The sequence below is a fragment of the Bos mutus genome, chromosome 3 (assembly GCF_027580195.1).
Source record: "Bos mutus isolate GX-2022 chromosome 3, NWIPB_WYAK_1.1, whole genome shotgun sequence".
NCBI classification, from domain to species: domain Eukaryota; kingdom Metazoa; phylum Chordata; class Mammalia; order Artiodactyla; family Bovidae; genus Bos; species Bos mutus.
In genome coordinates this window covers 97,639,328-97,748,472 of record NC_091619.1, presented here as the reverse complement: position 1 = coordinate 97,748,472, position 109,145 = coordinate 97,639,328, and the positions used below count along the sequence as shown (strand labels likewise).

Here is a 109,145-nt window from a genome sequence, read left to right as displayed (position 1 = left end):
TATCACGAAGTTGGTAGAGCTAGAATTCAAACCCAGGCAGTCTGGTTCCAGATTCCTCTTAACCCCTCACTATACTGATAATAGCTTAATAAAGTTCAGCAGGTGTGAAGCATTTAGCTTAACACAGTGGTTCTCAAACTTCAGCTTGAATTAGAATCACTTGGAGGGGTTATTAAAACAGATTGCTGTGCCCCATTCTTAGAGTTTTTGATTTAGGAGTCTGGAGGGCAAAGCAGAATACTGCATTTCTAAAAAGTTTCTAGGGGATGGTGCTGCTTATTTGAAATGAGTGGGTGGCCATGGCACGGTTTTAGGCAGGAGCAACATAATCCCATTCAGGAGAAAATATACTGTCCTGTGGACAGTGGATTAAAAGGACACAGAGGAAGCCAGTAGATTAGATTTTTTTGAGCTCTCCATATTCCATCTGCTTCTTAAAATGGTGAGATGGTATCCTCAAAATGTTAACAGGGCTTGTCTTAGTAGTTGAGGCAATCTCAACTACTTCTAAGTAGTGACTGAGTGACTTCTAATAAGTAAGTATGTGTTGAAGTGAAGTGAAGTCGCTCAGTCATGTCCGACTCTTTGTGACCCCATGGACTGTAGCCTACCAGGCTCCTCAGTCCATGGGATTTTCCAGGCAAGATTACTGGAGTGGGTTGCCATTTCCTTCTCCAGGGGATCTTCCCAACCCAGGAATCAAACCCGGGTCTCCCACATTGTAGGCAGACGCTTTACCGTCTGAGCTACCAGGGAAGCCCAAGTATGTGTTAGAACAGAATAAATGCCAACATATTTTAAAAAGGTGTCCCTTGGGGTTCCCCTCCCCACCCTCTTCTCTCCTCAAACTCACTCTTCATAGAAGATCTCATCCACTCTCATGAGCTCTCTGACCATCAAGATTTCTAAACTCGTTCCTGCAGACTTTCTCCTGAGCTCCAGGCAGACCCGTGTTCAACTACTGTGTGGATGTTCTCATAGGCCCCTCCAGTCCAACATGACTCCTGCAAGAACCATCTCTCTTCAATCCCAGTCTTCTTGGGTTCCCTTCCTTGGTGCATAGCATCAGGTCAAACAGCTGGGAGTCACCCTCAATTCCCTGTGTCTCTCTAGCTATCAGGCCAGATCTGTTTGCTCACCATTATATTCTTTGTACCACATACCATGGCTAGAACATAGGAGATTCTCCATAATATTTTTTGAAATCATTTGGTTTCTGAGCAAATACTTATTGAATGACAGTATAGATAAACGAATGTTACTAGTTATCAAGTCTTGTCCATCATACCTTCTAAAGATTCCTCCTCCATTCAGGTCTAATTCTTTTCCAACTTCACAACCAGCCCCTGTCCAGGACATTTTAGTTTCTTGCCTTCTACATTGTCTCCTTGACTTCAGATATTCACCCCTTTAATTCTCCTTGCAAAATCCAGAGTATTTTTTTCAAAAAGGCAAATCTATTTTGTCTGTCTCTGATTTAAAACCCTTTCATGGATCAAGGCATACTAAAGAAAAGTATGTTACTTAAAGTTACAAAGGTAACAAGCTGAAAAATAATGATAGAAATAGGGCCAATGGAAGGAGGGAAGTATAGAATGTGCAGTAAATCTTATGTATTATAATAGGAAGTCAGTAGACAATGTTTAAAATCAGGAGATGGTGATAAAAGCCTATTGTGGAGCTATGAATATAAACACCAGGAAAAAATAGCTAAAAGTGGTTGCCTCTGGGAAGTGGAACTAGATGTGGGAAAGGATAGGTCAGGGTAACTATCTTTTCATAATAAACCTTCCTGATGCCATGGACTAGAATTACTTGGATTAAAAACCAAAATCAAGCCAGAGCATAAAAAGTTTTTTATGGATCCTCATTGCCCATAGAATAAAATCCAAGCATTTTAGAACCATCTTTTATAACCTTGTTACTCAAAATGTGGTCCCTGGACCAGCCGCATGGCCATCAGCAGGGAGCTTGTTAGAAATGCAGAATCTCTGGCCGTACCCTAGATTTACAGAATCATAACCTGCATTTTAACAAGATTCCCAGATAATCCATATATGTACAGTCAAGTATAAGAAGCATTAGCTTCAATATTGGTTTCTCCTCACTGCCCAGAAGAACTTGACTTCCTCTCCTTTAGTCTAAATTTAGTGGCTACACTGGGTGGGTGGGTGGGTGGGTGTGTGTGTGTGTGTGTGTGTGTGTATCAGTGGCTAAATTCCAACCACTGTTTTAGACCCAGCTCCTCTACTCCAGAGGCTTCCCTGGTGGCTCAGACGGTAAAGAATATACTCCAAGAAGGCTTCCAAAACCCTCTGTAGCTCTGTTAGCACTCCTCCTTAAAATCCCACTTCCCTAACTGAGGGTGCTTAACCTTCCTTCAGCAAACATTCATTGGGCGCCTGCTGAGTGCCTGGCTGGACTCAGCGCCACAGTCGGGAGAAGGCGCTGAGTTTCCTTCAGGTGCATACTCAGCATCACCCAGCCTCACCCATTCCGGAGCCAGAGGTGTATGCGCAGCACCCGAAGATCCACGCTCACGCACACACATACCGAGCTCTGCGCCGCTTTTCTGAGTGTTACGGCGCCCTCCTCCCTCCGCGACAGAGTGCGGGCGGGGACCCACCGGTTCCGCCCGGCACTAGCAGCCGAAAAAGGAGGACCCCCCCCTCCCCCGGGAGCGGGATCCCGGCGTCCGGTTGCCCAACCCCGTTCAGGCTTAGGCCCGCATGGAGGGGACTGCGGAGTCCCAGACGCCTGACCTGCGAGACGTGGAGGGCAAGGTGGGCAGGAAGACCCCTGAAGGGCTGCTCCGCGGGCTGCGAGGCGAGTGGGAGCCGGGAACCTCTGAGGCTGTGCTGCTCTCGGGGGCGCCTAGCACGGGCCACAGCCTGGGGGACAAGATCATGGCGCTGAGGATGGAGCTGGTGAGTGTGGGCTGCACGGGCCGGGGGACGAGTCTCCAGCGTGGGGCCGGAAAGGATGGACTCGCGTACCCAGAGTTGGGCTGGGGAGGAGAGAGTTAAAACCACCTGCCCAACTCCTCAGGATTCCTACCAGATCAGTCTTTAATCCTTGGGGTCCATTAATTGCCTTCCCCACCAAGGGTGAGTGGAGTACTCACTCCCTCCGGGTGGGAGGTGCAGGATTTGGTATTTTTTTTTTTTTGCCAAATAATTGGGAGGGGAGAGGTGAGGGTTGGGAAGCCTTGAGAACCTAGGACGGGACAAATCTAGCTCCTCCTTTCCCCCTAGCCACCATTACAGGGCAACAGTTTTTTTCTCCTCCTCCAAATTGGGCCCGGGGTTTGTTCCTCTGTGGCTCCAGTATCCACCCCAACACTCTGCACAGTAGAGATTTGCGTGAAAACTGCCTGGACTAGGGCCACTAAAAACATCCTCTTTCCCCAGCATCCCCCACACCTACGGACAATATTTGAAAGTTCCTAGGAGCTTAGCAGACACGGAGGAGCAGCACCAGCATGTTGGCCTCACCTCCTCAGACCCCGTCTCCTTCCTGCCAGCCCCCAAGTACACTGGAGATTTGCATCTCTCCTGCACTTCCTTGGGGAGAAGAGGAGGAAACCAGCACCCAGCCCCTTCCCTGTTGCTGCTGCTCTAGATTCAGAGCCAAAAGGGCAGCTGGGGCCTCCCAGGCTCCCTAGGGCCCTGGTTCTGGTGAAGGGGGTGATCTACACCTGCCACCACTTTGCAACCAATTCTAGGGAACTGAGGAATTGCCAGCTACTTTCTGGCCTAGAACCAGGAGTCCACAGTGAGTGTGTCAGCTAATAGGTCTTCCTGGAGCCCCACTGTGCCCAGTTCTGTGCCCTGCTGAAGTGTGTGTGTGTGTGTGTGCCCCACTGTGCCCAGTTCTGTGCCCTGCTGAAGTGTGTGTGTGTGTGTGTGTGTGTGCGTGCGTGCGTGTGTGTGTGTGTGTGTGTGTGTGTGTAGGGAGATGTTGGGAGGGAGGTTTTGGGGCTTCCTGAAAGGATGGGAGGAGAGTTTTCTGGGCAAAGCAGTCAGGGAAGGCTCCCTGGGGGAAGGATTTGAATGCCATGTGTGCATTTGGCCTTGAAGATTGGAAGCTATTGCCAGATTCTCTCCAGTAGGGCTGTAACTGTGCCCACCTAAGGGAGGGGTCTGGCTTTGCCTCACTGTACAAACTTTAGCTGAGGGCAGAGAAAGAGCTAACTTAGAATGTCTTGCTTTGGAAACTAACTTTCACCAAGTGCATGTGCCAGGAATCATGCTGAACATTTTACAAGATAGTCTCCTAGTTCTCACGGAAACTTACTAGGCAAGGGATATTTTATAGATGAAGAAACTGAGGCACAGAGAGGCTAAGTAGCTGCCCAAAGTCAGACAAAAAGTAAAAAGTATAGCCAAGTTTTGAATTCAGATGATTTGCCTGCACTTTACATTTTCAGTATTGAGACTTGCTTTGTGCCAGATGCATTAAATGTCTTTTATGTCACTGGAGGGAGAAAAGCAGTTATCCTGTCTCACAGAGGAAACAGGCTTGCAGGTGCTGAGGGGCTTGCCTGAGCTCACACGGGGAGGAGCCATGGCTGCTCTCTCTAGCTTTAACTCTTTCCTGTCTTTGGTGGAGATTTCGTGTGTGCTAAGTTACCTCAGTCCTGTCCGACTCTTTGTGACCCCATGGACTGTAGCCTGCCAGCCTCCTCTGTCCATGGGATTCTCCAGGCAAGAATACTGGAGTGGGTTTCCATGCCCTCCTCCAGGAGATCTTTCTGACCCAGGGATCGAACCTGGGACTCCTCAGTCTCCTGCATTGCCAGGTGGATTCTTTATCACTGGCACCACCTGGGAAGCCCTGGTGGAGATTACCTATTGGTAAACTTGAAAGGATACGTTTCATTTTTGTTTGGATCTTTCTGCATTCCGGACCCAACCTGGCCTGGGGCCCAGGGCTACCTATGAAAGACACAAGGGAGGGAGCTTTCTGGTCCTGCTCAGGGAGAGGTTCCCTAAGTGCCCTACTCCATTCCTTTCTCCCTCCTCTGCAAAGGTGCCTTTGGTCTCTTTATGCACTCTGCTCTGGGGAGGACAAGGGGTGGGGCATTGGGGCGGTTCCCCTGGAGCCACTTGTGGCAGAACTAGCCTGAGCCCTGTAAGTAGTGTCCTTCAACTGCCCCTCACCCAGCTTTCCTGCAGGGAGTGGGCAGGCCTGCCCTTGAGGCCAAGGTCATCCCTGTTTCTTGGCCACTTCCCTCCCCTACTCAAAAGTTGAGTGAACCAGACAGACTCTGGGATCTGTGGGAAGGGAAAACAATGGCAACCTCCCATTCTTAATCCTCCCACCCACAGAACTGTTGCTATGGCAACCCACCCCCACAGAACAGTTTGAGAAAAAGCTTTAGGCAGGGAGAGAGAAGGCATGGGTTCAAGTCCTGGCTCTGCTCCTAAATCCTTTTGTGATTTTGAGCAGAGCCCTGACTCTCTTTGGCCTCAGTTTTTCTACTTCTAGAGGGAGGGTAGTGGGGCGGGGGGAGGGTAACAATAGTCTAGGAATCTCAGTCTCAAACCAGGGAGCTGAGACTCAGATCTCTGGGTTTTTGTGCCCAGACTTGATTTAGATTGAGCCTGTGAGTGAGCTGTACTTGTGACCTTAGGGCTGGTCAGAGCGTCTGATGTATGCTTGTTAAGGGAGGAACGGGGAACCTGAATTCCCCTGGGAAGAGAATTGGGTTGGAGTGGCCTCTGATGCTGCATCTTTTCTGCGCTGTTTATCCCCTTGCCAGAGAGATTGGTGTGAATTGAGTGTTTCTTTTTCTGGCAAGAAAGCTTTGCTTTCTTCTATTCTGAGCAGTTGTGCTGTCACAGTCAGGGAATCCCACTGTCACAGGACTATAAGATCTGCTGCTCAGATTCATTTCTCACCAATGTGATAAAACCCAGCCCCAAACCCTGAGACCAGCAAAGACACCAAAGAAAATAAAGGCCAGAGAATCATAGCACTGAAGCCGACCTACCCAATCCTAGTCTAAGCACCATAAATGAACTGGGTGGGACCTGCTACCCTCAGGGAGCTCACAGTCCAGGTTAGGGGAGAAACAGACTAGCCACTGTGGCACAGGTGCTGGAACCCACAGAGTACTTCCAGGAAGAGTTCACTGTAGAGTGACATGGTCAGATTTGTGTTCTGGAAAGGCACGACTGAGTTGGAGACGCAGGCTATTTCCTCTGGTTAGAATGACTCTCCATTGCTTTGTCTGGCTAAGACTCACTTGACTTTCAAGTCTCAGCTCCTGTCCTTCATTCTAGGAAGCATTTCCTTACTCCCCTGGTTAGGTTGTAGTCCTCTGGGTACCCACAGCTCTCTGTGCAGCATTTATGTCCCCTGGCATTTCCTGCTCTGAATTTTAAGTGCTTGTATCTTTGTCTTATCTACTAGACTGTGAACTCCGAAGGCAAGAAATGGTGTCTTTTCTTGCTTTAGCTACAAAATGCCATGCCTATAAAAAACACTCAATAAATACTGTTCCACGACCGAATGGCTTAATTTCATCTTGAAGAAGTATGGGGAAGACTTTCTAGAGGAGGCAACATTTGAGTTGGGCCTTGAATATAGTCAATGGGAATTCCAGTTCAAGATGGCACATTAAACACATGCATTTACTTCCATTCCCTCTTGAAATTCCACTAACAGCTAGTAAAGAGCTTATTTTTAAAGCCATGAAGCCATTAGGACAAGAATAGGAGAGAAGATGATAGAAATAAAATCTGGAAGCTGAAAGCAGAAGGAAGACTAGTAACTAAGTAGACTTGAAAGAAGCTGAATTCCAAGCCAGCAATGAAAAAAGCAGAAAAGCAATCCATTTTACACCTCAAAGGTCTCAGGAGCTATTCTCAGATATTTCTGGAACTGAGGGTACAAATGGAGCTGAACACAAATGGGTTGATGGATGTCTATCTAAGAATCATACTCTTTAAGATTCCCTTCACAACTGGGCAACTAATTGCCCACTACTCCTTTATCATCGCAGAAGACTGGAAATGCACGTTTTGGAAAGAAGGGAACAGAAGGAAGGGAAGAAGGGCAAGGGCAGAAGGCTGGAAGGCAGGAAGAAAGGGAAGGAGAGAGGGATGGAAGAAGGGAGGAAAGAGGAAGGAAGGGAGGAGAAAATAAAGCAGGAGAAGCATTTTTAGTATGAGAAGTTTTGTTTAATGCATTTAGTTTGGTCATGGACTAAATGGTTTTACCTTTAATCTATTTGTCCCCAGCATAAAATAATTGAATATAATCTCTTTTATCTTGTATCATTAATAGTCTGTATAGTCTATGGTACTTCAGTTATTTATGTCCAGATCTCCTTATTGAAACTGTAAGATTCTGTTAAGTAGGGAGAGTTTTTCCATTATCTTTGTTTTCAGTTCAGTTTAGTCGCTCAGTCGTGTCCAACTCTTTGTGACCTCATGGACTGCAGCACACCAGGCCTCCCTGTTCATCATCAACTCCCGGAGTTTACTCAAACTCATGTCCATTGAGTCAGTGATGCCATCCAACCATCTCATCCTCTGTTGTCCCCTTCTCCTCCCGCCTTCAGTCTTTCCCAGCATCAGGGTCTTTTCAAATGAGTTAGTTCTTCCCATCGTGACCAAAGTATTGGAACTTTGGCTTCAGCATCAGTCCTTCCAATGAGCATTCAGGACTGATTTCCTTTAGGATGGACTGATTGGATCATCTTGCAGTCCAAGAAGACTCTCAAGAGTCTTCTCCAACACCACAGTTCAAAACCATCAGTTCTTCGGTGCTCAGCTTTCTTCATAATCCAAATCTCACATCTATACATGACTACTGGAAAAACCATAACTTTGACTAGACGGACCTTTGTTGGCAAAGTAATGTCTCTGCTTTTTAATATGCTGTCTAGGTTGTCTTTGTGTAATTACTAGAAGATCCAGGTACCCAATAATCATTTGTTTAATTGAATTCACGTTGGGATATTCTTCCAAAAACACAAACAATTTCAGGTACAAAATTTTCTGTGCTTATGCCATAGTAGATAAGTTAATTATAATAATAGGCATGCTGCTACTGCTGCTGCTGCTAAGTCACTTCAGTCGTGTCCGACTCTGTGCAACCCCAGAGATGGCAGCCCACCAGGCTCCCCCGTCCCTGGGATTCTCCAGGCAAGAACACTGGAATGGGGTGCCACTTCCTTCTCCAATGCATGAAAGTGAAAGTGAAGTCGCTCAGTCGTGTCTGACTCTTCGCAACCCCATGGATTGCAGCCCACCAGGCTCCTCCGCCCATGGGATTTTCCAGGCAAGAGTACTGGAGTGGGTTGCCATTGCCTTCTCCAGGCATAACTACCTTTTATTGATTAGTGAATACTTGTCAGACAGTATGCCATGCCTGTGACTCTTCCTTCTACTTCTTAATAAACCTTTAGAGAGTATTCTCTTTTACCATGAAGAAATGATGGCTTAAAGGAAAAGTATATTCCCATTTCATATGGCTCATTAGTGGCAAAACCAGAATTTGAATCTAGGACTGTTTAATTCCAGTGGCTATATTTTTCTCAGTGTACAAATACTCGGTCTTATTTCTGGCTTATCATTGTTGGTTTGAGTGAAGCATTTATTTCCTGAATAGTTTAATAAACACTTATCAAGTAATATATATTTAAAACATAATAAAACCAAAGATCTCCAGATTGGGAGATACGAAGCAGAGTCTGAGAGCAAGAAGGATTAAATTAAAATATACCAAATGTTATGTAATACCCCTCTTAGCCTTTCCCTTACTTGGCTCCCAGAATAATGGCAGCTTTGCTTACATTATATTCTCTAAATGGGTATAATATAGTGAATCTTATGAACCCAAGAGAAACACACACTCATACACACAAACAAAAGATACTACCTACGTTACCCATTTGAACAGCCTCACTGAATAACTCTTAGTGAGGTTCAGGGTTGGCAAGCCTCAGGCACCGACTTTACAATCAGCTTTTTAGAGACCAGTCTGAAGTGTGAGCAGCAGCTTAAGATTATAAGACTGATGAAACCCTTTAACTATATAGACTTAAACGGAAAAAAGAAAAAACTTGAATAGAGATATTCAGAGAGATAAGAACTTAAATAATCGTTAATTATATCCTTAAAGAGATGAGATAATATTGCAGTCATGAACAAAAATGTAAAGTTATAAAAGGAAACATGTAAGGACTTCCCTGGTGGTTCAGTGGCTAAGACTCTGCACTCCTAATGCAGAGGACTAGGGTTCAATCCCTGGTCAGGGAACTAGATCCCACTAAACATTCTGCATGCCACATCTAAAGATTCTGCATGCTGCAAGTAAAAGATCCTGCATGCCACAACTAAAAAGAAGAAGAAGAAGAAATCCAAGATCTAGAAACAACTCTTGAAAATAGAAACATGATAGGAAAAAATGAAAAACTCAATAGAAGAGTTGATAATGTTGAAATATTTCACAAACTAGAATACACATAGGAAGAGGAGGAAGAGAGAAAAAATAGAGGATCCATTCAGGGTACCTTCTATCCAAATAAAGATATTTCCAGGAAGAACAAAAATGTGTGTGTGTGTGTGTATAGGTAGACAGGCTTAGACAATTAAGAATCTGCCTGCAATGTGGGAGACCCAGGTTTAATCCCTGGGTTGGGAAGATCCCCTGGTGAAGGAAATGGCAACCCAGTCCAGTACTCTTGCCTGGAGAATTGCATGGACAGAGGAACCTGGCAGGCTACAGTCTATGGGGTCGCAAAGAGTCAGACATAACTGAGCAACTAAACACTTTCACGCTTTCATATATATGTATTTTTCATATATATATATATATAAAATCATCAATGAAATAATTAAAATCTCCCAGAACTGGAGGACATGAGCCTACAGATTAAAAGTGCTCAACAAATGACCAGTTCAGTGGATGAAAGCAAAATCACACAATGGTAAATCATTATGATAATTTAGGACACTGGGGATCATGAGAAGATCCTAAAAACTTCTAGAAAGAGTGGGAAGGTGGTCACATACAATAAATCAGAATGGCATCAGACTTTTTAAATGTAGCACTGAAAATTAGAAGACGATGGAAAAATGCTTTAAATTCTGACAAAAAATTATTTTCAACCTAGATTTCTATGCTCAGCTAATCAGTCAATAGTGTGAGGAATGAATAACAATGTTTTAAAACATGTGAAGCTTCAACAAATATACCTCCTATGCAGGTATAGTCTATGCAGACTTTTCTTGGGAAGCTACTGGAGGAAAAGCACCACACATACATTAAGGAGTAAATCAATAAAAAAGATGTGGGATCCAGGAATTGGGATCCAACTCAAGAGAGAGGCAAAGGGAATCCCCAAGGTGATAGTGAAGGGAGATAGATCTCTGGAGGATAGTTGTGCAGCAGGGACAGATTGGAGCAGGTCAGAAACTGCCTCGAAGAAGAGGGAATAGATAGAACATGTGATATGTTTAAAAGTCTTGGGGAGGGTGGAATGAATTGGGAGAGTAGTACTGATATATATAAAAGACGCTTACTCCTTGGAAGGAAAGTTATGACCAACCTAGATAGCATATTCAAAAGCAGAGACAATCCTTTGTCAACAAAGGTCTGTCTAGTCAAGGCTATGGTTTTTCCAGTGGTCATGTATGATGTGAGAGTTGGACTGTGAAGAAAGCTGAGCGCCGAAGAATTGATGCTTTTGAACTGTGGTGTTGGAGAAGACTCTTGAGAGTCCCCTGGACTGCAAGGAGACCCAACCAGTCCATCCTAAAGGAGATCAGTCCTGGGTGTTCATTGGAAGGACTGATGTTGAAGCTGAAACTCTAATACTTTGGCCACCTGATGCAAAGAACTGACTTATTTGAAAAGACCCTGATGCTGGGAAGGATTGAAGGCAGGAGAAGGGGACAACAGAGGATGAGATGGTTGGATGGCATCACTGACTCAATGGACATGGGTTTGGGTGGACTCCGAGAGTTGGTGATGGACAGGGAGGCCTGGCATGCTACAGTTCATGGGGTCACAAAGAGTCGGACATGACTGAGCAACTGAACTGAACTGATATATATACACTATAATGTGTCTAATAGATAGCTAATGGGAAGGTGCTGTATATCACAAGGAGCTCAACTCAGTGCTCTATGATGACCTAGAGGGATGGGGTTGGGGGTGGGAGGGGGGCTCAAGAGGAAGGGGATCTATGTATACATATAGCTGTTTTACTTTGTTGTACAGTGGAAGCTTACACAACATTGTAAAGCAATTATACTTCAATAAAAAAAAAAATAAAGCTTTGAGAGGGAAATTCAGACTCCTGGGAGAGAGTTTAAGGATGACTTACTGATAACAATATACCAAACTAAGCAAAACAGTTGTGGTAGTAGTAGTAATAATAAGGATAATAATTATTATCTAAAAAGTAAAACTTACAGTTGTATAAAAAGGAAAAGTAGCCACAGTAAACCACATGGCTTAGCTGTGAGTAGCATTTCCAAATTCTAACAAGGTAAATGCTGAATGATTAATTTTATTACATATGTTGTAATAAAATGGGGAGGGTGTGAGTATGGCAGAGATATAGGGAGTAGGATGAAAGAGTTAAATCCTTAACCTTCTATTATATACAAAGTCAATAGAAAATACTTAAAAATCAGTAAGCAGTTATTTAGAAATTAGAAGGTAAGTACCAAAATAAATGGGCTTCCCTGGTGGCTCAGCAGGAAAGAAACCACCTGCCATGCAGGAGACATGGGAGACATGGGTTTGATCCCTGGGTTGGGAAGATCCCTTGGAGGAAGGCATGGCAACCCACTCTAGTATTCTTGCCTGGAGGATCCCATGGACAGGGGAGCCTGGCTACATTCCGTAGGGTCGCACAGAGTTGGATACAACTGAAGTCACTGGGCACACACACAACAAAATAAACAGCTAAAAAATTAATAATAGTTGTCTTTGGCAAGTGGGATTTAGGATGGGGAAACTTCCTTTTCTTAACAAAGCTTACAGAACTATTTGCTTCTTTATGTACATCTACTACTTTCATTAAAAGTGAAACTAAATGAAATGAAATTTTAAAAGTTATGTGTGGCAGGACCTGGAATTCCCATGGAAATATGGTAGAGATGAAGTTAGAGGGATGAGCACGAGCCATATTATGACAGGCTTTTGAATACCTGCTGCTAAAATATTCCAATATTCTGTTTTCTGAGAGCAGTGCAAAGCCCTTAAAGGTTCTTGAGCAAGGGAAGGACGAGTTCAGACTTGTGCTTGGGGAAGATAACTCAGTGCATCTGAGCTGGAAAGGACCCTAGAGATTACCCAATAAGTCAGACTGGCACTCAGTGCAGACAGGGAGACTGGTGTATAGAAGAGGGAAGCCCCAAATCCCCAGCCAGGAGGATTCTGACCCTTGGAAGCTCTAGCCAACCCTTCCCTCCCCACAGCGCCTACTGCCACCCCCCAAAGGGACTGGGGGGCCAGGTTAGCCTCCTCTTTGTGCCACGCCCCCAGCTCATGCCTCCGTTTGGCCCAATCTGTTTCCCAATTAACACTTGGCCCCCTCTAAGGCAACTTTTTGGATGACTGCTTCTAAGTCTTACTGGTGAATCTGGACTGGTTCAGTAGTAAATATCCTATCTGTGAAGTTTCAATCTCAGTAGGATTGGATTTTAATATTATTTACTGAGATCTTACTCTATACCAGGTACAGTGGTCCATACTTAATAGACAACATCTCAAAACTCTCCCAACCATGCTGTGAGGTGAGTCATTTAAACCTATTTCACAGACAAGGAAACACAGGCCCAACAAAGGCAAGAAAGTTGCCTGCAGTCATAAAGCTGATCAGTTGTAGAGCTGAGATTTTAAGCAGCAATCTCTCTGCTTCTAAAGCCTACAGTCCAAACCATTCTATTTACATGGTTCTTGAAAGTCAAGCATAGTTGGTTGGATTACGAGGTAGAGGCCTCTAGAAACACTGGGGAAACCCATGGCCCAGAACCTGGGACTGATTTCTTCTCCCACTCCCCTAGGCTTACCTGAGAGCCATCGACGTGAAGATCCTGCAGCAACTGGTGACCTTGAATGAGGGCATTGAGGCGGTGCGCTGGCTGTTGGAGGAGAGGGGGACATTGACCAGCCACTGCAGCAGCCTCACCAGCAGCCAATATAGCCTGACAGGCGGGAGCCCAGGCCGCTCAAGGCGAGGCAGCTGGGACAGCCTGCCAGACACAAGCTCCACTGACCGGCTGGACAGTGTCTCCATCGGCAGCTTCCTGGACACAGTGGCGCCCAGCGAGCTGGATGAACATGGCCCGCCTGGGGCTCCCCGTCCCGAGATGGACTGGGCGAAGGTTATACCTGGTGGGGAGAGGGCCAGGACTGAGGTGGACCTGACAGCCACCAGGCTAGGGAGCTTGAGGGCCGTGTGGAAACCCCCAGGGGAGGGGCTGCAAGGTGCATCTCCTGAGCCGCCAGAGGATGAGAGTGCCAAGCTGGGCTTTGAGACCCACTGGTACTGGGGCCAGTGCCAGGATGATGTGACCTTCCTGTAACAACTCTTCCACCCTTTTGGTTCTTTACTCACTAGGCCCTGGTCTCCCTTGAATTTGTTCTCCCTCTGTCTGGAATTAGGAAGAGGCTACATTGAAATCAGTTACCATGAAACCTGGCCTTACCATCCCTCTGGTCCCTGGGGAGGCTCTGCCTTTAACCTTCAATTATTGGGTCCCTAGAGCTATTTCCATAGATACGTGGACTCTAGAGGCTTGACCTGTGGCTCCAGGTGTGATAGTATCTCTTCTCCTTTCCCCACAACTAGGTAAGGATTTGAGGGTTTAGCATCCCTATGAAATCACTGATGAAGGGACTGGGATTTGATTACCTCACCCACTTCTAGGAGCCTTAGCCCCACTTTTGGCCAATATGGAGGACTATGGAGGGACATGGACATTCAGGGCCAAACCTCCATGGATTGGCCCTCCCAGAAGCCTTTGGGGTTGGTAGGGCCACCCCTTCCTGTCTGGTGAGTGATGTCATTTCCTGCCAGGATGGATTAGCCTTTCCTTTGTACCAGTCTTTTAGTGATGATAGATACAGGGGTATTTGAGCCCCTGCTGCTAAGTGAGACCATGTTATTTATTCTCCCTACCATTCCTTCTTGTGAATGGGACTATACTACCCTCCTGGCAGGAAAGTTTCTCAGTCAGATGTTTGCACTTCTCAGAAAGGTTCTTTCTATTTAAACAGGGAGTTCTCATTTTATTCCAGGGATTCTCACTTCTTCTCTGACCACCTGCCTGTCTGGTGCCTGCACTCCTGTTTCTCTGCTTTTAGGGAGGAAACTGGCAGGGGCCTCCACCTACAGATCTCAACAGTCTATTTGGCCTGCCCTGCCATAGTCCCCTGTCTTATTCTGTCCCTGGTTTGCCCCCATTCTTGTATTCTGGCTCCAAATCTGTCTGCCAGAAGGTTCAGCCTTTGTGTCTCCACACCTTCTCAGTTTCTACTCTGGGCCTCAGGCCTTTAATATGCAGATGAGTCCTTCAACTTCTGATGGGAGCCAGAGGGAGAAGCTTGGGGTGTAGCAGAATCTCCAAAAGGGGGAGGTATCTTCTCAGATCCTGTGATTCCCCTTCCCCCATCCTGCCCCAGACCTCCCATCATTTGGACACTAAAATGCTGGCCTGGGGCTGGGACACAAGGAATCCCCTTGTCTGGGTTACAACGCGGGGCGTGGCAGAGAAAGACTGAGGCTCTTTGGTCTTAGGGCCCGCATCCTGGGAGGGGGAGAGTGGGAGGGAAAGACTGCTTTCCTTCCTCTCTTAGAACAAGCTCTAGACTCCTGGGACTGCAGAGGAAGCGGGGCACTGGCTCTGGTCCTGGGTCCCAGGGCCCTAGTGAGTTACACCAAAGAAGGGACTCAGGGAAGCTGCCAACCTGGGGCTCAGGGAGGGGACAGGCCCAGGGAGAGGGTGGAGATGAGGGCTATGACTGATGTCAGAGTATGTTTGGCCTTGGAAATTAACCCTTGGAACCCCAGGTACTGCCCCTATGTTGTTCCCTGTCTTTCCTGGGCCCTGAAACTATTAATAGATTATTGGAAGGCAAAAAGGAGAAAAAAAGGATGTCAGGTGATCCTTGCCTATTTGCTGTGCCCTCCTGAGTTGAGAAGATCCTCTGAAGAAGGAAATGGCAACCCACTCCAGTATTCTTGCCTGGGAAATCCCATGGACAGAGGAGGCAGGCAGACTGCAGTTCATGGGGTCGCAAAGTTGGACACGACTAAGCGACTTCACTTCCTGACTTGAGGAATCTTCAAATCCTAGAATAACCCCTGCAGTTTCTCTACTTTTCATTCTATGCTAGGGAAGGGACAGAAGCCAAGTTGTTCATCTCTAGTTCCCATAAACTCCTCAAGTCTTATCCTGAAACCCCCACCCAGATCCTTTTCGGGCAATACATTTGATTTGTGGCTCTCCTCTAAAGACCATGTTTCCTCCTCTCAAAGGGATTGAAATCTCTAAAGAATATAGGTAAGTCTCTTCTTTGCTGCCCACCAGCAAAATATACAAATATACATTAAGTCTCTTCTTAAAAATATAAGTAACTCTCACTTACAAATATAAGTAAGTCTCTTCTTCTCCTTACCATCCCTCTTGGTCTCGGGGCTGCTGACTTCCTTTAGGCTGGGAATTCAAGTACCCTTTCCCAGTACCCTGACCCTGTTGCCATTTTGTGGTAACTTTGGGTAACTACCTTTCTGCTTGAAACCCTTGTGTTCCTTTTTTAAGCTTGCTGGTTCATTTAATCTACAAACTTCTGAGCTGAAGAGGTTGTCCGCCCTCTTGTGGCTATTATGCACCATTGCTGGAGTAGCTGGGTGAAACCTTCAGGCTCAAAAGAGCCTTAATGAAGACCAGCCCTCTGATTGCACAGACATGTTAGAGAGACAGGCGTAGAGAAGGCAGAGAGTACCCCAGATTTGCCTGTGGTAACTCTGAGGATCCTCAGGTTAAAGAACCCGGATCACCTGCCTACCTGCCTATCCACCAAAGTTCTATCACTTGACCAGACCATTCCCCCACCGCACCCTGTCAACATCATCCAAGCCCAGAGGATCTGAAAGCAATTTTCTCCCTGTTTTAACATTCAGGTTCTTACCTTGTCCTAGAAAGGCAGCTTGGTGTTTGCAGAAAGAGCCACAGACTCTGAGGAAAGAGACTCTTGGACCAGAATTGGGTAAAGGGTGCATTAATCCGGACCAGGGATACAAGGAAAATCAGTCCTGGACCAGATATTTTTCTGGGAAGGCAGGGTGAGAAGGCCCAACATCATGGGATCAGAACTCAACATTACAGACCTGGACATTAGAAGAAGGGGATAGGGATGGGAGATGAGAGAGAAATTCAAATGGATCCCGAGGAGTTGGAAGCTTCAAAGTCAAGGGATTTATCTCAGTTTGGATAGGCATCTGAGGGTGTTGAGAGGCTAGAGAGGTGGGTGAGTGGGGCTGCCTGGGAACTCCAGGTAACCTGGATATCCCGTCTCAATACCTTAGATTTCATTTCATTCCCAGAGAAGCTGGTAAACACACACCCTTGGTCCCTTCTACCTGCTTCTGTACTGGCTGTTTAAGGCTTAGCTCTCCTGTTAGTTTAGACCTTTCCAGGTTATGAAGAGGACCTGTTTAGGAGCTCAAAGAAGACATGAAAAGGGAGAGAGATGCAGAAAGACAAAAAAGAATGAGATGAAAAGGGAGTCTTGAAAATATGATCAGAGGGAGCATACTATCCTCTAAGTGGGCTGCAGACTTTTGTCAGGGTCAGGGTAAAGGCAGAGGCCAGACTGCTCTTGGTAGCTGTGGAAACAGCATCTGAGAGGGTAAGAGGTGATGCTGCTGGGATGAGTCCATCAGGAGACGTGAGACCATGTGAATGCTCAGGTATGAGAGCCTGCATTTAGGATGGGGCAATGAACTTGAGCCCTGGACTGAGCGGGAGCTCAGCGGCAGCTTAGGTGAGAAGTGTTTGGAGTTTGCAGTGGGCTCAGGCTCGCTCTGTGCGTGGTGCCAGCCACGTACTGGGTGTTCAGTAACACCCAGAGTAGAAGAATAAATGTGTGTAAACCCAGGAAGAGACGTGGCTTATAATTTAAAAAGTGGTTAATTAGGTAGGAATAGGAAATTTAAAGTATTATTCCATTCTCAGCAACACTATAAATAATGCATTATTAACAGATAGATTATAAATGAACTATGCTATGAACCTAGGTCAGTCTGCTGCAGAGGCTTCCAGGAAATCTTCCCTGATTCCCCATTCCCTTCTCACAGACCTTACTCTCCTAGGAGAACAGGTTATGCGGCCCAGCAGCAGGGCCAGTGTACACGTTTTCTATTGCTGCTGTGACAAACTGTCACAAACTTAATGGCTTAAAACAACACAAATGTGTTATCTTACAGTTCTGGAGGTCACAGGTCTGAAATCAATTTCATTGGGTTAAGTTAAAAAGTGTCGGTAACCTCTTCTGGAGACTCTAGGGGGCAGTCCATCTATTTGCCTTTTCTAGCTTCTAGAGGCTGCTTGTGTTCCTTGACTCATGGCCCCTTCCTCCATCGTCAAAGCCAGCAACATAGTTTCCGCCTTTCTGACCTCTACTTCCATTCTTACATCTTTCTCTGATTCTCCTGTCTCCTACTAGGAGGATTACATTGTGATTATATATCCCTGTGCTTATATTGGGCCCACTGTGATAACAGAATCACCTCCCCATCTCAAGATCCCTACTTTAACCGTATCTTCCCAGTCATTTTTGCCACAGAAGGTAAACTATTCCTAGATTATGGAGATTAGGACTTGAACATCTTTGGAGGAAGGACCATTATTCAGTCCTCCTCAAGCAGAGATGGAGGGTGGGCAGGAAGATGTACCCAGGCCCAGAACAAGCCTCTCAGCTGTAGCAAGCCTCCTTCAGCCTGGAGTGAGAGGTGGTGCCAAGGGGAGTTAGCCAGCCCAGGCCCCATGTCTAGAGAATGGCAAATGCCTCCTGCATCACTACCAAAGAGAGCTGAGAGTGAAGGTCATACTTGGGAGAAAGTCTCAGTTTAGGGAACCTTTCAGACCTGAGACTTCCCTGGTGAATGTCATGGAGGGTTCCAACAGGCTGTGTCTTCAACATTGCCTCCTCTCCAGAATCATACCTTGTTCCTCCTCAAGGTAGAAGATAATTACTGGCTAACACTAGCCTGAGCTCTCTCTACAAAGAGTAGATTAGTTGTCTCTCTTTTAAATTATTATTTTTTTATTCCTTGTTAAACCATGCTTGGCAGAGCATGGTGACTTTTTGTTTGATTTTATTCTTTTAATCCCTGATCCCTGTTCTCATTCCTCTCCCTGACCCAGACACACACACTTCAATGTGTTCAGTATGTGTTTGGATATGTATGTATCTTTGAAATACAATTATGTGCTTATGTGTTTTAATATATATAAATGATATACTTCTAAAGTAAGCACCTTTATAATGAATTAACCCATATTACAGTGATTTAACACAATAAAGATTTATTTTTCACTTACACAGCAGCACAGGTGTTCTTGGTTGGACAGCTCTCCTTCACTGCCCACTTCATGCCCTAGGCTCCTTCTATTTTCAGGTGGTGATGGGCTGACCCTGTATCATAAGGTTCTCTATCAATTCTTCACCAAATTGTTTTACCATCCATTTATAACCATTTTATAAATTGGGTATTTCACTAGCAATTACAAAATGATTATTCTCTAATGCTATTATTTTTCCTTCTATTAGTCATAATTCTCTACAGAAAAACTTTTTTTACATCCTTCAGGACCATTTGGTTACCCTGAAATAAAGTTCATACCAGAATGGCAAGATAAGTGCTTAAATCGCTGCCCTTATTTATCCCTTTCAAATAGTAAGTTGATGTCCTAGCAACTTGGTGTTCAATGATTTTGTTTTGTTTTACTTTCTTTTTAAATTATTGTTGTGAACTTATTGTTTTATATATTTAATGTCTTTTAATCATTTTGTAGTTATTTTTTGTTTTATATTATGAAAAATCTTGAGAGTAAACAATAGTAGAGAAAATAGTATAATGAGTTTCCATGAATCCATCACCCAGCTTCAATAATTATCAACTCTGGTCAATCTTGGTTTATTTATTCCCTCAACTACTCTTCCCCTAACCAAGATTATTTTGAAGCAAAACTAGATATGATCCCACTTTATTTATAATGTTTTATTATGTATCTCTAAAATATAAGGACTTTTATTATGATTATTATACCTAAAATTAATAATTCCTCAATATAATGAAATATAGCTATTTAATTTTCTGATAAACTTTTGTTTAAGTTTTACTATTTCAGGATTATCCTGGCCTCTTAAAAGAAATTAGGAAGTGTTTCTTTCTCCTTTGTTTTCTGAAAACATTTTTGTAACTTTGGCAGCATTATTCAGTATTTGATAGACTTCATCAGTGAAATAATCTGGGCTTGGAATTTTCTTTGTGGGGGAGGGTTTTGATAAATTCAATTTCTGTGATACATATAGAGGTATTCCAACTTTTAATTTCATTTTGAGTTAGTTTTGGTAAGTTGTGTTTTTCAAATATTTTGTTTCAATTAAGTTGTTGAATTTATTGGCATAAAATTGTTTATAACACTGCCTTGTTATTCTTTTTAAAAAACTATTCGTTGGAAAATAAAGCACAAGTGTAGAAAACACACAAAATAAATATAGGACTTAATGAATTATTAAACACTCCTATAACTACTGGCATGTCAAGAACTAGAACCTACCCAGAAGTCCTGTATATATGCCCCATCCCAATTATAATCCTCTTCTGCTGCCAAGCACTGCATAAGAACATTATAAATTTTTTATTTTCTAGTGTCCTCCTTACATAATTGTTGATATGGAGATGATCTGTATTGTATACGTAATATTTAAATCATGAATAATGTTGATAATGTTATTTATCATGCTTTAAAAATAGTCCACAAAAATGTTGTCTCCTTACTTATTTATACCTCTCATACAGAGAGTGACCATATGCAGCTTTTTTTGCTTAGATGCCACATTCAAAGACTCATGGCAGTATGTTACATGACAGGTTAAAGCAAAATCAAACACACAAACAAGAAACTTGTGAATTTAATTTGAAAGTGTATATGGTATTATTTACTTGCTAAGAATTTGGTATTTAGAGAGAAGAAAAGACAGTCGGCCCTACATATTTGCATATCCGTGGATTCAATCGAAGGATGGAAAATATTTGGGAAAAAAATTCCATGAAATTCCAAAAAACAAAACTTGAATTTGCCACTCATCTTCAACTATTTACATAGCACTTACATTATATCTGGGCTTCCCTGGTGGCTCAGACAGTAAAGAATCTGCCTGCAATGCAGGAGACAGTTTTGATCCATGGGTTGGGAAGATCCCCGGGAGAAGGAAATGGCCTCCCACTCCAGTATTCTTGCCTGGAGAATTCCATGAACAGAGGAGCCGACTGGTTGGCTACAGTCCATGGGATCGAAAAGAATCGGACATGACTGAGCAACTAACACTACTCTGCTGCCAATAAGCAACCATTTCCTGACTACAGTATTAACTTCTTTGTATCTTTTATATAGTTTTATCATCCAAACGTACATCCGTAGATACTATATAGTCTTGTCCATTTGAAAATATTTGATGTCTTTTTATTTTATTGGAGTGTAGTTGATTTACTATGTTGTATAAGTTTCAGGTGTACAGCAAAATGATTCAGTTATACATATCATATATTGATTCTTTTCTCATTTAGGTTATCACAGAATATTGAGTAGAGTTCCCTGTGCTATGCAGTGAGTCCCTATTGGTTGTCAACCTTATTGATTGCAGTAGAGTGTATATGTTAATCCAAAGCTTCTGATTTATCCTTGCCTCACACATTTCCCCTTTGGTAACCATACATTTGCTTTCAATACCTGTAAGTTTATTTCTGTTTTATAAATAAGTTCACTTGTATCATTTAAAAAAAAATTAGATTCCACATGAGTGATATCATGATATTTGTCTTTCTCTGACTTACTTCATTTAGTACATTTGATGTCTTTTTAAGTCTCCTAATCTAATCTAAAAGATCTTCATGACCCAGATAATCACAACGGTGTTATCACTCACCTAGAGCCAGACATCCTGGAATGTGAAGTCAAGTGGGCCTTAGAAAGTATCATTATGAACAAAGCCAGTGGAGGTGATAGAATTCCAGTTGAGCTATTTCAAGTCCTAAAAGGTGATGCTGTGAAAGTGCTGCACTCAATATGCCAGCAAATTTGGAAAACTCAGCAGTGGCCACAGGACTGGAAAAGGTCAGTTTTCATTCCAGTCCCTAAAAAGGCAATGCCAAAGAATGCTCAAACTGCCACACAATTGCACTCATCTCACACGCTAGCAAAGTAATGCTTAAAATTCTCCAAGCCAGGCTTCAGCAATACATGAACCGTGAACTTCCAGATGTTCAAGCTGGTTTTAGAAAAGGCAGAGGAACCAGAGATCAAATTGCCAACATCCGCTGGATCATGGAAAAAGCAAGAGAGTTCCAGAAAAACATCTATTTCTGCTTTCTTGACTATGCCAAAGCCTTTGACTGTGTGGATCACAATAAACTGTGGAAAATTCTGAAAGAGATGGGAATATCAGACCACCTGACCTACTTCTTGAGAAATTTGTATGCAGGTCAGGAAGCAATAGTTAGAACTGGACATGGAACAACAGACTGGTTCCAAATAGGAAAAGGAGTATGTCAAGGCTGTATATTGTCACCCTGCTTATTTAACTTCTATGCAGAGTACATCATGAGAAACTCTGGGCTGGAGGAAGCACAAGCTGGAATTGAGATTGCCTGGAGAAATACAATAACCTCAGATATGCAGATGACACCACCCTTATGGCAGAAAGTGAAGAGGAGCTAAAGAGCCTCTTGATGAAAGTGAAAGAGGAGAGTGAAAAGGTTGGCTTAAAGCTCAATATTCAGAAAATGAAGATCATGGCATCTGGTCCCATCACTTCATGGGAAGTAGATGGGGAAACAATGAAAGCAGTGTCAGACTTTTTTTTTGGGGGGGGGTGCTCCAAAATCCTGGTAGGCTACAGTCCATGGGGTCGCTAAGAGTTGGACACAACTGAGCGACTTCACTTTCACTTTTCACTTTCATGCATTGGAGAAGGAAATGGCAACCCACTCCAGTGTTCTTGCCTGGAGAATCCCAGGGATGGGGAAGCCTTGGTGGGCTGCCGTCTATGGGGTCGCTGGAGTAGGACACGACTGAAGCGATTTAGCAGCAGCAGCAGCAGCTCCAAAATCGCTGCAGATGGTGACTGCAGCCATGAAATTAAAAGATGCTTACTCCTTGGAAGGAAAGTTATAACCAACCTAGATAACACATTCAAAAGCAGAGACATTACTTTGCCAACAAAGGTCTGTCTAGTCAAGGCTATGGTTTTTCCAGTGGTCATGTATGGATGTGAGAGTTGGACTGTGAAGAAAGCTGAGCACCGAAGAATTGATGCTTTTGAACTGTGGTGTTGGAGAAGACTCTTGAGAGTCCCTTGAACTACAAGGAGATCCAACCAGTCCATCATAAAGGAAATCAGTCCTGAATGTTCACTGGAAGGACTGATGTTGAAGCTGAAACTCCAATACTTTGGCCACCTGATGTGAAGAGCTGACTCATTTGAAAAGACCCTGATGCTGAGAAAGATTGAAGAAGGCAGGAGGAGAAGGGGACGACAGAGAATTAGATAGTTTGGTGGCATCACCAACTCAATGGATATGAGTTTGAGTAAACTCCGGGAGTTGGTGATGGACAGGGAGGCCTGGCATGCTGCAGTCCATGGGGTTGCAAAGAGTCGGACACGACTGAGCGACTGAATGTAACTGAACCTAAAGTCCCCCATTCATCCCTTTCTTGATTCCTTACAATTTATTTGTTTAACAACCTGGGCCATTTGACATGTAGAGTTTACCACAGTCTGGATTTTGCTGATATAGATACTCATCATACAGTTCTGAATGTTCTTATGTCCTCAATATCTCCTGCAAATTGGTAGCTGACTCCAGAGGCTGAATCAAACAGATTTTATCACTTTGGCAAGACTCTTAAGAGGCATATAAATCCTGTCTCTATGCTTATGATTTTTTTTCAGGTGTTGATATTTATTGCCTAAAGCCATTAATTCATTGAGGATTACAAAATGGTGCCAATAATTCTATAATTTTATTTATTCATTGAAATACTTTCAAAAAGAGAAACATCCTCTTATCTACTATTTGATTTCTGAGTGTACAGTTCACATAGGAAAGGTAGAATAAATATTTGATTCTTTTGGGGGGGCTTCCCTTGTGGCTCAGCTGGTAAGGAATCTGCCTGCAATGTAGGAGACCTGGGTTTGATCCCTGCGTTGGGAAGATCCCCTGGAGAAGGGAAAGGCTACTGACTCCAATATTCTGGCTTGGAGAATTCCATGGACTGTATATCCATGGGGTTGCAAAAAGTTAGACATGACTGAGCAACTTTCACTTTGACTTTTCTTTTTTCACCAGTTTTGAAGATAATGAATTGAATCCTTATCATCCTCCAAAGTTGACTACTCTTAAAAATATTATTATAATAAATATATGTATCATTATGAACCTATGCATGCATACTAAGTCACTTCAGTCATGTCTGAGTCTTGTGACCCTATGGACTGTAGCCTGCCAGGCTCCTCTGTCCATAGGATTTTCTAGGCAAGAATACTGGAGTAGGTTGCCATGCCCTTGTCCAGGGGATCTTCCTGCCCAGAGATTGAACCCAAGTCTCTAGGTCTCCTGCATTGGCAGGTGGGTTCTTTACCACTAGCGCCACCTAGGAAGCCCTTAGGAACCGATGGGTTTCATATTGTCATTATTGAAGTGCACCAACTTTGGCCAGTGGACACTAGGCTGACTTCTTAGTTCTTCTGATGACTCTAGTAATTTTTGACAGCTCTCTTTACTGATTGTTTTGACAAAATATTCCTGGGTCATCTTGTACACTTCTTGCCCCAGACTGGAATCAACCATTTCTCTAAGAAGTCCTTCAGTTTTTTAAGTGAGAAATTATATTTCAAGGACACAGGTAGGCCTTTACAGTGGACAGAGCTATAGATTCAGTGAATAGACTATATATATATATTATATATATATATGTTATATATATATTATATATATATATATATACACACACATGTACATACACACACTAAAATAATTCATAAGTACATAGTAATACTTTCAATTCAAATTAAAGATTAAAGAACTTTTACTTAATCTCTTCTCTAGTTCCTTTCTTAAGAATCCTAGTTTTCAAGGACACAGGAGGGAATTCCCAGGTGGTCCATTGGTTAGGACTTCACACTCTCACTGCTGAGGGCCTGGGTTCAGTCCCTGCCCAGGAAGCTAAATCCCACAATGGGGTGTGGCCAAAACAAAAAAGACACAGGAGATGACAGATTTAGAATATTCCATAATTACTCCTTTCTTCTATCTCAATCACAACATACTACCACCAATATGATTACTGAAAACATTAAAGTATTTTACAAATGCACTTGCCGTTCACCCCCTCATTAAACAACTTTATAATGAATCTACGTTGTGAGGGCATATAGTCATGGTATACTATACTCTTTTCTTCTTAGCCCTTATGTAATTTTAGTTCTACAAGTAATCTTTTTAAAAAATATATATTTGTTTATATGTCTGCATGGGGTCTTAGATGCAGTATGTGGGATCTTATAGTCACGGCATATGGGATCTAGTTCCCTGACAAGAATTCAAACCTGGGCCCCCTGCGTTGGCAGCACAGAGTCTTGGCCACTGGATCACCAGGGAAGTCCTGGGAAAGGTATTTAAAGAGAGATGAATTTTCAACAGTGTGAACAGCAGTAGCTTCAACTAATCAGATCTTAATCTTGACCAGTTGATTGGAATCCCCTGGCTTAGATAATAACTGATTTTTTTCTTGAGTCCAGCATAGAGAGCTGGTGAGCAGATGCCAATATATTTTAGTACTGTACAGTTTGGTGCTGAAAACAAGATACACAAACATAAATATATCACCTAAATGAGATGGAGGTTAAGTTTGGAAAGAATTTCTCAGGAAGACCTAATTTGGGCCTTTGGGTAGGTATAATTGGCCAAGAAGGTAGGAACATCATAAGATAATATAAAATGGCCTTGGAAGCAGACAAGAATGGTTGGATTAAAAAAAAAAAAAAGCGTGTTGGCTTGCTTAATGTAGGGGCACCAAATTAAAAGAGATTTTAAGATAGAAGGAAAATCCAGTTTTAGCTGGCATTTAGATTTGATAGGGCTTCCCTGGTGGCTCAAAGGTTAAAACGTCTGCCCACAATGTGGGAGACCTGGGTTTGATCCCTGGGTTGGGAAGATCCCCTGGAGAAGGAAATGGAAAGGTACTAGGACCACTGTCAATTTTTTAGCAACAGGTTGAGACAAGAGATTTGGGTCAAAGGATTTGAATGCTATTTGCCTGAAATAAAGCTGAGTTTTTCTAATCGGGATTTTTGTTGTTCTTTCACATATGGTTTTCTTAGTGTCTTTTAGTTTGTTTTCAAACAGTAGGTTGCAGTTTTGATCTGCTTTGTGGCACATCTCTGTGATGTGCTTTCACAGTGTCTAATGTTATGCTTACAGTTTTTTGGTAATAACTTTATATGACATTTCACCTTGATACTTTCCTATTGTTCATTTTCTGTGAAATTAGTTTTCTTGAACTTAAGGAATAAGTCAGGATTCAGAAAAGCTTTTATAGCATCAGAGAACTCCGTCTTCTGTTAGTTTTGTCTGACTTGTTTCCTGGGATTTCCTGGCTCTAGATTGGTATCCATCTTTGATTTCTTCATCTCTGATGTCCCTATCCTATTATATTTTTATTTCACTCCTAGCAGTTTCTTGGAGCCTGGTGGGCTGCAGTCCATGGGGTCGCTGAGGGTCGGACACGACTGAGCGACTTCCCTTTCGCTTTTCACTTTCATGCATTGGAGAAGGAAACGGCAACCCACTCCAGTGTTCTTGCCTGGAGAATCCCAGGGACGGGGGAGCCTGGTGGGCTGCCGTCTATGGGGTCGCACAGAGTTGGACACGACTGAAGCGACTTAGCAGCAGCAGCAGCAGTTTCTCCAGGTGGACTGGTTTTGACGGTTCATAGGTGTCTGACCTGCTCCAGCCACTTAGTCCTTCTCACTGTGGGCCCCTTGCACTCACCTGATACTTTATTTTATTTGTAAATTTTAAAAATATGTATTTATTTGGATACACCAGGTCTTAGTTGTGGCATGCAGGATCTAGTTCCCTGACCAAGGGTTTAATCTGGGCCCCCTGCGTTGGGAGCATGGAGTCTTAGCCACTGGACCTCCAGGGAAGTCCCTTCACTTGCTATTTTAGACTGCAGATCCCTCCTAAGTTTCATTTACTGTTCTCATTGGCCTTTCTTGATTCCAGTGAGCACCTCTTGACACTTTAGGGAGTCTATTATTCTTATTCTCTCAGATACCATCCCTTTGGTTCCTTCTTTCTTCTGTACAGATGCTGAACTCATATAGTCTGGTGGCTCTTGGTGGTTTGTCCCCACTTGCTTGTAATTTAGGGTTGTGGAGATAAATTGTCACCAAATTTTGTTGTAAATGTTGTGCATGTTTTTAAAATTTTGAGTCTCCAGCTGCCATGTCAGTTTTTATGTGGGGATCTGAAGAGATTGAAAAATGATGTGCCAGGATTTCCCTGGCTAGGAGCACACCTGCCAACACAGGGGACCCGGGTTCGATCCCTGGTCTGGGAAAGATACCTCATGCCACTGAGCAACTAAGCTCAGGTGCCACAACTACTGAGCCTAAGTGCTGCAACTACTGAAGCCCATGATCCTGGAACCTGTGCTCCACAAGAGAAGCCACCACAATTAGAAGCCTGTGCACCACAACAAAAGTAGCCTGTGCTCACTGCAACCAGAGAAAGCCTGAGCGCAGCAATGAAGACCCCATGCAGTAAAAAAGAAATAGATTAATTAAGAAAAAGAAAACATACGTGCCATCATAATTATCATCTTCCCAGAAGTTCTTTACTGTTTATCCTTTGACGTCTTAGGATTTGTAGTGACAGCTTCTCTTGTTCCTACGTATAATCTGTGATGCTCCATTTTATTATTGATTAATAGACTCTTGCTCAGAGTTTATCCATTTTATTAATGTTTCTAAAGCACCAAATTTTGGCCTTATTAATTTTCTCTATCGTTTTTTTCTTTCATCAAATTTAACTCTAATTTTTATTATTTTTTTCTTCTGATTTGCATTTAATTTGCTTAAGCCTCTATTTTTTAAAAAATAAGCTGTACATTTCTCTCTAAGCACTGCTTTATTTATTACATCTCATACATTTTTTATATCTTGTGTTTTATTATTATTCAGTTAAAATTGTTTTTTGATTTCCTTTGCTATTTCTTCTTTGGTTCATAAGTTAACTAGAAGTATATTGCTTAACTACAAAAATACTTGGGGCTTTTTAGAAAGTTTATTTTTATACTTCTACTTCATTGACTATGCTAAAGCCTTTGACTATGTGGATCACAACAAACTGTGGAAAATTCTTAAGGGGATCAGAATATCAGACCACCTTACCTGTCTCCTGAGAAACCTATATGCTGGTCAAGAAATAATAGTTAGAACTGAACATGGAACAACGGACTGGTTCAAAATTGGGAAAGGAGTACATAAGTCTGTGTATTGTCACCCTGCTTATTTAACTTTTATGCAGAGTGCCGCTGCTGCTGCTAAGTTGCTTCAGTCGTGTCCGACTCTGTGCGACCCCAGAGATGGCAGCCCTCCAGGCTCTTCCGTCCCTGGGATTCTCCAGGCAAGAACACTGGAGTGGGTTGCCATCTCCTTCTCCAATGCATGAAAGTGAAAAGTGAAAGTGAAGTCGCCCAGTCATGTCCGACTCTCTTAGCGACCCCATGGACTGTAGCCTGCCAGGCTCCTCCATCCATGGGATTTTCTAGGCAAGAGTACTGGAGTGGGTCGCCAGTGCCTTCTCCGATATGCAGAGTACATCATGTGAAATGCCCAGCTGGATGAATCACAAGCTGGAATCAAGACTGCCAGAAGAAATATCAACAACCTCAAATATGCAGATGATACCACTCTAATGGCAGAAAGCGAAAAGGAACTTCATTAAAAGAGCCTCTTGATGAAGGTGAGATAGGTGAGTGAAAAAGCTGGCTTAAAATTCAATATTCAAAAATCTAGGATCATGGCATCCGGTCCCATCACTTCATGGCAAGTAGATGGGGAAATAGTGGAAACAGTGACAGACTTTATTTTATTGGACTCCAAAATCACTGTGGACGTGACTGTAGCCACGAAAGTAAAAGTCACTTGCTCCTTGGAAGAAAACCTATGACAAACCCAGATAGCATATTAAAAAGCAGAGATATAACTTTGCCAACAAATGTCCATCTAGTCAAAGCTGTGTTTTTTTCAGTAGTTATATACAGATGTGAGAGTTGGGCCATAAAGAAGGCTGAACACCGAAGAATTGATGCTTTCTAATTGTGGTGCTGGAAAAGACTTGAGAGACGCCTGGACAGAAAGGAGATCAAACCAGTCAATCCTAAAGAAAATCAGCCCTGAATATTCATTGACAGGACTGATGCTGAAGCTCCACTAGTTTGGCCACCTGATGTGAAGAGCTAACTCGTTGGAAAAGACCCTAATGCTGGGAAGGATTGAGGGCAGGAGAAGAAGGGGTCAACAGAGGATGAGATGGTTGGATGGCTTCATTGATTCAATTCATATGGGTGTGAGCAAACTCTGGGAGATCATGAAGGACAGGGAAGCCTGGTATGCTGCAGCTCATGGGGTCTCAAAGAGTCAGACATGACTTAGTGACTAAACAATAATTAAATTCCAGACCATAAATTCTGTATGAATTAAAATTTTATTGAGACTTCTTTTATGGCCCAAAAGATGCCCTATCTAAGTGAATGTTCCGTATCTCCTCGAAAATAACATGCATTCTGCAAGTGTTAGATATAATGTTCTATAAATGTCAATTAGGTTAGGTGGTTGATAGTATTAGTCAAGTCTTCTACCTCCCTGGTGAATTTCTATCCACTTGTTCTATCAACAGATGAGACAAATAGAAAACAAATAGCAAATGGCAGTCTTAAGTTCAAACTTATTAATAATTACATTAAATGTAAGTGAATTAAACTGCAATTAAAAAACAGAGACTGTCTAGACTGAATAAAAAAGCAAGATTCAACTATTGCTCTTTACAAGAGATGTAATTAAATACAAAGATAAAAATAAATTGGAATTAAAAGGTTGGGGAAAATATAGCATGCAAACACTGATCCAAGGAATGTTGGAAATTAATACCAGACAAAATAAATGTCAAGATAAGGAGTATTGCCAGAGAAAAAGAGGGACATTTTATAATGCTAAAAGGATCAATACATAGAGACTTAAAAATTTTAAATGTTTGCACCTAATAAAAGAGCTTTCAGATTACATGAATAAAATAATTGGTAGAACTAAAGGAAAAAAGTCTATAATCATAATTGGAGATTTTACCACATTTCTTTCATGGGTGATAAGACAATTATTGTACTACTTCATATAAAACAGGAATCTTAAAACAGGATAGTTTCATTTTTCCCCTCTGGCCCGATCCTTGAATTACTGTAGTCAGGTGTACTTTACCTACATAAGTTATACATTCCAGAATATAGTTTATAATGTTTGTTTCAATATGTTATATGAGTTTTAAAGAGATTAAGAGAAGAAAAAAAAATTTAAGCCAGACTTTTATAATAAACCACAGTATTATTTTCTTGTGGCCACTGTAACAAATTACCAAATTTAGTGTTTGTAAAACAACACAAATTTATCACCAAACTTGGTGGTGTGAAACAGTGCAAACTTCTTACTTTACAGTTCTGGAGGTCAGAGGTTTGAAATGGGTCTCCTTAAGCTAAAGTCAAGGTGCTGGAAGGGTTGCATTCTTTTCTGGAGGATCTAGGGGAGAATCTGTTTCCTTGCCTTTTCCAGGTTCTAGAAGCCATCTGCTTTCTGACACTGACTCTGCTGCCTCCCTCCTCCACTTGCAAGGATATCTGTGATTATATTGGGTCACATAATCCAGGATAATCTCACCATCTCAAGGTCAGTTGATTAGCAACCTTAATTCAGTCTGCAGTCTTAATTTTCCTCCACCATGTAATCATATTCATAGACTCTGGAGTTTAGCTCAGGGACATCTTTGATGGGCCATTATTCTACCTGCCACACAGACATGTTTATTATTTCTGGTGATCTCCCTTTCTGTGGATTATGTGGTGTCATTTTTCTTTAGTCTGAAGAAGTTTGCCTAACATTTCTTGTAGTACACATCTCATGGTGATGATTCTTTTTATTTATCTGTAATTGTATTTATTTTGCTCTTTTTAATGAAAATAAACTTTATTGAAGTATAATTTGCATATAGAAAATTAATGCATTTTAAGTTACAATCTGATGGGTTTTGAAAATGTATACACTCATATAATCACTGTTACAATCAATACATAGGATATTTTCATCACCTCAAAAATTTATTTCATGCTCCTTTGCTGCTGCTGCTGCTAAGTCACTTCAGTCGTGTCCGACTCTGTGCGACCCCATAGACGGCAGCCCACCAGGCTCCCCCATCCCTGGGATTCTCCAGGCAAGAACACTGGAGTGGGTTGCCATTTCCTTCTCCAATGCATGAAAGTGAAAAGTGAAAGTGAAGTCGCTCAGTCGTGTCTGACTCTTTGCGAGCCAATGGACCGCAGCCTACCAGGCTCCTTCGCCCGTGGGATTCTCCAGGCAAGAGTACTGGAGTGGGTTGCCATTGCCTTCTCCGATCCTCCTTTGCAGTCAGTCTCTACTGCCCTGGCCCCAAGCAACCATTGATCTGCTTTGTATCAAGAAACATTAGTATTTTCTGCTTTAGAATTTCATGTAAGTAGGATGACACAACATCTACTTTTTTATGTGCAGCTTTTTTTTATGTTCAGAATCATATGTGTTGAGATTCATACGTATTTTATGTATCAAAGTTTGTTACTTATTATTACTGAGTAGTTTTCTATTATATGAATATACCATAATTTGTTAATCCATTCACCTATTGATGGACATTTGTGTTTCCAGTTTGGAGCTCTTATTCATTAAGATTCTGTGAACATTCATGTACAAGCTTTTCTGTAAACATTTGTTTCGCAAATAAATACCTCTCTTGGATAAATACAGGAGTGGAATGAATGGGTCATAAGGCAAGTATATAACTTTATAAAAGAAACACTAACACTTTTCTGAAAATGCTTTTACCATTTTATACTCCGATCAGTAAAGTATATGAGTGCCGGTTGCTCTGCTTCCTTAGTCAGTCAGTTCAGTTGCTTAGTCATGTCTGACTCTTTGCAACCCCATGGACTGCAGCATGCCAGGCTTCCCTGTCCATCACTAACTCCCAGAGCTTGCTCAAACTCATGTCCATTGAATCGGTGATGCCATCCAACCATCTCATCCTCTGTTGTCCCCTTCTCCTCCTGTCTTCAATCTTTCCCAGCATCAGGATCTTTCAAATGAGTCACTTCTTTGCATCAGGCAGCCAAAATATTGGAGTCTCAGCTTCAACATCAGTCCTTCCAATGAACATCCAGGACTGATCTCCTTTGGGATGGACTGGTTGTATCTCCTTGCAGTCCAAGGGACTCTTAAGAGTCTTCTCCAACACCACAGTTCAAAAGCATCAGTTCTTTGGCGCTCAGCTTTCTTTATAGTCCAACTCTCATATCCATATCTAACTACTGGAAAAACTATAACTTTGACTAGACCCACCTTTGTTGGCAAAGTAACGTCTCTGCTTTTTAATATGCTGTCTAGGTTGGTCATAGCTTTTCTTCCAAGGAGCAAGCATCTTTTAGTTTCATGGGCAGTCACCATCTGCAGTGATTTTAGAGCACAAAAAAATAAAGTCTCAAGAAGGACAGGTCATGGTGGAGAGTTTTGACAAAACTTGGTCCACCGGAGAAGGGAATGGCAAACCACTTCAGTATTCTTGCCTTGAGGACCCCATGAACAGTATGAAAAGGCTCTACATCCTCACCAATACTTTAATATAGTGCCACTCTTTTTAATTTTAGCTATTTTAGTAGCTATGTAGTGGTATTTTATTTGCACATATTTTTATGTCTTTGAAACTATTAATAACAGGTGCATTAAAATTCTTGTCTGCTAATTTTAACATCTGTGTCACAGTAGGGCAGGATTTTATTGTCTGACTTATGAGTAACATTTCAAAATTGAGTAACAATTTTTTGTTAGATACTGGATATTAAGAATGATATGGGACTTCCCTGGTGGCCCAGTGGTTAAGAATCCACCTGCCAATGCAAGGGACATGGGTTCGATTCCTGGTGAGAGAAGATTCCACAAGCTGCAGGGCAACTAAGCCCATGGGCCGCAACTACTGAGCCCATGGGCCACAATCACTGAGCTGGCGCTGGAGAGCTCATGATGTGCAACAAGAGAAGCTCCCACAATGAGAAGCCTGCGAACCACAACCAGGGAGTAGACTGCTTGCTGCAACTAGAGAAGGCCCGTGTGCAGCAATAAAGACTCAGCATAGCCAAAAATAAAAAATTAATTAATTTTTAGAAAATATACTTAAAAAAAATCAGTTAATGTAACCTATCATATTCGTAGGCTAAAGAAGCAAAATCACATGATCACATCATTTGATACAGAAAAAAACTTTTAACAAAATACAACTGTTTATGATAAAACTTCCCAGAAAAATGGAGAGCTCCTCAATTTGTTAAAGAACATCAACAAAAAACTTTACAGCTAACATTATACATAATGGTGAAGGATAATAATTTTCCCCCATGATAGGGAACAAGACAGAATGTCTCCCTTTATCACTCTTGTTCAACATTTTATGGGACGTTCTAGCCAGTGCAATAAAGTAGAAAAAGTAAATAAAAGGCAAATACATTAGAAAGAGAAATAAAAGTGTCCCTATATGCAGATGACATGATTGCCTATATAGTTAATCCCAAGGAATCTACCAAAAAGCCTCTTAGAACTAATAAGTTAGTTCTTTAAGGTCTCAGAATACACACTAAACATACAAAAATCAATTTCCGTTCAATATACTAGCAATGTACATGAGGAAATAAAAAATAAAAATACAGTATCATTAATAATCATTAAAAGAAAAAACTTAGGTGTCAATTTGAAAAAAAAAAATGTATAGGATTTGTATACTGAAAACTACCCAATGCTGATGAATGAAATAAAAGAAAATCTAAACAAATGGAGAGACATATTATGTTCATGGATTAGTAAGTTCAATACAGTAAACATAATCAATTCTTTCCAAATTGGTAAATAGGTTTAATGAAATTTCTATCCAAATCACAGCAACTTTTTTGTAAACACAGACAAGATTATCCTCAAATTTATACAGAAAGGCAAAGAAATTAGAATAGGTAAAACAACTTTGAAAAAGAAAATAAAGTGGTTCAGTCTATCCAGTTTCAAGACATATACCTACAGTTACCAAGACTGCATAGTACTGATGAAGCAATAGATCAGCAGAACAGTATAGAAATCCCAGAAATGCATCCACACAAATACACCCAACTAAATTTTGACAGAAGTACAAAAACAATTCAGAGAAGGAAAGATAGCCTATTCAACAAGCAGGAGCCACTCCTGCTTGTGGTGACACGGAAATTTATACAATCTTCACGTCCCTGTAATTACTCTGCTTCAGCAGAAACATACGTCTCTATATCCTCAGCCATCCCCAAATGCCAAGCCAACTCTGGGCTCTATACTTAATTTCTGCTCCTTCTCACTCCAAGCAGGATTGACTATGTTGTCCCAGTCGATCAGGTATTTTCTATTTTTCCCTTCCTGTTTATTATTCTTTATCTGTCTTTTACTCCATTAACAGTTTTATGGATGGCTACTGTCTGATCATGAAGTGTTAAATGAAGTTTGTATCACCTAAATTATCTTCTTTAATCTTTTTGTTTATTTATTTTTTAGGCCATGTGGCATGTGGGATCTTAGTTCTCCAGCCATGGATCAAACCCATGTCCACTGCATTGCAAGGTGGATTCTTAACCACTGGACCACCAGGGAAGACCCATTTCATCACTTCTTAACATGGTTCTAGAGCAACTGAATATCGATAGGAAATTAGCCTCTCCACTTATATATCACACATTATATACAAAATTAACTCAAAATGGATCACATATTTGAATGCAAAACATAAAGCTCAAAAGTTTTATGAAAAAACTTAAGATAAAATCTTTGGGATCTAGGGTTATATCAAGTGTTACCCACACCCCCCACATAGGAAGGCAAAGTCTCAGCTACTGAACCGCCAGGGAAGCCCCTCTTCTTACTGTTTTTAACCATTTTGGGGGGAACAGTGCCATGCAGCTTGCTGGATCTTAGTTCCCCTGACTGGGATCAAACCTGGGCTGTGGCTGTAAGAGTGCCAAGTTCTAACCATTGAACCACCAAGGAGTTCCCAGGTCAAGTGTTCTTAGAGTTGACATCAAGATCATGATCCATAAAAAGGAAAAACTGATAGACTGTACTTCATCAAAATTAAGGAGGCTTGTTTGGTGAAAGACTCTGTTAAGAGGATGAAAAAATAAGCTACAAAATGGACAAAAATATTGGCAAACCACATATCTGACAAACAACTACTATTTAGAATACATAAAGCATGTTCAAAACAGCAGTAAAAAACAATCTGATTAGAAAGTGGACAAAATATATTGAAGAGACATTTCACTAAGATATACAGATGTCAAATAAGTCCATGCAAAGATGTTCAATGTCATTAGCAATTAGGAAAATGCAAATTAAAATCACAAGATATTACTCGACACTTACCAGAACAGCTAAAGTTAAAAACAATGATAACATCAAATTTATGCTGCTAAGTCGCTTCAGTCGTGTCCAACTCTGTGCGACCCCACACACGGCAGCCCACCAGGCTTCCCCGTCCCTGGGATTCTCCAGGCAAGAACACTGGAGTGGGTTGCCATTTCCTTCTCCAATGAATGAAAGTGAAAAATGAAAGTGAAGTCGCTCAGTCACACTTCGAGACCCCGTGGATTGCAGCCTATCAGGCTCCTCTATCCATGGGATTTTCCAGGCAAGAGTACTGGAGTGGGGTGCCATTGCCTTCTCCAAAAGTATAAGGATGTGGAAAAACTGGATCATTCATACATTGCTGCTGGGAATGTGAAATGTTACAGTCATTCTGGAAAACAATTTGTGAGTTTTTTAAAAAGCTAAACATACAAATACTCTATAACCTAGCAATTGTACCCCTGAGCATTTATCCCAGAGAATTAAGACATTTTCACACAAAAATCTGCAAATGAATGCTTGTGGCAGTTTATAATAGCCAACACTGGAAACAACCTGGGTGTCCTTAACATGTGACTAGTTAAATAAACTGAGGTACATCCGCATCACAGAATCCTACTCAGCAATAGTAAGAAATATTGATATGATATGCATATGCTCAACAATCTAGATAAATCTCTAGAGAATCATGCTGAGTGAAAAATCCAATTTTAGAAAGTTACTATTACATGATTCCATTTAGATAACATTTTTGAAATGACAAAACTATAGAAATGGAGAATAAATTACTAGTTACCAGGGATTAAAGAATGGGTAGAAGTGAGAAGGGGAAGTGGCTATAAAAGGGCAACATGAGGGATTCTCAGGTGATGGAAATGTTCTGTATGGTGACTGCATTATGTCAATATCCCGGTCCCGATGTCATACTACACTTCTGCAACATGTTACCATTAGGGAAATGGGATAAAGGGTACATAGTATCTCAGTATTATTTCTTACAATTGCATATGAATCTGCAATTATCTTTCTTTCTTTTTAGCTTTTTTTGGTAATTATCTTTAAATTAAAATACATGATTAAAAAGTCAATAAGCAAGTATACCCTGTCCCACTCCAGGCAAACATCAGAGGCAGATTTACCATAAAGCTAAAGGTAAGCTTCAGGGACCATCTGCACAGACCCTGGAGTCCTGGAAGTTATTAGGGATCAGAGTGTTCTAATTGGGGAGAAGCCAGACTGCATAAAGAAGGCTTTCTGATAAATTGCCTAGAGGTTTCAGAAGAAAGGGACCTACATTTCCAAGATTCTATCATTGTTTTTCATTAAAAACAAACATTGAGAACGTAATTTTATTTATTTATTTTTTGGCTCTGCTGGGTCTTCTTTGGTCTGTGGCTTTCTCTAGTTGCAGTGAGAGTGGACTACTCTCTAGTTGTATGTGGGCTTCTCATTGCGGTGACTTGTTGCAGAGCATGGGCTCTAGAGCACTTGGGCTTCAGTAGTTGCTGCACGGAGGCTCAGTGGTTGCAGCTCTAAGGCTGCATAGTGTGGGCCCAGCAGTTGTGAAGCCTGGGCTTAGTTGTTCTGCAGCATATTGGATCTTCCTGGACCAGGGAGTGAACCTGTGTCTCCTGCACTGGCAGGCAGATTCATTACCACTGAGCCACCAGGGAAGCCCTGAGTACCTAATTTTAATGTGTACCTAACTTTAGAAGCGGAGACGGTGATGGCACCCTACTCCAGTACTCTTGCCTGGAAAATCCTATGGACGGAGGAGCCTGGTAGGCTGCAGTCCACGGGGTTGTTAAGAGTCGGACACGACTGAGCGACTTCACTTTCATTTTTCACTTTCATGTATTAGAGAAGGAAATGGCAACCCACTCCAGTGTTCTTGCCTGGAGAATCCCAGGGACGGGGGAGCCTGGTGGGCTGCCGTCTATGGGGTTGCACAGAGTTGGACACGACTGAAGCGACTTAGCAGCAGCAGCAGCAGCAACTTTAGAAGGTCTAAACAAGTACTTACAAAAGCTTCAGGCCCCACAAAACTTAGCTCAGCCCCTCCTTACCACAGCATGGTGACTGAAAAACAATGATTCTAAATTCAAATCCTGGTTATTCTCAAGGTGTGTAAACTTAGTTTCTCTAAGCAGTTTCTTCATCTGTAAAATAGGGATGACAAATGGAATACTGCCTGCCATTGTTGTTCATTTGGACTGCAGCTCACCAGGCTTTCCTGTCCTTCACTATCTCCTGGAGTTTGCTCAAACTCATGTCTATTGAGTTGCTGACACCATCTAACCATCTCATTCTCTGTCACCCCCTTCTCCTCCTGCCCTCAATCTTTCCCAGCATCAGGGTCTTTTCAAAAGATGTCACAGTCATCAGCGATTGGAGACTTGCAGCCACCACAGAAAGTAGTGAGCCCTGGGGGAACTCATAGAGGAAACAAAGAATGTCTGCCAGCAGCCATCAGACTGCAGCCACTCTGTAAGGCGAACCCTGAGGAAACTCAGGATGTAAAAGCACAGGATGTGAGTGAAAGTTGCTCAGTCTTGTCTGACTCTTTGTGACCCCATGAGTTGTAGTCCGCCAGGTGCCTCTGTCCATGGGATTTCCCAGGCAAGAATACTGGAGTCGGCTGCCATTCCCTTCTCCAAGGGATCATCCCAACCCAGGGATCCAACTCAGGTATCCTGCATTGCAGGCTGATTCTTTACTGTCTGAACCACCAAGGAAGCCCGAAAGCACAGGATACTGGCCCCAGAGAGCTGAGGTGCAGATCAAAGGAATAATTTCACTGAGCCCAGAATCTTGCATTTTCCCATACACAGAAAAGCACTAAATTCCTTAATTTTTGATTTCTAGCTTTCTTCAATTATTTCTACAATAATTTTTAGGGCTTCCCTGTGGCTCAGGCTGTAAAGACTTTGCCTGCAATGTGGGAGACCCAGGTTCAAACACTGGGTTGGGAAGATACCCTGGAGAAGGAAATGGCAACCCACTCCAGTACTCTTGCCTGAGAAATCCCATGGACAGAGGAGCCTGGCAGGCTACAGTCCAAGGAGTCACAGAGAGTCGGACACGACCGAATGACCAACACTTTCACTTTAGATATTTCTGACTACTTGCCCTGTGTTGCAAAACTTCTATATATGGAAGTTCCCCCTTGCCTCCTCTGAGGAGTTCTCTTAGGGTTACTTGAGATTCTGCTTCCTGGGCTTGACGTCCTAAAAATTCCCACCAAACAAAACTTAACTCTCAACTTTTAGGTTGTGAGCAATTTTTTTAGTCTACAGGGACAATAATAAACCTGCCTCACAGTTGTGAGCATTCAGTTCAGTTCAGTTGCTCAGTCGTGTCTGACTCTTTGCGACCCCACGGACTGCAGCATGCCAGGCCTCCCTGTCCATCACCATCTCCCAGAGTTTACTCAAACTCATGTCCATTGGGTCAGTGATGCCATCCAACCATCTCATCCTCTGTCATCCCCTTCTCCTCCTGCCTTCAATCTTTCCCAGCATCAGGGTCTTTTCAAATGAGTCCGTTCTTCATATCAGGTGGCCAAAATACCGGAGTTGGAGCTTCAGCATCAGTCCTTCCAATGAATATTCAGGACTGATCTCCTTTAGGATGGATTGGTTGGATCTCCCTGCAGTCCAAGGGACTCTCAAGAGTCTTCTCCAACACCACAGTTCAAAAGCATCAATTCTTCAGCGCTCAGCTTTCTTTCTTTCATTTTTTTAAATTTTTAAAATGTTTGCTTATTTTTATATCTTTTTTGTTTTTCTTTATTTTTAATTTTATTTTTTAACTTTACAATATTGTATTGATTTTGCCATATATCAACATGAATCCACCACAGGTATACACGTGTTCCTCATCCTGAACCCTCCTCCTTCCTCCCTCCCCGTACCAGCTTTCTTTATTAAATGATTATAACTAAGAAATTTAGAGGTACCTGACAATAAATGCTATGTGTATACCCCTTACTAGTGAGTACCTAGGTTGTGCTTGGCATTATATCGAGAAATTTGAGCACATTATCTAATTCTCAGAATTGCCAAAATAGTAACATAATACACAGTTTCGTTATGAAGTAATTGACGTTTTAAGAAACTGAGCCTACAGGAAGACTGCGTGTATAGGATTAGGTCTGACTCCAAAGCCACATTGCCGCCAGCACGGTTTTGCCTAGGAAAGGAAGGTAGCTTTCTTTGAGACACCCCAGATCTAAAAATCAAGTCCCCTGGGAGCTTTCACTGCCTAAGCCGACCACGTGGTAGGGAGTCCAGACGGAAAAACTGCCCCCACCCTCGGCGGCTGGGGATGGGGAAAAGGAGCGACATCTAACTCCAACCCCGACCTCCTCTCCAGCTCTGTCACATACTATGCCCCCTTTCCCAGCCTTCTGCACACAGGTGCAAGTCCTTCGCAGCCCCATCTAAAGTAAACCATCACTTCAGTTGCTTCCCAGGCAGCACAACAGGCCAGTGGACCCGAACGCAAGCCCTGCCCCCAAGCGCAAGCCCTGCCCCCAAGCACAAAAACCTTGCTGGCCCTCTTGCCCCGCCCACCTCGCCTAACCGCTCCCGCCACCGCGGACCCCGCCCTCCCCCCTAAGTCCCACCTCCTCGCTGATCCCCTTAGCCAACTCAGCTCTACTTCCCCGGCCTCTCCGCGACCGCAGGGCTAGGCCCGCCCCCATCCTTGGGGCGCGAGCGCCGAACGCATAGAACGCAGCCAATGGGTGGTGCGGTGGCTGCACCGCGGGAGGTTCGATTGACCGGGCCTGGCGGGTCCCGGGAGTCCTGGCGGCTGTTAACGCGCGCTTTGGGTAGAGGAAGGTTTAGCGGCAGTGCTTGGGATTCAGCTGTGCGGCTCTTTCCAGCCTTGCCTGGGATTCCCCTCCCAAACCCGGGTTTTCTACGTGTCCTGCCTGGACCCCTGCTCGGCCTCCCTCAGGCCCGCATCCGCACTCCGACCTGGGAAATCCCTTCTCCGGACTCGCCCTCCCCAGGCCTCAGATTTTCACCCTTCCTCCCCTCCCCCCACCCCGCTGCTACCCCCTGCCTTCAGGTCCATCTGGGGCCGTTATTCCGACTCCCCTCTGCCCAGTCTGGCAGTCTCTTCCCCTGCCTCTTCCCCCCATCCTAGACCTCTACCCATCTCTGATTGGGTACTTCCTTTTTGCCCTTCTCTCCCGCCTCGGCTACCTGGAGACCGACACTCTTCATACTTCGGGCCCAAAGCTCAGCCCCTGGCTGTATTCCCTCCATTCCTGCTCCTTTAATTAGCCCATGCTCTCAAAAGAGTAGCAGCCCGCTCTTTAGTAGGCTGGTTCTACATTCTCAGCTGCTGTGTGCCTTTGACCTTTGCCTAATGGGTACTTGACATTTTATGTTACTGGGTCCAGGATGGTAAGTATGGGCCTATGGGAGACTGTGGCTAGCACTATGGCTGGGTCTAATGGACTGTTTCCGTCCTCTTCTTACAGAGGAGGAGCTTAGCTCCCAGCCAGCTGGCCAAGAGAAAACCGGAAGACGGACCCTCTGATGATGAAGACTGGCAGCCTGGAGCAGTGGTGAGTACTCTGCCCTCAAGGGGATAGGGAACGTGGGGTTGCAGGGCTGTTTAGGCAGAGAGGAATCCTAGACTTGGTTTCTGGGGTTACATGAAATGTACCCTGTCACCTCCAGAAACCTTTCAGTGTTTACTATGTGTCAGGCATCGAACTGGATAAAAATCTTTGTCCTCAAGGTGCTCACTAAAAGCTAGTATGCCTCAGTTTTCCTGATAGGAAAATTTGCTGTTCCAAAGCAAAGAGCTGATTGGGTTGGACCCTTTGGTTCCCTTGGGAAAAAAGTGGGGAGGAGGCCCCAGCAGCAACTAGCAGCTCTTTTTCTCTTTGTCACCTGCCCGTGTCACAGAACAGTAGGGTGTACTGGGCCTGTGGTAGAATCTGAGCTTCCTTGGGCCTTGATTGGAGGGGTGGTGCTGCCCCTCCTGTCCCTGCAGATAATCAAGGGCACCACGTTTGACTTTGGACTGGGCCCTGCCTTGGAGGCTTTTTGGGACTAGCTGTGGGTAGGACCTATGTAACCTAAATCAGTAGGATGATGATGTAGCATGCACTTCAGAGAAAGCAATTCAGGAAGCAGTGGTTTGAAGAAGGGATTAGCTAAGAAATATCTAGAAGGCAATTTGGGGCGGTTGCAACATGTGAGTAAAAGCCCATAGAGAGAGTGGAAGGGGTCTGGTGTTTGTTTCAGGTGTGCCTTGTAGCTTCGGATACCTTGGCAAGCTGCTACAGGTGGATTCTTGCCTGATGGCTCAGTGGGGCTCGTTCTGTAGCTGCATTGCTGGTGTGCAGGCTGTCTTGGCTGCCCCTTGCCACTTACATGGGTCTCAGACTTGAACTTGGGGCAGCACTTGGTGTTGTCTGCTCCTGGTTGCTCCAGAAAATGCTTTCACCACAGACATGGTGGGGACTGGCGAGAGCGGCCTGGGAGTTGGGAGCAGCTCTACTCTTGCCCCGGAGAAGGCAATGGCACCCCACTCCAGTACTTTTGCCTGGAAAATCCATGGACAGAGGAGCCTGGTAGACTGCAGTCCATGGGGTTGCTAAGAGTCGGACATGACTGAGCGACTTTACTTTCACTTTTTACTTTCATGCGTTGGAGAAGGAAATGGCAACCCACTCCAGTGTTCTTGCCTGCAGAATCCCAGGGATGGGGAAGCCTGGTGGGCTGCCGTCTATGGGGTCGCTGGAGTCGGACACGACTGAAGTGACTAAGCAGCAGCAGCAGCAGCTACTCTTGCCCTCCATTGGTAAACCCTGGGAGGAAAGCAAAGAGTCACTCAGTCATTCCTTGGGGCTTTTGGAGTGAAGATTTGTGGGCAGCTTGACTATGCTACTGATGGACTTGCCCGTCACAGGCTCACTTCATTCGCTTCTTCCATTGCCCCTTGGGGCTTCCCTGATAGCTCAGTTGGAAAGAATCTGCCTGCAGTGCTAGTTCTATTCTTGGGTCGGGAAGATCCCCTGGGGAAGGGAATGGCTACCCACTCCAGTATTCTGGCCTGGAGAATTCCATGGATTGTATAGTCCACGGGCAGGCAGAGTTGGACAGGACTGAGCGACTTTTACTTTTCACTGCTCCTCAAATTAGGCAAGTTCTTTAACTTCACTAAGCTCCAGTGTTCTCACCTGTTACATCAGGATGTAAACATGTATTCTAGGATTACTATGAAGATGATATATGATAACACATGTGAAGAGTTTAGCACGGTGCTTTACGCTTAATGAGATTTTAAATATTAGTTGTCATTGTGGCTAACTCTGTATCATCCAGACTTCACCTTCCCCAATTCTCTCTCCTAGACTTCTAAGAAACCTAAGAAATCCAGCTGTGAGACCCAGAGCCAGGAGTGTTTCCTGTCTCCTTTTCGGAAACCTTTGACTCAACTAACGAATCGACCACCCTGTCTGGACAGCAGTCAACATGTAAGCCTGAGCTATAACCTGTCGGTGTCTGTGTGTGCCCTCTTTTGTTTAGGGAGGCTCCCTGAATCCTCTCACAGTAGCCATCAGATGCTTTAGTGGGAGATTTGGGCCTGGCCACAGCTCCCAGGGCCTGGAAAAGGCCTGACCTCTTTTCTTAGAGATTTCCTTAGTGTACCTGACTTGGAATTCCCCTTGTTATAGCTACTTGGGCACCAACTCTCAGGTGGCTGGGACTGGCTGATGACAAGGTGCAGACAGTGAAGACCTTCCCATTTAGACAGGGTGTTGGAACCCAGCAGAGAACTGTCTGATTCTGCATAATGGCGTCTAAGAAGTACCAGAGCCCTATAGCTTTCACTGTATCCTTTAGTAAAATCAAAAGTAATCATCACCATGGCAGGTTATGTGCATTATCTCATGTAACTCATTTTTTTAAGATAAGGAAGATGAATCCTAGAGGGGTTAAATAATTTGCTTAAAGTTACAAAATTGTCAGATCTGCCTAGCTCCATCCAAAGCTTTTTCCTCTAAACCTTCTGAAGGACACCAAGACACAGCTCCAAAAACCTTTGGAATTTAAATGATAAGAGGGATCAAGATGTCTTCTGTTATTCCTAATGAACCCCTTTCAGCCACACCTGAGTTTGCTAATGAGATGACTTTGGAAAGCACTTAACTTTGGGACTGGTTGCCAGGGGAACCAACCCACCAATGGCCAATGTTTAATCAGTCCTACCTGTGTCAAAAGCCTCCTTAGAAACACAAAAGGTTTGGGAGGGTTTGGAGAACTTCCTGGTTAGTGAGCAGGAAGTCAGGAAGAGGCACACTCGAAGCTCCTCTGGGCCAGAAGCTCCAGTGTTCACCGCTCTTCCAGACCTCCTCCCTCTGTGTGTCTGTTCATCTGGCTATTCATTCATATCTTTTAATATCCTTTGTGATAAACCAGTAATCTAGTAAGTAAACTTTATCTGAGTTCTCTGAACCAGCTAGTGAATTAATCTAAGGAAGGGGTTGTGGTAACATTTGATTTGTAGCTTGGGGTCAGAGCCTTTCAAGACTGCCTGCAATGCAGGAAACTTGGGTTGGATCCCAGGGTTGGGAATATCCCCTGGAGAAGGAAATGGCAATCCCTCCCAGTATTGCCTGGAAAATCCCATGGACAGAGGAGCCTGGCAGGCTACAGTCCATGGGGTTGCAAAGAGCTGATTGAGCGACTTGCACTTTGTGGTTAGAAGCACCTAGACTTGAGATTTGCTTCTGATGCTTTCTCCTGGAAGATAGTGTTGGAATTAAGGTGTAGGGAACCCAAGTGGAACCGAAGATTTGCTTGACGTGTGGAAAACCCACGTCAGGTGTCAGAAATAGTGTAGTATTGAGAATAGAGGAGACGCAAGATTGTTTTTTTAATTAATTTTTATTGGAGTATAGTTGCTTTACAATGTTGTATTAATTTCTGCTGTGTAGCAAAGTGAATCAGCCATACGTGTGTGTGTGTGTGTGTGTATATATATGTATATATATCTCCCCTCTTTTTGGATTTCCTTCCCATTTAGGTCACCACAGATCACTGAATAGAGTTCCCTGAGCTATACAGTTGATTCTCATTAGTTATTTATTTTATACATAGTATCAAGAGTGTATATATGTCAATCCCAATTCATCCCACCCTCTCCCTTCCCCTTTGGTGTCCATGCATTTGTTCTCTACTTCTGTGTCTCTATTTCTGTTTTGCAGATAAGATCATCTATACCATTTTTCTAGATTCCACATATATACGTTAATGCATGATACTTGTTTTTCTCTTTCTGGCTTACTACACTCATTTATAAATAACAATCTCCAGGTCCATCCATGTGTCTACAAATGACCCAATTTCATTCCTTCTTATGGCTAATTCCATTGTGGACACACACACACACACTCTATTCTTTATCCATTCCTCTGTTGGTGAACATTTAGGTTACTTCCATGTTCTGGCTATGAACATTGGGATACATCAGTCTTTTTTTTTTTTTTATAAAATAAGCAACAAGGACATGCAACACAAGGAAGTATAGTCATTATTTTGTAATAACTTTATTTTTTTGCTTTAGAGAGTTGATATTTCATTTTTAAAATTTTTATTGGAGTATAGTTGATTTACAGTGTTGTGTGTTTCAGGTGTGAGCTTCCCAGGTGGCTCAGTGGTAAGCAGTCTGCCTACCAATGCAGGAGATGCGAGTTTGATCTCTGGGTCGGGAAGATCCCCTGGAGAAGGAAATGGCAACCCACTCCAGTATTCTTGGCTGGGAAATCCCATGGACACAGGAGCCTGGCAGGCTATGGTCCATGGGTTCACAAAGAGTCAGACACTGACCACTACATGTGTCTTTTTAAATTATGGTTTTCTCTGAGTATATGTCCAGTAGTGAGATTGCTGTTCATATGCTAGTTCTGAGTTTTTTTAAGAAACCTCCATACTGTTCTCCATAGTGTTTGTACCAGTTTATATTCCCAACAACAGTGCAAGAGGACTTCCTTGTCTTCACTCAGTCTCTAGCATTTATTGTTTGTAGATTTTATTAATGATGGCCATTTTGATGGGTGTGAGTTGATACCTCATTGTAGTTTTGATTTGCATTCCTCTAATAATTAGTTTCAGTCGTGTCCGACTCTGTGCGATCCTGTAGACAGCAGCCCACCAGGCTTCCCCGTCCCTGGGATTCTCCAGACAAGAACACTGGAGTGGGTTGCCATTTCCTTCTCCAATGCATGAAAGTGAAAAGTGAAAGTGAAGTCACTCAGTCGTGTCCGACTCTAGCGACCCCATGGACTGCAGCCCTACCAGGCTCCTCCGTCCATGGGATTTTCCAGGCAAAAGTACTGGAGTGGGGTGCCATTGCCTTCTCCCAATAATTAGTTATGTTGAGCATCTTTTCACGTGTTTGTTTGGCCTTCTGTACGGTTTCTTTGGAGAAATGTCTGTTTACGTCTTCTGTCCATTTTTTGATTTGATATTAAGCTGCATGAGCTGTTTGTATATTTTGGAGATTAATCCTTTTTCAGTTTGTTCATATGAAATATTTCCTCCTATTCTGAGGGTTGTCTTTTTGTTTAGTTTATGGTTTCCTTTACTGTGCAAAAGGTTTTACGTTTAATTAGGTCTCATTTGTTTATTTTTATTTTCATTAGGAGGTGCATGAAAAAGATCTGAGTGTTTTGCCTGTTTTCCTCTAAGAATTTTATTGTGTATAGCCTTACATTCAGGTGTTTAACCCATTTTGAGTTTATTTTTGTGTATGGTGTTAGGAAGTGTTCTAATTTCATTCTTCTACATGTAGCTGTCCAGTTTTCACAGCACCATTTACTGAAGTCTTTTCTCCATTGTATTTTCTTGCTTCTTTTGTCATAGATAAGATGACCATAGGTGCGTGGGTTTATCTCTGGATTGTCTGTCCTTTTCCATTGGTCTATATTTTGTTTTTGAGCCAGTGTCTTGATTACTGTTGCTTTGTAGTATAGTCTGAAGTCAGGGAGCCTGATTCTTCTAGCTTCATTTTTGTTTCTCCAGATTGCTTTGTTTATTCAAGGTCTTTTCTGCTTCCATATAAATTGTAAAATTTTCTTTTCTAGTTCTATGGAAAATACCATTGTTAATTTGATAGGAATTGCATTGAATCTATAGCTTGCTTTGGGTAGTATATTCATTTACATTTACACAATATTGATTCTTCCAATCCAAGAACATGGGATATCTCCATCTGTTTGTATCTTTGATTTCTTTCATCAGTATCTTATACTTTTCTGCATACAGGCCTTTTGCCTCTGTCAGTCAGTTCAGTTGCTCAGTCGTGTCCAACTCTTTGTGACCCCATGGACTGCAGCACTCCAGGCCTCCCTGTCCATCACCAACTCCCAGAGTTTACTCAGACTCATGTTCATCGAGTCGGTGATGCCATCCTGCCATCTCATCCTCTGTTGTCTCCTCCTGCCTTCAATCTTTCCCAGCATTAGGGTCTTTTCTAATGAGTTGCTTCTTTTTATCAGTTGGCCAAAGTATTAGAGCTTCAGCTTTAGCATCAGTCCTTCCAATGAGTATTCCGGACTGATTTCCTTAGAATTGATTGGTTTGATCTCCTTGCAGTCCCAGGGACTCTCAAGAGTCTTCTCCAACGCCACAGTTCAGAAGCATCAATTCTTTAGCACTCAGCTTTCTTTATAGTCTCAACTCTCACATCCATACATGACTACTGGAAAAACCATAGCTTTGACTAGATGGGCCTTTATTGGCAAAGTAATGCCTCTGCTTTTTAATATGCTGCCTAGGTTTGTCATAGCTTTTCTTCTAAGGAGCATGTGTCTTTTAGTTCATGGCTGCAATCACCATCTGCAGTGATTTTGGAGCCCAAGAAAATAAAGTCTGTCACCGTTTCCATTGTTTCCCCATCTATTTTTCATGAAGTGATGGGAGCTGCCATGATCTTAGTTTTCTGAATGTTGAGCTTTAAGCCAACTTTTTCACTCTCCTCTTTCACTTTCATCAAGAGGCTTTTTAGTTCCTCTTCACTTTCTGCCATAAGGGTGGTGTCATCTGCGTATCTGAGGTTATTGCTGTTTCTCCTGGCAATCTTGATTCCAGCTTGTGCTTCATCCAGCCGGGCATTTCGCATGATGTACTTTGCGTATAAGTTAAATAAGCAGGGCCTTAGGGCCTTTGCCTCTGTACGTAGGATTTTTTTTTTTTTTTTTTTCGCCTGTGCTGGATCTTTGTTGCTGCCCACAGGCTTTCTCTAGTTGTGGTAAGCAGGTGCTGCTCTGTAGTTGCTATGAGTGGGCTTCTCATTGCAGTGGCTTCTCTTGTGGAGCATGGGCTCTAGGGCACAAGGGCTTCAGTAGTTGTGGCGCAGGCTACAAGTACTGATTCTTCAGCGTGTGGAATCTTCCCAGATCAGGGATCAAATCCATGTCCCCTGCATTGGCAGGTGGATTCTTAACCACTGGACCACCAAGGCTGTCCTGTAGCAAGGTTTATTCCTAGGTGTTTTATTGTTCTGTTGCAATGGTAGAGACACAGGATTGTGTTTTTCCTTTATAGGGACATTTTGAAGGAAAAATGGGAATATGATGATAGGAATGTGTAATGGAGGTTACACATGCACGGTTATTTATACATTCAGAAAACATTTTACGTACTATTTGATGAATACAGAAACATATGTATAATGTATATAAGATATAAACCAAAATAACTCCTGTGAACCCACCACCCAGGGCTAGAATATCATCAGTCATAATTCTTTTCCCATTCCCAGAGGTACCACCATCCTAACTATGTTCATCATCCCTTGCTTTTTGTGATAGTTTTACCATATGTATATAATTCACTAAAGTAATATTGTTTGTTTCTTGAGCTTAAAAAAGTAGTATTAGTCCTCTGAAACTGTTTTAATTCAGGATTTATCTTAGGAGATAAGTGTGAGGGTGGTGAGAGTTTGCAAACAGTAGGCCTAACAGTCTGGAGGCTGGTGGAGACTGGAATCTGAGGGACATGCTGATTAGGTCGGGTCCTGAAGACTGTGAGGAGTTTGCCAGGTGAAGAGAGTAGGAAATGTCCAGGTAAAGGGAACAGCCTGTGTGAAAGCTGTGGAGGAAGGATCCCCAAAGGAAAAAAATGCTTTAGGACTACAGAAGTCAGTGCAGCCCTGGGGACAGACTTTAGCCTTAGACACAATGAGTTTAAGTCCTGTAGGTTGTCTAGGTTGGCACATGTGGATGTGGTACCTAGGAGAGTGTTATGGACTGGAAATAGATTTGAGGTGATTGGCATAGAGTTTGATACCTCCAAAAAGTGTATTGGTGTGTCCATGTGAATGTATAGTCAGAAGAACTTAAGGTCAAACCCTGAGAAACACTGACTTTTAAAGGGATTGGGCAGAAGAAGAGGAACCCGTTAGGCGACTGAGTGTAAAGTCCCAGAAAGATAAAATAGTGGGAGAATGGTGTCATGGAAGTCAAAAGCAGAGACTATTTGAGAGGAAAAAGTGACCAGCTTTGTCTAGTAAGATAGGGTAGAAAAATATCTCTTGGAGTTAAGGTCTTATAGGCCATTGGTGACCTTGGGCAGAATCATTTCAGAAGATAGGAGGAGTGGGAGATAAGGGGGAAACAGACTACTTTTTCTAGAAGTTTGAAGGGGAGGAGATATGAGGTCAAAGGACATTTTGTTTTTAAGATAGGGGAGAGTTAAGCATGTCTTAAATCCTGGTGAGAAAGAGCTGGTAGAGGGAGAAGCTTGAGATAGAGAAAGATCAGGCAGGCCTGATACTGTCTGTGAAAGAGGGAAGCTTTGACCTTGGTAGGGAGGAGGAATGTTCTTCTCCCTCTTCTATCATCAGGAGCAAAGGGTGGTGTGGATTTTCAGTAACTAAATGAACTGAGTGAGAGCATGCTTTCTCTCCTGCCTCTGTCAGAGTCCAATGACTATTCCCAGACCAGATTCTTGGAAGCTGCATTGCAAGTCTTGCAGGCTGTGCCCTCAGATGGTTTTAGCCAGGGGTCCTCGCCTCCTTCCACAGTAGTTCCACAAGCCTGAACTTCTACCTGCAGCACTTGTGGCTCCTGGGTTTTACTGAAAGTCTTTTTAAATTTGGAGCATAAATTCTTGGCTACTTAGAGCTTTAATACTAGCCTCTTACATTGATAATCTTGAACATAATACCTCAGTTTTGGAATTATAAGCAAAATTGATGCCAAGTTAGGGAAAAAATTGAGTCCATCTTTGTCCTTTTCCTCTTCTTTGACTTAATGGTAGCTTTTAGCATCTTTCATGTTTAAGTTTCTCATTATCCTTTCTTTGATAATTAAAAATAATCAAAAATTTTTATTCAGCTGCAAAGAAATATGCAAATAAAGAATTGGAGCCTTTGTCCAACCCTGGCCTTGTGTTATTTAAGCATGGTGATGAAGTTCAGTTCTCCACGTTTCTTTTCTATCTTGCCATACATTGCCATATATATTCATTACATTCTTCTTCTTTAAAGTACATTGAGTTTCTAGAATTTAATTTATAATCTATACAGGTGGATCAGAATAAAAATATAAAAATTTCAGGGCAATTGTCCCCCCCATTAAACTGTGTTTTTGCTAGAAGGGAGTATTTTTCATTACTTTCCTACTAATGTATTCCATTAAGACTGCCTTCAACGTTTCTGCTCGTTTTCTCCTTGCTCTCTTGGCTAACTCTTATTTTGTTGAGGTTCACAGGCTATTGTAATTCCCTAGAGGGCTCAGGTGTATATACATGAGAACTTAGATGGGAGTTGTCAGTTAGCTCAGGAGCTGACACTGTGGACTTCTTCTGCCCCAGCCCAGTAGCCCAGTGCTGATTCCAGGCTGAAGTGATGGCACAGAGACTTCCTGTCATCCTTGTCCCTGGCTTTTTTTGGTGATTGGCTTGCCCTCTCTCTCATGTCTTCTTGGCTCATGTTTTCCCTTCTCTTGTACTGTTCCATGCAGGAAGCTGTTGACTCTGGGCTGATCCACATGCTATACTCAAACAGGTTGGGTTAGGGAGCCATATTGCCCATCTATTACAAATAAAGGCCCTGGAATCAGGAAGGTCCTACAGATGTCATGGTTGTGTGACTTGAAACCACTCAGCCTCAATTTGCTCATCTGTAAAATAGGGGTGCCAATATACAGACCTCAAAGAGCTATTAATGAGGATTGGTAACGTGAATGCAAGAACTTAGCACTGCATCTGACATACATTATTAGTCATCATTATTGCTGTCATTTTTGTTGTTATCAACATTATTTTACTTTACTGATACTACTGTTCCTTTTTCTCCTGTGACCACTACTCTTAGAAGGTCTGTTTAGTTCCCAAGGAGGCTGATGTAAAAATTGATATGGGAATTAGATGCAGTAAGCAGGATTGATCAGAGATTACAAAAGAAGTGTGAGCTATGGTTGGAAAGATGGAGCCCTGTAGGACAGTGGTTGAATCTAGACTTGAGAGTTACGTTAGTACTGGGATCAGGTCAGTTTGTGGTGCCTTCTTAAGGCACTGCAGCCTAGGGAATAGTTAGGTATGCTTGCTTGGCATGATCTTTCATGAGCTAAAGGTTCTGAGTCTTGTGGTTGACCAAGGCCAGCTACTTGCTTTGGCACTGTCCTGTCCCTGGAGATTTGTGGAACCTCGTGCAAAGCCTCAAAAATGAAAGCCATTGTACAAAACCTAATAATTTAATATGGAGCACATCTTCTGTTCTAGATGCATCTGAATGAGATGGAGTCAAACTACAGTGCTCTAAATATATTATGATACTTACGTGGGCATTTTTGACTGTGTTTATAAAAATATCCCATAACATCTCCAAGCAGTCCTGAATCCTTGTTTCTTCTCTTTTTAGGAAGCATTTATTCGAAGCATTTTGTCAAAGCCTTTCAAAATCCCCATTCCAAATTATCAAGGTAAAAGTGGAGACTCTTCTGTTTCTTAAATTAGTCATGTGTGAATATGCCCAAATAGATCAAAACACCTACTTTTGTAAGTACAAGCTTACCTTGGAATTAAAGATGCCAATCCAGTGATGACTATGTGTGGGATGACTCTCCCGGGGCCTGCATGAGGTCTGTGTTTGATAAGTTCAGCAAGGGCTACTAAGACTAAGTGCCCCTCATCTTGGTGGGGATGTGCCAGTGTGCAGGAGGTTTCTGGTGGGCCAGGGTGGCTGATGGACCCAGGTTCCGTTCAGTCCAAGTGAGTCCAGTAGCATTTCCTTTATAAGGTTGACTCTGTTGGAGGTCTAGGTTCTGCAGGTTTCCCCCTCTGTACAAAGAACAGAGCATTGTGCTAACTCGGGCTGCCGGGAGGAGGCAAACTCTTGAGCTTGCAGTCTTGAAAGGCCCCGTTAGGGTTTCAGACCTTTCCAGGATTGTTTTGATTTAAGATGAAAGAGACCTGGCCCCGCCAGAAGTTTGTAGTTGAGTGGGAGAAGTAATATCTGAGGCAGACTGGTTAATGGTTAGGCAGAGGTGCCCAAATTGCATCTGGAGAGGTACTGGGGAGAGGGGTCATGTGGAAGCTTAGGAAAGTTATGTGAAGGATAGGCATTTAATCTGGGCAGGCTGGAGCTCCTCAGCTTAGAGGCTTAAGTGACAAATTGTTGGTTTCTAGGTCCTCTGGGCTCTCGGGCATTGGGCCTCAAACGGGCTGGGGTCCGCCGAGCCCTCCATGACCCCCTGGAAGAAGGTGCCTTGGTTTTGTATGAGCCTCCCCCACTGAGCGCCCATGACCAGCTGAAGTTTGACAAGTACGTGCATTGGTGTTTCTGTGTCCTCTGTAAGTGCACAGAGCCTGGAGGGCAGAGAGCATTTTGGTGTGGTTTCACTCTGGGACCTGCATGTGTTTTCAGAGTGCTGTCATGACGATGGTACCATCCAGAGAGTGAGTAGCTGGGGAGGAGAGTGCCTGGGGAAGAGTGTGTAGATATGTCCAGTTGGTGGGTTTCCTCATCCTTTCCCACCAGGCTCACTCAGAGGAGCAGGGGATGTTGAGGTGATGACATAGGAAACCCATCCCCATCTCCTCGCTTTTTCACCCTGGAGAGGAATTTGCTATGGTTTGATTGCATGGGCCAGAGAGGTCCTCTCTTAGGCAACTGCCTCTGGAACAACAGGACAGAGCTTTCTGAGGGTGTGGCCTTGCCGTGTCTGAGCTCTGTTTTCTGTGTTGTGTTTTCTCAGGGAAAAACTTCCTGTCCATGTGGTTGTTGATCCTATTCTGAGTAAGGTCTTGAGGCCTCATCAGAGAGAGGTAAATGGGGGTGAGGGTGAGGTTTGGGCTGGGGCAGTGGCTGGGCCTGAGAGGCTGTCATCCCCAGGGCAGCAGCAGTGGGGTGCCAAAGGGGGCTGAGTGCTGTTACTATTCCACAGGGAGTAAAGTTCCTGTGGGAGTGCGTCACCAGTCGGCGCATCCCTGGGAGCCATGGCTGCATCATGGCTGATGAGATGGGCCTGGGCAAGACGCTACAGTGCATCACACTGATGTGGACGCTTCTGCGCCAGAGTCCAGACTGCAAGCCAGAGATCGACAAGGCAGTGGTGGTGTCGCCCTCCAGCCTAGTGAGGAACTGGTACAATGAAGTTGGGAAATGGCTTGGAGGGAGGATCCAACCTCTGGCCATCGATGGAGGCTCTAAGGACGAGATAGACCAAAAGCTGGGTAGGAGCCTTAACAAACATGACTGCACTCCTCCATACAACCTGCTCCTTTCTTAAGTGTATCCTCACTGATAACCAGGGAAGGGAGTGGGTAGAAAATAAGAGAATTCGCATGAAAAAGAGTTGAGTTGTTTCCAGGCTAAATTACAGAATCATCAAACTGGTTTTTTCTTTAGCATATTCTCAGACTTGCTCTCCTGACACCTTTTCTGTCATAGAAGGATTTATGAACCAGCGTGGTGCCAGAGTGCCTTCTCCCATCCTCATCATTTCCTATGAGACTTTCCGCCTTCACGTTGGAGTCCTCCAGAAAGGGAGTGTTGGACTGGTCATATGTGATGAGGTACTTGACGTACTGCTGTTTGGGTGGTGGGAGAAAAGTCTGTCAGCGTCTTGTCACTGAAAAGTGCCGTCCAAGGGCTGTGCTAGTTACTGGGAGATGCTGAGGACAGAACATACGCCTCAGAGTCAGCAGATGAGAGGGAGAGCCCAGGGTACCAATCTGCCAAAAGAGGGGTTGAGTAGTGCTTGGGATGCCAAGGAGAGTGCGGTGCTGGGGCTCACCAGTTTTGTTCTACAGTTTTGTTCTCTACAGTTTTCCTAGACCGAAGGACTTTGAAGGCTGGGAGAGATGTGGATGGGTGGAGAGACACGGCACAGGGTTTAGGGGAACAGGTTCTAGGGTCAGAGAGATCTTTATTCAAATCCTGGCTGTCTGCTGCATACCAGTAATATGACCTTGGACAAATTACTTAACTACCCAAGCCTCTCTGTGTCAGTAAAATGGGGTGATAATATCTGCCTCATGGGATTATTGTGAGGATTAAATGAAGGAAAGCTTTTATCACAGTGCCTGGTATGTCATAACACCTTGGTAAATGTCAGCTCTGATTTTTGTGTAGGCTGAGAGGGCTCCCGTGAACAGGTGCACAGCGATAGGGAAGTCCGATGCGGATAGTCCATACACATTGTGAGCCTGTGTTGACTCTCTGGGACTGAGGGAAATATAGCAGTTGTTGCTTTCTGGCCTTTTCCAGCACTGTGCATGAAGGGTGGTAGGGATGTTACTACTTAGAAAGGAGTGAGGGTGGCTGGGAGCTTCCTGGTATAAAGAATTTTCCAGGTCTTCAGGGGCTTGCCTGCCCTGAGCCTGCTGACCTTGTTTACATCTTGGGGAAAGTCAGAGCATTCCCTGGGGCTTTAGTGGAGGGGTGGCTGGAAGACTTGGCCCCATCTTTCAACTGATGGCAGGCTTGACTGCTTTAGGGACTACAGATTACCCTAGTATCTGAGGGTCTTTTGGGAGGGGATGAAGAAAAGCTTACTTAGGGTAACCATGCTTGCTAGCCCTGAGCTGTTTCCCAGTTGAACTTTTGTTCATATGAAGTCATTATCTGGCATGCCTGCCAACTTCTGATACCCTGATGGGCCATTCCTTGGTAGGAGTAAGGGATTTAGCAGATTGAGGTGGGGTGTGCACGTGACCACTGCACAGCGCCCTGGCATTTGCTTCATCATGGAAAGGGACTGTGCCAGTAGCCTGGTCTAGAGGCCAAGATGTTGGGGAGGGGAAGGGAAGGCAGGCTGATGGCATCTGAGCCCTTGAGGACTGAGGGCATCTAGATTTTCTTTTGCTCTATAGTGTTTCATTTTTTTCCTCATTCTCTCCTGTTTTCTGAGCTGACTGGCACCGGGTTCCAAGCTGCCTCTTTGTTCACTGCAGCATCCTGGCCTTCCCTTATACTCATCTACCTTTTTTTAAAAAATTTATTTATTTGGCTGTGCTGGGTCTTAGTTGCAGCACATGGGATCTTCATTGTGGCTCTTAGTTGGGGGATGTGAAATCTAGTTCCCTGACCAGGGATTCAATCTGGGCCTTCTGCATTGGGAGTGCAGAGTCTTAACCACTAGACCACCTTGGAAGCCCCTCATCTACCTTTTATTTATCAGAGTAAGAGAGTGAAAGTCATGTCCTACTCTTTGTGACCCCATGGACTGTAGCCCACTAGGCTCCTCTGTCCATGAAATTCTCCAAGCAAGAATACTGTAGTGTCTTGCTATTCCCTATTGTGTTGATTGTCAGAGACCTGAGGAAGCCAGCGTCCTGAAGAGGTGGTCAGCCTACTCTAGGAGGAGTTTGTCCTGTTCAGATCCTGGAAAGTCTTTTCCCCAAGCTTTCATGTTCCCAGCTTCCTCCCGGCTGATGCTTTTCTCTGAAACACACAGAAATAATAAAAGATAATAGCATGATAACTGTGTACAAAATCTTGATCCACATAGTAATCTGAGTTAGGCAGAGCAAGTGAGAACACTTGGGATCAGTGTTGGCTTCGCTGCTTATAAGCAGTCTGATGAGACTGCTCTCAGACTATAGAGTAGATGGTACATTGTCTACCTGAAAGGGACATGATCCAGATCAAGAAAGAGGGTATATGGAACCATTTTGTAAGGTGTTATAAATGGGAGGGACTGACATCATCTTCACCTCAGTTTTAGAGGTTAGGAAACTGAAGCTTAGGGGAGTGCTGGGACTGGAATCCAGGTCTGAGATTTTAAGGCCTGGCTCTTCTCCACTCCTGCCTCTTGGCTTGGCTATGGAAGGACTATCTGTCCCTGTACGCTTCACCCAGTTCCATGTACGTTTCTTTACAAGTTCTAGAACACAAAGCCAGTCAGATGCTGGGGAAATGTGTTAAATATAAGAATCTATTCATGGGGCTCATGAGAGAAAAGTGGTGGTATTTAATCTTGGTATCATTTTTTTGCTTTTAAAAGGGTAAGCTGAGAATTCTGCCAGAATAGAAATTCAGCCAGAACTTTGACAACTTTTTATCTAGCAGAATATTTGATTTGCTGAGATTCCGGGGTTTGGGTTTTAAATTTGTGGCCAGTGGTGTCAGGAGCTGGGTCTGGAGTCAGAGTGGCTCCATAGGAACTGGGGTTGGACTTCTCTTCCACAGAGACCCACAAAGGTAGTATATCAGCTCAGTTCATTAAATTGAGTTATTAAGTACCTGTTAGACGGAGTCAGGCCGTGGGGAATCCATGATTGCCTGCCCTCAGGGGGCTTCCGTTTAGAGGGTTCCAGTTGTTGATGTGCATTTCCCCAGGGCCTTTTGGGTAATTTCTTCACAGGTTTAAAGTTTCTTTTCCCTCTTCAGCTCAGAAGTCTCAGCCTTTTGTTTCAGGACTGGTGCTTGAGCTTTCAGTCACTTTAAAACTTAATTTTGTTTAGGATGTCTTTAAGTTTTTTTTGAGATACAATTGACATAAAATGTTTTTGTTTTAGGTATACAACATTCAGTCATTTTGTTAAATAAAATTCTGTGTCTAATTCTTCAATAACAATGTTGGTTATTCATTTCATTCTTCAGCAAACATTCATTGAGTAGAGAACTCTGTCTTGTGCATTAAGTTAAAAAGCAAATCTGACATGGTCTCTGCTTTAAAGTTTCTGCCTTGGTGAGATAAAGTCCCGGACGGGAGGGCTGGGGGTGGTGGCGGTGATATAGGGATTGAGAAGGGATGCAGAGAGAGGCTCTTTCTTTAGATCTGAACTGGATGGCTTCTCAGGAAAGAGGGGAGGAGGAACCTGGACTAAGTTTCCGTACCACTGACAGTCCAGACACAGCCAGGAGTCTAATACAGAAGGCATCTGACTCAGGAGGTTCTAGGATGGTTGGGCTGGTGGGGGAGGGAGAATTCCCTGAAAGCCTGGGTCTCTAACATGTCCAGATGATCCCTGAAGAGGATAGGCAGGCTGCTGTGACTTTGGAGATGGGGGCAGAGGAAGAAACAAGGAATCCTTGTTTTATGGATGTTGCATTGATCTAGAAGCTGAAGGTCTGTCCTTGGGCCTGGCCCGTTTCTCCCCAAGAGAGTAGATAAACTCTCACTCTTGGTGCCCCTGCCCAGTTCCCAAGGCCTCAGGACCTGTAATGCTTTTGATTCCTCTTTTCCTGTCTACACAAGACTTTGCTGCTGTTAGGGAGGCCACCTTGTGCCCAGGCCTCAGTGAGAATTAATTTCCTTGCAGGGACACAGGCTCAAGAACTCTGAGAATCAGACTTATCAGGCCCTGGACAGCTTGAACACCAGCCGACGGGTGCTCATCTCCGGGACCCCCATCCAGAATGATCTCCTTGAGTATTTCAGCTTGGTACACTTTGTCAACTCGGGAATCCTGGGTAAGAATTTGGCCTTTTCTGCTGCGCTGGAGAGGAGCCTTGATTTAACCTTGCGAGTCTAACACTAGCTGAGGAGAGAGGAGACCACGGTTAAATGTGAGTTACTAGACGCTTTTTTAGGAAGACTTCTCTTGTCAAGGACTACCAGAACCGTGGGGAGACCTTGGCTCTGCTGGGCATTTTAGCAGGCCCACCCTGGCCCTTTTTCCCACTGTAGAGGTGGCAGGGGCTGTGCAGGGCATGGTCTCCGTGAGCTAGAGATGGAACTACTACCCCCAGGCATTTTTGCTCATCACATCCTAGCAGCCTCAGAAGAGCTCTTGCCTCAGAGAAGACTGTCTTGGGCGGTTTTGTTTTTAACCGTTATTTAGTGCACAACTTAGTGTCATTAAATATGTTCACATTGTTGTGCAACCATCACCACCATCTACCTCCAGAACTTTTTCATCTTGCAACACTGGAACTCTTCCCATTAAGCAGCAACTCCTCACTGCCCCCCAGCCCCTAAAAATCATAGGTTGGGCAGTTCTTATACATAGATATCTGTGGAAGGATTTGTTAGTGCCCATTTTTGAGCTTCATGTAAAAAGAATCATATAATATATTTTCCTTTGCATCTGGATTGTTTTGTTCAATATAATGTTTGAGAGTAATTCATGTTGTTGTCTATGGCAGTTTGTTTTTCATTTTAGTATACTATTCCATTTTTTAAAATATACCAGAATTGATCAGTTCTACTGTTGATAGACAATTGAGTTTCCATTTTTTATTATTTTGAATAATCATCCCATGAACATTCTTGTACCTTACCTGAGAATAGTATGCATTTCTCTGTCATAAAAATGGAATTGCTGGGTCATGTGTTATGTATGAGTTTAGCCCTAGTAAATAATCCAGTTTTCCAGAGTGATTGTACCAGCAGTATATGAGAATTTCAGTGTTTCTACATCAGGGGCCAGCAGCTTTTTTCTTAAAAGGCTAGATGGTAAGTATTGCAGGCTCGAAGGCCGTAATGTCTCTGTCACAGGTACTCAGCTCTGCTGCTGTACCGTGAAAGCATCCATAACATGTAAACGCACGAGCACAGACGCGTTCTAATAGAGCTTTACAGAAACAGGTGACTGGTCCATGGCTGTAGTTTGCTGACATCTGCTTTTTTTCACCAGTATTTATCTTTAGAAGACATTAAATTTTTTTTTTTTGTCATTCTGCTGGGTGCTTAGTGATATTTCTTTGCATTTATTTAATTTTGAGTAAAAGTGGAACCCCTTTTTATATACTCATTGGCCATTTGGAGATCCACTTTTGTGAGGTACCTGATCTTTTAAATTCCTGACTAAAACAAAATCCTATACTCATTAACGGTCACTCCCAACCCCACTTACCCCAGCCCCTATCAACTACCAGTCTATTTTCTGTCTCTGTGTACTTGCCTGTTCTGGATATTTCCTGTAAATGGAATCATATGAGACCTTTTGTGTTTGGCTTTTCATACTTAGCATAATGTTTTCGAGGTTCATCAGTATTGTAGCATATATCAATACAGATTTTCCGCAGCTTATGATGGGGTTCTGTGCCACTAAACCCATTAAAAGTTGAAAATGTCTTAAGTCAAAAATGCATTTAAGGGATGTCCTTGGTGGTCCAGTGGTTAAGACTGCATTTCCACTGCAGGGGATGTAGGTTCAACCCCTGGTTGGGGAGCTAAGATCATGCACGCCATGCAGTGCAGCCAAAAAAATAAATAAAAAATAAAATGGTATGCAGCATAAAAAATCATATACCTTAAAAAAATGCATTTAATGCCAACCATTAAAACTTAGCCTAGCCTACCTGCAATGTGCTCAGAACACTTAAGTTAGCCAACAATTAGGTAAAAGCAGTTCACACAGTCTATTTTATAATGAAGTATTGAGTATCTCATGTAATTCATCGAATACTCTACTGAAAGTGAAAACCAGAATGTATGGGCATAGAATGGTTATATCAGTTTTTAACTCTTGTGATCACTGCAGCTCACAGGGCTCTAGGGCATGGGCTCAGTAGTTAAGACCCACAGGCTTAATTGCCCTGCAGCTTGTGGAATCTTCCAGACCAGGGGTTGAACCTGTGTCCCCTGCATTGGGACTGTGGGGTCTTAACCACTGGATGACCAGGGAAGTCCCTGGTCCATTTACATTTAATGTAATTAGGCATGTATTTGAGTTTTGATCTATTTGCTATCTTAATATTTGGCTTTTCAAGTCTTTACTGCTTTGGTAGCTCTCTGATCTATTCAAACAGAAATTGCCTATAATTTGTTCAGCATTGTTGTTCTTGGCGGGAAAGTTGGTCTGTGATAACATAGTCTGCCATTCCTGGCAGTGGAAAAGTCATTACTTTCTGCATTCTTTAATGCCTTTTCTCCTGTGCTTAGGAACCGCCCAGGAGTTCAAGAAGCATTTTGAATTGCCAATTCTGAAGGGTCGAGATGCAGCTGCCAGTGAGGAAGATAGGCGTGTAGGAGAGGAGCGCCTGCGGGAGCTCACCAGCATTGTGAATAGGTAATGAGGGTGGGGGTGGCAGTAGCATCTCTTATGGGGTCCCCCCACTTTAGGTCATCAGAATCGCCTCCTTAGCCATCCAAGGCCAGTCCTTTGGGACCTTGGCCTTTGGGGGTGGGATTCTATGAAGAGAGTGGGATGGTGCCCTGATAATAATAGCCACTGAGTAAATGAAGGGGTCTGGCAGGCTGATTTCCTGCTTTCTTCCTGGCCTTGGCCCCTGTGGTCTGGTTTGGTGCCACTTAGCATCCTGCTGAGGAGGTTTTGGTATCCCTTGGAGCATTGTTAGTACTTTAGAAGCTTCCTTTGTCTGTCTCAGATCTAAAGCACCAAGCTTCTCTTCCTACATCCCATAGCTTTCTGTGACAGGTAGTAGTAGATCTGAAGGATGGGTGGTGGTGCCTCGCCAGCTGATGGGGCTTTTTCGATGGGGGCCACATTGCTCAAGGGGCAGGTATATTCTGCACTCCTCTGTTGTAGTTATATATACTTGATGATTTTTATATCCTGAAGAGTCTTGCTTTTGCCAACTGCCACCTCCCTCTCAGGTTAAGATAACAGGAAAGAGAGTCCATGTGCTCTTAGGAGCTGCTGCTCAGGTGCCTGATCTCTGTCCTTCCTGGTCTGCCAGGTCGTAGGGGCAGAATTTAATTGAACCTCGGGCCATTTGGCAGCAGGCGTTTGGGCAAATACAAGGAGAAACTCCCATGAAGACTCAATGGTTTACAGCTTCATTTCCGTCAGAGCACCAGGCTTAGTAGAAGACCTCTGCCTTCCTTTGAAGATAAGCTAACATTCTGAAGGAGTAGAGAAAGAGTTGTCCGTCAAGCTAGACCCTAAGAAAGCGTCTCTGTTCCCATGGCTGAGACCCTGATATAGACATCTTTGCCATAGAGCTGATTGAGTGTCTGACATTTGATACTACAAAGAGCCTTGGTCCTTCGGGTGTCAGCTTTTATTCCGGTAGTTAGTGTGGCAATTTTATCAGCCTCTTGCCTTTTTATCTTGTTCTTCCAGGTGCCTGATACGGAGGACATCTGATATCCTTTCTAAATATCTGCCTGTGAAGATCGAGCAGGTGGTTTGTTGTAGGTACTGAACAACTGAGGGGTGTGGAGTGAGTGGGTAAAAGCTCAGCCCCTGAGGTATTGTTGGGCTCTCAAGGTGTCCTCAGAAGGCAGAAGTGTGGTCCTGCAATTCCTGCTGACCCAGCTACCCTTCTTTTTGTTGTTTTTTAAAGGCTGACACCCCTTCAGATTGAATTATACAAGAGGTTTTTGAGACAGGCCAAGCCAGCAGAAGAGTTGCGTGAGGGCAAGATGAGTGTGTCTTCTCTTTCTTCCATCACCTCACTGAAGAAACTGTGTAATCGTGAGTTAGATCCATGCCCTGGGGTCCTCTGTCAAAGTGAGCAAGGAAGGTAGTTCAGCCACCTTTACTGAAACTTGTCTGTAGTCTTCACGGAGGCCACATGTGATTCTAACCCTTCCCAAGGCATAAGCTCATGCACTAGATCAGACCCTTTGTTTTGGAAAATTTAGCTTATCCTTGCTTGACCCGTGTTTGATACTTGGAGTATACAAGACTGTGCATGAGAGTGTGTGTGCACAAGTGTGCCTATAGAATGTTGGGTGGGGGAAAAATAACAAACTTTGCCCTCTCTGGTATAACTCCCCTCTTGTTGGGAAAACACAGAACACACTAGTGAGCAGAATTGTCTACTCATGATCCCAGGTGGCACTGCCCACACCCTGGGCTTTGGAAACAAGTCTGGTGCTGAGGAAGGTTAAGTTTCTAGAGGATGTTCTAATGAACACTGAAATGAAACTTCTAAACACAGTGTAGCTGGCATTTTGGAGGTTTTTTTTTTTTTTTTTTTCAGATCCAGCTTTAATCTATGACAAGTGTGTGGAAGAGGAAGATGGCTTTGAAGGTACCTTGGACATATTTCCCCCCGGTTATAACTCCAAGGCTCTAGAGCCTCAGCTGTCAGGTGAGTCCTTTCCTGCCAGTCTTTGGGCCCCTCTGGGAAGAGAGACAGGAGGTTGTCTCTTTGTGCTCAATCTATTCCATCTCAAGAGTAAGAATCCTGGCCACTGGGATAGCGCATTGGGGGCTGATAGTTGTTGATCTCCTAGGTAAGATGCTGGTCCTTGATTACATTCTGGCGGTGACCCGAAGCCGCAGCAGTGACAAAGTAGTGCTGGTGTCCAATTACACTCAGACATTGGACCTCTTTGAGAAACTCTGCCGAGCCCGAAGGTAGGGAAGAGCTGTCATAGGGATACCTCACCTACTGTATTCATAGGAAAAACAGGTGTTTGGATTGGTGGATGTGGGCCAAAATGCAGGCACAGGAAGGACTTTCCAGATGTTTGTTCCTTTTTTGCTCCGTGTCCAAACAGAATAGCCCCTGTTCCTTCAGGTACTCCACAGGACGGTCCTCGCCCCTTAGCTCCTTGCCAATCCCTTTGGGAATTTAGGGTTTCAGGTTATATATGAACAACCTTCAAGAGTGGTTGGTTCTATCTCTTCAGTAGCTCTGGCTCCAAGGATACTGTACTTACTTCTTTTTTTTTAATTGGAGGATAACTGTTTTACAATGTCATGTTAGTTTCTGCTGAACAACAATGTGAATCAACCATAAGTATACATTCCCTCTTAAACCTCCCTCTCCCTCATCTCACCCCTTTAGGTCATCATAGCACCGGGCTGAGCTCCCTGTGCTATAGAACAGCTTCCCACTAGCTATGTGTATATATGTCAGTCAGTTTGTCCAACCCTCCCCTTCTCCCACTGTGTTCTGTTTACTTCTTGATTTGATCTTTGGATCCCCCTTTAGGTACTTATATGTTCGCTTAGATGGCACGATGTCCATTAAGAAGCGAGCCAAGGTTGTGGAGCGCTTCAACAACCCATCGGTAAATGCACGACCACTGTCCCCATGCTACCAGTGCAATAACATGAGAACTAAGGGTTGTTAATTTGTAAGGGGCCTCTGCTTTGGGGCCTCTGCTTTTGGGCCTCTCTTTTTTTTTTCTGGTGGATGTGGTAGGGTTAGGCTAATTGGTTTATGAAGGCTGTGCTGGGAACTGAGCTTGCGGGCTAATAAATTGGCTGGTAGGCAGGCAAACTGGCAGTCCACACGTGAGAGAACAGTTGGTTGGTCTGAGTAAGATTCTTAATTTGGGGTATAAGCAGTTCTTTTTCTTCTTTTTCCAGAGTCCTGACTTTGTCTTCATGCTAAGCAGCAAAGCTGGGGGCTGTGGCCTCAATCTCATCGGGGCTAACCGACTGGTCATGTTTGACCCTGACTGGAACCCAGCCAATGATGAACAAGCCATGGCCCGGGTCTGGCGTGATGGTCAAAAGAAGACCTGCTATATCTATCGCCTACTGTCTGTAAGGATAGTGGTAATGTTCAGAGTAGTGGTGGGTCATGGAATAAGACCTTCAGGATCACCTTGGGTGTTTCTCATTGCCTCTGTGGCCCCTCTGCCTGTAGTGGTGAGCAAGGTATGGACGTAGCCTGGAGCCCTTCATTCTTCTGCTCTCTCCCCCCTCTCTACCCTGTTCCTCAGATCCTTTTTGCTGTGCTCTGGATGCCTGTAGATAATAAACTCCCCTATGCCTTCATGATTTTCACAGGACACTTGCTTTCTTTTAAACCTGATTTCTTCTGTGCTGCTTGCCTTGTAGTCTTCTCACATTCCATCTTGTGGGTCTAAGTGGTGGTATTGGCATTCTCCAGGTTCTCAGTGATCACTCAGACCATCTATCCTATAGTACCTCTTTTGAAGCTCATGTTGCCTTAACTACCCTCTTTTCTTCCTTGCTACAGTTATCTACCTTCTGCTGTTTACCTAATTCGTTAATAAGTTTGGACACCAGCTCAGTCTTCATTACTTCAACTCCAGCTATCTTCCTGGTTGACTTCAGGGGCCATGCAGTTTGCCAGCACTCTAGCCTTCATGTTTCCTTGACCTCTACATCTGTTTCAACCTAATGTCCTTAGTTACTACCTGCCCCAGTTCCTCCCAATCAGGCTTGACTTGCCTTACTATTCAGCCCGATCCTCCCTGTGCATCCTTTCTGCCACTCTTCCCCTAATACCTAGTCTTGGATCATTACAGCTGTTTGCAGCTTCTGCACCAGATAAAACCTGGCATTTTTAGATTGGCACTACCATAAGTTCACATTCTCCATTTTGAACTGGATTGTATCTCATTTCCTTCAATAGCCACTTCAAGTTTTTCCCTCAAGTTTCGTCCTAATCCTGTCTTTCCTTCTTTCTGCAGAGACTTTGTCTTCTACCTCACAGAGAAAATGTAGGCTACCAAACTTAAATTCTCTTGCCTACCTTCCTCTGTTCTGTCCGTCTCACATCTTCTCTTTTTTTTCCATTCTCAAACGAGAATCATTTCCTTCCTTTCTACTTGGGACTTACCATTCCAGCTCTGCTCTAGACCCTTTCCCCATTCTTTCCTTTCTTAGTTGATCAGTTTCTCCTTTACTTCCCTGATGTCTATGAGCATGGTCAAGTAGCTCTCACCTTAAAAATGTTTCTCAACCCTCTCTTACATTGTAGTGACTACCTAGGGTTATTTTCCATTCATTCACTGTCAGATTTTCCCAAAGCCTAGAGATTTAATTCATCTCATCTCCTACTCACTAAACTCACCAGTTTTGCCACTGAATCTGCTTTCAGGGTACTGTTGACTTCCTAATTACTAAAACAAGAGACTCTTGATTTTTCTTCTTTGTGTGTCTGACACTGTTTACTGGCTGCAGATTTTAAAATTCTATCATCTACTATATATTTCTACTTGAATGTCTTGAGTATACCCTTCTGAATTTTGTCACTTAATGACTGTTATCCACCCAACCCAAATATGAGTATCATCCTGTGGACCATTCTCTGCTTCCTAACCAGATTCCAATTATCATTGATTTTACTTTCTCAAAATGTCCCCCCCCCTTTTTTTTTTGAAAGGGCATGCATTTTATTTTTAAAAAATTAATTTAATTGGAGGCTAATTACTTTACAATATTGTGGTGGTTTTGCCATACATTGGCATGAATCAATGGCAGTTGATTCCATTGCGTGTACATGTGTCCCACCATCCTGTCCTTACTCTAATCTTCCTCACCATCCCATGCTAAAGTCAGTCATCTCCCACTTGGATTTTGAAGCAGCATCCTAATTCTTTACCTTTGGCCTTATCATAATCCATTCTTCACAACTACTTCCAGAATGAGCCTTCCAAAAATTCTAGTTTTGCTTTGCACTTTCAGGACAAGGCCAAGCTCTTTAGCCTAGCATCCAAGTTTCTACAGTATGGGACTTTCTCAGTCCCAGCTCTTTCCCTGCTCCTACCATTCTCTAGACAGGCCTCCAGTAGGCCAGGCTTATTGATTTTGTTATTATGTCTGGAATGGCTTCTCTTCTTTCTTTGTAAACCATCTATTCATTTTTCAAGATTCAGCTTAAAGATAATTTTTACTTTCAAGCTCTTCAACATTATTTCATGCTACTGTCCCTCCTGTGGGTCGCTGGGTATCCTATAGAATTCTGTCATGTACCAGTTAGTTTATATGTCTGTCTCTCTGACTAGTCTATGAGTTGAAGGATAGGGATCATATTGATTCTTCTTTGTATCTGGTGTTAGCATAGGGCCTGGGATGTCATACCCAAATGATATTTACTTGAGTGAGTGAGACTTGGGCTTGGTGTGGAGGTCAGATAACGCTGCTGCAGATAAACCTCAGCTCATCCTAAAGAAATTTAGCCAGGCCCTGAAACCCTCCATCAGTACAGAAAATATCCTGGGTGGGCAGACATGTCCAAATTATATTCCTAAAAGATAGACTAGGAAAATGGGCTGAGCTGATCAGCCCATTTTGAGCCATATTGAGGCAAGACTCTTCTCATTCATCTCCCCTTCTGCGCAGCTACAGTTTCAACCCCTGGGTTTTCCTGCCCCCTATGTGTGGAGGTGACTTAGCCCTGGGCTCCACCTCTGCCCCCACCCCGCAGGCAGGAACCATCGAGGAGAAGATCTTTCAGCGTCAGAGCCATAAGAAAGCACTGAGCAGCTGTGTGGTGGATGAGGAGCAGGATGTGGAGCGACACTTTTCTCTCGGCGAATTGAAGGAGCTGTTTACCTTGGATGAGGCTAAGCTCAGTGACACACATGACAGGTGGGTGGGGTGCCTCTGCTGGCCATTATCTCTGAACACCCTGCACAGCATGGAGCTGGGACCCACAGTAACCACACTTCTGTCCTCTGCCCCCAGGTTGCGCTGCCGGCGCTGTGTCAACAACCACCAGGTCTGGCCACCCCCTGACGGTTCTGACTGCACCTCAGACCTGGCTCAGTGGAACCACAGCACTGATAAGCGGGGGCTCAAGGATGAGGTACTCCAGGCTGCTTGGGATGCTGCCTCCACTGCCATCACCTTTGTTTTCCACCAGCGTTCCCATGAGGAGCAGCGGGGCCTCCACCTTTAACCAGCTGGTCTGGTGTGTAGCTGTTAGAGGAAAGAGATGGGAAAAGGGGACTCCCTGCCCAATAGGGCACTGTTGGATTTTGTTCTCTGAGAGAAAAATCAAGAAGGGCTGCATGATGTTTGCCCAAAATTTATTTTATAAGAAAAATTTTGGTTAAAAAAAAGAAAGGAATAAAGGTATGAAAGGGACTGAGGCCTGGAAGCAGCATGGTAAGCCCAGCAGAGAGGAGAGGCCTGGTAATGGGCACTCCTATCCTTCACTAAAGCCTGGGTACCTGCTTGAGAAAGGAAAGCAGGAACCCTGGGGCAGGGAAGGGGACGGGGGCTGTCCTCAGTGATTGATGACCACTGAAACCTCCCGGCCCAGTACTGGGTAAGGAACCCAAAGGCTCCAAACCCAGGTGTGGGAATGCCTTTGCTGGGCCCCGTCAAGGCCTCCAGGACCTCAGTGCAAGGGAAAAAGGAAAAAAGAGAAAAAAGGTAGCAGAAAGAGAAAGACAGAATTGGTGCTGGGAGTTCTGGGCAGCCCATGCCTCAGCCCCTGCAAGCTGATGGTACTGAGCATGGGCCTGTGAGGCCTGGGCCCATCACATGGTGCTGACATAATCTGCGAAGGCTTGCGATGAGTCCCACGAGTCGCTAACCACATGGCAGGTGGCCCGGAGCCGCCGGATGGCTTCCCTGGCTGTGACTGCATCCTGGTCCAGCCAGTTCTGGAAGAGGCGCAGGTGACCAAAGGCCCCACGGCCCCAGCGCTCCAGCCGCTTGGCGAACTCCAGAAGCCCATCTGGCTTGATGCAGTTGGAACTGGTAGGGGTGAGGATCAGAAACCCAGGAATCAATCCCTGGTCTGTGTCCCTGCAGCTTTATCCCTTGTCATTCCCCACCCCCACGGGTACCTGATATCCAGCTGACAGAGAGAGGAGGATGAATCTTCCGAGAAAACATCTGCCAGGGCCAGTAGGCCAGCATTCCCTGGGGAGATGGGGAGAAATGCTCATGACCTTTACCCCAGAATAGGAAACAAAGGTATCCCAACCCAATTCTGGCTGGAGAGAAGCCCAGTCTCCTAAAGCCCCAGCACAACTGTATCCCAACCCCTGTCTTCCCAGTGGAGAGGTATGTGCCTTCACCCACTGAGTTTCTAGGTCAGAGGACTGGCTCCTTCCCCCTCTCCCTCCTCAGGGCCCTGTCCCCACCCAGGCGGTTCCCTGGCAGCCGGAGGCCCTTCAATGTGGAGTTGCCCTTCATAGCAGCAACCATCTCGGGCAGAAATTGGGCTGGGCGCTTCTCAAACAGACGGCAGAAGGAGAAGGTAATCTCTGTAAAGAAAAATTGGAACAAGTTCTGGTGGCAGCCTGAGAACTGGTGCTGTCCCACCTGTCCCCAGGGCCTTAAAAAGGGTTATAAGCATTTTATAGAGTCCCAGGAGAAAATAGTTTGTCCAAACCCTCAAGCAAGGTTGCAACTAAGTCAGGATTCAAACCAGAGACTGAGCCTATGTGGAGACTCTCTAGATGGACAGTTCTCCATTCACTTCCTTTTATGCAGGGGTGGACATTAGTGACAAGTCTATGAGGGGGGCCTGATAGCACATTTATCCCTTCCCACCACCATCACTTCTGTCAGCTAGTGGAAGGTAAGAATACTTTCAGGTGAGGTAATTTACAAGTGAATAATTTCCCATGTTTAGTATAGGAATGGTTAGGTTGGGGACTATCTAGAAGGAAGGTGATGCAGGTTCTATAATTTTAGTTATGAGGACGTAAGACTAAGAAAAGAACTATGGCTTGTTGATTCAGTGAGACCGTGGCAGTTCTGCAGTGAGGACCAATGAGTCCCTGGGTTCTAGATGAAGAACTTACCCTGAAGAGTCAGATTCTGTAGCAAAAAGAGCACCTCACTCTGACAGTCAGCCAGATTCATGTCGTGGAAGCTCAGCCTCTTTAGGGTTAGGTTATACTCTGGATTGGGAGAAAGTTCATGGACCTTAGCTTTCCCAAAGAACAAAGTCCCCTTCTATTCTCTTCCCTTTATCATTCTAGCTGGATCATACCTTTGAGTGTCTGCAACACAAGCCCAAAATCTTGGGGAGATGCAAAGGTGGCACTATCCAGGGACAATTGCTGCAGAGAACCTGAGGCCTTCAGTACAGAGCAGAGCAGTGGGGCTGGCTGGGCTCCCCGTGGAAATCCCATCTCCAGCTGTTCCAGGCAGTTTTCTGGATATGGTAGGAAGAGAAGATTCCAACTGGTTATATCTACTTCACTCCCATTGCAGGTCTCATCCTGTACTTAAGGGATTCACTGAAAAATCATTTATTCATCTACTTGTCCTTGAGTGCCTATATGTGCTGGCAGGATGCTAATACACAGTTTAGTCCTTGCCCTTAACGGTGCTTTTAATCCAAGAAGACTACTCAGACACAAGTATAGTAAAAGAGTATGCACAATGGTGGGCTCAAGTGACACCAGTGGTAGAGAACCTGCCTGCCAATACAGGAGACATAAGAGACGTGGGTTTGATCCCAGGATCGGGAAGATGCCCTGGAGAAGGAAATGGCTACCTACTCCAATATTTTTGCCTGGAGAATCCCATGGACACAGGAGCCTGGTGGGCTGCAGTCCATGGGAGTCACAAAGAATCAGACATGACTGAAGCAACTTAGCATATGCAGAATGGTGGGATATGAGACACGTAGGAACTAAGAGAACATATAACATTGGGACCCATCAGTTCGTTTCTTGGTTCAGACTCCTTTCTGGAGTGGATGTGCCAGTGACTCCCTACTAGGCTAGTGTTGGTCTGAGATCTATCCAGCCCATGGTTATCTTGAAAACTGAAGTTCACTCAGTTGTGTCCCAAGTCTTTGTGACCCCATGGACTCTACAGTCCATAGAATTCTCCAGGCCAGAACACTGGAGTGGGTAGCCTTCCCTTCTCCAAGGGATCTTCCCAACCCAGGGATCAAACCCAGGTCTCCCACATTGCAGGAGAATTCTTTACCATCTGAACCACCAGGTAAGCCCATCTTTAAGATTAGCAGGCTCTAAAGGGAACAAATTATAGATAGCCAGGAATGTGGTGGTTTAAGAGACCTGGATTAGAAATCTTTTGCCTGGCCCACACAAATACACCTGCACATTTGTGAGGAAATACACGCACACAATGCTTCACCTGGTATCTCCTCATCCCCAATTACGTTGCTAGGGGGCCCTGCATTCCCAGGCACAGCTGGGTTGTCCCTCTGGCTGGGGTGGTCCACACGGATAGAGAGGACCCGCAGCAGGGGCAGGGCTCGCACAATGGCACGTGTCAGCTCCAGGATGGGCAGTGGTGAGAACAGGTCACTGAGATGCAGGGCACGGAGGCGGCATCCAGCCTGGACTGACAGGGCCCGCAGGCTGTCCAGTAGACGGAAGATATTAGAGCCCAGGCCTATGGCAGGAAAGACATTAGGTCAATCGTGGGAGTTACATCAGGGATAACATTCAGAGACAACTTCAGATATTGATTAAACTACCAAATCTGAGCTCTGGATCAGATTATTTTCAATGATTCTCAATTATTCATCCATTGTCTTGCTTTTTCCTCAGGTAACCAGCCGACTGGTGTCTATTCTACTGGGTCATACCCTCAAGCATCAGTCAGGCCAGAGTCACAAAACATGATAGAATGTGGGGCAGCATGTGGTTGCTAGCTGTATGATGGACCTAAACAGTACAGACCTCTGGACTTTTCCTGTAGGTCATGGGTAACATCTAAAACTAAGCTGGAGAATGACAGTGATCCAACAGGGAATACTTTAAAAGGGTCATTGGGTGGGAATGGGGCAGAAAACCATATCCCACAGAAGGGAGTAGTAGAATCCAGAAAGGTTAGGGTAATTAATGCCACAAAGCAAATAATTCTGTGGAAGCTACACACCTTTATCTCTGGACTGAGCAGGCTCCTGTTGATTCATTTAAACCTTAACCAGCCCTAGTAAATAGTTTTTTTTTTTTTTTTTTGCTAGATAAGTCATGGGCAGCAGATCTTGTTCCTACCTGATAACAAAAGCATGGGATGAGAACTGGGGAAATAAGAGTATTGTGAAAATAAAAGGATGGCTACTTAGCACCCAGGCTAGCTTACATCAGTAAAGACTTTGCAGGCAGGTCCTAAACAAGCTAAAAGGTGGAAGAAGAGTGGCTGGCAGAGTGAACTTTGCATATATCAAGACCTGAAGGAGAAAGTAGCAGGTTCCAAGAACTGAAAAATTCTCAATTTGGCTGGTGTGTGAAGTATAAGGGAGGGAAGTATTCAACTATAAAGGTGAGCAGGGATAAGAACATGAATGACCCTGTAAGTAAAACTTAAAAGTAGGTGACAAGAAGCCACTGAATTTTTAAATGAATGAGTTACAGATTTGCACTTTGAAATTACTTTGATTGTGGCATAAACAACTATGGTGAGTATGGACAAACTGCTGAAATGATGAATCCAGGTGAGAAGTAATGATAATCTGAATTAAGGATGTAGAGATAAGTGATTCTGAGAGATTGTAAAGATACAATTTGTATCTTTAATATATGTGGAATAAGAGAGATATCTTTAATGTATGTGGAGTAAGAATCCAGGTTTCTTTTGGGCAACTGAATCATCTGTGATGTCACTGAGAACAGAAGGAAGAAAATGAATTCAGCTTGGGGAATGCAGTTTATCAATACTGTGATTCCTAGTTGTCAGATGGAAAAACTGGTCTGGAGTTAAGATAATGTGCTAATGTCAAAATGGGGGTGTCTTGAGCATGGCTGGCCTTTGAAATCAAGGAAATGGACAAAATTGTCCAGGAAATGTAAAGTGGGAGAGCTTTGAGAAACTCTGAATATTAGGGCAAATAATGTCCAGAAAGGGAGAAAAAGTCAGAAATTTTTGAGGTTAGAAGTCAGACTATTACATGAAGAAAATGCAGAATAGTAGATGTCAAGAATATGAGGACTAAGAAGTATATACTGGACTTAGCAACACAGATAGCCTTGGTCACCTCTAGGTCCCCAATGCAGTAGAGGGAGTGTAAGCAAGGCTGAAGTGGCTGTGAGAAGAAGAAAGCACAGATAACTCTTAAGGTTGTCTATGAAGGGCAGGAGAGAATAGGACAGTAGTTCATAAGTAGAATATATGGAGGAGATATGGTGGTAGTTTTGGGTGGATACCTGATCCAGAGAAGAGAGGCAGCATTAAGTAGTTAGTGCTTTAAAAGCATGAGTTCTGGAGCCAGGTCACCTGGGTTTGAATTCTAGGTCTATAATCTATCGACTTATCCTGGGCAAGTCACTTGGCTTCACAATTTTAAGGATTAAACCAGTTTTAAGAATATTTAAAGTATGTCAGACACATAATAGGCAGTATATAAAAGTTCTTATTAAGGCATTTGAAAAACAAGTTTTCCTAGGGAGGTGAGTGTATGGATCCAGAGCACAAGCAGATGAGTTAGCCTTAGACAGGACAGCCATTTATCCCACTGTGATGAAAAGAGTGCAAATGCAGAAGTTTATAGGCTGGTTAACAAATTGAAGGGACTTCATGTGTGATGGCTTCTATTTTCTCTGTGAAGCAGGTGAGATTTACTAGGAAAGGAAAAGAAGAAAGGATTTGGAAGTAGTAGAGTTAGGAATGGACCTGACATTGCAAACAGGGTTCATATGAGATTGATGACCAGGAATGTATACAGTACACTAATCTGCAATTGTGTGACTTTAGCAGCATTCAGCAACATAGGTAGATTCCTGGGTTCAGTCAGAACTGAAGTTTGGCTAGTTGGGCACAACAAGGTGGGCAAGACCTAAGGACTGTTTGGCAGGTTGCTGGTCTGATCTTTTTTTTAAAACAAGTGTCCCACACCTTTTTGTACAGCTCCTTTGATATGATAGGTAAGAGACAACCTCAGCCCTCTCCTTGGGCCTATATACATTATACTCTCCCACCTGCCCTTGGTTAGCCTACCATATCCAAAGTAGACTCTTCAGATTCTCACTGCTCCTCAGGAACCCCTGCTTCCAACTAGATCAAGCCATAGACCATATATCCATCTTCTGTAGCACTGAGTCTGCCACTAAGTCTCTTCCCTGAGGTGGGTAGGGCCACATCTCTGGCTTCCTGATCATATCCCCTATTCCCCCTGACGGGCACAGCTGGTGCTGCTGGGAAACCAAATCTCAGCCCTCCAGGGCACTCACCATTATAGGAGAGTGTGAGGCTCTCCAGAGACACCCAGGAGCTCAGCAGGTGGCACAGTGTCAGAGCCGCCTCTGTGGAGAGTGGAACTGTGAAAAGCTCCAAGGTGGAAATGCTGCGGAATCTTTGGGAGGCTTCCAGTGCTGGAAGCCCCAGGCAGCTGGGATCTGATCCATCCAAAGCTCCACAAGCCACTTCTCCGATCTCCATCTCTTCCCCATCCTCTTTCTCACCCGCCACAATGAAAACAAAGTCATACAGGTCTTCAGATTCTGCGCCACACCCCTGACGGGTGCGAGCACCCTTCTTCCCTGCAGCTCGCTTAAAACGCTTTAGGGGCTTAGGCTGTGGGGCTGAGCTGGCTGGAGCCCGTTTAGATGAGGATGTGGAAGAGGAAGCAGAGGCAGAGGAGGTGGTGGCTGGAGCAGAAGGTGGGCGTTTGGTGCCAGGAGCCTCATGGGAGGTGGCTGGAGGGAGGGGCTCCCTCTTAGAGTCTGTGCCGCCTGCTGTCAGGCTCTCCTGTGTGCTCCGGCGTGTTACCCGAGTGGCAGGTGCAGCTCTGGCCGTCTGCTTGGCTTCACTCTTTCGCCGGGAGGCCATCAGAGCTGCAGCACATCGCTCAGCAGCATCTCTGCGAGGCCGGCGTGAGCCCAGCAAAAGGGACCCTTCATCTCGGGATGGGGCCCGGCCTCGGGAGGCCTCTCCACAGAGGCGACAGGGCGGACCACCAGGGCCTGGCTGCCAGAAGCCAGCACTCATGGTGAGAATAAGAATGAAAAGGGCTGACTCGGGCACAGGCCAGGAGTACAGCGACACCTGGCTGACAGCCCCATGGTGAATAAGCTGATGTAACAGCTGCCGAAGTGACTGCTGAGCAGCCACATCGGAGAACAGCAAGTGGCGGAACTTAAGGGTGTGCAGGGAACTGGCCAGGGTCTCCAGAACCCTGCGGTTGGGCTCGGCCACCAGCTCAGTTGCACCCTGCAGCATGTTGCAGATGGTGAGTTGCCGGACGTGGCGGGAGCTATGCAGGAGAGGTGAGAAGCGCTGGTCACAAAGACGCCTGTCAGAAGACACATCAATGGTCCCACGTAGAACATGGGAAAAAAAGGCCTCCATAAACTTGGCTCGCCAACAGGTCACGCTCTGAAAAGCAGAGAACATTCCAGACAGCTGTGATACTAAGTGCTACCCACGGGATAGTTTCCTTCCAATAGCTAGCTATTTACTAAGCCAGTAAATGTTCTAAATAACATGCAAGTTCATTTAATCCTCATATCTTTGAGGTATATATTACTATTAGATCCAATTTACAGGTAAGAAAAACAAGGCACAAATGTCATTGCCTGTGGTTACATAATTAAGTGGTAGGATTAAGATTTGAAACTCAAGAGGGAATTCCTTGGCAGTCCAGTGGTTAGGACTCTGAGCTTTCACTGCCTATGGCCCAGGTTCAATACCTGGTTGGGGAGTAAGAATTCCACAAGCTGTGTGGTACAGCAAAAAACAAAACCTGAACCCAGGAAATTTGGTTCCAGAGACAATTTTGCCAAAATGTCCCTCAAGTGAAATACTTGTTCTATCACGTTTGTTTTTAGAATCTGATCCTACCTTTTCATTCTTATTGCTGCCACCTTTGTTCAGCCCCTTATTACCTAACACCTGGTACTTCATTAGCTTCCTGACTGCTCTCCTTGTTTCCCTTCCCAAACTTTTACACAAGTCCACTGGGTTTAATCTTTGTATTCAAAAACAACTCTGATTACACTATTCTCCAATACCCCTATTGAGTCCCCACTGCCAAGGGGATCAGGGCAGCAGCACATTTAAAGTTCCTCAGCCTGGCAGGGAAAGCTGTCCACAATATGGGCTCTGCCTTCTGGAGAAGCTGTATCTCCCACTTGCTCAGGAAAGCTCTGCTTTGGCAAAACTGGTCACCTCAGGGACCCAAACCTGCCTTTGTCCCTTCCTACATCTGCCAGAAATGCTCTCCACTGCCCAGACTTCCTGAAAGGACCTATCAACATTTTGCTCTTTGAGGCTGTTCATTTCTCCCTAAAATTGTAGATCTCACTGACTGCCCCCCCCCCAACCTCCTCCTTTTGGAACTCATACTCGACTATTCATGTCTTTAGACAATGGTAAATATGTCTCATGGTATTGTCACTCTCCCTGTGTACATCATGTCTCATCCCAACCAGATAAATTCCTGGAGAGGAGGGACCAAGTCTTAGTTTTCTCCAAGGCCATACTTGGATATGAGGTTTCACCAGTCTACTCTGATACATTCAGGAGAACTCTAAACACAAGTGATTTTTAACCTTTGGAATACATCAAATTTACTGTGGACTTTTTCTCCAAAATTCATATGCCATGTACCCAGACTTGGTGATTACATCTGAGGTAAGATGCAAGCATCTTTATTTTCAAATCTACCCCCAAATGATTCTGATACATATATCAGAGATTAGGAACTACTGCTACCTACCTCAAAAGGACCTGCCTACCTCAAAAGGCAAATACTTCTCTAAATCCCCATTCTCTCCTAAGGTGCACGGAAAGTCTGATGACTGAAAAGTGCCAGCTCTGCGACATACTCAACCTCTTCATTTGTAAAATATGGATAATATCACCTTCACAGGTTTGTTGTAAAGATCGAACTGGAGACTGTAAATGTAAATTCAAGCACTTTATAAACTGTAAAATATAAAATGTAACTTTACTGTTAATGATAATTACCCTACATGGGAAATGGACTTAATGGAGGCAAAGCCTGTTAAGCAGGGTGCTTATTCAGCCTGAAGCAAAGGTAGTAGGGGCCTGAGGTTCCTCAAATCTAAAAATAAGATACTTCTTTTGGCTTCTACCCTACCTCCATGCATTCCTCCTATCAGACTGACCCTCAAAAGAGGTTCTTGTCAGGAGCTAGGCTCCTATTCTCGGGCAAAAGTGTCATTCCCTTTGCTTGAGCTGTTGTTCCCTGAGAACGCTGTAATAATCATGAATGACTTCATGTTTGAGCTAACTGGATGGCACCAATAAGAAAGACCCCTCCAGCAGCAATGTGGGGGCATGAGGGGAGCAGGAAAAAATACCTGGTAACCAAATCTCTACTTAGCCTTAATAGAAGTAAAGAAGGTATTCCTGAATCCTTCAATCCATCCTCACTCAACACATTTTTCACACATTGCTGGCCCACACAATCTTGAAAGATACTTGCAGGTAACCCCAGCAAGGCTTTAACTTCACAAGTGAAGTAGATGGTTACTATGAGATCTGGGGCTAAGATTACAGACAAATGTGAAAATTAAGGTGTAAGTTTCCAACTATAAGGCATGTGGAATATGAACTGTAGATAACTAAATACTTGGGTTTTTCAGACATTTTATTGGTTCATGAAGACAATGGGAGAGAATACTTGAAATTGGAACACCTCAGACCTGTGATAACCAATGAAAGCAACATGACAGTGATTAAGAGCATTTGCTCCAGGGCCAGGCTGCCACAACTGGGTAGGTCTGCCATTCACAAACTGAAACTTAGGCAAATCACTTTTACTCTTTCTGTGTGTTTCATCATATATAAACTGAGGAAGATAACTATATCTACATGACAGAATTATGAGAATCAAATGTGTAAAAAAATTAGCTGACAACTAATGCATAGATAGCAACTCACTGTCACTTTTATTAATGCATAGACAGACAGCAACTCACTGTCACTTTATTCCATCACCAGCTTGTACAAGATTCTGTGCTAAAATTTCAAAGCTGAAAAATAACCTGAGAGATCTAGTAGTCCAAGCCACTCATTTTGTGGACTTGTACACTATAGTTCAGACAATGCAAAGTAATTTGAATATTTTCTTTTGGGAAATGACACACCATCAAAGAGGTGAAGTGGCATTTGCTTACCAACACAACTAATCCTTGGCCCATCCACAATGGGCTGGTAGCTCAGGTACTGGTCAGGAAGAAATGTGTGTACAAACCAGGGAGAGCTAAATATTTTCTTATACTAAACTTTTAGAGCCATACTCAACTATATATTGTCCATTGTTTTTCTGATAACAGGAATAGTTTATGGAAGCAAATCAAAAATCGTGTAAAACTTTCTGGAGGGTATATGTGACAAGCCATAGGTATTTGTGTTTATAACACTGAGACAATTCTGAACAGTTTCAAATTCTGGGCTTAAAAAATAAAAAAGAGTATACCACCACATCATTAAACATTTTTACCACTATTTAAATTTTAGAAATATTTAAGTATTTCTAGAATGACTTTATTAATAATTTTGAAAATATGGATGTGCTATATTTAATAATTTCTATATTATTGAATACTTAAATTGTTTATAACTTTGCTATAATGAACATCTGGAAATAAATCTTCATGAGTATCTCAGTTTTTATATACCATAAAATATAATTTTAGTTGAAGAATTTGAGCATTTTTTAAAGAATCTTGACAGTTATCACCAGATTACCCACCAAGAAAGTTGCAGCATTTCTGCTCCTGCCAACAACATATTAAAATGCAAGTTCTGCCCACCCCTGGAAGTATCTTTTAAAGAGGTAGAATTTTACTTTCCCATTTTCTATTATTAGTGAAATTGAACATTTTAAAAATTTATTGGAAATTTTTGTATACTTTGTGACTTATCCAAATCTTTATTCATTTTACTGTTTGCTTTTTTGTCTTATTCTCTGTATCCTTTTATTTTGCAAATATTGGTGCAAACATTCATAATTTCCTAGTTTATGCACCTTTTAAATCGTGTTTGGGCTTCCCTGGTGGCTCAGACCAATAAAGAATCTGCCTGCAAAGACCTGGGTTCCATCCCCCTGGGTTGGGAAGATCCTCTGGAGAAAGAAATGGCAACCCACTCCAGTATTCTTGGCCTGGAAGAATCTTTCACTAAATTGTATTTATAGTGTTGGCATTTTATGTGGCCAAATGTGTCTGTATATTTTTTTCTTATTGTTCTACCCATTTACTAGTGCTCTCTACTCTGAGACTAGATAACCAGTCACCTTTATTTTTAAAATTGTTTTGTGCTTTTACTTTTTACAAAGTAATCTTTAGTATAAATTTATTTATTATAATTGGAGGCTAATTACAATATTGTATTGGTTTTGCATATAGAAACTGAATATACTGTAAAGTGAAGCTCTTTTTTTAAATTTTACATTTATCTTTTAATTGAAGAACAATTGCTTTACAGAATTGTGTTGGTTTCTGCGAAACAAGACTCTTAACTATTTTTTCCAAATGGTTAACCAATCACTAGAGAACCATTTATTGAATAATCCTTTATTTCCTCATTGCTTTGTTTCCAGAATATCTCTTTTATTCTACAGATCTCTTAATATACACATACATTAGTACTACATAGTTTGAAATATTACTGCTTTATAATAGGGCTATGTCTATCTTGCTCACCACTGTATACTTAGAACCTAGCATAGTGCCTGGAACTGTACAATCACTTAATAACTGTTTAATTATGAATGAAGTGAAGGTTACTATTACGCAAAAGTGGGAAGTGGAAGAAGATACCCTCTGAAATGGATATGTTCCAAGTTAAGACCTTTGTGTAGGTGACTGTGAGGCCATCAGGCCTGGGGCTTCCTAAATATTCTGAAATACTCTGAGACAAGGAAACAGCTAACAAACAGACATTTCTTTCCAGGAAGCTTGAGATAATGGTGGAAAAAGCTTTCTCAAAGAGAAAGATACTACAATCTCCATCACTTCCTAGTCAACCATACTACCTGGGAAACACTGTGACAAAGTGAATCATGTTTCTTTAAAGACTGCAGAAAGCTATTTCCACTTTCTAACATCCTTGTGTCCACTTCTCTTCCTCTTAAGGCCTAAATCCTGTACATAATGCCTGATGATTTCGTTGGGCCTCAGTGTCTGTGCTGAACGGCAGGGATTGCATCTAGATCTGGAAGTGGGAAGCTAAAGGAGCTGAATGTTACTGAACCTAGTGTATACTCACAAAATAAATCTGCAGTTCCTGATAAGAGCTTGTTATCTTGTCATCTGGCCTCATTCACCATGTAACACCCAATTCAAATGATTACTTCCTAGGAAAGACTTGTTCTCTTTTCTTTCAACCTCCTTGCTACACTCAGTCATACGACTTGCCCTGCCATACATGATGTATTTGTTTGCAGATTTCCCCAGTAAACTGATAGTTTTTCAAGACTAGGGATTATGGCTGTACTTAAAATATTTAGCATAATACATGGTATGTGGTAAGCTGGAGTAAATGTTTATTGAAATTAGTCTGTCCTGTCACCTGATTATGCAGCAGCAACAGAGATGAGAGCTCCATTGAGTTATAGCTGAACCAATGAATAATAGAATCTTAGGGCTAAGAGGAGTCCTAAAAGTCATCTTGTCCAACATCTCCAACAATGCTGAATTTCTTTTACAATACCCTTGTGTCAGGTGGTTATCTAGACTCTATAAACACTTAGTGATGGGAAGCTTATTACCTTTGGAATTAGCTTGTTTCATCACCAATAAGCACACAGTTTAAAAATTCTACATTCAGCTTAGCAAAAAGTTATCTTCCTTTAGCTTCCACTCAGAACAAACCTATTAATCCCTCTTTCAGATATTTCAAGACAGTTCATATTGCTCAAGTCTTCTTTTTTTCAGGACAAATATCTCCAGTCTTCCAAATGTGACTCACAAGATGTGGCTTTGACTTCTTTCTCCATACTCCAGGGATAGCCTGACCACTGCAGAGTCAAGCAGGTCTATCATCCCCCATGTCCTTCAGTCTACATTATAGTTACATTAGTTCACACAGTTCAGGATACAGTCATTATATGAGTGGTTTCAGCACACTGCAGACCAAACCCCCTTAATCATTTTTATACTAGCTGCTGCTCAGCCAGACCCCTCCACCCACTACCCTGAGGTCATGAAATTGGAATTTTTTAGACTCAAGAGTTGGTTTATTCTGTTCAATTTCATCCTGTTAGGTGTGACCATTGTTCCAGCCCTATCAAGACCTGAATCCAGGTTCTGCCATCCAATATCACTATCTTTCCCTGTTTTATGTCACCTGCAAACATGGTGAACAAGTCAGTCAGTGACAAACAGGAAAGAACTTTGTGACAAGCCCTTGCAGCCGTCTTCTCAAATTCATCCCATGCCTGCCCCTGCACTTTACCAGTACCCAGCTTGTGTGTGTGTTCTATTCCTGCTTTCACCATGTAGTGAGGCCAGAGCTCTACCTGGTGCCTTAACTTACTTCCAAACTGGAAGGCCTTGTCTTCATCAGCTCATCCCATAGTCGGCGCCAAATGGCCTGAGTGGAGAGGCCTGTAGAGAGAAATAACACATTTACTTGGCTGCTCCTTGGTCTCCATGACTGAAGTACATCAGCCTTTTAATGTCCTTTTCTAGGTTCACAGGAGCAATATGGCAGACTGGTAAAGAGCACTGGCTCTAAAGACAGACTGTTTAGGTTTAAATACCAGAACAGTCTAGCTGTGTGACTTTGAGCAAGTTACTTAATTTTTCTGTACCTCAGTTTCATTATCTACAAAATGTAGTTAATAATAGTAATTTTGCAAAATTGATGAAAATATTAAATAAGTTTCTCCAGATAGAGTGCCTAAGACAATGCTTGAGACAAGGATGAATGTTAGCTGTTAACATGTATTTAATGAGGAGCTTAGGAGGTAGTCTGATAAAACAGAAAAACTAAAATTTCAAAAGATCTGGGCTTGGGAACTCCTTGGCGGTGGAGTGGTTAGGACTAGGTGCTTTCACTGCCAGGGGCTGAGTTTAATCTCTTATTGGGAAACTAAGATCCTCAAGCCATGAGGCAAGACCAAAAATGCCCAAAACAAAAGATCTGTGTTCTACCTGGCTTTGCTCTTAATTGTGGTGTGCTTGTGGTTTCATTTTTATTAGTATAATGGGGATTAAATACTTGTTTTGTGTTTCACAGGACATTGAGAAATCAGATAAGAAAATAGGTGTGAGGGTACTTTTTGAAAAGCATGAAGTTCTATGCAGGTATCAAGTGTCATATTTACCTGAAGAACATCATGGTGCCTTGCTTACAATCACTGAGAAAGAGACAGAAAAACACTCACCTTTCTTGAGGGCAGTTTCCTCAATCCTCTCCAAGTAATATATATTGAGCAGAGGTAAGATGCTTTGAAGTATTGGGCCTGGGAGGGCTACAAAAACCAAACACAAAATTTACTTTTTTCTCCCAGGGTTACAAGCATTATTTATTCTACTGGAAAGGAAAACAGAAAGACTTCTCACTTGACAAGTAGAAATCTTTAGACGCTAACCTAAGTCTAATTCAAACTCTGGTCCACTTATCTTCAGACACTTAGTTTGCAGTGGGAATTTCAGAGGCATGCACATCTTCAAGGGTGAGATAATCCCACAAAGCAAGCAGATGGGCTCATTTAGGAGCTGGCAGCTCACTTCTGCCCAAGCATAATGAACCATTCTGCACTTAAAAGGTCCTATTGAATATGTGTGATTAAAAAAAGTCTTTTATAATCTGAGCCCTACTAACTTCTCCAGCTCCCTGCTTTGCCCCCTATACTTCAGTCATACTAAACTACCTTTTTTCATTTACCTACCTCCCTGCTTTCTGCCTCTGCCTTTGTTATGCTGTTCTCTCCATCAGGAATGCTCTTGCCATTTTCAGCATATCAACTACTCATCTTTCATGTATCACATGCCCTTTACTAAGCCTTCTCTGGATTCCCTTCTCACTCTTCCAGACTGGCCACTTCCATCCTTTGGGCTCCCACTGTACCCTGAACTAGTACTTTCCTATGAAGAATAGAAATAATTAGGTTCTATACTCTTAATTCAATATATCTTAAAAACAAAACTCGCTCTTGCTAACTTCCCTAGATCTGAGAGGCATTATAATATTGTGGCTAAATGGTATAGTCTCTAGAGTTGGGACAAAACTGGGTGAAATGCTGATTGTATCACTTAGTTAATTATGAATTCATGGACAAATTAATGTCTTTGAGCCTCAATTTCCTTAATTTTAAAATGGAGATAATAATAACTACCTCTTAAGATTGTTGTGAAAATTAAAGAAGACCATATTTGTAGACTTGAAGAGACCAGACTTGAAGACTGTTGCTGGCCATAATTTCACTAAACTTTAGCTATTATTATTCCTATTCTGTCAAAAGCTTCTCTGTTCTGCCAAGAACAAGTTTTAAGATCTTGATACCTAAGGAAATTCTTTTAAAACTTACATTCCAGGACCTTTTATCCTTACTTGTGCAGTAACTGAATCCTGATATCCAAGAGCTTAGTACAGTTCTTTGTACATAGTAGGTACTCAATGTATCCACTGAAGAAGAGCATTAATTCCGTTTGCTAATATACTAATGAAATCTCTTTACTGCATTCAAGATAAAGTCCAAGTTCCATATCCTGGCATTCAAGGTATAACATACCTGTTCTATTCCTCATTATATCCTTTCCTGCTGGCTCTACTCATTTTCCCCTTCTCTCTCCCTACACAAAGAAATGCTAGTGCACTACTTCCAGGAAGGCTTTCTTGGCTGTTAGCCCACACTGAGACCTTGCTCCAAAATAGCACTGCTAGCAGGCCTCTTACTTGGCCCTTCTAAGAGGCCTAACTTGATTCAGCTCTTTCTGTGTGACTGTCCACCTGGGCAAGGCCCATAGGAGCTCTTCCTCCTCTGTCCCTCCAATATGCTCCTCTCTGTAGAGCCATCCCCTTTCACAGACATTCTCATCCCCTATTATTCACAAACTCTTCTCTACCTTTCCTCAATCTTCTTAAGCCAGGCTCTTCCTCGCTTCTTTTCGTGTGTGTGTGTGTCAGTTGTGTCCAACCCTGCAACCCCATGGACTGTAGCCCGCCAGGGTCCTCTGTCCACGGAATTTTCCAGACAAGAATACTGGAGTCAGTTGCCATTTCCTCCTCCAGGCGATCTTCCTGACCCAGAGATCGAACCGGAGTCTCTTCTTTTTAGCTCATATCTTTAATGCTTTGCTTTCCCAACTTGGGAACTTCACCCTCAGTCCTAGTCCCTCTTAGTTAGGTTTAGCATTCTAGACGCTCCGGGCTGACAAAGCCAGATCCACTGTATCTTCTTCCAAATTCCCCAGGACTTTTCTGAGTCTCCTGCCCAGATTCACTGAGACTTTTCTCCCATTCCCTCTGGGTCAGCTTGACCCTATTCTTTTTAGTTGTTGGTCCAGGGCCTCCACAATCCCCTCCCCCTCACCAGGCCTGAGGACTGCTAACAGCCTTCCCTCACCAGACAAGACACTTGGGCCTCTTCAGGAAGGGTGCCCCACCCCCACTTCACCAAGGGCCTTCCTACATCCTTGGACCTCCTTAACCACTCCACAGCTTTGGGGCTTATTCCTGAAGGTCCAGCTCCCCACATTTCAGGGTCTTTTCTCCACATCGGCCTCCTCAGGGTGTAATCCAAATCCCCCATCCCAGGACCTTAAGCCCCGACTCCTGACCTTACGGGAGGCCTTCCTCAGGCCTTCCTCCAGGCAAAGACACCACCACACTCTCTGAGGCCTACACTAGACCCTCTTACCGCCAGGGCCTAGGGCCTCCTCTCCTGCCATCCGCTCCCCCGTCCCGGGGCCTCCGGCCTGGCCTGGCCTGAGATCTCCTCACCCAACTTCAGCCCAGGCCTCCGGCCCCACCCCCTCGCTCCAGCAGTCTGTCAGGCCCAAGGCCTCCTAGGCCCAGGCAGGCAGGCCTACCCCCAGAGCTCTCACTTTCCTCTTTCACACTCACTATCGTGCCCAGGTCGTCCACTCGCGTTTTCCTCCTCAGCCGCCTGGCTGCCACCAGCAGTACCCAATCCATGGCCCGGCCTCCTCGCGCCCATCCGCCTGCAGGCCTCCCTCCGTTACTCCGCTTGCCCCGCCGCCGCTGTACTGCCAGGCCCCCCGACAGGCTAGTCGGCTCACCGTCCCAGGCCCTCATCCCAGTGCCCCCGGCCACCCGCCTTTGCTACTCAGCCTGGGCGCCCTCAACCCAGGCCGGGCCTGGCGGTCCCGGCCGCTTTCAGGCCCCGGGCCTTCTTTCACTCCACCCGGACCCAGTCCTCCAAGCGGCGCCGCGCCCCCTCCCAGTTCGGGTTCCCCAGGCCCTCGCCGCGCCTGGGGCCTCCGTGGCCCTTCCCGCCTGTCCGTCATTCGCGCCTCAGTCGATTGACCCGCTCCGGGCCTCCCTTCACCCGCTCTCTGGCCCTTCCTCGCCGCTCCGGCCAATCCGAGCGGCCTCCGGCGCTCCGAGTCCTGCCCGTCAGTCAGTCGCTCACTCAGTTTGGTACCCGAGGCCCTGGCCGTCAGTCAGTCAGCTCCCTCCAGCCCCGGGCCGTCAGAAAGGCCTCGGCGCCCCGAGCCTTTCGGCCTCTCCCGCAGCCCCATCCCTTCACTCTCCAGTCCACTGGCTGCCCTCGCCCAGCGGCTTGGCCTCCACAGCCCCCACGGTCTGTCAGGCAGACAGCGGAGGCCGCGCGCCGTCAGTCTGGTTACGTTGCCCTGGGCCTGGCCTCCTGGCCTTAGGCCGGGCCTCCAGGCCTCGGCCCCCGCCCCCAAGTAGCAGTGCCATCCCTGCCCGTCCGTTCGACATCCGAGGTTCTGCAGCCCGACCCAGTCCGAGTGTCACTTCGGTGACCAAGGCCCGGCTAGTCACTCCTGCCTCTTGTCGCCCGGGCTCTGCCCGCTTCACCCCAGACTGGGCCTCCTGGCCTCGCCCCCCGAGCCCCCCAGCCAGGCCGCGGTGCGGGTCCACCTGCCAGTTTGGTCTCCGTCTTTACTGTGCACAGTCCTGCCAGTCACAGAATTCTTGCTCCGTCCCGAAGGTCTGACTTCCAGTGCCCAGAGCTGGGCCTTGCCCCAGGCCTCCTGGCCTCGCCCCCCGCGCCCCCCGGCCGCTGGGCCGCCTCCGTTCGTTGCCAGTGGTAGCCCCTCATCCCGCGACTTACCCCACACCCCGCTTTCCAGAACCCCCATATGGGCGCTCACCGCCCGCCCGCACAGCTCGAACAGGGCGGGGGGAGCGCTGGGGCCCGAGGCCGAGCTCTTCGCTGGCGCCGCCTCCCGGGACGTGGCCTCCATGGTCGTTGCTGCCGCTACCTCACAGAACCAGCAACTCCGGGCGCGCCAGGCCTCGGGCGCCGCCATCTTGGGGAGGTGCGCGAGTCCGCGAGTAGCAGTCTCGGGCCGCCATCTTGAAAAGGTCAGCAGTTAGGACGGTTCCATCGACGATGTGGGGAAGACTGGGAACTGCGCTAAAAGAATATCAAGTATTTCTGCATACTTCCCAAGTTTCTTAGAAAGCAATAATTCAAATAACCTCCCAAGTCAACATATTTGGGCCTGGTGTGGCTAAGGGGATATTCCTTAGCAAATCCTTCTCTGGTGCAAATACCAGCTATCCCTGTCCCCTGCCTCTGGACGGTAGTACATGCCAATCGGAGCGTGTGTTCGCCACTACGACTAGTCTGCCGCACTTCCGGCCAGATCGCCGGATATCCGCTGAGTGACCCTTACAAGTCCTTTTTGATCCTGAATTGGAATAGGTGCCGCTGTTGCTGCTTGTGTTGAGTCCAGAGCCGCAGCCGGACATGGGGCTAGAGGACGAGCAAAGGATGCTGACCGGGTCCGGAGATCCCAAGGAGGTAAGAATCTCCGGCGGCTCGACCTCCTTTCACAGCCCTGAGGCTCAGGACCTGACCCAAAGCACTGGACCCTCTGGGCCCCCCTTTCCCACTAGAGTTTGCAGGGTCGGGAGAGCTGGTTCCCCATACTCTTCCCCAGAGTTCGTCGGGTGACCTTGGTCAAGTAGGTGACTAGGCTTTCTCTGGGCTTCGGCTTTCCCAGTCTGTGAATGTGATTAAGGTTTAACGAGAGGGAAAATGCTTTGTGGACTAAATTTTTGTAAAAATGAGGCCTGCTTATGTTTTTAGTCAATTAGCTGTTCAGAGCCTCTAGTTTGACTAATTTGGGGAGCAAGCTGCCTCAGCTAGGGTCAGGGATCCTGGTATATCTTCTGTGGAGATTCCGGGCATCAGGCCTTAGGCTAGTTTCTGGGAAAACGTGATTTAGTTTTCCTTGGGTGGAGGAAAGGGAAAAGTGTCTTTGGGGACAGTGTGGGATGTGCGGTATAATTCTGTGATGAGAGAGGGAGCTCCTTTCCAGACTTAGAATGCCAATTTAATAATAATCATTTATTGGCTGCTTTCGATTCCAAGTGCTTTATATGTACTAATTCATTTAAGCCACACAATAGTCCTGTGAGGTATTAGGTAGTCATAGTATTGCCATTTTACAGATGAGGAAACAAGCATAGAGAGGTTAAATGCCTAATCTGAGGACACACAGCTAATAAATCATGGAGACAGGAATTGAACTCAGGCAGCATGGTTCCAGAGGAGGCTTAGCCACAGTGTTACATGGTTTTACAGAAGCCAGCTAGTTTTTGTTTCCCATCACATTTCCTATCTTTCGTTCTCTGGTCACTTCCCTGCAGTTGTTCTGGGCTTATGGGTTAAGAATAATTGGGAACTAGTTAATCCCATAATTTTTTCTAGTCTTATTTTCAGAAGAAGGACAAGAAAGAAATGGAGCCAGTCTCAGCATGTTCAACTGGAAGTATACCAGAAAGTTCAGTAGGGCTCATCACAGCAGTAGATGAGAAAACAGAAAGTAAACAAGTAGTCTGTTTTAAAATGAAGAAATCTGAGGTTTGTTATGAAGAACCTGTACATCTTGGAGATTGAATCTTTTTATTTAGTATGACCTTGGTTTTTATCATTGATATGAAGTTTACCTGAAATAGTCCATATTCAGATTTGTATTTGGATTTGTTTTCTCAAAATATGCCATGATACTTTTGACACAAAATTATCAAAATGATCAATAAAATAATCAGTGTAGTAACACTGCTAATAGGGAAAGGATATAAAGGTCTTGCTTCTAGGATACTAATTTCTGGTTTCTAACTCAGGCAGAATGGGATTTCAGTTTTTTTGAATAACTGTTTTCAGGATGAATTTTGTTTTCCTAAGAGCAAGGTTAAGAAATCTTGTTTAATGGAAAACTAGAATTGTACATTCTAAGTAATAACTTCACATTTAGAAGACACCTTTGTTAATTTGAGAATAAATAGCCTGGATTACAGTGGAACCTGCCCTGTCCCTCACTCCAGTTTTCATAAGCTTTGGTCCCTTCCTTGAAGATCATACAATGGGGCAGATTGTATGGAGTTTTGAAAACACAGTGAGGGATTGTTGAACTAGTTTTTTTTTTCCTCTCTATATCACCTTTTCCTTCCCTTCCTGCAAACGTGGACATGTACATGCACTGGCGGGTAGATGCTTTACTTTTGACAGGTTGAGTTACTGATCAGGCTCTACTGTGCCACAGTTTTAAGACTCTGCTTTTTCTCCCAAAGAGATTTGTTTCCCCACACCCCTTGGAAGAAAAGAAACTGAGGTTGAAGTAATAGGTCGGAGAAGGCAATGGCACCCCACTCCAGTACTCTTGCCTGGAAAATCCCATGGATGGAGGATCCTGGTAGGCTGCAATCCATGGGGTCACTTAGAGTCGGACACAACTGAGCAACTTCAATTTCACTTTTCATTTTCATGCATTGGAGAAGGAAATGGCAAAGAACTCCAGTGTTCTTGCCTGGAGAATCCCAGGGACGAGGGAGCCTGGTGGGCTGCCGTCTATGGGGTCGCACAGAGTCGGACACGACTGAAGCGACTTAGCAGTAGCAGCAAGTAATAGGTAGGGCCTGATGTTTTTTAAGCTTGTGAGTGGAGTTGTGTAGAGCTTTGGTGCACTTATATTGACAGTGTACTTAGAGTCTTGAAAGTTCAGCAAGCCAAAAGCAGTGACTGAAATTATCTTTAATTCTGGCTAAAGGAGAATTTAGGTTTGGCTATTTTCATATACCCAATTCAAATTCAGAACATAGGAAAAAATGTTAGCTTTCTACCTAATTTGGTTTGGGATGTAAGGATTAAATTTAGCTATTTCTGGCACTACTGGTATGTCTCAGAATTTAGAAGAAAATATATTTAAGTTGGGGACTTTCCTGTAGCTCAGATAGTAAAGAATCTGCCTGCAATGCAAGTGACCCAGGTTCGATCCTTGGGTCAGGAAGATCCCCTGGAAAAGGAAATGGCAACCCACTCCACTATTCTTGGCTGGAGAATTCCCTGGACAGAGGAGCCAGGCAGGCTATAGTCCATGGGATCGCAAAGAGTTGGACACAACTAAGCAGCTAACACACACACACACACACACACACACACACACGTTGATCCCACAGTTGACACACACACAATTTGGTTGCACACACACACACACACACACACACACGTTGATCCCATATGAACAGTTGACAACTTGAATGACTGATTAATTTGGTTGCACTGGGACACACACACACACACACCCACCCACCCACCCACCCACCCACACACACACACACACACACACCCCCCATATGAACAGTTGACAACTTGAATGACTGATTAATTTGGTTGCACTGGGACACACACACACACACACCCCCACATCCCCCACCCCCACACACACACCCCCCATATGAACAGTTGACAACTTGAATGACTGATTAATTTGGTTGCACTGGGTCTTATTTGCTGCACGCTGGGATATTCATTGCATGTGGGTTCCAGAGCACGAAGGTGCAGTAGTTTCAACAGGTGAACAGGTGGGTTTAGTTGACCTTGAGCCACGTGGGATCTTATTTCCTCAATCAGGAGTTGAACCTGGATCCCCTGCATTGCAAGATGTATTCTTAACCACTGGACCACCAGGGAAGTCCCTGAATCTTTTTTTTTTCCCCCCATAATTAAAACATTTAATGAGCATAAATATATGACAGATATTATAGATACGGTTAGGTATTACATATAGTATGGTATTTGCAAAATCTATACATTAAAATTGATACGGCAATTTTACTGTGACAGCTTGAATCTATATCAGAAAATGTTTGATTAGTGCTTGTTATTACTAAACTGGGAGCCCCTTAAGGGTCTATTGTAATTAGTCAAATCATTACAGATATAAAGTGCATAAACTTTTAGAGTGTTGTACACACTTAAGTTTGTTGCTAATGAACATGAGATTGTGTGTCCTTGTTTAAACATACTCAGGACTTGTTTTAATCAGGTAAGGTAAGGTAAGGTTACAAGCATGGAGACAACTTTTTTTAATTTAAACTACTTTATAATTTATTTTAAAATTATTTAAATTGTATAACCTGTAAAGTTGTTTATATCAGTGACCCTGTCTAGTATGATATCAATTACCCTTCTTCAAAGCATAATCAAGATAAGACAACTGTTTTTGAATGAAGTTTATTACTATAGTTTCTGACTATATATATAGCGACTGAGCTGACTGACTATAGTTCCCAAGAGAAGAGGGCAGGCCATACCACCAGGGCCACATGGGGAGGTGCCAAGGCCCTATCAGGAGCAGAAGAAGGACTAGGTGAGGCAGGATAGCCATGTTCTGGCAAGTTTTGTTGTCGTTCAGTCACTCAGTTGTGTCCGACTCTTTACAACCCCATGGACTGCAGCATGCCAGGCTTCCTTGTTCTTCACTGTCTTCCTGAGCTTGTTCAAACTCATGTCCATTGAGTTGGTGATGCCATCTTGTCCTCTGTTGTCCCCTTCTCCTGCCTTCGATCTTTGCCAGTATCAGGGTCTTTTCCAATGGGTCTCTTCTTCCCATCAGATGCGCAAAGTATTGGAACGTCAGCTTCAGCAACGGACCTTCCAATGAATATTCAGGCTTGATTTCCTTTAGGATTGACTGGTTTGATCTTCTTGTAGTCCATTTCCTTGCAGTCCAAGGGACTCTAAAGAGTTTCTCCAACACCACAGTTCAAAAGCAACAATTCTTTGGCTCTCAGCCTTCTTTATGGTCTGACTCTCACATCCATACATGACTATTGGAAAAACTATAGCTTTGACTATATGGACTTAAGTCGGCAAAGTAAGGTCTCTGCTTTTAAATGCGCTGTCTGGGTTTGCCATAGCTTTTCTGCCAAAGACCAAGCGTCTTTTAATTTCATGGCTGCTGTCACCATGTTCAGTGATTTTGGAGCCCAGGAAAATAAAATCTGTCACTGGTTGCATTGTTTCCCCATCTATTTGCCATGAAGTGATGGGACTGGATGCCATGATCTTCCATTTTTGAATGTTGAGTTTTAAGCCAGCTTTCTCACTCTCTTCTTTCACCTTCATCAAGAGGCTTTTTAGTTCCTCTTCACTTTCTGCCATAAGGGTGATGTTATCTGCATATCTGAGATTATTGATATTAATCCTGGTAGTCTTGATTCCAGCTTGTGCTTCATCTAGCCTGGCATTTTGCATGGTGTACTCTGAATATAAGTTAAATAAGCAGGGTGACAATATCCAGCCTGGACATACTGGCAAGTTTAAGACTGGATAATTTAATAGGCTGTTGACTTTGGGCTGGTCCCTTTTTGTTTGGTACTTAGCCCTGATGTGATTAGTACAGGGGCAATAATTGGTTTAGTGTAGGAAAGTTAGATAAAGGTAGATGGTAAGAAGGGTTTTGGATTGGTTTCTTTGAAATTTGTGCCCCCTGGCAAGTTGTTTGCCAACTCTAGAAATTAGGCAGCCCTGGGAGGGGCTGTCTCCAGGATTAACAAGGCCCCTAAAGTGTCAAAACACCATAAAATATAGAAAAATTTAAAACATGATTAATACCGTCTATGCTCAGTAATTACAACATCACTATGATTGTGAATATATATGTCATAAAATTGCTGCTGACATTATTTTTGTTCTTATTTTGTAGGAGGAAGAGGAGGAGGAGGAATTAGTGGTAAGAGCTATCTCAGGTTTGGAACCATCTCAGTAAAAGAAAGTTTTGAGTTTCATGAAACTCTTAAGAGCATTTTAAGGATACTCAACACCTTGGAGAGAATGGGAATGGAAAAATCCTTTAATACTCCTGTTCAGTTTTTCTGGCATGTGGGCCTGGGAGGCTGACACTTTTCTGGGTTTGGGGCTTCTACAATCATGGTATCAGAGAGCAGAGTAGCATCTTGAAGGCCTGGTACTCAACCATGTGCTCTTTGTGGTCTAATAAGGAATTCTAGAAGGAATCTTAAATGATCCTTCTCCATGTTAACATTGCCTTTGTAGGTGGTCAGCTGGGGTGCATAGGCCAGTTGTCTATTGAGGGGAATTAAAATTCACAGACATTATATATCCCCAAATGATGTGATAATAAACAAGGCAGGCCTCCTCTAGATGTCCTTCAAGTTTGGCCAGGTTTCCTTTATCACCTTGTTTTTCAGATAGGACTGAGGCTTTCAGTGCATACTGGCAACTCTGGAAGGCAGGAATGTGAAACTTTCCCCTTCTACTTAGCATCAGAATTAAATGGGAGACCCCATTCTGCTCTTTCTGGCGGCAGTGTGGCTCTGCCAGGTGGCCTTCTGCACGGTAATTCAGAGACAGCACCTTGGTTTGGTGGTTGTATTAAAGCATGTGGTTTGTGGGTCTCCTAAAATCCCCATTTTGTTTTTGTGTGGGTGTGTGTTTCTCTCTTAGGATCCCCTAACAACAGTGAGAGAGCAATGCGAGCAGCTGGAGAAATGTGTAAAGGCTCGGGAGCGGCTCGAGCTCTGTGATGAGCGTGTATCCTCCAGGTCACAGACAGAGGAGGACTGCACAGAGGAGCTCTTGGATTTCTTGCATGCAAGGGACCATTGTGTAAGTCAGCCTAAAGTCCAGAAGGGGAAAGCTTACAGTGGCCAGGGAAGACTTGGTGATGACCACCTTTCTTTCCATCCTAGGGGCAGGACAGTGCTGAGCGTTTTACATACATAATCTTACGTAATCCTCTGATTCACTGAAGATAACTATTCCCATTTTACAGATAAAAAACTGAGGCTCAGAAAAGAGATGTGATGTTCCAGTTTAAACTGCTAAGCAGTAGGGAAACTGGATTCTGTATGTTAAGTACAAAAGGCTATTCTTCAGTATATATCCTCCAGTGTGTCTTGTACATAATAGTTGGTACAAAAATTTTTTTTTTAAACTTGTTTTTGACTCCCTTACATATGTAACAGTAAGGTATTTTAATAAAGTACAGGGTAGGCAAAGTTTGATTTGATTGTTTATGTTAAAACTGATTGGGTGGCTAATAAGCATATGAAAAGATGCCTAACACCATTAGTTCTCAGGGAAATGCAAATCAAAATCACAATGAGATACCCCTTCACACCTCAAGATGGCTATAATAAAAAAATATGGGGAGAAATGGGTGAAGGGGTCGATAAATAACTCCCCACAAAATAGTTAATGACCTCCACTATCATAATTTATGCTTCAACAATCCCAACTTAGGTTTTTAAATTCTATAACATACAGTGCAAACACAGAAATGCATATGCACACACATTCGTACACAGCTCCTATAAACACATTCTAACAGTTAAAAGAAAATTTGTTTGGCCATGCTGTGTTGCACATTTTGTAGGGTTTCCTGACCAAGGATCGATCCTGTGTGTGCTGTATGGAATTCTAAACAACCATTGGACCCACTGCCAAGGAATTGCCTGGAATTTTTTTTTATATATATAAGAACAAAAATCCAACTGAAGTCATACTATCTAGAGATAAACATGTTTTCTTATATAAACTAACATTTTTAAACAAAATGAAATTATAACAACACATTTACATATAAAATATGAAGGAGCATTATATTCCTTTCCATTGATGTATATTCATATTTTATCCATCCTCTAGTTTATAATTATTCATATAGCTTTTTTCCCATGATTTTAGTGGAAAGAGGGAAAGTTTATAAACAAAACACTTATATATTGCTTTTTATATCTTAAGAAATAAGTGTTGGTGATGTGGAAAAACTAGAAACCTCATACACACTGCCTATGGGAATGTATGTTGGTATAGCCTTATTGAAAGGTCTGGCAGTTCTTCAAAAGGTTAAACTTAGAGTTAACATATGACCCAGCAGTTCTCCTAGGTGTACACCCAAGACAAATGAAAACATCTCTATACAAATTTGTACACAAATATTCATAGAAGCATTATTCATAACAGGCACAGTTGGAAACAATATAAATGTCCATCAGCTGATAAATAAAACTTCATGTATCCACATAAAGGAATATTATTTGGCAAAAAAAAGAAATAAGTACTTTACTCAAAAAACATGTCTGTTGGTGGAGTGGATAAACAAAATGTATGTACATACAATGGAATATTATTGAGCCTTAAAATGGAAGGAAACTGACACATACTACAGCATAGGTGAACCTTGAAAACATGCTAAGTGAAATCAATCAAAAACAAAAGAACAAATATTCCACTTACATGAGGAACCTAGAGTAGTCCGATTTATTGAGGTAGAAAATTGAATGGTAGTTGCCTTTATTTAATGGGTATAGAGTTTTAGTTGGGGAAAATGAAAAAGTTCTGGAGGTTGATGGTTGTAGAACGTGAGTTACTTCAGTTCAGTCACTCAGTCGTGTCCGACTCTTTGCGACCCCATGAATTGCAGCACGCCAGGCCTCCTTGTCCATCACCAACTCCCGGAGTTTACTCAAACTCATGTCCATCGAGTCGGTAATGCCATCCAGTCATCTCATCCTCTGTCGTCCCCTTCTCCTCCTGCCCCCAATCCCTCCCAGTATCAGGGTCTTTTCCAGTGAGTCAACTCTTTGCATGAGGTGGCCAAAGTATTGGAGTTTCAGCTTCAGTATCAGTCCTTCCAATGAACACCCAGGACTGATCTCCTTTACAATGGACTGGTTGGATCTCCTTGCAGTCCAAGGGACCCTCAAGAGTCTTCTCCAACACCATAATTACTTAAGGCTACACAAATGAATTGCTTAAAATTATTAAAATGGTGAATGTTATTTAAATACTTTGAGTCAAAACTGGCTTAAGATTGGGGAATGAGATGGGCGTGGTCCCCTTCACTGAATTATAAGCCAGCACAGGAGACAGAAGTAGAATGGTTAGTAAACTGGTAAATCTCCTGGGTATAACTTCAGGATGCCCTTTACTGAACCTTCTATTTAAAGTTGCTGTTCCTTCCCCCCACCATTTTATTTTTCTCAGCATTTATCACTACCAGAAGTTATATGTATATTTCTCTCATTGTTCTCTTAAGTTCTATAGGACACAGATATTGTCTTGTTTACTGTAGTGACTCAGCATCTAGAACGGTATCTGGCACATAGTAGATGTTTTATAAATATTTGTTGAATTAGTAAGCACTGTGATTGGGAGTCCTAAGTTTCTTTGGGAAAGACAGGAAGGACAGGAGCTTGTTAAAACCTAAATATGTAATGTTAGGTTTTAAAGGAAAATTAAAAGATGAAAAAGTGGGAAAAAGATTCCCAGTTAAGAAGATAGTATTCCGGTAATTGAGGGGAGTTCACTAGGGCTCAAGAAGAGTGTGAGAAGGTGAGTGCTAAGGGAAGAGGCAGTGCTGCTCCAGGTTACGAAAAGCATTGTAATTCATGACATTAAACATGCCAGTTGATGACATTCTTTTCTTTCCCCCATCTAGGTGGCCCACAAACTGTTTAACAGCTTGAAATAAGTGTGCATATTTGTTCACCCCAGCCTTCATCACCTGGGCATTGGGATATTTCCTCAGTTTTGAACATGATGTTTATTTGTGTAACTAAGTTCATGTGAATCTCAAGGATTTTGGCTTAGGCAAGTAATTTCTGTGTAATTATCAGTGATTTCATCTTAATAAAGTCTAGTGATCAGCAGTCTTGCCTTCTGTCTTTTTTTTTTTAATTTAAAAATTTTAAGCATGAGGATAGATAGAAGAATAATCAACTCCCATGTACTTATTACCTAGCAATAATAAGGACTTTTAAAATTTTTACTTTGATGGCATTTGTAACACTAATTGCTTAACATCATTAAATACTCAGTTCATATCAAAGTTTTTTTAATCTCAAAAGTGTCTTGGGAATTCCCTTGGCAGTCCAGTGGTTAGGGCTCTGAGTTTCCCCTGCAGTTGGGCACAGGTTCAGTGTCTGGTCAGGGAACTAAGATCCTGCAAGCCATGCAGCACAGCCAAAAAAATAACAGCAAACAGTTTTTGGTCTCAGTGTCCAACAAGATTGCTTTTCTTTAAAAATACTGTTTTTAAGGGAGAGTGGAGAGGGGTAGTGGAGTCTAAACAGGGTGAGGAAAGAGGATCTGGCCAGGCAGTGCTGGCAATGGGAGATTGGGTACATAGATACAGGGGGAATTGATCCAGTAAGTAGATATATTAAAGATACTGAGATCTAGCAGAGAATGGAGTTACAAATATAGAAGAGGAAAAAACCAGAATGAAGCCTGCAGTGTTCTTATTGGTATGAACTAAATAAACACAAATTTCAATGTAAGTAAATACAGATGCCAATGTGTATATGTAGGGAATATATACATTCTTCACCTTGACCCATAAAGAGGGCTTTATTATCCAGTCAAAGGATCCAGGGCTTCTTGGAGAAATGGGTGATTCCAAGCCTGGGGTGGGGAAAGTATAAGATAAACCTGAACATTTGATTCAGAGAGAAGGAAGTGCTCAAAGAATGATAGGGACATATCAAGAGTACATAAAAACCGCTAGCCAAATCTGGGACAACTTGAGCATCAAAAACATGAAAAGTACTGGATTATAACACTGAATAAAGCAGAAATCCATGAATCATACTAATTATATAAAGCGAATCAACTGAAAGCTTGATGAGAAGGGGATATATAATAATTATTTTATTAGAGAAAGTACACTGGAGAAGTCTAGCAGACGGATGAAAGCTGACATCACCAATAATGGGACAGATAAACGGACCTCTTACAGGCAGCAATGAGAAGAACACAGCATCACAGATTCCTGTAAGATACAGGTAAGATAAATCCAACCAGGTAAATTGAGGAACATTCTATAAAATAGTACATTGTACAAAATAATCCTTACTTGTGTCAAGGGTGTGATAGTCAAGATGGCTGAACCATTTCACACAGGAGACTAGAGAGACAACACATGCAACAAGTGACTCTAACCTGGATCCTTTTGTTAAGGGTATTACTGGGACAGTTGGTAAAACTTAAATGGAGTCTGAATTAGATGTCAGTGACTTAATCAATGTTAAAGCTTAGAATTATTAAAAACAAAAACATTGTAGTAAGTTCCAAGCATGTGGAATAGAGGCCAACTTGTAGTCCTGTGAACCATCCATAAGCCTATGTCTAGAGTTAGAACTTGGCACATTTCCCCATAAAAACAGTAAATTGTGATAAGGCTCCACAGTTACCACTAATAAGCTATGTAGCCTAAGGGATAGGCAAAAATGTTCCCTGTTCCAATTGGGGAGACAGGCTAGGTCAGCACTGTTCAATAGAGCAGTGTGCAGTGACGACAAAGTTCTCTTCTGTATTGTCCAATATGCTAATGTGGCTAATGTGACTGAGGTACTGAGTTTTAAATTTTATTTAATTATAATTAACTTTGAAAAGATCATGTCATCTGGTCCCATCACTTCATGGGAAATAGATGGGGAAACAGTGGAAACAGTGTCAGACTTAATTTTTTGGGCTCCAAAATCACTGCAGATGGTGATTGCAGCCATGAAATTAAAAGACGCTTACTCCTTGGAAGGAAAGTTATGACCAACCTAGATAGCATATTGAAAAGCAGAGACATTACTTTGCCAACAAAGGTCCGTCTAGTCAAGGCTATGGTTTTTCCAGTAGTCATGTATGGATGTGAGAGTTGGACTGTGAAGAAAGCTGAGCACCGAAGAATTGATGCTTTTGAACTGTGGTGTTGGAGAAGACTTGAGAGTCCCTTGGACTGCAAGGAGATCCAACCAGTCCATTCTAAAGGGGATCAGTCCTGGGTGTTCTTTGGAAGGAATGATGCTAAAGCTGAAACTCCAGTACTTTGGCCACCTCATGAGAAGAGCTGACTCATTGGAAAAGACTCTGATCCTGGGAGGGATTGGGGGCAGGAGGAGAAGGGGACGACAGAGGATGAGATGGCTGGATGGCATCACCGACTCAATGGATGTGAGTTTGAGTGAACTCCAGGAGATGGTGATAGACAGGGAGGCCTGGCGTGCTGCGATTCATGGGGTCACAAAGAGTTGGACACGACTGAGTGACTGAACTGAACTGAACTTTGAATTAATTTATATTCAATAGTCGTGTGTGGTTACTATGTTAGACAGCAGAGGACTAGAAGTTGCATCTGAGTGATAAATGAGGGAAACAGGCCCTCCAGGCCCTGGAAAATTGCCTTTATACTGCAGTCAACTGTTGCTTTGTAGAAAGGCACAAGCAGTGTTGCCAGATCACTTGTTTTATGTGAAATCTCTCTGTTGTTAAATGTGAACAACTAACTTTTCAAAGCATTAGGCTAAATAAAACACACCTATGGGCTGGGGCTTTAGCTCACTTGTTTGCAACCTTTAGTTTGCACATGAGAAAGACCTATATAGTAGTAAATAGTCATACACAGAAAGTGAGCCATGCCAGAAATCAGTGCTTTGTGCTTCAGAAATAATCAGCAGACTGATATTCAATATAGCCTGCAAGACTCAGGCTTCACAGGCATACATGGTAATGGAGCTTCTGAGAATCTGAAGGATTGTGTTTGGAAATATGGGGCAAAGGGCTACTTTAATCTAGAAGCTCTTTGAGCCTATTATCCTAGCTACAGGGATGGCCAGCATCTTCCAGCCACTTCTGACTTAGAACCCACTTTAACAGTTATGTATAATCCTCCCAAATACCCATATATAATAAGTTCCGTACATATGAACCTTCAAGTTTTGAACTTTCAAAGATGTAAACATGTGTTTGTATGTAAGTTCACATGTCTGGCACACATTGTCACATGCATGCATCCTCTACAAGTGGTGGTGTTTCTGTGTACTGTATAGTACTGTATAGAGCACAGCAGTACAGAATCTATTTCAAGCACAGGATGTCCAGAAGCAAGTATAAAAGCAGCAGTGATGTAGCTGGTACTGCTAAGAAGCACCAAACAATAACAATGGAAACAAAAGTGAAAATAATTGAGAGTGGGGTGAGATGAAAAGATGGTAGATGTCACTTGTTCTTATAACATGAATTGCACTATTCTAAAGAAAACTGCTACTGCTACTGCTACTGCTAAGTCGCTTCAGTCATGTCTGACTCTGTGCGACCCCATAGACGGCAGCCTACCAGGCTCCCCCGTCCCTGGGATTCTCCAGGCAAGAACACTGGAGTGGGTTGCCATTTCCTTCTCCAATGTATAAAAGTGAAAGTGAAGTCACTCAGTCGTGTCCAACTCTTAGCGACCCCATGGACTGCGGCCCACCAGGATCCTCCGTCCATGGGATTTTCCAGGCAAGAGTACTGGGGTGGGGTGCCATTGCCTTCCCTTCTAAAGAACACAGAACTGTACAAAAAAGATCTTCATGACCAAGATAATCACGATGGTGTGATCACTCATCTAGAGCCAGACATCCTGGAATGTGAAGTCACGTGGGCCTTAGAAAGCATCACTACGAACAAAGTAGTGGAGGTGATGGAATCCCAGTTGAGCTATTTCAAATCCTGAAAGATAATGCTGTGAAAGTGCTGCACTCAATATGCCAGGAAATGTGGAAAACTCAGCAGTGGCCACAGGACTGGAAAAGGTCAGTTTTCATTCCAGTCCCAAAGAAAGGCAATGCCAAAGAATGCTCAAACTACCACACAGTTGCACTCATCTCACACGCTAGTAAAGTAATGCTCAAAATTCTCCAAGCCAGGCTTCAGCAATAAGTGAACCATGAACTTCCAGATGTTCAAGCTGGTTTTAGAAAAGGCAGAGGAACCAGAGATCAAATTGCCAACATCTGCTGGATCATCGAAAAAGCAAGAGAGTTCCAGAAAAACATCTATTTCTGCTTTATTGACTATGCCAAAGCCTTTGAATGTGTGGATCACAATAAACTGTGGAAAATTCTGAAAGAGATGGGAATACCAGACCATCTGATCTGCCTCTTGAGAAATCTGTATGCAGGTCAGGAAGCAACAGTTAGAACTGGACATGGAACAACAGACTGGTTCCAAATAGGAAAAGAAGTACGTCAATGCTGTATATTGTCACCCTGCTTATTTAACTTATGCAGAGTACATCATGAGAAACGCTGGGCTGGAAGAAGCACAAGATGGAATCAAGATTGCTGGGAGAAATATCAATAACCTCCGATATGCAGATGGCACCAGCCTTATGGCAGAAAGTGAAGAGGAACTAAAAAGCCTCTTGATGAAAGTGAAAGAGGAGAGTGGGAAAGTTGACGTAAAGCTCAACATTCAGAAAACTAAGATCATGGCATCCAGTCCCATTACTTCATGGGAAATAGATGGGGAAACAGTGGAAACAGTGTCAGACTTAATTTTTTGGGCTCCAAAATCACTGCAGATGGTGACTGCAGCCATGAAATTAAAAGACGCTTACTCCTTGGAAGGAAAGTTATGTCCAACCTAGATAGCATATTGAAAAGCAGAGACATTACTTTGCCAACAAAGGTTTGTCTAGTCAAAGCTATGGTTTTTCCAGTGGTCATGTATGGATGTGAGTTGGGCTGTGAAGTAGGCTGAGGGCCAAAGAATTGATGCTTTTGAACTGTGGTGTTGGAGAAGACTCTTGAGAGTCCCTTGGACTGCAAGGAGATCCAACCAGTCCATTCTGAAGGAGATCAGTCCTGGGTGTTCTTTGGAAGGACTGATGTTGAAGCTGAAACTCCAATACTTTGGCCCCCTCATGTGAAGAGTTGACTCATTGGAAAAGACTCTGATGCTGGGAGGGATTGGGGGCAGGAGGAGAAGGGGACGACAGAGGATGAGATGGCTGGATGGCATCACTGACTCAATGGACATGAATTTGGGCTAACTCCAGGAGTTGGTGATGGACAAGGAGGCCTGGCGTGCTGCAATTCATGGGGTTGCAAAGAGCTGGACACAACTGAACGACTGAACTGAACTGAAAGAACAAGATCGTGGAACATGTGAAGTCTGCTGTGCTGCTGCTGCTAAGTCGCTTCAGTCGTGTCCGACTCTGTGTGACACCATAGATGGCAGCCCACCAGACTCCCCTGTCCCTGGGATTCTCCAGGCAAGAACACTGGAGTGGGTTGCCATTTCCTTCTCTAATGCATGAAAGTGAAAAGTGAAAGTGAAGTCACTCAGTCGTGTCCGACTCTAGCGACCCCATGGACTGCAGCCCACCAGGCTCCTCCATCCATGGGATTCTCCAGGCAAGAGTACTGGAGTGGGGTGCCATTGCCTTCTCCCTGCTGTTTTAATGATGCCAACAATAATATCAAATAAATGTAGAAAAGTGATACAGAAACTTTTCGGTGTGTGGATGCAGGATCAACAACACTGTCAAGTTCTGCTTAGCTTAATGCTGATTCAAGAGAAAGCTAAAAGCCTTTATAAAGACTTGAAGAAGAAACACAGCGAAGAATCAGAAGGCACATCTTTTAATACTATATGTGGCAGGTTTCATCGGTCCAAGGCTAGAACCAGTCTTTACAATGTAAACGTACGTGGTGAGGCAGCAAGTGCAGATATGGTAGCTGCCTGGGAATTTACTGAAATGCTTCAAGAAATTACTGGTGAAGTCACTTATTTACCTGAGGAGGTTTTTAATGTGGATGAGACAGGACTGTACTGGAAGAGGATTCCAGATCAAAGTTACATCAGTAAGGAGGAAAAGTTGATGCCAGGCTATAAAGCAGCAAAGGACAGGCTAACTCCATTGTTTAGTGGCAATGTTTCCAGTGATTTGAAGCTGAAGCTTCTCGTTTATCATTCAGAGAACCCAAAAGCCCTTAAAAACATGGCCAAAGACTCTCCTTGTGTGAAACAGTAACTCCAAAGCCTGGGTTTCACAGACCATTTTTCAGAACCGATTTTTCCACCACTTTATCCCAGAGGTAGAGAAATCTTGCTTGGAAGGTATGTCCCATTCAATAGTCTTCTGCTGCTTGACAATACCCTGGGTCACCCCATTCATGGATGGCTCTCATCCCAACGTCAAAGCAGTGCACCTGCCACCAAATACTACGTTGCTCATCCAACCCATGGACAAGGGAGTTAGAGTGACTTTCCATCACATTTTTCATCAGATATAAAGGTGAATGATGAATCAGGAACAACCTTGTGTTAATTTTTAAAGGACTATAACATCTACAAGGACGTTAAAAAAAAAAAAAAAATTACTTGGCTTGGCATGAAGTTACTGCTGTCACCATGAATGGGGTTTGGAAGAACCTTTGCCCACAGTTTGTTCATGATTTTCATGGATTTGAGAAGGTGGATGAAGAGTCCAAAGAGGTCTTCAGCAACTCAGTGACCCTGAGTGAGAAGCTGGAGCTAGATCTGTAAGGGGATGATTTCATTAAGCTCTTGTGCAACACAAGAAGGAAATCTGATAGAATTGGAGGCCCAGAGAAAGGACAAAGACAGGAAAGAGTTAAAAGAACTAAGTGAAGAACTGAAGAGAATTATGACACAGGAAATGGTGGGGGGGGATTTTCTTTGAGGCACTGTTAGTTTTTGAGGTGAATTTTTGACCCAAACATAGAACAGTACATGAAGCCTACAACAGCTGTTCAGAATGCAGTCTAGTGCCACGGTGTCATCTATGATAAGAAAAAAGAGCTACTACCCAGACATTACTGGATCATTTTTTCAAGACGGCAGATAGAATTGAATCCAGCAAAGAACCAGAACTTGTGCCATCAACATCATGCGTGAGTGAAATTGCAGCTTGCCCTCCATTTCCTCCTGTTGCTGATGGTCCTTCAGCTCTGCTATCTCCTCTCCCTCGTCCAGTCAGTAACTTTTTGTCTGTTCACTTGATGCCAGCCCATGTATGCCCCTGTATATATGTACTGTACTACTATACTTTTCAAGGTACTATACTGTAAGATTAAAACTGTTTTATTTTTTGTTTTTTAATATATTATCTGTATATAAACTATTCTAACCCTATTAGTATAGTACTATATAGCCAATTGTGTTAGTTGGTTGCCTAGGCTAACTTTGTTGAACTTACAAATTGGACTTTTGCATGTGCTCATGGAACAGAACTTGTTCATATGTAGGGGACTTACTGTACATGGTAGTACTATATTTTTTGTATGTAATCCAATCATTTTCAAACATTTATTAAGTTTTCAAACAAACAACAAAGCTGAAATTTTACAGTGAACAGCCCTAAACTCATTACTCAGATTTTAGTGAATATTTAGCAGTGTTACTATACTTGTTTTATCATAAAAAGGAAGGAGTTAACCAGAGAGAGAGAGCTCTGAATTCAGCTTCAGATCAGATCAGTCGCTCAGTTGTGTCCGACTCTTTTCGACCCCATGAATCGCAGCACGCCAGGCCTCCCTGTCCATCACCAACTCCCGGAGTTCACTCAGACTCATGTCCATCGAGTCAGTGATGCCATCCAGCCATCTCATCCTCTGTCGTCCCCTTCTCCTCTTGCCCCCAATCCCTCCCAGCATCAGAGTCTTTTCCAATGAGTCAACTCTTTGCATGAGGTGGTCAAAGTACTGGAGTTTCAGCTTTAGCATCATTCCTTCCAAAGAAATCCCAGGGCTGATCTCCTTTAGAATGGACTGGTTAGATCTCCTTGCAGTCCAAGGGACTCTCAAGAGTCTTCTCCAACACCACAGTTCAAAAGCATCAATTCTTTGGCGCTCAGCCTTCTTCACAGTCCAACTCTCACATCCATACATGACCACTGGAAAAACCATAGCCTTGACTAGACAAACCTTTGTTGGCAAAGTAATGTCTCTGCTTTTCAATATGCTATCTAGGTTGGTCATAACTTTCCTTCCAAGGAGTAAGCGTCTTTTAATTTCATGGCTGCAGTCACCATCTGCAGTGATCTTGGAGCCCAGAAAAATAAAGTCTGACACTGTTTCCACTGTTTCCCCATCTATTTCCCATGAAGTAATGGGACTGGATGCCATGATCTTTGTTTTCTGAATGTTGAGCTTTAAGCCAACTTTTTCACTCTCCTCTTTCACCTTCATCAAGAGGCTTTTTAGTTCCTCTTCACTTTCTGCCATAAGGGTGGTGTCATCTGCATATCTGAGGTTATTGATATTTCTCCCAGCAATCTTGATTCCAGCTTGTGTTTCTTCCAGTCCAGCGTTTCTCATGATGTACTCTGCATATAAGTTAAATAAACAGGGTGACAATATACAGCCTTGACATACTCCTTTTCCTATTTGGAACCAGTCTGTTGTTCCATGTCCAGTTCTAACTGTTGCTTCCTGACCTGCATATAGGTTTCTCAAGAGGCAGATCAGGTGGTCTGGTATTCCCATCTCTTTCAGAATTTTCCACAGTTTATTGTGATCCACACAGTCAAAGGCTTTGGCATAGTCAATAAAGCAGAAATAGATGTTTTTCTGGAACTCTCTTGCTTTTTCCATGATCCAGCGGATGTTGGCGATTTGATCTCTGGTTCCTCTGCCTCTGAGGATGCTTAAGTGTGTTGCTGAATACTAAGCTGCAAAAGAGTAGAATGAAACTTCACATACCCAGACAAAGAACTACTGGGTAACTGTAAACTAAGTAATTCCCAAAGCTGTATGCAGAGGGCTAGGAGATGTTTGAGTTTTGACCAGCTATTGTGGAGAATTCCCATTCAACTTGAACTCCAGAAAGGGATACCTCTCCAGGGCTAAAACTAGCCATAGAGAGAAGCTACACAAGATAGGCTATAACAAATCTTTAAAAAAGGAACCTTGAAAGGATCAAGCTGATTCACAAACACACAAAAACCCTGGGTGCCTGCCAGAACAAATTCTAAGACATTTTAAAGAAGACAGCTAAATCCAGCATTCAGCAATGTAAATTTCACAATACCAAGTGCTCAGTAAAAAAAATTAAAAACTGCCAGACAGACATACAAAGAAGCAGGTAAATGTGACCAGGAGAAAAATAGTAAACAGATTCTTGGGCATGTATCTGGAGAAAACTATAATTCAAAAAGATACATATACCTCGATGCCCATTGCAGCACTATTTTCAATACCCAGAACATGGGAGCAACCTAAATGTCCATCTACAGATAAATGGATAAAGATGTGGTATGTATACACAACACAATATTACTCAGCCACAAAACAAAGAATGAAATAATGCCATTTGCAGCAACATCAAGATTGCCGGGAGAAATATCAATAACCTCAGATATGCAGATGACACCACCCTTATGGCAGAAAGTGAAGAAGAACTAAAAACCCTCTTGATGAAAGTGAAAGAGGAGAGTGGGAAAGTTGGCGTAAAGCTCAACATTCAGAACACTAAGATCATGGCATCTGTTCCCATCACTTCATGGGAAATAGATGGGGAAACAGTGGAAACAGTGTCAGACTTTATTTTTTGTGCTCCAAGATCACTGCAGATGGTGATTGCAGCCATGAAATTAAAAGATGCTTACTCCTTGGAAGGAAAGTTATGACCAACCTAGATAGCATATTGAAAAGCAGAGATATTACTTTGCCAACAAAGGTCTGTCTAGTCAAGGCTATGGTTTTTCCAGTGGTCATGTATGGATGTGAGTTGGACTGTGAAGAATGCTGAGCACTGAAGAATTGATGCTTTTGAACTGTGGTGTTGGAGAAGACTCTTGAGAGTCCCTTGGACTGCAAGGAGATCCAACCAGTCCATCTTAAAGGAGATCAGTCTTGGGTGTTCATTGGAAGGACTGATGTTGAAGCTGAAACTCCAATACTTTGGCTACTTGATGCGAAGTGCTGGCTCATTGGAAAAGACCCTGATGCTGGGAAAGATTGAGGGCAGGAGGAGAAGGGGATGACAGAGGATGAGATGGTTGGATGGCATCACCTACCTGGACATGGGTTTGGGTGAACTCTGGGAGTTGGTGATGGACAGGGAGGCGTGGTGTGCTGTGGTTCATGGGGTCACAAAGAGTAAGACACGACTGAGCGACTGAACTGAACTAAACAAATTTTAATGTAACAGACTATGAAAAGTTCGTTGATATGGTTTCAGATTTCACATTGCTACTGACCTTAAAGGAAACTACCACTTGTCAAATTTTGGTATAGTATCAAAGAATATTCATAGTTATCTTGAAAGGCTATAAAAATGTACCTCTCTTTTCTAACTACATATTTGTGTGAGACTGGATTTTTTAATGTATACTTCAACTAAAACAACATATTACAACACACCAAGGAAGAATTTTGGCCACCTGATGTGAAGAGCTGACTCATTTGAAAAGACCCTGATGCTGGGAAAGACTGAAGGTGGGAGAAGAAGGGGACGACAGAGGATGAGATGGTTGGATGGCATCACTGACTCAGTGGGCAGTGAGTTTGAATAAACTCCGGGAGTTGGTGATGGACAGGGAAGCCTGGTATGCTGCAGTCCATGGGGTTGCAGAGAGTCGGACATGACTGAGTGACTGAACTGAACTGAACTGAGGAAGAATATCTAAGAATCCAGCTTTACTAAGCCAGACATTAATTTGCAAGAGATTTGTTTTTTAATATATTTAAAAAATTTATTTGGCTGCACTGGGTCTTAGTTGTAGCATGTGGGATCTAGTTTCCTGACCAAGGATCAAACCTGGGCCCCCTGGACTGCAAATGCAGAGTTTTAGCCACTGGACCACCAGAGAAGTCCCTTTGCAAGAGATTTTTAAAACAATGCCAATATTTTGACTAAATTTCTTTTAGGAAAATATAGTTATTTTTCATATAAATATTTATGTTAGCATGTAATGGGCTTATTATTTTTTTAATGAATAAATATTTTCAAAAATTTGTTTTAATTTCTAAGCTGGCAAATATTGATAGACAAAGTAAACAAAATCTCAATAATGCTCAATACTCATTAACATTTTAAAGGGGTCCCGAGACCAAAATGTTTGAGAATCACTGATCTAGTCCAACCCTCTCCCCTTGTTCCCCCAGTTTCTAGATGGGAAGGAAGACCCTCCCCCAGTTTGGAGTGGGAAGGGTCCCTTCCCAGGGAGATTGTGGCTGTGGTCCTGACACTCCATATTTGGTTTAAGGTATATAGCAAAGTGATTCAGTTACAGATATACATATATCCATTATTTTGCAGATTCTTTTCCCATATAGGGTATTACTATGAGCTTTTTAAAAAAAGGTCTTTCTCTATACACATACCTCCCTCTACTTTATGATTGCTAGGCCCCTGTAACAGACTTCTTGGGGAAATTGTTTACTCTCACATCCCTGTTTCTCATTTTTCACTCACTCATTCAATAAATATTTGAGAGCTAACTATGTACCATATACAGTACTGGGGGCTGATAATTCAACAATGAATTAAACAAAATCCTTGCTTTTAAAAATATACATCCTATTGATGGGAGACATCCATAAAAATTGTCCAGAGCTTGTAAATGGGCTTGCAAATCCCAGAAGAAGATTACTGGGTGATATTTTATTGTAGTGCTGTGGTTTACCTTTGATTAAGGGACTTTCGAGGCGGCGCTAGTGGAAAAGAGCCCACCTGCCAATGCAGGAGACATAAGAGATGTGGGTTCAACCCCTGGCTTGAGATCTGGAGAAGGGCATGGCAAACCACTCCAATATTCTTGCCTGGAGAATCCCACGGACAGAGGAACCTGGCAGGCTACAGGTCCATAGGATCGCAAAGAGTTGGACACAACTGAAGCAACTTAGCATGCATGCATACCTTGATTGATTTCACATTACTAAGTAATCTTACAACTTTGTACTAATAGAGGTTAACTTGTAAAAAACTGATGGCAATGCAAATCTTGTCTGCAAGCAATGCAAATAATTCCTATATGTAGAAATGGAAATGAATTTTTGTCCAGTAGAGATGGAATTTAATTCCCTCTGGTAAAAGAGATAATCTCTAACATTATAGTTTATTGCTTAATAGGAATATTAGTGTTTCTGCAACTATTAGCAAATTCATTTCAGTATTCCTCTGGCTGATAATCCAAATCTCTGAAACTCAAATTCTCATTTGAACAAGTCTTACCATCTCACTGGTTCCCTCATTATTTAAGATAATAATGGTTGAGCAGTTTATGATGATGAATAAAATCTTTGGCATGTGTTCATTTTATATTTTTATAAGTTATGTTTTTAACCTTTTGAAAATTATTTAGCAGACTATAAGAAAATAAATATATATCAGATGACAAGTCATAAGAATAAAACCAGGGTAAGAGGAAGGCTATTAACTGGTGGTGTCATCTGTACTATTTTAGATACGGCCAATCAGTCAATAAGTTCTGTACTTCTCTCTCCACTGTAAGTGGAATTCATCCTCTTCTCTCTATCTTCATAGCCACCACACAATCCAGACCATGGTCTTCTCTCATCTTATCTCTCTACCTTCCTCCCATCTACTCTGAACATTGGCTATCAGATAATCATTTTTAAAAGCAATTATCTGATCATGTCCCTCCTTTTCACTGGTTCCTATGGTGGAGTCAAGTTCTGTGGGGTCTCAGTTCAGTGGCTCAGTCATGTCGGACTCTTTGCGACCCCATGGACTGCAGCATGCCAGGCTTCCCTGTCCATCACCAACTCCCAGAGCTTGCTCAAACTTATGTCCATCAAATTGGTGATGCCATCCAACCATCTCATCCTCTGTTGTCCCCTTCTCCTCCTGCCTTCCATCTTTCCCAGCATCAGGGTCTTTTCCAAGGAGTCAGTTCTTTGCATCAGGTGGCCAAAGTATTGAAGTTTTAGCTTCAGCATCAGCCCTTCCAATGAATATTCAGGACTGATTTCTTTTAGGATGGATTGGTTGGATCTCCTTGCAGTCCAAGGGACTCTCAGAGTCTTCTCCAGCACCACAGTTCAAAAGCATCAATTTTTAGGCGCTCAGCTTTCTTTATAGTCCAACTCTCACATCCATACATGACTACTGGAAAAACCATAGCCTTGACTAGACGGACCTTTGTTGGAAAAGTAATGTGGCCTGAAGCTTACAAAATTCGGGAGACCATCTTTTAAAAAAATACAAAAATTAGGTACGCGCCTTGAATGGGGGAGTACAAATGACATGTCCTGAAGCTTCAGCTTCATTGCAAAACCTCAGTAGCCTCGTTTTTCACTACCTCTGGATCTCTCTCCATACAAGTTCTTCCTAGAAGGCTCTTCTTGCTTCATTTTGCCTACCTAACTCTTTCTGTACTCAACAATCAGTTCGTAGTCCTCCTTTATCCCTCAACTGGGTTAGGGGAATTTACAGAGTCTCTCCTAAAGCTACAAGCATTCAGACGGAGCCACCATTCTCCACAAATGATTGCTCTTTTTTCAGACCCTCAAAAGATCCCTGGAGAAGGAAATGGCAACCAACTCCAGTATTTTGGCCTGGAGATTCCTGTGGACTGAGGTGCCTGGTGAGCTACAGTTTCAGTACAGTAGCTCAGTCATGTACGACTCTTTGTGACCCCATGAATTGCAGCACGCCAGGCCTCCCTGTCCATCACCAACTCCCAGAGTTCACCCAAACCCATGTCCATCGAGTCAGTGATGCCATCCAGCCATCTCATCCTCTGTCGTCCCCTTCTCCTCCTGCCCCCAATCCCTCCCAGCATCAGGGTCTTTTCCAATGAGTCAACTCTTTCCATGAGGTGGCCAAAGTATTGGAGTTTCAGCTTCAGTATCAGTCCTTCCAATGAACACCCAGGACTGATCTCCTTTAGAATGGACTGGTTGGAATCTCCTTGCAGTCCAAGGGACTCTCAAGAGTCTTCTCCAACACCACAGTTCAAAAGCATCAATTCTTCGGTGCTCAGCTTTCTTCACAGTCCAACTCTCACATCCATACATGACCACAGGAAAAACCATAGCCTTGACTAGACAGACCTTTGTTGGCAAAGTAATGTCTCTGCTTTTGAATATGCTATCTAGGTTGGTCATAACTTTCCTTCCAAGAAGTAAGCGTCTTTTAATGTCATGGCTGCAATCACCATCTGCAGTGATTTTGGAGCCCAAAAAATTAAGTCTGACACTGTTTCCACTGTTTCCCCATCTATTTCCCATGAAGTGATGGGAACAGATGCCATGATCTTAGTTTTCAGAATGCTGAGCTTTACGTCAACTTCCCCACTCTCCTCTTTCACTTTCATCAAGAGGCTTTTTAGTTCCTCTTCACTTTCTGCCATAAGGGTGGTGTCATCTGCATATCTGAGGTTATTGATATTTCTCCTGGCAATCTTGATTCCAGCTTGTGCTTCTTCCAGCCCATCTGGAAGATGTACTCTGCATATAAGTTAAATAAGCAGGGTGACAATATACAGCCTTGTAGCTCTATATAGTCAGCAAAAACAAGACCAGGAGCTGACTGTGGCTCAGATCCTGAACTCCTTATTGCCAAATTCAGACTTAAATTGATGAAAGTAGGGAAAAGCACTAGACCATTCAGATATGACCTAAATCAACTCCCTTATGATTATACAGTGGAAGTGAAAAATAGATTTAAGGGACTAGATCTGATAGAGAGAGTGCCTGATGAACTATGGACAGAGGTTCGTGACATTGTACAGGAGACAGGGATCAAGACCATCCCCATGGAAAAGAAATGCAAAAAAGCAAAATGGCTGTCTGAGGAGGCCTTACAAATGGCTGTGAAAAGAAGAGAAGCGAAAAGCAAAGGAAAGATATAAGCATCTGAATGCAGAGTTCCTAAGAATAGCAAGGAGAGATAAGAAAGCCTTCCTCAGCAATCAGTGCAAAGAAATAGAGGAAAACAACAGAATGGGAAAGACTAGGGATCTCTTCAAGAAAAGT

General features: G+C 43.4%; 4 protein-coding genes and 1 non-coding gene across 10 annotated transcripts; 4 read left to right on the top strand and 1 right to left on the bottom strand.

Moving 5' to 3' along the window:
- Positions 1-2,480: 2,480 nt before the first annotated feature.
- Positions 2,481-18,577, top strand: LURAP1 (leucine rich adaptor protein 1). Its single transcript, XM_005894216.2, has 2 exons — positions 2,481-2,927; positions 13,035-18,577. Exons 1-2 carry the CDS (start codon positions 2,730-2,732, stop codon positions 13,554-13,556), a joined length of 720 nt encoding a protein of 239 aa, XP_005894278.1. The 5' UTR covers positions 2,481-2,729; the 3' UTR covers positions 13,557-18,577.
- TRNAR-CCU (transfer RNA arginine (anticodon CCU)) lies at positions 9,200-9,272 on the top strand. Its single transcript has one exon. It is a non-coding gene; the product is annotated as a tRNA-Arg (tRNA).
- A 21,208-nt stretch (positions 18,578-39,785) lies between the features above and the next one.
- RAD54L (RAD54 like) lies at positions 39,786-78,356 on the top strand. Of its 4 annotated transcripts, XR_011463725.1 has the most exons (21): positions 39,787-40,451; positions 40,529-40,615; positions 42,416-42,538; positions 50,932-50,992; positions 51,699-51,834; positions 52,268-52,337; positions 52,457-52,745; positions 52,963-53,087; positions 56,781-56,931; positions 59,348-59,474; positions 60,492-60,566; positions 60,715-60,845; positions 61,357-61,467; positions 61,613-61,736; positions 62,317-62,395; positions 62,697-62,990; positions 65,512-65,675; positions 65,772-65,997; positions 74,751-74,841; positions 75,581-75,712; positions 78,077-78,356. XR_011463725.1 is itself a non-coding variant. In XM_070368120.1 (18 exons), the coding sequence occupies exons 1-18, from the start codon at positions 40,449-40,451 to the stop codon at positions 65,983-65,985; spliced, it is 2,361 nt and encodes a 786-aa protein (XP_070224221.1). In that variant the 5' UTR covers positions 39,786-40,448; the 3' UTR covers positions 65,986-66,173. The 4 variants fall into 4 exon arrangements, 3 of the variants coding, with proteins under 3 accessions (XP_070224221.1, XP_070224220.1, XP_005894285.1); XM_070368120.1 differs by lacking the exons at positions 74,751-74,841; positions 75,581-75,712; positions 78,077-78,356 and having other exon boundaries at positions 39,786-40,451; positions 52,966-53,087; positions 65,772-66,173; XM_070368119.1 differs by lacking the exons at positions 74,751-74,841; positions 75,581-75,712; positions 78,077-78,356 and having other exon boundaries at positions 39,789-40,451; positions 65,772-66,173.
- Positions 66,099-84,460, bottom strand: LRRC41 (leucine rich repeat containing 41). Of its 2 annotated transcripts, none has more exons than XM_005894222.2 (10): positions 84,214-84,460; positions 80,332-80,418; positions 79,479-79,549; positions 72,203-73,346; positions 69,162-69,422; positions 68,041-68,205; positions 67,850-67,948; positions 67,184-67,306; positions 66,884-66,959; positions 66,099-66,791 (listed from the first exon to the last, which is right to left on the bottom strand). In XM_005894222.2, the coding sequence occupies exons 1-10, from the start codon at positions 84,410-84,412 to the stop codon at positions 66,572-66,574; spliced, it is 2,445 nt and encodes an 814-aa protein (XP_005894284.1). In that variant the 5' UTR covers positions 84,413-84,460; the 3' UTR covers positions 66,099-66,571. The 2 variants fall into 2 exon arrangements, with proteins under 2 accessions (XP_005894284.1, XP_070224219.1); XM_070368118.1 differs by lacking the exon at positions 84,214-84,460 and adding an exon at positions 82,016-84,068.
- Positions 84,461-84,757: 297 nt separating this feature from the next.
- Positions 84,758-94,087, top strand: UQCRH (ubiquinol-cytochrome c reductase hinge protein). Of its 2 annotated transcripts, XM_014477736.2 has the most exons (5): positions 84,797-84,909; positions 90,101-90,127; positions 90,606-90,753; positions 90,862-91,023; positions 93,860-94,087. In XM_014477736.2, exons 3-5 carry the CDS (start codon positions 90,691-90,693, stop codon positions 93,890-93,892), a joined length of 258 nt encoding a protein of 85 aa, XP_014333222.1. In that variant the 5' UTR covers positions 84,797-84,909; positions 90,101-90,127; positions 90,606-90,690; the 3' UTR covers positions 93,893-94,087. The 2 variants fall into 2 exon arrangements, with proteins under 2 accessions (XP_005894283.1, XP_014333222.1); XM_005894221.3 differs by lacking the exon at positions 90,606-90,753 and having other exon boundaries at positions 84,758-84,909.
- The last annotated feature ends 15,058 nt before the right edge of the window (positions 94,088-109,145 follow it).

Bases quoted from the DNA above. Each gene is read 5' to 3' on its own strand.
- LURAP1 (XM_005894216.2), top strand. From the start codon at position 2,730: ATGGAGGGGACTGCGGAGTCCCAGACGCCTGACCTGCGAGACGTGGAG. The intron at 2,928-13,034 runs GTGAGTGTGGGC...CCACTCCCCTAG, and splicing joins TGGCGCTGAGGATGGAGCTG to GCTTACCTGAGAGCCATCGA.
- RAD54L (XM_070368119.1), top strand. The intron at 42,539-50,931 runs GTAAGCCTGAGC...TTCTCTTTTTAG, and splicing joins GTCTGGACAGCAGTCAACAT to GAAGCATTTATTCGAAGCAT. The intron at 61,468-61,612 runs GTGAGTCCTTTC...TTGATCTCCTAG, and splicing joins TCTAGAGCCTCAGCTGTCAG to GTAAGATGCTGGTCCTTGAT.
- LRRC41 (XM_005894222.2), bottom strand. From the start codon at position 84,412: ATGGCGGCGCCCGAGGCCTGGCGCGCCCGGAGTTGCTGGTTCTGTGAG. The intron at 73,347-79,478 runs GTAAGTTAAGGC...TCTGCTTTTCAG, and splicing joins CAAGGCCTTCCAGTTTGGAA to AGCGTGACCTGTTGGCGAGC. The intron at 67,949-68,040 runs GTATGATCCAGC...CTCCCAATCCAG, and splicing joins TGTGTTGCAGACACTCAAAG to AGTATAACCTAACCCTAAAG.
- UQCRH (XM_005894221.3), top strand. From the start codon at position 84,856: ATGGGGCTAGAGGACGAGCAAAGGATGCTGACCGGGTCCGGAGATCCC. The intron at 90,128-90,861 runs GTAAGAGCTATC...TTTCTCTCTTAG, and splicing joins AGGAGGAGGAGGAATTAGTG to GATCCCCTAACAACAGTGAG. The intron at 91,024-93,859 runs GTAAGTCAGCCT...TCCCCCATCTAG, and splicing joins TGCATGCAAGGGACCATTGT to GTGGCCCACAAACTGTTTAA.